At 37.8% G+C, this 133,552-nt stretch overlaps 13 protein-coding genes and 1 non-coding gene across 28 annotated transcripts; 8 read left to right on the top strand and 6 right to left on the bottom strand.

The window, feature by feature from the left end:
• Positions 1-29,580: 29,580 nt before the first annotated feature.
• Positions 29,581-31,341, bottom strand: LOC110864596 (pectinesterase). Its single transcript, XM_022113702.2, has one exon. The coding sequence runs from the start codon at positions 31,339-31,341 to the stop codon at positions 29,581-29,583; it is 1,761 nt and encodes a 586-aa protein (XP_021969394.1).
• Positions 31,342-43,442: 12,101 nt separating this feature from the next.
• LOC110944355 (pectinesterase) lies at positions 43,443-45,200 on the top strand. Its single transcript, XM_022186014.1, has one exon. The coding sequence runs from the start codon at positions 43,443-43,445 to the stop codon at positions 45,198-45,200; it is 1,758 nt and encodes a 585-aa protein (XP_022041706.1).
• Positions 45,201-48,778: 3,578 nt separating this feature from the next.
• On the top strand, positions 48,779-49,450 carry LOC110944356 (probable pectinesterase/pectinesterase inhibitor 58). Its single transcript, XM_022186015.1, has one exon. The coding sequence runs from the start codon at positions 48,779-48,781 to the stop codon at positions 49,448-49,450; it is 672 nt and encodes a 223-aa protein (XP_022041707.1).
• A 201-nt stretch (positions 49,451-49,651) lies between these two features.
• LOC110944357 (putative pectinesterase/pectinesterase inhibitor 45) lies at positions 49,652-50,146 on the top strand. Its single transcript, XM_022186017.1, has one exon. It carries the CDS (start codon positions 49,652-49,654, stop codon positions 50,144-50,146), a length of 495 nt encoding a protein of 164 aa, XP_022041709.1.
• Positions 50,147-57,286: 7,140 nt separating this feature from the next.
• On the bottom strand, positions 57,287-67,720 carry LOC110864597. Of its 7 annotated transcripts, none has more exons than XM_022113705.2 (5): positions 67,213-67,719; positions 66,970-67,037; positions 66,667-66,873; positions 65,842-65,918; positions 57,287-58,136 (listed from the first exon to the last, which is right to left on the bottom strand). In XM_022113705.2, exons 1-4 carry the CDS (start codon positions 67,528-67,530, stop codon positions 65,867-65,869), a joined length of 645 nt encoding a protein of 214 aa, XP_021969397.1. In that variant the 5' UTR covers positions 67,531-67,719; the 3' UTR covers positions 57,287-58,136; positions 65,842-65,866. The 7 variants fall into 7 exon arrangements, 5 of the variants coding, with proteins under 5 accessions (XP_021969397.1, XP_035830275.1, XP_021969396.1 ...); XM_035974382.1 differs by having other exon boundaries at positions 65,842-65,929; positions 67,213-67,717; XR_004860027.1 differs by having other exon boundaries at positions 57,287-59,061; positions 65,842-65,929; positions 66,970-67,713.
• A 7,658-nt stretch (positions 67,721-75,378) lies between these two features.
• LOC110864600 lies at positions 75,379-78,533 on the top strand. The gene is made up of 7 exons (XM_022113708.2): positions 75,379-75,781; positions 75,869-75,968; positions 77,521-77,616; positions 77,693-77,745; positions 77,822-77,870; positions 77,962-78,009; positions 78,253-78,533. Exons 1-7 carry the CDS (start codon positions 75,558-75,560, stop codon positions 78,340-78,342), a joined length of 660 nt encoding a protein of 219 aa, XP_021969400.1. The 5' UTR covers positions 75,379-75,557; the 3' UTR covers positions 78,343-78,533.
• Positions 78,534-79,831: 1,298 nt separating this feature from the next.
• LOC110864599 (shaggy-related protein kinase alpha) lies at positions 79,832-85,623 on the top strand. Of its 2 annotated transcripts, none has more exons than XM_035974380.1 (12): positions 79,832-79,979; positions 81,198-81,273; positions 81,847-81,939; positions 82,030-82,362; positions 82,464-82,538; positions 83,179-83,235; positions 83,334-83,474; positions 83,568-83,618; positions 84,626-84,721; positions 84,799-84,882; positions 85,009-85,111; positions 85,210-85,623. In XM_035974380.1, the coding sequence occupies exons 2-12, from the start codon at positions 81,265-81,267 to the stop codon at positions 85,290-85,292; spliced, it is 1,125 nt and encodes a 374-aa protein (XP_035830273.1). In that variant the 5' UTR covers positions 79,832-79,979; positions 81,198-81,264; the 3' UTR covers positions 85,293-85,623. The 2 variants fall into 2 exon arrangements, with proteins under 2 accessions (XP_035830273.1, XP_021969398.1); XM_022113706.2 differs by having other exon boundaries at positions 81,198-81,369.
• A 1,139-nt stretch (positions 85,624-86,762) lies between these two features.
• LOC110864602 (GDSL esterase/lipase At3g62280) lies at positions 86,763-89,453 on the bottom strand. The gene is made up of 5 exons (XM_022113712.2): positions 89,215-89,453; positions 88,792-88,977; positions 87,586-87,749; positions 87,236-87,506; positions 86,763-87,159 (listed from the first exon to the last, which is right to left on the bottom strand). The coding sequence occupies exons 1-5, from the start codon at positions 89,432-89,434 to the stop codon at positions 86,945-86,947; spliced, it is 1,056 nt and encodes a 351-aa protein (XP_021969404.1). The 5' UTR covers positions 89,435-89,453; the 3' UTR covers positions 86,763-86,944.
• A 1,232-nt stretch (positions 89,454-90,685) lies between these two features.
• Positions 90,686-92,985, bottom strand: LOC110864603 (GDSL esterase/lipase At3g62280). The gene is made up of 5 exons (XM_022113713.2): positions 92,706-92,985; positions 92,437-92,622; positions 91,459-91,622; positions 91,108-91,378; positions 90,686-91,038 (listed from the first exon to the last, which is right to left on the bottom strand). The coding sequence occupies exons 1-5, from the start codon at positions 92,917-92,919 to the stop codon at positions 90,818-90,820; spliced, it is 1,056 nt and encodes a 351-aa protein (XP_021969405.1). The 5' UTR covers positions 92,920-92,985; the 3' UTR covers positions 90,686-90,817.
• A 3,339-nt stretch (positions 92,986-96,324) lies between these two features.
• LOC110944358 (glutathione S-transferase T3-like) lies at positions 96,325-97,873 on the top strand. Its single transcript, XM_022186018.2, has 2 exons — positions 96,325-96,811; positions 97,137-97,873. Exons 1-2 carry the CDS (start codon positions 96,325-96,327, stop codon positions 97,871-97,873), a joined length of 1,224 nt encoding a protein of 407 aa, XP_022041710.1.
• A 290-nt stretch (positions 97,874-98,163) lies between these two features.
• Positions 98,164-103,877, top strand: LOC110864601 (SWR1-complex protein 4). Of its 3 annotated transcripts, none has more exons than XM_022113711.2 (17): positions 98,164-98,415; positions 98,486-98,575; positions 99,825-99,890; positions 99,986-100,045; positions 100,553-100,609; positions 101,333-101,462; positions 101,582-101,649; positions 101,736-101,828; positions 101,906-101,953; positions 102,032-102,205; positions 102,400-102,510; positions 102,661-102,756; positions 102,849-102,917; positions 103,067-103,103; positions 103,204-103,247; positions 103,377-103,462; positions 103,547-103,877. In XM_022113711.2, exons 1-16 carry the CDS (start codon positions 98,302-98,304, stop codon positions 103,452-103,454), a joined length of 1,335 nt encoding a protein of 444 aa, XP_021969403.1. In that variant the 5' UTR covers positions 98,164-98,301; the 3' UTR covers positions 103,455-103,462; positions 103,547-103,877. The 3 variants fall into 3 exon arrangements, with proteins under 3 accessions (XP_021969403.1, XP_021969402.1, XP_021969401.1); XM_022113710.2 differs by having other exon boundaries at positions 103,052-103,103; XM_022113709.2 differs by having other exon boundaries at positions 103,043-103,103.
• Positions 103,878-106,815: 2,938 nt separating this feature from the next.
• On the top strand, positions 106,816-115,840 carry LOC110864604 (DUF724 domain-containing protein 7). 6 transcript variants are annotated; one of them, XM_022113715.2, is made up of 9 exons: positions 106,816-107,430; positions 108,357-108,773; positions 111,216-111,500; positions 112,386-112,467; positions 112,555-112,784; positions 113,714-113,807; positions 113,914-114,204; positions 114,730-114,921; positions 115,002-115,840. In XM_022113715.2, the coding sequence occupies exons 1-9, from the start codon at positions 106,975-106,977 to the stop codon at positions 115,640-115,642; spliced, it is 2,688 nt and encodes an 895-aa protein (XP_021969407.1). In that variant the 5' UTR covers positions 106,816-106,974; the 3' UTR covers positions 115,643-115,840. The 6 variants fall into 6 exon arrangements, with proteins under 6 accessions (XP_021969407.1, XP_021969410.1, XP_021969406.1 ...); XM_022113718.2 differs by having other exon boundaries at positions 106,820-107,430; positions 108,364-108,773; positions 113,711-113,807; XM_022113714.2 differs by having other exon boundaries at positions 106,820-107,430; positions 113,711-113,807.
• A 4,206-nt stretch (positions 115,841-120,046) lies between these two features.
• On the bottom strand, positions 120,047-120,243 carry LOC118479955. Its single transcript, XR_004861597.1, has one exon. It is a non-coding gene; the product is annotated as a U2 spliceosomal RNA (small nuclear RNA).
• A 3,799-nt stretch (positions 120,244-124,042) lies between these two features.
• LOC110864606 (WRKY transcription factor 23) lies at positions 124,043-126,397 on the bottom strand. The gene is made up of 3 exons (XM_022113719.2): positions 125,774-126,397; positions 124,542-124,715; positions 124,043-124,450 (listed from the first exon to the last, which is right to left on the bottom strand). The coding sequence occupies exons 1-3, from the start codon at positions 126,178-126,180 to the stop codon at positions 124,183-124,185; spliced, it is 849 nt and encodes a 282-aa protein (XP_021969411.1). The 5' UTR covers positions 126,181-126,397; the 3' UTR covers positions 124,043-124,182.
• Positions 126,398-133,552: the final 7,155 nt, after the last annotated feature.

Below are 133,552 nucleotides of genomic sequence, written 5' to 3'. Positions count from 1 at the left end.
CCCCCCGTTATTCGGGTCAAGCTTCGCCACTGGCGCTATATATGTTAAGGTAGGTTTGTACGAAGTTAATGACAAGTATAGTGCAAGAATGACTTCTAGCATGCATGTATTCCTAAAGTATAAACATATAAAGTATGTATATTGGATTCGTTTGTATGAATAATGTATTTGCGTATTTGTGTTTGTGTGAATTTAAATATGGTAATATATATTGCACCTAAAAGTGTGAAAATGAAAAGAGGGGCATGTGTACTCATGGTTTGCAAAAGCGTCCAAAAACGTGAGCGGAGAGTCTTGTGAGTTTAGGGAAAATGCCAAGATTATCCTATAAGGGTGAACGAGGCGTATGAGTTATGGAGTTCGGTATTGAGTTAGATTAGGGTTTCAAGATAGTATGAAAGTATGTATATTGCAAAAAAGTACATCTTGTCTAGAAGCACTCATTATGGACACTATTTTGCTTGTGTTTTCATGGGTACCTATTAACCCATTAGAATCCATAGTTTGAGGAACTTTGACCAAGATGGAAATGACCCTAATACATAACATTCAACCATGAGTTTGATTGGTGTTATGATTCGGTTCTAGAGTATAATTACATATATATATATATATATATATATATACACACACACATTTACAAGTATTAAGTCTAAGTCATATAATGTCATGCATGGAAGTAGGATGAATTCCATCCATTTAACCTCATTCTATGGATTCACCAAAGCACAGAATCATCAACTTAGTTGATGATTTCGGTTGGTCATGAATAACTAAAGAATGTACAAATAAGTAATAATCTAAATCATCAAGTAGTAACCAAGTGAAACTCAAACTAGACTAGTGCATTCCAATCATGGCAAATGTTTGGAGACTTGGTGTAGTTTGGACACTTTGTTACTAGAAAGTTCACTTGATGACTTAGGTTCAAGAAGATGGATTAACTAACTAAGTGAAGTAGTGGAATCAAAGTTGGAAAACTAAGGCATCCATTGTTCACACTTAACCAAAACTCAAGTCTTTCAACATTGAAGGTTGAAAGCTTGGATTGTTCCAACACTTTATAGGTCACTTGGGACCTTTAGGGCAGAAATTTTTGGAGGTTATAGACCTCATAACTTATGGAAATTTGTATAACATAAGCCCAACAACATGAGTTTAGTTGGGGACAAGGCTTGACACAAGATTCCCACAAGATGAATGTAAACAAGAACAAGTTGTAAAGTTTAATCCAAAACAGAATTTGAACCCACTTTGGAGCCTCATATAAGTGATGTACCACCTTGTTAAACCTTGGTGAACATTGGGTAACATCCTTACATGTTATCCAAGGAGTTATAAAGCAAGAAATGAGAAGAAAGAGTTGAAGAAACACGCTAAAACTCACAAGTTTTAACTTGTAGTAATCTGCCAAAAGTTTGAGTTTTCTTGAAAATTTTGGAGTGTTTGAGAGTGAAATGAGGTTGTGGAAAGTGGAAATGTGTTAAAGAAGGTTTGGATTTATAGGGGAGGATTAGGGTTATGTCATAATTGAGTTAGAAGATGATTGGAGGAGAAGAGAGGTGGAAAAAATGTGGTTAAAAAGGTGGATTTCAGAGTTAATTTGCGAGCTGTCAACAGGTTTTTGCCCGTCAGAAGATCTTGCGGACAGTCCTATGTCTTGTGATTCGTAAGACATGTCAGAAGTGAAAATTTTCATTTTTGGCCCTTAATGTTTGGTTGTTTGTCCAAATATGCAATTTCTTCAACATGTTAAATGTTTTTAAGGTATGTATGAGTTTGTGTATTGTATGAATGCGTATGAACATTACCCCGAACATAAAATAAACATCCAGTATGATTCGGTTTTGTATATAAAGCGTGTATTCATGAATGAGCATGTATGATGTATGTATAAATTAAACAACAATGTATTTCTATTATGATCAAAGTCTCGAGATTACAAAGATTGAAACGAAATACGAATACAAACTTTCTAAAAATAGAAAGTATAAAATGTGGAGCGTTACGGGGAAGTATCCTTGAACAAGGATTTTATTTTTGGCATACCCCATGCTTGCTGATGCCATGTCATTATGCCAACTCATCCTTATAGGACCCATTATGCTTTCATATTCAAAATCTAATTGGTTATAATAACTTATATACCAAGATTACCTGGCACACCATACTACAACAACCAACTTCCACCATTAAAAAACGTGCCAAGTGTATAGTCAAGTGCATATATCTCATTTGTGATTTGCTTATAACCCGCCCATGTGACCCGACCCGCTTGGTTGGAATCGTGTCCAGTGTTTCCTTACTCTCTAAACATACATGTCAAATGGTTGTTTGCACTGTCTGGCGACTCCCATGTCATCCATCCTTCCGGCTTGATCAAATCACCAACATCACATTTCAAGATCACCAACATCGTCGACGTCTTCCACGGTCATCCGAGGTAGCTCGGGGAGTTCGCTTGCACCAGAGCCAACTCCGGGGTCGCTTGGATTCGGCAGTTATGAAGTACCACCCCACCCGTTTCTTCCATTTTCATCCTTCCATCAGTTGTTACCATATTTCCTTGTGCTACATCCGGTTTTTGAACAAAATATCTGAGTCTTGGATATAAGCCTAACTTGTACAGAATATGAAGTCCACGGTTCCAAATATGGCATTGTTTTTGTAGAACTGGTCGTGTGTGTATGGTAGTACAATATGTCTTGGTAACCCTCAAAGCCACAATCTGCCATAAACATGTGCGGGGATTGAGAGCGGAACACGACTGCTTGGTGTCCCGCTGGGCCGATTGAGTTCAGAACGTGATTCATCCATATGATGCTTTGTGTATTGGTGAACTATAGTGTTTAATAGAATAAACCTAGATATGTATTTTAGGAATTGATTTGTATTTATCTCTTTCCCATATTATTGGGGCTTGTATTTTGTATATATGTATTTGAGATCAATGAGAAGGGGTCAAGGGATTGAACCATATCTTTCATGGTATTAAGAGCCTAGGAAACCCTAGCATTTTTTTCGCCCCCCCTTCTTCCTGCCGATTTTCTTCTCTCCGTTCCTCACCTCCAGCCGTAACCCCCTTCTCCCTCATCATGTCTTCTCAATCTATCCATCCTGCCGTCACTATCAACAACATCAAGAACTCCATCCCCTTGGTTCTTGATCAACAAACCAACCACTACAACACCTAGGCTGAACTTTTCAAAAATCATTGCAAAGCCTATGAATGTTATGATCACCTTCAATAAAAGAAAACCGACATCTCAACCTCCACCGACAAACAAACCGCCCCGACACCACCGAAACCCACCTATTCCGAGTCATGGGAACGTATCGATGCCATTGTTTTGCAATGGATATACAACACCATAACTCAGGATCTCTTACACACCATTATGAAAAACGACACCACCGCTTACAGCGCATGGACCACCCTACAAAACGTCTTCCTTGACAACCAAGAATCCTGCACCATCGACCTCCAAAACAAATTCGCCAATACCCGACTTGACCAATTTCCCAACATGTCCGCCTATTGCCAAGCCATGAAACTTATGTTCGACCAACTCACCAGTCTTGGCTCTGCCACCACCGAAAAACAACTTGTCATGCAAATCCTTACCGGCCTAAACGATCAATACGAAAACATTGCACTCATTCTACAACAAACCGTCCCCTTACCTGATTTTTACAACACCCGTTCTCATCTTTGTCAAGTTGAGGAACGTAAAACGGCTCAAGCCAAGATATCGGCACAAGCTGCGGGTACCGCTCTAACCACCACACCGGACAACTCCAACCGCGCCACCACCGACACACGTCATCGATCCCGTGGTGACAACTACGACCGCAACCGGGGACGCGACCGTGGACGGGATCGTCGTGGACGCGGCTCCATCGGCCGAGGTCGGTTCAATAACAACAGTGGCAATTACCACAGTGGCAATGCATGGCAATCTCCTCCTTGGGCCGGCCCACAACCTCTTTGGAATCAATGGGCTTCAGCGCCTCCATGTCCCTACCCCTCAGCCCAACCCCAACAGCCCAATACACTAAACCCGGCCCAGGGTATTCTCGGCCCAAGACCGTCCACCACTAGCAGCGGCAACAGCAACCCGGCTCAATCATACACTGTCGGGTATTCTCCTACGGATATTGCACAGGTTCTTTACAACTTGGCTCTTCAACACAACGATTCCTCCTGGACAATGGACATCGGGGCGTCAGGTACTATGTCTCCTCAACACACTATGTTCTCATCTATTTTTAATAGCATTATTCGTAACATTATTGTTGGTGATGGAAAAACCATTCCGGTCTTGGGGCAGGGCGACATAACCTTACCACCACCCTTCCCGCCCTTTAAACTTAAAAACGTCCTTTATGCACCTAACCTAGTCAAAAACTTAATTTCTGTCCGTCGCTTTACTACTGATAACCAATTATCTGTTGAATTTGACCCTTATGGTTTTACTGTGAAGGACCTTCGGACCAAGCAGGGCCGGCTCAATCATTTTATAGACCCAAAACGAAGTAAGAATTAAGGGCCCTTTGTAACAAAGAATTTGGTCTGAAAGTAGTACTTTCGATTTCTATTTAACATGAAAATTATTCGTAAGGAGCTAATCAATTTATAATTTTTTTTTAATTAGATGGTTTTTATACTATGCAAATAAAGTACAAATAATGACGATTGGTAAATGAAATTAATAATTTAGCAACCATGCAAATAAAGGTAAAAGATCAAATACAAATAATCTTAACATACTAAACATACAAATTGAAGGAAAACTCAAAAAGACAAGGTGGTATTTTTGTAATTACCACCAACTATCAAAGTTACTATACAAATGTGAACTCAACCAAAAATACCTAAAAAACACAATTTTTTTTTGCTGCTACTAAAAATAGCGATTTTTTAATAAAAGATGTTAAAAAAAAAATAAAATAATTTGTGTGTTTTTTTTTAGATTTTTTTAGGTTTTTTTTGGGGGGTTAGTTTTTAGGATTTTAGCTTGGGTGGGGGGGGTGTTAGGTTTTTGGGGGGTGGGGGGTTTAGGTTTTTTTTTTTTTTTTTTTTTTTTTTTGGGGGGGGGGTTAGTTTTTTTTTAGGTTTTTGGGGGGTGGGGGAGGGGGGGGGGATTAGGTTTTTTTAGGTTTTTGGGGTGTGTGTGTGGGGGGGGGGTTAGGTTTTTTAGGTATATTTGTAGAGTAACTTTGATAGTTATTGATAATTACAAAAATGCCACCTTGTCTTTTTGAGTTTTCCTTCAATTTGTATGTTTAGTATGTTAAGATTATTTGTACAAGAACTTTACCCTACAAATAAAAGCAATATGAGTAGCAAGTCTATTAATGAGAAAATCTAAATAAATAAATAAACTCATTGTTAATTCATTCTTCTTTTGCATGACATTTTAGAGGCCCATTAAAAATGGTGGCCCTAGGCTGGTGCTTCATTTGGATTGCACTAGTCGGCCATGGGACCAAGAAACCTATTCTACAGTGTAATAGCTCGGGGGATCTCTACACTCTCAGCCCGTCCAACATCACACACCTTTCCGCTGCTTCTACTTTTGCTGCTATTTCTCAAGACATCTGGCATCAACGGCTCGGTCATCCAGGCCCCGCTGTTTTACAAACTTTAAAAACTTCATCTTCAATAAAATGTAGTTCTCATAATAATCAACTTTGTCGTGCTTGTGTTTACGGGAGACACATTCGTCTCCCTTTTGCTACTTCTTTTACACGTACTTTAATGCCATTTGATCTTATTCACAGTGATGTTTGGACATCTCCCATCATTAGTAATGGGGGACATCGTTATTATGTTTTATTTTTAGATGATTACACCAATTTTCTGTGGACTTACCCCATAGCCAATAAATCTGATGTCTTTACCATGTTCACCATTTTTACCAACTTCATCCAAACACAATTTAACCGTAAAATCAAACAACTTCAATGTGATAATGGGCGTGAGTATGTCAATAATCAGTTTCAAACCTTTTGCAAAAATAATGGAATGCATTTTCGTTTTTCTTGTCCTCATACTTCCTCCCAAAACGGAAAAGCCGAGCGAAAATTACGATCCATTAATAACATTACGAGAACTCTTTTGTCCCACTCCTCCATGCCCAACACCTATTGGTCTCATGCCCTTAAAGTTGCCACATATCTCTTAAACATCATACCTTTCAAAGTCCACAACTTTCAAACACCTACCAAACGTCTATATCACATCCACCCCGCTTACGACCACCTACGTGTTTTTGGGTGCATTTGTTACCCTCCCATACCCCACACCACCATACACAAACTTGAATACCGCTCCACCCCATGGGTCTTCCTTGGTTACCCTCCAAACCATCGAGGATACAAATGCCTCGATCTCTCCAACCACAAAATCACCATAAATCGTTGATGTGCAAATTATGGTCTATAAAAACTAACCTAATCTAGACACCCTAGTTTTAAATTTATAAACTAAGACTCTCTAAATGCTAGACCACTGACATGCAAGTGTACTTATCGTACGTAGTAAAGCCTAATGAAGTCCGAGTATCGAACCCACAAGACACTAGCGACGCTAACTAGACTCTGATTCACCTAATTACTTAACTGGTTTTTAATTGTTTTGAGGGTTTTAAGGTTTTGACAAATTAAACTAAGGAATTAACTAAGACGAACTAGACTACCTAGACGCAGGCTGAAGGCTACTAAGGTGGAATCAAGGACGAGAAAGTACTACCCAAGTTTGGAATCCTATTCATGACTATCTGTTTTCTCTCGGCAATGGTAACTATGATGGAACCAAGTTCTAATAATACGACACTCTAAGACTAAAGATAAGTTGAATCTCCTCTCGGTATCATCAAATTCTCCTAAGGTCCTAAAGGTCAAATAAAGCTCACTGGTATGGGTTGGATCACCTCCCGGTCTCTCCAACAATACTAAAGTACCCAAAGACTAGATCTCCTCATGGTCTCACTAATCACAATACACCTTAGAGTGCACGGGGTAACCTAAAAACACTTGACAAGACTTAGGAAAGCAAATAATACTAGGGAACTTAGACAGATCTCCTCCCGGTCTCACTACACCTAAATATCTAGCACCAAAGACAATCCTAACTATCTATCTCCTTCCGGTCTCAAGAATAGGTAGAATACTAAACTCCTCTAAATTATCTGTAAGACCCAGTTTATATTACTAGATTTAATAACATAGAACCTTACATTTGATGCCAAAATTTAGAGTTTACAAAAATATTCAATATTTTAAACCATAACTAGACACAACATACATGTATTGTTCTTACGAAATCATAATCAAGACGATAACTACAATTGTTTACATAGTTTTTAAAACAAAAGATCATGTGCGGAAGCGTTTGTTAGAGTGTTCGGTTCAGATACATATGCTTGATCATCACCCTTCTACTAGAAAACCTGACAACTGAGCATTTTAAACCAATGTTAGTATTATGGTCCTTGACCAATAGTATAAACGAAACGGTGTGTTAAAACCAAATAAAGAAATCAAGAAATATGAATTTCAGCGTTTGGAACTGGGGGCTACCGTAACTTACGGTAGCCACCGTAAGTTACGGTGGCACCTGGAAACTTATTGTTCTGCCGTAAAGCAGAAGAATCCCACCGTAGCAATTTATTTGCTACCGTAAGTTACGGTCTCACCGTAACTTACGGTAGACTCTGCACATGTTTTCTTGCTTTGTGATTTTAGTCATTCTAGTTCCGTTTTGCAGGGAATTAACCTTGAACATGTTTATCACCTACCAAGGTTAATTACCCATGTTCGGAATTATTACTCGCTATCATGTTTCGCTTTCCTATGAGGAATCGCTTACGCAATCATCTACATGTTTAAATCCAAGACTTCGTGTTTATCAACTATACCATTGACATATTTACCATTTCATGATCTTAACTCCTGTACTAGGAGTTAGACTTCGCAACAAAGTTTAGCGTGTCAAACATACGGCATACACAACAATCATAACCATGCCTTATGTAATGTTGTTAAACTTCATGTTTACTACGAAACTTGTTTTAACCCGTTTGGTGCTGAATTAAGCACCTTATGGACATTCGTTCCCCATGTTTATCACTTGCTTAAGACTTTAATCGAATTCATGACATAAAGGTAACTCTCGATTATCATGTATGAATAATGACATGAGACTAACCATAAACATAATGTAATGAAACGATAAATTGCATACCTTTAGAGCACGCCTTTTCCCCGTGAATTCTCGCCGGCTTGTCCGCTTGATGATCCGGACTCTTTGCCTAGAAAATTCAGTTTTTAACTTGTTTAGAATTCTTTTCATGACCGTATTCACATCATTTGTGAGACATGATCAAAATCTGCGTTTTCATCCTATTCTAACATTTAAAACCTCACTTAGGCATTTCAACGAACACCTAACGGGTCAGATTTTTCTACAATCATTACTTAGTTCATGACTTGCCATTTAACATCTAATTTCACTTTAATTAAGCAAATTGCACACACTTAACATTCAAATTACTGAATTTCCTCATACAATTCAGCTTTTCGCTAGATTATGAATTCATAATCCTAGTGTTTGTCTAGTCTTTACAATATCATAAATCACCTACAATGGTGATTGTAATTTCTTCAAGTATCATGCAATGATTTCCACAATTAATCAACTAGGGTTTAACCCCAAGCAACATATTATTTCAAGATTCATTCATGCATAACATATCTAGGTTCAATTTCAATTATTCACCATTGACCTAGAATTCATAATGAATCAAAATATCAAAATTATACATACCTTTTGATCCCTATGACGAGGTGATCACTAATTCGTGTTTAGAACTTGATTTGGAGCAGATTTATAGCTTCAATTTTGAGTTTTATGAAGGTTTTAGGGTTTGGAACAAACCCCTGCTCGCCCCCTCCTTCCCTTGATCGACCAGACACACCAAATGGTGTGTTTGGTAATCTTTGTTACTATTTCAGCATTTAACTTTCGTGTTTTGGCAAGTCTAGTCCCTCACTTATCACCTAGTTTTTAATTACTATTGTTTTAACTTAGTGCAAGCTATTTCAAGACTTGAAATTTTAACTAGGTTAAAATTTCTAGTTGGTTAATTCTTGTTTATTAAATCTTTAAATTTCTAATATAAGGTCTTATATTTTCGGGGTGTTACAAGTCCACCCCCCCTTAAAAAGGGTTTCGTCCCCGAAACCGAATTACGTACCAAATAATGTAGGGTGGAGACGTCGCATCTCCTCTTCGGACTCCCACGTAGTGTCTGACCCTTTTCTGTGCTCCCATTTGACCTTGACTTGATTTATCACCTTGTTCCTCAAACTTTTCTCTTTACGATCCAAAATCGCAATCGGTTTTACTGCATAGTTGAGGCTGTTATCCACCTCGATATCATCGTAGTGGATATGAGCGGTTTCGTCGGCCAAACATTTTCGGAGATGTGACACGTGGAATGTGTTATGAATCCCGCTCAACTCTTCGGGTAATTCAAGACGATATGCTACTTTACCAACCCGTTCAATGATTCTAAATGGCCCAATAAATCTTGGGCTTAGTTTTCCCCTTTTCTGAATCTAATAATGCCCTTCCATGGGGAAACTTTCAGCATGACCTTGTCGCCAACCTGAAATTCAATTGGCCTTTTCCTTTTATCCGCATACGCCTTTTGCCGGTCTTGAGCCGTTTTCAAGTGTGCCCGAACTATGTCGATTTTCTCATTCGTAGTTCGGATTATATCGGTAGGTGCTAGCCCACGCGGACCCACTTCTCCCCAACATACCGGAGTTCGACATTTTCTGCCATATAACAGTTCATACGGGGCCATCTTAATACTCGCGTGATAGCTATTATTATATGCAAATTCGACCAAGGGTAGATGGACATCCCAACTACCTCCGAAGTCAATAATGCAAGCCCGCAGCATATCTCCCAACGTTTGTATTGTTCTTTCACTCTGCCCATCCGTTTGTGGATGGTAAGCAGTGCTAAGGAACAATTTAGTTCCCATTTGTTCTTGGAATTCACGCCAAAATTCCGAAGTAAACCGAGTATCTCTGTCTGATACAATGGATATCGGTACCCCATGCCGTGCTATGATTTCATTGGTGTACACTTCCGACATCTTCTCAGATGTATAGGTCTCACGAATTGGTAAGAAGTGAGCGCTTTTCGTCAATCTATCTACAACTACCCAAATAGCATCAAACCCGCGGTTAGTTTTGGGCAATTTGGTCAACAAATCCATGGTGATGTGTTCCCATTTCCAAACGGGGATTTCCAAGGGTTGGAGTTTACCGTATGGCTTTTGGTGTTCCGCCTTGACTTGTAGACATGTCAAACACTTTTCTACGTATCTCGCGGTGTCTCGTTTCATTCCGGGCCACCAATAGTTTTGTTTCAAGTCATTATACATCTTGGTCGCTCCCGGATGAATGGAATAACGAGATTTGTGTGCTTCATCAAGTAGAAGCTTTTTAACCCCACATGTGTTAGGGACCCAGATTCTATTGAAACGAGTCTTCAGGCCGTGACTGCCTATCACTAGGTCTTTAACTTGGCCGATAATTCTTTCCTTTTTCCAATTTTCCACCTTCACAGCTTCATTCTGTGCTTCTCGAACTCGTTCTAGTAAGCTCGAAGTCACAATGAGTTGCATTGATCGTACCCGTATCGGGGTATAATCTGCTTTGCGACTTAGCGCATCAGCCACTACATTGGCCTTCCCAGGGTGGTAATGTATTTCACAATCGAAATCTTTGACCGTTTCCAACCACCGCCTTTGTCTCATGTTTAATTCCTTCTGATCGAAGAAATATTTCAAGCTTTTATGGTCGGTAAAGATTGTAAATTTTACCCCGTACAAGTAATGCCTCCATATTTTTAAGGCAAACACTACCACCGCTAATTCCAAGTCGTGAACCGGATATTTATTTTCATGAATCTTCAATTGCCTCGAGGCATAGGCGATTACCTTACCTCGTTGCATTAAAACACACCCGAGCCCCAAATGAGAAGCATCCAAGTAAACCACCATGTCGTCGGTCCCTTCCGGTAATGTTAACACCGGAGCGTGGGTCAACCTTTCTTTGAGCGTTTGGAAGGCTTCCTCTTGCTTAACGCCCCATACAAATTTTTCCTCCTTGCGAGTCAATTTGGTCAATGGCAAGGCAATTTTGGAGAAGTCCTGTATGAATCTCCGATAATATCCCGCAAGCCCTAAAAAGCTTCGGATTTCCGAGGGGTTTCTTGGAGGGTTCCATTTTGACACCGCTTCTACCTTTGACGGATCCACTAGTACTCCATCGGTACTAATGATATGGCCAAGAAATTGCACCTCTCTTAGCCAGAAAGCACACTTAGAGGATTTTGCATACAACTTTTCTCGTCTGAGTGTCTCCAATATTTCTTGCAAATGACACACGTGCTCAGCTTCATTCTTCGAGTATACTAATATGTCATCGATAAATACAATTACTGATTTATCTAGCATAGGTTTGCAAACCCGGTTCATGAGGTCCATGAAAGCTGCGGGCGCATTGGTCAACCCGAAGGGCATTACAAGAAACTCATAATGCCCGTACCGTGTACGAAAGGACGTCTTCGGTACGTCTTCCACTTTGACTTTCAATTGGTGATAACCAGATCGGAGATCAATTTTGGAGAACCAACTTGCTCCTTGTAGTTGGTCAAACAAATCATCAATTCTTGGGAGTGGGTATCGATTCTTCACCGTGAGTTTGTTTAACTCTCGGTAATCGATACACATGCGTATACTGCCATCCTTCTTTTTCACGAATAAGACTGGTGCGCCCCACGGAGACACACTCGGTCGGATAAACCCCTTGTCAAGAAATTCCTGAATTTGAGACATCAATTCTTGTAACTCCGACGGCGCAAGTCGATATGGCGCCTTGGCCACGGGTTTTGCGCCCGGAATTAACTCGATTCCGAACTCTACCTCCCGTTCTGGTGGTATCCCCGGTAATTCTTCCGGAAACACGTCTTCATAATCACGTACCACCGGTACGTCTCCAATTTTGAGGGGTATTTTCCGTTTCGCTTGCGTATACCATATAAGCCTTGCATCCATGTTTCATAAGTTTATGGGCTTCTAGCATTGAGCATATCACCGGGTTACCTCCTTTTTCACCGTATATCGTAACTTGTTTTCCACTAGGAGACGTCAGTTTTATTTCCTTTCGGAAACAAACCACCTTCGCGTGGTAACAGAATAACCAATCCATCCCCACTATCACTTGGAATTCTCCCATTGACATCGGAATCAAGTCTATTGCGTATTCCTCGTCATCAATGTTCATTTTACAGTTTTCACATACATCGCAAACAATAAAGCTTTTGTTATTACCTATCTCTACTTCTAAAGGCATAGGTAATTTTGTTAGAACAAATGAAGGGTGCCGAATAAACCCATACGAAACGAAGGATTTATTCCCACCCGTATCAAATAACGCACGTGCGGGGATTGAGTTTACAGTGAATATACCTGAGACCACGTTAGGTTCGACCTTTGCTTCAGCAGCGGTCAATTGGAAAGATCTTGCTTTTGCTTTTGGGGCTTCGCCTTTGGAGTCTTGCCCTTCTTTCTTTCCAACCAGTTCCGGGCATTCTGATCTTTTGTGACCCGTTCGGTAACAGTTGTAACAAACAGTCACTTTCTCCGGGCATGATATAGCCATGTGTCCCGTTTTTCGACATATGGGACAAGGCTTATCTTTGAAGCGACATTCACCCTTATGATTCTTCCCACAAATTTTGCAACTTGGTGTACTACCTTTTGCGTCTGATTTCTTCGCTGTTTCATTCGTTCTTGCTTTCTTGGTAGGGCTTGGATTCACATCTTGTGCCCTTCGTTCACCCCGTTCTATACTTTTTTTCAGCTCGATCTCCCTTTCCCGAGCAGCATTGACAATCTCGGTAAAGGTCTCGTACTTTGAAGGGGTTATGAACTCTCTATACTCTGCGCTTAGCATGTTATGGTAGTAATAGACCTTTTGCTCTTCATTCGTTATCAAATCATCGCAGAACTTCATCTTGTCCATAAACATCCCCGTGATCTTGTCTATGGATTCACCTTTGTGTCTGAGTTGCATGAACTCTTCCTTGATCTTGTTTATGACCGCTTTGGGACTATGGTGTTTAAGAAACGGCGTCTTAAACTCCTCCCATGTCATGGTCTTAGCCGCTTCACTTCCAATCTCCTTCTTTTTGTTATCCCACCAGTCTTTTGCTTGACCTCTTAATTGACCCGTACCATAAGCTACGTAGTCATTTTCATCGCAATGAGTTCTCTCGAATACTCCTTCGATATCGCCTATCCATCGTTGGCACACAATTGGATCAACCTCCCCATTATATATGGGTGGTTTACAAGCCATGAATTCCTTGTATGAACAAGGCTTTCGTCCTCCAGATTTTTCCTTTGCTAGATTCGAATTATCCTCTAGCTTCTTGATTCTCTCTTCTACTACTGATAAAACCGTGTTTTGAATTTTATCAATGAAGTTCGACAAACTGTTTTCGATCGCCTTTCCAACCTCTTCGGCAATCACTATCCTCATTTGTTCGGTGACTCTTGGCACCGCATCATCATCACCTTCGTCCGCCATCTTTAATACTGAAATGTTTACATATATTGTTAAACATTCCATTTGTAACACATGTTTTACTTGTTTTGATTTAATCAAGTTCATGACTTGACTCAATCATTCTTGTTTCATACCTTTCTTGTGTTTGAGTGTGTTTACACACTCTTGATTCTATCGTTCTTGTTTCATGCTTTTCTTGTGTTTGAGTGTGTTTACACACTCTTTTCCATGCATATTTGTTTGTGATTTATTTCTATTTTATCAAAATTTACTTACACAATTAATTCTTACCGGATACTTGATCAAGCTTGAACTGAACACTTATTGACAACCTTGAGCTCTGATTACCAACTTGTAAGACCCAGTTTATATTACTAGATTTAATAACATAGAACCTTACATTTGATGCCAAAATTTAGAGTTTACAAAAATATTCAATATTTTAAACCATAACTAGACACAACATACATGTATTGTTCTTACGAAATCATAATCAAGACGATAACTACAATTGTTTACATAGTTTTTAAAACAAAAGATCATGTGCGGAAGCGTTTGTTAGAGTGTTCGGTTCAGATACATATGCTTGATCCTCACCCTTCTACTAGAAAACCTGACAACTGAGCATTTTAAACCAATGTTAGTATTATGGTCCTTGACCAATAGTATAAACGAAACGGTGTGTTAAAACCAAATAAAGAAATCAAGAAATATGAATTTCAGCGTTTGGAACTGGGGGCTACCGTAACTTACGGTAGCCACCGTAGGTTACGGTGGCACCTGGAAACTTATTGTTCTGCCGTAAAGCAGAAGAATCCCACCGTAGCAATTTATTTGCTACCGTAAGTTACGGTCTCCCCGTAACTTACGGTAGACTCTGCACATGTTTTCTTGCTTTGTGATTTTAGTCATTCTAGTTCCGTTTTGCAGGGAATTAACCTTGAACATGTTTATCACCTACCCAAGGTTAATTACCCATGTTCGGAATTATTACTCGCTATCATGTTTCGCTTTCCTATGAGGAATCGCTTACGCAATCATCTACATGTTTAAATCCAAGACTTCGTGTTTATCAACTATACCATTGACATATTTACCATTTCATGATCTTAACTCCTGTACTAGGAGTTAGACTTCGCAACAAAATTTAGCGTGTCAAACATACGGCTTACGCAACAATCATAACCATGCCTTATGTAATGTTGTTAAACTTCATGTTTACTACGAAACTTGTTTTAACCTGTTTGGTACTGAATTAAGCACCTTATGGACATTCGTTCCCCATGTTTATCACTTGCTTAAGACTTTAATCGAATTCATGACATAAAGGTAACTCTCGATTATCATGTATGAATAATGACATGAGACTAACCATAAACATAATGTAATGAAACGATAAATTTCATACCTTTAGAGCACGCCTTTTCCCCGTGAATTCTCGCCGGCTTGTCCGCTTGATGATCCGGACTCTTTGCCTAGAAAATTCAGTTTTTAACTTGTTTAGAATTCTTTTCATGACCGTATTCACATCATTTGTGAGACATGATCAAAATCTGCGTTTTCATCCTATTCTAACATTTAAAACCTCACTTAGGCATTTCAACGAACACCTAACGGGTCAGATTTTTCTACAATCATTACTTAGTTCATGACTTGCCATTTAACATCTAATTTCACTTTAATTAAGCAAATTGCACACACTTAACATTCAAATTACTGAATTTCCTCATACAATTCAGCTTTTCGCTAGATTATGAATTCATAATCCTAGTGTTTGTCTAGTCTTTACAATATCATAAATCACCTACAATGGTGATTGTAATTTCTTCAAGTATCATGCAATGATTTTCACAATTAATCATCTAGGGTTTAACCCCAAGCAACATATTATTTCAAGATTCATTCATGCATAACATATCTAGGTTCAATTTCAATTATTCACCATTGACCTAGAATTCATAGTGAATCAAAATATCAAAATTATACATACCTTTTGATCCCTATGACGAGGTGATCACTAATTCGTGTTTAGAACTTGATTTGGAGCAGATTTATAGCTTCAATTTTGAGTTTTATGAAGGTTTTAGGGTTTGGAACAAACCCCTGCTCGCCCCCTCCTTCCCTTGATCAACCAGACACACCAAATGGTGTGTTTGGTAATCTTTGTTACTATTTCAGCATTTAACTTTCGTGTTTTGGCAAGTCTAGTCCCTCACTTATTACTTAGTTTTTAATTACTATTGTTTTAACTTAGTGCAAGCTATTTCAAGACTTGAAATTTTAACTAGGTTAAAATTTCTAGTTGGTTAATTCTTGTTTATTAAATCTTTAAATTTCTAATATAAGGTCTTATATTTTCGGGGTGTTACATTATCAAACAACGTTCCTATGGAATACGTACACCATAAACCATAAACTAGTTACGAACATAAAGTAGGTAAGCTAACATGCATCTATACATGAAATGAAAGACATTCACAAAGACACATGAGGAACAATTAAACGACAATAAATCAAAGTTAAGCATGCATATACATCTAGTCAAATATAATTAGGTCTTTTACTTTAATATTAACCCATCAATTAAATTACCAAAAGCCGATAAATTACTAATTAACACGAATAATCATCACAAACCCGGGTAGAAAAATAACTAGCCAAGATTCATAGTCAAAACCAAGAAACAAGTTTGAATCAATAAATATATCATGTTTGTAAAGTCTAATAACACGAAGCAAATTAAACTGAATTAACACGTTTATAAAACCGAACTTTTATCTTGAATCTGAGGCTTGAACTCAAACCAATCCTTTTCTTCTCCTTGAAATCGCCTTTTGTATGTTTTTTCTAATCTTCTGTTTCGATCAGCAGCCCCAAATTGACGCCTAGAAGTGCACGTCTGATGTTGCTACCGTCTGATGTTCTTTCGAAATTAAATAGCAATCCCCATTTTAATAATTATGTTCATGCATGTATGGCATGCTGCAACCTACTTCTTTTTAATGGGCCTCCAATGTGTTCTTTTAGTTATTTAATCTCACACTATGCAATCCTAATTCACTTGAAGTCCATTGGCCCACTTGTACCCTATTGAATAATCCATATAAAAACACATAAATGTAAACTATTGTGAAACAACCTAACCTATTAGCAATATGAAGGGAAGAATAAGAAAATGAGATTGTAAATCTTATTGATTGATCTATTTTCACCATACGCAAATGTCATTATACATATAGGCACATACATTAATATTAAAGGAACTAAAAAGATAGGAGTTAGATAAGTTATGTATGTGGAGAGTCACAATATAAATGATACATTCATAACACTCCTCCTTGACTATCCACATACCTTTAATACGCTTGGTGATGCTGCCTCGTTAAAAACCTTGCTAGGAAAACCCAGTGGGACAAAACCTCAGCTAAGGGAAAAAGAGTGCAGCGCGTATTTTCTCCTCCTGGTACTTTTGGATCAGGTATGTTGCCTCATTAAAAACCTTACTAAGAAAACTCATTGGGATAAAACTTAGTCAAGGGAAAAAGCGTGCAACTTGAATATGTCTCCCCCTCATTTTAACATGTATCCTTTAAGTGACGTGTGTCCATCTTCCTTGAAAGTCGAATAAAGCCTTTGTAGCGAATGATTTGTTGCTTGATCCCTTAATGTGCAATCCTTTATGTTGAGCAATTTTGTATAATCTTCTAAAGAGACTTTAGGTGCCTCTTTACAAAAATTATCATATGTCCATGAATGTGTTTCGTTACATTCCTGCATCTACAAGACTAACCAAACTTGTTTTGATGGGTTAGTAAAATATAATCAAATATCATTTATACCTGAAATGTTTCTTTGAACTCATTCCAATGTCTCTTCGCTTGACAAATGTTATGACATAGCTAGCAAAACATGTTAATGCACTTATGCATTTAACGATGGTACTTCTAGAATGAGAATCTCTACTTTGATAGGAGATGATAATAGGCATTTCTTATAACAAATGACTTAACAACCTTTAACATACATTAAGGTTTAACTATGCCCATACTAAAATATCCAAACATCATCCTCTAGTTGCACTTGGTGGATTGGTAAAATACAATTACATATATTACTCGAACTGCAGTTCGAGTAATAGTTAGACCGTGCCAAGGTCATTCAAAAATTCTCCCTCTAAAAGTTCGACAATTTCTCTCGATGATGCATAGACATCATCACTGTAAACTGCGGTTATAGTGAACTTTTAAAAGTAGAAGGTCGATAAAACATGGCTAATTTAATCAAACTTATATCCCTCTTTATGCAAATATCTCGAGTTGTATAACACTCGATCTAACTATTTTAGTCCATATATGAACTCGATATAGTACGTTCTTGAGGTTTTGACATCATTAATGCTTCTAGCATTATCAATCCATGAGGGAATTCTTTCCATCTTATCCAAATATGCATGTGCTTTCACTCTTTAGAAGTTTTGCTACATAAATTTTCGCATTTAACACATTGATATCTATATCATATGCAAAAATGTCATAAACACTAGCTTTTATCTCCAAAATCCATATTGTACCATGTTTGTACACTGTGTACATTGAGTTTCCATAATAACTAGGTACACATTTTCTAGGTATGTTTATTGGAGTATTGGTGCACTATTGTTACATCCATAAGGTGTTTCAATTAACCTCTTAAGCACTCAAATGCTTTAGGATACTCATGGGGAGTTCCAATTATATTCAATTCAATAACATATATAACATGTATATGTATTCAGATCTGAATTTATATAATACTCATAATATTCTCGAGAACTTATTTTATATGACTTAGTATCAAGTGATACATAACTTTCATAAGACGCGTGTCAATTCTCTTTTATATATTACCAGACTAATAAGATATTGGAAAGTCAATGCATCCACCACTGAAGAATACGTTTTCTCATAATCAATCATAGGTATTTGTGAAAATTCTTGTGCCACAAATTTTGACTTATACCACTTAATTTTATTTTCACATGATTCGCGTAAAAGACACTTTTGTATCCAGCATATTTTACAACTTTAGTTGTATGGACTGTTGGTCCAGAAACTTTCCAGTTCATTAGAGAACTAAACTCTGCCTTATTTGCGTCTTTCTATTTTGGCCAATCATTTCTTAATATTCATTCATAGGCAGATCTTAAATCTTGATCCTTATCATTTAATCATTTTAAGCGCTACATTATATACAAAGTATAACGACGTCGATTTTTATTTCGATTCCATACATATGTTAGACATGATACAACTTATCGAGATCTCTTTATTTTCAGGTACCTGGGGTTCTTCTTGAACCATCATGTCTATTGTCTCGTCTTTAGATCTTATTACTATAACCTCGACTTGACCATCTTAATTACTTGCTCCAATTTTCGAGGAATTTTATTATTGGAATCGACTAGTCTACCACGCTTCAGGCGTGCAATAGACTCATTTCAAAATATGTGGTTGTCCTCTTGGACAAAAAATATAACTGGAGCATAAGCAGTTGATTATGTGACTTACTTAGTCACTTTATTTAGGTCAGTGAACTTGTCTGGTAAATTTGTTCTTTAATATTGGTAAATAAATTATACTTTAAACTTCTAGTTCATAGTTTATAGTCTGAGGATCAAGATGACATGATAATTCATTTCACTTTTCACTTTCCAACTGCTTGTTATCTCCCCCTAATGTTGGGAACATTCATTCACTAAAGTGAAAACCAATGAGCCATAAACGAATTTCTCACTAATGGCTTTAAGTATTTTATCATAGACGATTATTTATACCCAACATATTCTCAAACTTTTTAGAAGTCCCATCTTTGTGCGGTGTGGTGGATGCGTTTCAATATATGTCGCATAACCAAAATCATTGATGAGACATATTTGGTTCCTGACCAAAAACCAACTGTATGGGGAGAACTATAACTTATTGGCTTGATGTAAATTGATGGTACTATATATAAAATTACATGTACCTAAATGAACTTTTGCTCATCTCATGATTACTAGCTTTGTAACCAATAGTAGACGTTTATTGATCCCAATAACACTTATTCCAATGATCGTTAATAACTTGGGAATCAAATTCACAATTATCAAATAAATATACTAATTCGGATTAATATACTTGCTATCACATTAGCTAAGCCACAATCACACAAACTTCAGGTTGTGGATTTGATAACCATTTAGACGATGCATCGATTTATAAAAAAAACTAAATGGTATCATTTTGGGATATGCATATCCTTTAATCGCTTCCATAATATTTAGGTATACACACCCTCGTTTATTTTGCAAATATATAATTTCCCTTGAGAGCAAACATTACATGCTAATTATTATCTTGAAGAATCTTCTAGTTCTTCATTATGTTTCACATCATCATTGACTCGGTGTGGTCTAACCGGTCATGCCAACTAATTAAATAATTATGATCCATAAACTCCTGGTTTATGATCGTATGTGTATTACTTGCTCGTATGTAATACAAAACTTATGATACGAGAGAATATACTATAACTTTAAAGTTAAAACCATCTCATTATGCAATCACTCCTTAGTTTGCCACTTTTGGTGGTCCATCTCATTATTAAAATGACCATCATTACAATTTTTAAGTCATTCTCATCATTACAAGTTTCTCAATTAGGTCCATCATTACTTATACAATGATTAATATATAATCACATTCACTTTTGAGAATGGAGTAGAACCAAAACAAGCTTCATAGTTTTTCATTATTTACTCGGTCACATGAGTATAAAATCATTTCATTTTTTCATGACTCTTATAATGATATTGCTACTTTAGGAGCATATGTCTCAAGTGTGACAAATGAAAAGAATTTAATCAATTTTTCCTTGTAAATAATGTTCTCTTTGCTTACCATCAATTGAGAACTAGATGAGTCGTATAAAATTTATCAATCTTATATCTTACGATCTTTATAACGATCATTGTATAATCATCTCGTTATTAACATGGTTGATCTCATTACATGAGCATCATAACAATTTTCTCAATTACCATGATTACAATCTTTACACCAATTATTATATCATCACATTCTATTCAAGGAATAAATTATACCCATACAACATTCATGGTGGCATCATTACAATTTTCTGAGTTACGTATATGATCATAACCTTGAATTGATCATTATATCATCACATTCACATCAAGGAATGGATTAGTACCACCGAACTTTCATGCTTGTTGTTTCAAACTTTATATATATTCTTTAACAATCAATGATATTTGACGATGGAAATTGTTTTGCTCAATGGATTATGATATATATTTTTCTCATCACATGATATAAATTGAGATGTAGTTATATAACCGAGACATTTATACTTATCGGTTTAAAATCTTACAAGCTTCGATAAGTTCATAATAAGCTTTGAGGAGCTGGACACTTCAGGTGTCTTTTTATATAAAACTTGACCACAATTCAATCGTGTTTATAACTTGTGATCATATACCACAACTATGGCCACTTTGATGTTCTCTTCCAAATATATAACATCAATTGAGAAGTAATTATATATCCGAGTAATATAAGATTCATCAATCTAACATGAGTATGACACTTCGGGTGTCATATCTAAACATATTCATATACTCTTTCATGAAAGTCATAACAAATCACAACTTTAGTTAAATTGTTCTACTTTATAGTAGCTATATAAATAAATAACAACATATAGAATACAAATTATACATCAAATTATATGATTTTTATAACATATCCTCGTATAAAACCAATTATGATAAAACTTTATAAAATAAGATATGTTGTTGTCAGTTACAAGTAAATATTAAGCAATATTTATATAGATATTCAATAGCATCCATAAAGCATATAGAATTGCAATAGACACCTATTTACAACAAAGTTAAAGTATGTAACTTTTAACATTATAGATATCATGTAAAACAAGTTATATTTACTCTAATGTTATTAAACAAAATTGAAATAGTGATAATTTTCCAATAAAACCCATTAAAGACCATTCTTTATATTCTCAACATTAAATACGTTAACCTTTAAAATATTAATATTCCATGATATAAGACAGAAGATATAATGAAATCAATTTAGAATCATAGCTAAACTTTTATATAGTCATGTTGATGTAAATTAAATCTCATATCCATAGTCGACAAAAATTGTGACTTTTCAACACACAAGGAATCCCTGATTTTTTTTATTATTACTTGTTAAAGAATTTAGAATCCAAAGGACATATAATCATCAAATAAATGCAAAAGTGGATATATTGACTTGTGAATCATTCATTCTTCTCAAGTTAATAATTTGACACCATCAAAACATGAAGAGACAACAAACTGAAAATCTCTAAATATCATGCCTGCATTTTGGAATATTCAAGCATACAAGAAAAACTAATAATTAATCCACCATAATGCACAAACAAATTAGTTTATGATATTGTTTGCATCACAAATAACCTATTTAATATTATATGAATATTATAATAAATTTTGCTTCACACTATAGAAATATCATATTTGAAATCACTTCTTTATCCTATAGGTTTGTTCAATTATTGTTCTATTTCAATTATCAATCCTAGCCGTTGGTTGCCAGACATCACCCCAAAACATATATATACGAATTGTGAATCAATACACAAGACGTGGAGTGGTAACATAAATTTCTTTCTCTATTTTATTAAGATAAATCCAATTAATAACACTTTCAAATTTAATCAAGTTGAATCATAAATAATGTATTTCAAGTAACAAAATAATTTAGCTATCATGACATAATAATAGCAAAAACCACGTATTGCATCATAATCTATTTTGATATGCATGGAAATGAATAATTCATTAAACAAAACCAAATTTGTAGACAAAGCTAAGAATATATTTCAGTTTTAAATTTTAATATTATAACATTGAATTCAATTTTAATACTTCAAACAACCATTATTGAAATTTTAATACTTTAAACAACCATTATTGAAATAACTGAAAAACTATTTTATCACAAACTAATAAAATAAATTAGTGGTATAAAATAATAATTCATAGCCAGTAAACAAGACATAGATTCAATCATCATGCAAGTTAGATACTTTAACGATATAATAAAATTATTAATTTTTTTTTTCAAAATTACCTGTTAAACAATTCTCAATAATTTACCTTGTTTAAGGATTAAGGTGGCCATGGGTTCCTGTAGATTCCAAAGACTCAAAAACCTCACGGAAAACATGCCTCGGTCCTCCGCCTCTTATCCCGATTAGTTCAAACGCATCGGTCTATCGCCCTTTGAGCCGTTCGTGTTGATAACGTATTGTGAAACAACCTAACCTATTAGCAATATGAAGGGAAGAATAAGAAAATGAGATTGTAAATCTTATTGATTGATCTATTTTCACCATACACAAATGCCATTATACATATAAGCACATACATTAATATTAAAGGAACTAAAGAGATAGGAGTTAGATAAGTTATGTATGTGGAGAGTCACAATATAAATGATACATTCATAACATAAACATCTTTATTTTGTTAAGGAACTTACGGATGAATAGATGGGAAAAGAATAAATAAATGCTTCATTAGTGTGTCAATTAATTTTGCTTAAATGATTGTTAATTTTAAGTACACATTTGAACACAACTAATTAATTAACATTGATTACATACAATTTTCTTTTGAGGTGAATTATCCCGTTTTAGTTCCTTGTCAATAAAATAATAAAGCATTAAGATACAAACAAAAACGAGCAAAATTCAATAAAAACGATCATAAATCTACTCAAAACTGTAGGAATATTTATTTAAAAATATGTATATTTTAGACCACATCATATATCCCCACACTTAACCCTTTTTCGTCTCTGAAAAAGACTTATGCAAACGGAATCAGAATCAGAAATGTTCGGGTTCAAAAGTCTAGATTACTTATTAAAATTAAAACTTGTGTAACCGCGATTGCAAGTATACTTGTCCTCTTAAACCCAAACCCGGTTCCAAGCCCTTATCATGCAATTTATGTTCAAGTATAATTAATCAGCCTAGGGTCTCACACTAAAACCGCAATCCACCTAATCCCGGCTCAAGCTTATAGAACAAAAGGAACAGTCACTGGACTATTTTCTATAAAAAAAAGACTACCTAGTCTACACACCCTAACTTGATGTGTTGAATATGGTCTATAAAAAAAGACTAACCTAATCTAGACACCATAGTTTTAAATTTATAAACTAAGACTCTCTAAATGCTAGACCACTAACAGGCAAGTGTACCTATCGTACGTAGTAAAGCCTAATGAAGTCCGAGTATCGAACCCACGAGACACTAGCGACGTTAAACTAGACTCTGACTCAACTAATTACTTAACTGGTTTTAATTTGTATTTTGGATTTGAGGTTTTAACTAATTAAACTAAATGACTAAGAAGATGGCAGACACGACAAACAACGTGAAACAAACACGAACACGAGAGCAAAGTTTGATCAAATATATATGAGACAAGAACTACCTAGGTGTCGAATCTCTAGAATCATGCAATGCTACTCTGACAGTGACAATGGTTAAATATCCTACTCCCTCGATTAACCCCCCGCTAGAGATGTATCAAACGAAAGATAAAGACGAAATGTGAAGTGCTAGAACAAACCGGCTTGACCTATCGATACCAAATCCTACGAGAATCAAGCAATGAAAGTAACTCTACCCCATAAACTCTCAAAACGCAAAGCAAACCAAACCTTGAAGATTGAAATCCTAGGAAACCTTAACCACGATGTAATAAACGAGCCCGAGCTATCGGTCACCCAATCTACCCACCAATGATTAGCTAATAACCTAGCTCACCTTAATCGTCTTTCGAATCACAAGATGAGGATGCAAGTTTTAGTATATTGATTTTAATTATTAATCGAATTGGTCAATTTCTCAACTCAATATTCAAACCGAAACCCCTAAGATCAACGATTCAAATTAAACTCTAAGTCTAAGGGATATTTCTATGTGCCTAAACCGCTGAATTCATCAACCAATAATCAATCAAAACACACCAACATGCAATATCAAGATCAATCGCAGGCAAAGTTATGTAAATCACATCAAATAACCATAATCATGTCAAAATCGCATTACAATCATCAAGTTCATCTAAACCCAGGTAGTATAAAAAGTTTAGCCAAGAATCATAGTCAAGAAAAAGAAACAAGTCTCATATGATAAACAAAACATACTATCAAGTTTGAAAACACACAGTTTTAACAAAATTGAATACTAATAAATTGCAAACCCGAAGTTGAATTTTGATCGTGGCTTATACCCTCTTTTTTTCTTTCCTCTCTTTGTCGCCTCGTGTCAAATCAGCCGTCCTATCTTTTCTGTCCTCTCGCTGCCGTCTACTCTTTCTGTCGTATATGTCCCTGTTCCAAATATATCTTCCTTTTGTAATCGATCAAACTGATTTTATATTGGTCTCCCAAATCCTAATCATTCACAGTTTCACACCCAAGATGTTTCTTTTCGGCCCAATAGTAATCCTCAATGTGTATCTCTTTTATTAAAGGCCCAAACCCCACGATTCATGATTCTGCTGATTTAGAAACATACGGCCCAAACAAAGAAATAAAATAAAATAAAATGAAAATAATAGTATATAAGCTGCCTTCTTCCAATGCTATCCTCCTTTTATGTTAGTCATTGGCCACCCCCTTCTACAATATTAATAACAACAGCAGCCTCCAATCATAAAAAAATTTGGTCATCCCTATTTGCTCCTATTTGTGCCTTTCTCAAAAATGGAATAGGCTTGGGCCACTAATAGAATATTTTCATATATGTAGAGTGATTCTAACTTATAAAATAGACATAGTGGCCTCGACTCACTCAGCGGCAATTTTACTTCGGTCCCTGGCACACTATTCTGTCCAACTGGCTGGTCATTTGCATATTATTCGTTTTTGCTTCATTTGCACCAAGACCTGGCCCAACACAAAATAATATAATATAATAATAAAAACTAAATAAAACAAATAAAAACTATACAAAAAATATACAATTTACATGGGGCAAATATGTGTATTTTACCACACATCAAATATCCCCACACTTAACCTTTTGCTTGTCCCTAAGCAAAATCCCAAGCAACATGTCCAACTTAAACACTTAACAATAACGCAAGTCTCGAACAAATTATAATGCGAATTACGAAATCATCAAACACAGCGGTTTCGCAAGACTTACAACGTTCAAAAGGTTGACGAATCATAATATTTAAATGAAAACGGGCCTACCTAATCAAGTTTTTCTTACCTTCAAGCAATCAATCATGCAATGTCAACACCCCTCACAATGTCACTCATCTCTCGGCTAATACATATGTAATTTCGAGTGAACTCTCAAAACCGAACTATGAAACATACTATCATAAGCTTGTACGTCAATCAGATTTCCACCTGTTTGTTAGAACTTGACAAGGATCAAGAGGCTTTAACGGGTAGGTAAGGGCTAAAGGTAAGTTATTTTTATTTGGGAATATATGGCTAAACACGAAATCACACTATAAACCGGATAAGCACGAAACAAACACTAACATATTGGTCATTTCGACCCACAACTTTATTCTATTTTTTTTCTTTTTCTTTTTCTCTTTTCTTTTTCTTTTTTTTTTTCATATTTTCATTTTTCATGTTCTTTTTTTTTTTCATTTTCAAGATAAAGATAACAATACACAATACGATCCGGTTATCACATCAACAATGGGTAACAAACGAATAGTTTTAGGCTCAAAGTGGTATCTAAGGGTAATGGTGAAACGGGTCAAACACAAAGGTTACACAAATAGGGTGATCCTAATGCCTCTATCACATCCATGTCAAATCCTAACTGAAGGTCTCAAACTGTATCAAAACGCGCACAAGTTCTAAAGTAATGCAACAAGTCGGTAAACACACATGAAACGAAAATAGTGATCATATATATATGAAACATATAAAGGCTCAAATCTCACTATCATGTGGAAAATAAGGGCTACCGATATCGACAATGCACAACCAATTAACTCTCCGGCTCCATCCACTATCCTAGGCATCCCAAAACCTTTTACTTCCAAAAACTGATTCAGTCAACCTACTATCCCGCAACTTAAAGAAACTTGTGCTCTCGACTCGTAAATTCGACAATTAAACCGCTTTTGACCGACGCTTTGAAAAGGTTTTTGTTTTCTACGCGCTAAAGGACAGGGACTCGCAACTAACTCACTTCTTTTTTTTTTCAATTTTTTTGATTTTTTTTTTATTTTTATTTTTTTTGTATTTTTCAATTTTTATGACTCAAGACTCTACTAACTAGACACTAAATGATAGTTTCCCATCCCCACACTTAAACTCTACATTTCCCTCAATGTAAGATGGAAACCGACTCAAAAACTAAAAATAAATAAGAAATAAAAGACAAAGGGCAAATTGGAAAAGACTTAGCTGATTTTATGACGCGTAAGCTCCAAACTCTCGTCTAATCCAGCTCGATCGTATAGCATTCCATTTGCGATCGGCTTTGACTCTGACTGACAAGCTCGGTAAATGCCTGATATTCGAAAAGCAGCTCCAAAGTCACCCGAATGGAGATTGAGTACGGGTGGTACTTTTTCAAACCTGCATCAACAAAAACAAGCAAAACCAAAGCAGTATTGACTCTAAAAAACGACCCAAAAACTACTAACTTAGACTCAATATACAAAAACTACGACTCTATACAAACTCTACGAAACCTCCCCACACTTGAACTCAATCAGGAGGTTTCTCTTTGACCTGGACCATATCTAACCCATTCAATTCCACCCGTTCCTTATTATTAATTAAAATTTTAAGGGTAGAATTTATAAACCTTTTAACATTTCCAAACGGGTCAGGCCACCAATACTTAAACTTACCTGGACCAAACCTGATTCGTGGCATGTAATGAGAAGGATGGTGTTGTGCAAACTTCAGTGGTTCCTCCTTCTTTCTTCGGTACCATCCTCGAATCCTCAGAAGGTGTTGATCCAAGCTCTTTCTCGCCCTCTCCCGTGTTCTTGATCGTGGTGGCAGTCCATCTTTCAACTTCTCCACGGGTCGGCTATCAAACTCCTCATCCATCAAGATCTTGTGCGTGCAAAACGAAGGGTTAAATACCCTTGATGTCCATCAGCTTCCACGCGATCGCCTGCTTATAACCTCTCAGGACACTCATCAGCTTCTTCTTCTCCTCCTCCGTCAATCCAGCAGAAATGATGACGGGTAACTGAGATCCCTCGCATAAGAATGCGTACTCCAGATGAGACGGCAACTCCTTCAACTCTAGGGGTGGGGTACCTCAACAGACGGTCTCTCCTTCGGAATCTCCTCTTCCTCGATGACCTCAAACACCTCAAATCTAGGGGAAGGTTCGGTAGCCTGCGGCAGAGGGTCCTGTTCAACATCCAACTCAGTGACCCCACTCCCCTGATCATCCACACTCGCAACCTGCGTATCGGACGCATCTCTCCCACAAATCTCGCTGAGGAGGCTACCAACATGTGACATAAGAGTATCGATAAAGTATAGAGTGTCATCATGCTGTTGGGTATGCCTCATAGAATGCTGAATGTCGAATGTAACTTCATCCTCATCAACTCAAAGAGTCAACTTGCCATCATATACGTCAATGGCTGCTCGTGCAGTGGCAAGGAATGGACGGCCTAAGATCAGCGGGACCTCAGAGTCCTCATCCATGTCGAGAATGATAAAGTCAACTGGAAATACGAACTTGTCGACTTTCACCAACATGTTCTCGACGATGCCCCTCGGATACTTCACCGATCGATCGGCAAGCTGAATACTCATGCGCGTGGGGGAAGGCTCTCCTAGGTCAAGCTTAGCGAATATGGAATAGGGCATGAGATTGATGCTTGCACCTAGGTTAGCAAGTGCATTGCTGATAGTAAGATTTCCGATCAAACACCAAATCGTAAAGCTACCAGGATCTCACGTGTAAACCCACCTCCTCGGGGCCATGTCCAAGGTCGACTCCTCAACCGCCATGAGACCAAGTCCCCTGATGCACGGGAATCACATAGAATCCTTAAACCCTCGCCCCTGTCAAGTTCGAACCCGAGATTCCAGCCTTGATTCGTCCCTTCACCCAGATGTCTCTCGAAAACGGCCCAAGCGGGAATCGAGCCTGTGTCTCCACTAGTGTGTTCTTTACCTTAAAAAATTACAGAAAACGTATTTTATGTTTAGAAACCCTTGCATGTCTTGTCATTTGTCTTAAACCTCGTTTATTTTTAACGTTAAACTAGGTTACGTGGACCCACATGACGGCATAATCATTCTTTTCCCTCTCCTTTTAGTTTTCCCTAGTTGTGCAAACTTATTTAACTAGGGGAAATTAAAAGAAGAGGGAAAATGACGATTATGCCCTCATGTGGATCCACGTAACCTAGTTTAACTTTAAAAATAAACGAGGTTTCGGACAAAGGACAAGACATGCAAAGGTTTCCAAACATAAAGTATGTTAGCTTGTAATTTTTTAAGGTAAAAACACACTTTGAAAACTTGTATAAACATAAAGGACTCTTTATGTAATTTACTCATAAATTTAAAGACATACAACATTTAACAAACACATAGAAAAAAAAAAAAAAAAAGCATACAACATTTGATAAATGAAGCTCATTATGTCTAAAAGACCACCTAAATGAAGATGTTGTCTGGTTTCTTCGTCACTCAAGCTGAAGTGTCCTTGAACAAGGATCTTATTCTTGGCATAGCCGAGCAATGCTTGCTGATGCCATGTCATTATGCCAACTCATCCTTATGGGACCCATTATGCTTTCATATACGAAATCTAATTGGTTATAATAACTTATAACCCAAGATTAGCTGGCACACCATATTGAGGCAGCCAACTTCCACCATTCAAAAACGAGCCAAGTGTATAGTCAAGTGCATCTCTCTCATTTGTAATTGGCTTATAACCCGCCCATGTGACCCGACCCGCTTGGTTTGACCCGGGTCCAGTGTTTCCATACTCTCTAAACATGCATGTCAAATGGTTGTTTGCACCCTCTGGCGACTCCCATGTCATCCACCCTTCTGGCTTGATCAAATTACCAATATCACATTTCAAGATCACCGATGTCGCCGACGGCTTCCACGGTCGTCCGAGGTAGCTCGGGAAGTTCGCTTGCACTGGGGCCAACTCTGGGGCCGCTTGGATTCGGCAGTTATGTAGTACCACCCCTCCCGCTTCTTCCATTTTCATCCTTCCATCAGCTGTACACATGTTTCCTTGTGAGGCATCCGGTTTTCGGACAATTATATCCGAGTCTTGGATATAAGCCCGGCCCGTGCCGAATATGAAGTCCACGGTTCCGTAGATGGCACAGTTTTTGTAAAACTGGTCGTGTGTATGGTAGTACAATGTGTCTTGGTAACCCTCAAAGCCGCAATCTACCATAACCGTGTGCGGGGATTGAGAGCGGAACGCAACCGCTTGGTGTCCTGCTGGGCCGATAGAGTTTCGGAACGTGATTCCCCTAGCCATGAAGCGTTCTCCGATAGCAATAACCGTTGCGGTCTGTGAAGTTCCAATGTTCATAATGCCATAGTTTAAGCTACCAGTAATGATGGTCTTGTCCTTACCATCACCGTACATGAACACGTTGTTTTGGCCGCGGTCTACGGTGATTTGTCCTTCGTTGTATGTCCCGGCTTTGATGTATATTATGTATCTTCCTGACGGGCCGGGTGCGTAAGCGGCTACCGCTTGTTTGATGCTGTTAAACCTCCCGCTTCCGTCTTGAGCTACAACCGCATCGGGTGTCGGGTTTGCTGGAACCGGAGGTGGGGTTCGGGTTTTGAACAGCGCTTCGTTATCAGGTGTGGCTTGTAGAAGCTTCCGGTCGTTTTTCGGTACCCATGATGGGAAACCATTGCGGTCAATCTCGTCCAGCTCCGCAAGAAGCTTACGGTTTCCGATCGGAGGGAGTTTAAACGCATCCAAACTGACTCCAGCATCCTTAAGAACGTTGTGCACGTTGTACACAATCTTTTGTGCGTTATAAGTTAACTCATTGGATGTTTGCAACGCTTCTTGCATATCAGCTTTCATTTTCTTGTCTTGGATCTCGTCCACACATGTTGTCTGGTACGAACGAACCGCGGTCAGCCAGTCTAGCAGCGGGTCTGCTTGTTGCGCTAGCGTTGTTGCTTTCGTCTCAGCAATGACTTTAAGCACCTGTTTGAGCTCATCGGTCGCATAACCGATCATTTTCTCACACGTTTCAAGCTGAGCCTGGGTATGGTTCGAGCAATCTTTCTTGGCCGCAGTGGCCTTCTCAAGAGACTTATTAAGTTCATCCGCCGTAGCGCGAATGACCGCAATGATGTAATCTTGAGGGGTGGCAGAGGAGTTTTTCGCAACCTCATCGACCGCGTCCAAGCAAGTATCTTGGTACTCGGTTTGTTTGCATATCGTCTCGGCTGTTTTGCTGTTAGAGCTAACCTTATGATCATGGGAATCATCATGGGATTTATTGGTGTTTGCGAGTACTAGACAGATCCCGACCACAACACCGATCACGATGATCGCCGATGCAACCGACATGACTACCTTGTTAGCCATGATTCTTATGTTTGTTTGTCGTTCAAGTGAGAGATGAATATGTTTGGAGTGAGTATGCATGTATTTATAGTGTATGTAAGTAATATGAATGAATGATGATCCTATAGTTTTGCATCACTTAATGGTTTTGATTTAAACCAATGATTTTCCGCTATAATTAATTTCGGATTCATTAGGCATCATTTGTTTTTGTTTTTTTTTTTTTTTTTCTGTTTTTATAAATATGTTTGCATAGAATTGAATAGTAATATAATTTGGTTAATGGGTCTCTTTAAACCAATAGTAAACAAAATCAAACATATGTTGACCCTCGTGACTTTAGATCTTTTTAAACAGCGAAATATTACAAACGGATATACAAAAGCTAACACATGACTAAACAAATAGATTAAAAATGCTTCCGTTTTTATCGATCCTTACTGCCAATAATTTTGTATTTACAAGACCTTCGAATGATCTACCAAAAGTAAGATCCTCTATAGCTATTCGTGGATTAGACGAATTATCCGAAGAAGATCGTTTAACCGTAGCAAGAGCGCGAAAAATTGAGCGTTTCTTATCACGACCTTTTTTTCGTAGCAGAATGCAAATCCTATTTTTGCTCAGCAGGGTTATGAAAATCCATAAGAAGCAACTGGGCGTATTGTATGTGCTAATTGCCATTTAGCGAACTAATCGAGCCACCCATGGATTTTTTCAGTTAGAAATCTCACTCAAGTTTCATCCCCCACCTGATATTGTGACGGGTGGTGGGTTTTATGGCGTTTTAGGTTTGACCTCATCTTTGGTGTGAATAATAATGTGAAGGATCTTATTTTTTACTCGGTAGTCCATTTTACGTTTTGTGGTTTGTAAACAAAAACCGAAAGTTAATGATTGGTTCGGTCGAGTGGGTTAACAACCCTCTCTTGGTCATTTGTAATACACAAGTTGAACAATGCAAACGATATAATTCTTAACTCTAAAAATAATCAAAATATAAATGTGTTATTGTTATTGTGTTATTAAGGTATATTTTTAGTGCAATTGTGTTAAAGATTGTGTTATTGTAAAGATTCAGATACTTAGGGACAAGGTGGAATACTACGGTGTCTACTAAGGTAAATATTGTGTGTTGGCGTATGATGATGGATCGAGATATTGATATCTCAAGTGTGCTTTGTCGGTTTTTGATTCGACGGAGGAGACTGTAGATCTTTTATTTCAGTGTGGCACGAATGTGGGCTTTGATTTTAGTTGGCTTTAGAGTTCAGATTCCTTCCCCCCTCAGTTAAGCGTAGATCTTATTTCTTGGTTGGATTTCTTACGTTTTTTTCTAAGTAGATGAAGTTCCTGGCTTGTTTGTGCATGGAATCATTCTGACAATTTTACGGGTCGTTTGGTGGTCACGTAATTACACGTTTTTTTGGCAATAAGTATCCGCGAAAAGAAAGCATTTTTCATTAGTTGAACGAGCTGGTTAGACTACTCGGTGTGGAGGAGGGTACAAAGGATGCTTCGCCACATAGGCGTCCACATAAGCGGGTGTGAGGATGGGCCTAAAGGGGATGGACCTACGATGTAGAGGATGGGCCTAAATATATATATGTGTGTGTGTTGGTGTGACACCCCGTTGAAACGCTTTCACTCACTCTAGCTTGACAGTGGCTGCCTTAACTTTCGGGACGAAAGTTCCTAAAACTTGGGGATAATGTGACACCTCGGATCTTTCCGGATAACCTTTCGATGTAACAAACGTGTACGTAACCGACCAACAGTAAAAATGTATGAAAAACTATTTGTTATTATGTGTTATGTGCCGGTTTACTTATGTGTATGTATATATATAAGTGTTATATATATGTGAACCAAACCCGAGACCCGACTCGAGACCACGGTCTCGAGTGAGCAGTGAAGCACTTGGGCCGGTTAAGGCCTTGTAACCGAGAAACCCAACCCGGAAACCCCCTAGCCCAACTCGGTGCACTATATAAACCCAACCCCACCTCCCTTAATCATTTTACACACTCTCTTCTCACACACTCCTCTCATCTTCTTCACTAAACCCTAAAACTCTAAATTTCTAGCAACCAAAATCATCTCCCCATTCCTTCATATCTCTCGGATCAAGTGAGCTATCAACAAGGAAGATCGGACGAACCAAGAGACCACCCGAACACCCCTTTTCTCTCAACCCCGAGTAACCGGTTAGTGTTTTTATGTTCATGATTATTGATGATTGCTATGGTTTTATGCTTGTTGATGTGATTAGAGGTTTTAGTATGAATATTAGGCTTGTATGTTCATAATTATGCTAAGGAAGGTGATGTTTTGTTGATCATAGTTTTGGGTTATCCAATATATGTTAAGGGGTTGGTTAGAATTGCATGTTCTTAGGATTGTTTGTTAACAAATATGATTTCTATGATAGAATAGGTATTATGATCCTTGTCAAGAAATGATACATGGTCTTATAAGTTTCCTGTTTTGATTCGGGTTTATTTAGAGTTCATGATTTCTTGATTATATGTTTGAAGTTTTATTGAATGAATGAAGAACAGTTTGAATGTGTATAATAGTTTGAAAATGCTGACTTTGATCCAAATTGGTGCACAAATCGACCAACAAACATGTTTTAGTGGAAATAGTACAACATTTACATGAAAATGCGATTTCATTGGTTAGTACAAGTCTGCAGGTTCTAGAAGGGATTGCCATGCACGTTATCACGGTTGCGAGTCGCAACCTTTGGTTGCTACTCGAAACCACGCATGACCGGTCGAAACCTCCCAGTTGCGAGTCGCAATCAGCACCATCAAACCTGGTTGCGAGTCGCAACCACACCTGCTAAGTCGCAATCTCCTGTTACGAGTCGTAACCAAAACGTGACGGACCGAGACCGCAGTTACGAGTCGCAACCTCGGTTGCGAGTCGCAACCACCTTAGTTTCGACTGGGCTGTTCTGTGTTTTGGGCTTGACTGTTTGTCTTGTTGTTTTGGACTTCAACTGTTGGGCCCCCTATTGACTGGACTTCATTTTGATCTGCTACTGCATGTATATACGTTACTGTTTGTATTTCTGCCTGTTAACTGCTTGTATGTCTACATGTTACTGAATGTATACGTGTTTACTTGTACCCGACTTGACCCATACTTGGTAACCATGCTAGGACGTGGTAACCAACGAGCTTAACCAAGTAACGTATCTTACCGAGCAACCCAAGGTGAGTTCACAACTTAAAAGCATGCGTCCCGGTGGTTTGGGACACGAGACTAAAACAACCCTATCCCCTTGTAAAGGGGATACCGTCTACTTTCCTTCCCTAGTTATTGGGAACAAACTTACTTTATCTTCCCTTGTATTGGGAAACCTTTTTAGTTAATTACTGTTTATACGGAATGCAACTAACGGCACTAAACGCAACTCTATCACTCAAGTCCCTACTACATAATACCGATTAGTCGCCGGTGCCAGGCGAACGGGTTATTAGTTGATAGCGCTATTTAGGTCTTACCAGCCTCACACCGTGCCATGGTATGGGATCGGTCGTGAACTAATGTACTCAGGCATCCGTCAATGATGATAGAACATTGACATCGGGGCATCCTGCGGAAACGCATTCGGTTACCTAGTGTTCGGTATTGGAAAAACAGTTTAGTCGCTAACTTTTGGGGTAGCTCCCCATGGCATGTATAAACGGATAAATTAACTGGTGAAACAAGTTTTTGGTAATTAAAACTGGACAACTAGTGAACTCACTCAGCATTATTGTTGACCCCTTTACTGCATGCTTTGCAGGTGGCCAGTGACTGGAGCAGCTGCTTGGGATGTGTAGTGGTCGTCTGCCCGTGTGTTGGGCATTTATTATGCTTACCTTATGAACATTGTTTAAAACTGTTTAATTATGCTTCCGCTACTTGTTACTGTTTAAACTTGAAACCTTAAACTCTGAACTTGATATTTGCTAATCCTATGGTTAGTAAGTATTACTTTAATATTAACCAATGCTTAGTATAATTGGTGGCTGGATCCTGGTCAGTCACGCCCTCGAAGCGGGTGTTATCCGTAGGTGGAATTTGGGGGTGTGACAGATTGGTATCAGAGCCATTGGTTATAGTGAACTTGGTTTTAAAAAGGGAAAATCTTTTTGAGAAAAACCAGACTATAACCCGTGACTCGTGACGACACTACACTCCAAGTACAAGGCTCGACTTATCTGACCTCATAGCTCGGACCCATAGTTACTTGCTTAATTGTCTTATGCTTTCTGCTTTACTATACGTACTAGTTTGCCTGATTAGATAGATACATCTTCTCTCTTCTATCCTATTCTCGCTATCACACACTCATACTATGTTTTCTGGTTATGAAGACAATGAGTGGACGCGGACGAGGAAACGTCAACATGACTCAGGCTCAATTCGCTAACCTGCTCAACACAGTGGCTGCAGCTTTCGCGGCTCACCCTATAGGTAAACTCGATGTTTTAGGATGTTTAGATCCTACCGCCACATCGTCTTTTCGCCTCTAAACCTATTTCGCTTCACTACTCACAACAGGTCAGCCTGCACCTGTGCAACCACGTGTTTGTACCTTCAAGACCTTCATGGATTGCAAGCCTCTTCCGTTCAGTGGCACTGAGGGTGCCATAGGACTCCTACACTGGATCGAGAAGGTCGAAGCTGTTTTCGCTGTCTGCGAATGTCCCCCTGCTAATTGGGTGAAGTTTGCTACTGGTACTCTAGAGGGAAGCGCACTTTCATGGTGGAAAGCGCAAATTCAAATGCTTGGTTTGGAGACTGCTAACGCTACTGCGTGGGAATGTTTCAAGGATATGATCAAGGAAGAGTACTGTCACAGGGATGACATCCACAAGCTTGAGAATGAGTACTATGAACTCAAGATGGTTGGGTCAGAGATTGAGACCTATACCAAGCTGTCCAACGACTATGCTGCTCTTTGTCCAAACATGTCTCGACCTATGTATCGAAGAATCGAACTGTACATCAAGGGTCTGGCTCCAGAAATTCGAAGCCATGTAACTTCAGCCAACCACACTACCATTCAGCCGATCGTTCGACTTGCTCACAAACTCACTGATCAGGCTGTGGAAGAGGGCAGGTTGCCCAAAAGGATCAGTGCTGCGGAAGGAACTTCTAGTGATGGCAAACGAAAGTGGGATGGAGATCAGGGTAAGGATGCTAACCCTACTCAAGCCCCCGCTCAGCAAAGGAAAACTGACAACAACAAAGGCACTCAGCAACAGGGTGGCTACCGGGGAAACTACCCTAAGTGCAACAAGTGTAACAGGCACCACAATGGGGCATGTAACAAGGGTCAGTGTCAGCGATGCCACAAGATGGGGCACGAAGCCAAGGATTGCAGAAGTCAGTTCCCAGCAAGGCAGAATCAGCAACAACCCCAGCAGCAGCAGCAGGGAAACAACCGGGCATGTTTTAAATGCGGGGCAACGGGGCACATGCGAAAGGATTGCCCTGAACTGAATCAGAATCGCAACAACAATCAGGGGGCTGGGAACAATGAGCAAAACAACAATGCTGGAAATGCAAGGGGCAGAGCTTTCGTGATTGGAGCTGGAGAGGCAAGGAACGACCCCAACGTCGTGGCGGGTAAGTTCCTACTTGATGATCGTTATGTTTCTGTGTTATTTGATTCCGGTGCCGATGCCAGTTATGTATCCCTTCGCATTAGTAAGAAACTTAAGCACTCGCCCGCATTATTAAGTTCTAAGCACATCGTCGAGATAGCTAATGGTAAGAACATCGAGGCCACGCATGTGATCCACGACTGCACCCTAGAATTGTCTGGCCACACGTTTAGTATCGATCTTTTCCCTGTCAAACTTGGAAGCTTCGACGTCGTCATTGGTATGGATTGGTTATCCAAACACCGCGCTGAGATTCTCTGTCAAGAGAAAGCAGTTCGTATACCTCGCCGTTCTGGTCAACCCCTCATCGTTAAAGGCAACAAAGGTGGAGAAGTCACAGGCATTATCTCGCTTTTAAAGGCCCAGAAGTGTTTACAGAAAGGGCACACCGCTATCTTAGCACTTGTCACCAACACCCACGATAAGGAAAAGAGGATTGAAGATTTTCCTGTAGTACGCGATTATCCCGAGGTATTTCCTGAGGAACTACCTGGACTCCCTCCTCACCGTCAGGTCGAATTCCAAATCGAGCTAGCTCCCGGAGCAGCACCTATAGCTCGCGCACCGTACCGTTTAGCCCCTGCAGAACTGAAGGAACTCTCTACGCAACTACAAGAACTATTGGATAAAGGATTTATCCGTCCTAGTTCATCACCCTGGGGAGCCCCAGTACTCTTTGTCAAGAAAAAGGATGGCACATTCCGAATGTGCATCGACTATCGTGAGTTGAACAAGGTTACCATCAAGAATCGTTACCCTCTCCCGCGCATCGACGGCCTATTCGATCAGTTGCAAGGATCGAGCTACTATTCTAAGATTGACCTGCGATCAGGCTACCATCAGTTGAGAGTACGTGACGAAGATATCTCCAAGACTGCATTCAGGACTCGTTATGGTCATTACGAGTTCCTCGTCATGCCTTTTGGAATGACCAACGCGCCGGCGGTGTTCATGGATCTTATGAACCGCGTATGTAAGCCTTACCTCGACAAATTCGTGATTGTGTTTATCGACGACATCTTGGTTTATTCAAAAAGTCAAGAGGAGCATGAACAACACCTACGCCTCATCCTCGAACTCCTTCGCAACGAGCAACTGTATGCCAAATTCTCTAAATGTGACTTCTGGCTTCGGGAAGTCCATTTCCTCGGCCATGTGGTTAATAAGAACGGAATTCATGTCGACCCAGCTAAGATCGAATCGATAAAGAACTGGCCTACGCCTAAGACACCCACTGAAGTTCGTCAATTCTTGGGCTTGGCAGGCTACTACCGCAGATTCATTCAGGGATTCTCAAAGATTGCACAACCTCTCACAACACTCACTCAGAAAGGCGTCGCCTACAAGTGGAATGCAGCACAGGAATCTGCTTTTCAGAGGCTTAAGGATAACCTCTGTAGCGCTCCTATTCTCTCGTTACCTGAAGGCACTGATGACTTTGTGGTTTACTGCGATGCGTCTATCCATGGGCTCGGTTGCGTGTTAATGCAACGCGAGAAAGTTATTGCCTACGCCTCACGACAACTCAAGACGCATGAAAAGAACTACACGACGCATGACTTGGAACTGGGAGCGGTGGTCTTTGCTCTTAAGATATGGAGGCATTACCTGTACGGTACCAAGTGCACTATCTACACCGATCACAGGAGTCTCGAGCATATCTTTAGGCAAAAGGAATTGAACATGAGACAACGTCGATGGGTCGAACTCTTGAATGACTACGAATGCGCCATCAAATACCATCCGGGCAAAGCCAATGTCGTGGCAGACGCCCTCAGCCGAAAGGACACTATACCAAAGCGCGTGCGAGCACTGCAACTCACCATCCAGTCTAACCTCCCTACCCAGATTCGAAATGCTCAAGTTGAAGCATTGAAGCCGGAAAACATCAGGGCTGAGTCTCTGCGAGGGTCGAGACAGCAACTAGGACAGAAAGAAGATGGTGCTTACTATGTAACAGGACGCATTTGGGTTCCTCTCTTTGGAGGTTTACGTGAACTTGTGATGGACGAAGCCCACAAGTCCCGCTACTCAGTACATCCTGGTTCGGACAAGATGTACCACGATTTGAAGACTACATATTGGTGGCCTGGCATGAAGGCCCACATAGCAACCTACGTCAGCAAATGTTTGACTTGCGCAAGAGTCAAGACAGAATACCAGAAACCAGCAGGTCTGCTCCAACAACCAGAAATCCCGAAATGGAAATGGGAGCAAATTTCCATGGATTTTGTTACAGGGTTACCTAGATCTCAACGCGGAAATGATGCTATTTGGGTAATCGTAGATCGATTGACCAAGTCCGCACACTTTCTGGCTATTAAGGAAACGGACAAGTTTTCTACCCTGGCGGAGATTTACTTAAAGGAAGTAGTTTCGAGGCACGGAGTGCCAACCTCAATTATTTCAGACCGAGACGCTCGATTTACTTCGGAATTGTGGCAAGCTATGCACAAATGCTTTGGCTCACGTTTGGATATGAGCACTGCTTATCACCCGCAAACGGATGGACAGTCTGAACGTACCATCCAAACCCTAGAAGACATGCTTAGAGCGTGTGTGATCGACTTTGGCAAGAACTGGGAGAAGCACCTACCGCTAGTAGAATTCTCCTACAACAACAGCTACCACACTAGTATTCAGGCAGCACCTTTTGAGGCATTGTACGGACGTAAATGCCGGTCACCACTCTGCTGGGCAGAAATCGGTGATAGTCAAATCACAGGCCCAGAGATGGTGGTAGATACAACGGAAAAGATTGCCCAGATCAGACAACGCATGGCGGCAGCTCGTGATCGTCAGAAGAGTTACGCTGATAAGCGTAGGAAACCATTGGAATTCCAGGTCGGTGACCGGGTTCTACTTAAAGTCTCACCCTGGAAGGGTGTGGTTCGCTTTGGTAAACGGGGCAAGCTTAATCCGCGATATATCGGACCATTCGAAATTACCGAGAAGATCGGTAAGGTCGCTTATAGATTAAACCTGCCTGAAGAACTGAGTGCGGTACATAACGTTTTTCACGTATCCAACCTGAAGAAGTGTTTGTCGGATGAAACACTTGTGATTCCTTTTAGGGAACTAACTATTGACGAACAGCTACACTTTACTGAGGAACCAATTGAGATCACTGATCGAGAGATCAAAGTCCTCAAACGTAGCCAGATACCTCTTGTACGAGTTCGTTGGAACTCGCGACGTGGCCCAGAGTATACCTGGGAGCGGGAAGACCAGATGAAGCACAAATATCCCCAGCTGTTCCCTAACGAAAATCCCAGCACTGAAGCTACGAACGAATTTCGGGACGAAATTCCAAACTAACGGGGGGATAATGTGACACCCCGTTGAAACGCTTTCACTCACTCTAGCTTGACAGTGGCTGCCTTAACTTTCGGGACGAAAGTTCCTAAAACTTGGGGATAATGTGACACCTCGGATCTTTCCGGATAACCTTTCGATGTAACAAACGTGTACGTAACCGACCAACAGTAAAAATGTATGAAAAACTATTTGTTATTATGTGTTATGTGCCGGTTTACTTATGTGTATGTATATATATATAAGTGTTATATATATGTGAACCAAACCCGAGACCCGACTCGAGACCACGGTCTCGAGTGAGCAGTGAAGCACTTGGGCCGGTTAAGGCCTTGTAACCGAGAAACCCAACCCGGAAACCCCCTAGCCCAACTCGGTGCACTATATAAACCCAACCCCACCTCCCTTAATCATTTTACACACTCTCTTCTCACACACTCCTCTCATCTTCTTCACTAAACCCTAAAACTCTAAATTTCTAGCAACCAAAATCATCTCCCCATTCCTTCATATCTCTCGGATCAAGTGAGCTATCAACAAGGAAGATCGGACGAACCAAGAGACCACCCGAACACCCCTTTTCTCTCAACCCCGAGTAACCGGTTAGTGTTTTTATGTTCATGATTATTGATGATTGCTATGGTTTTATGCTTGTTGATGTGATTAGAGGTTTTAGTATGAATATTAGGCTTGTATGTTCATAATTATGCTAAGGAAGGTGATGTTTTGTTGATCATAGTTTTGGGTTATCCAATATATGTTAAGGGGTTGGTTAGAATTGCATGTTCTTAGGATTGTTTGTTAACAAATATGATTTCTATGATAGAATAGGTATTATGATCCTTGTCAAGAAATGATACATGGTCTTATAAGTTTCCTGTTTTGATTCGGGTTTATTTAGAGTTCATGATTTCTTGATTATATGTTTGAAATTTTATTGAATGAATGAAGAACAGTTTGAATGTGTATAATAGTTTGAAAATGCTGACTTTGATCCAAATTGGTGCACAAATCGACCAACAAACATGTTTTAGTGGAAATAGTACAACATTTACATGAAAATGCGATTTCATTGGTTAGTACAAGTCTGCAGGTTCTAGAAGGGATTGCCATGCACGTTATCACGGTTGCGAGTCGCAACCTTTGGTTGCTACTCGAAACCACGCATGACCGGTCGAAACCTCCCAGTTGCGAGTCGCAATCAGCACCATCAAACCTGGTTGCGAGTCACAACCACACCTGCTAAGTCGCAATCTCCGGTTACGAGTCGTAACCAAAACGTGACGGACCGAGACCGCAGTTACGAGTCGCAACCTCGGTTGCGAGTCGCAACCACCTTAGTTTCGACTGGGCTGTTCTGTGTTTTGGGCTTGACTGTTTGTCTTGTTGTTTTGGACTTCAACTGTTGGGCCCCCTATTGACTGGACTTCATTTTGATCTGCTACTGCATGTATATACGTTACTGTTTGTATTTCTGCCTGTTAACTGCTTGTATGTCTACATGTTACTGAATGTATACGTGTTTACTTGTACCCGACTTGACCCATACTTGGTAACCATGCTAGGACGTGGTAACCAACGAGCTTAACCAAGTAACGTATCTTACCGAGCAACCCAAGGTGAGTTCACAACTTAAAAGCATGCGTCCCGGTGGTTTGGGACACGAGACTAAAACAACCCTATCCCCTTGTAAAGGGGATACCGTCTACTTTCCTTCCCTAGTTATTGGGAACAAACTTACTTTATCTTCCCTTGTATTGGGAAACCTTTTTAGTTAATTACTGTTTATACGGAATGCAACTAACGGCACTAAACGCAACTCTATCACTCAAGTCCCTACTACATAATACCGATTAGTCGCCGGTGCCAGGCGAACGGGTTATTAGTTGATAGCGCTATTTAGGTCTTACCAGCCTCACACCGTGCCATGGTATGGGATCGGTCGTGAACTAATGTACTCAGGCATCCGTCAATGATGATAGAACATTGACATCGGGGCATCCTGCGGAAACGCATTCGGTTACCTAGTGTTCGGTATTGGAAAAACAGTTTAGTCGCTAACTTTTGGGGTAGCTCCCCATGGCATGTATAAACGGATAAATTAACTGGTGAAACAAGTTTTTGGTAATTAAAACTGGACAACTAGTGAACTCACTCAGCATTATTGTTGACCCCTTTACTGCATGTTTTGCAGGTGGCCAGTGACTGGAGCAGCTGCTTGGGATGTGTAGTGGTCGTCTGCCCGTGTGTTGGGCATTTATTATGCTTACCTTATGAACATTGTTTAAAACTGTTTAATTATGCTTCCGCTACTTGTTACTGTTTAAACTTGAAACCTTAAACTCTGAACTTGATATTTGCTAATCCTATGGTTAGTAAGTATTACTTTAATATTAACCAATGCTTAGTATAATTGGTGGCTGGATCCTGGTCAGTCACGCCCTCGAAGCGGGTGTTATCCGCAGGTGGAATTTGGGGGTGTGACAGTTGGGGTGGGGGGGGCGTCGAGACTGGCTGCAGGAAGCCGATGAAGACGGTGACGGGCTTGAGGGGGTGGGGAGGTGGTGCGATGCCGTAAGACACGACGGGCAGGGGTCGACACCCATACCATCTAGTCTTACAAAATCCACTCCAATTTGTATAATTTGTTTTGTTATGTGTTACTTTTGGCTAGCCTTTTATATATTTAGCTATTAAAAAAATAAAAGTCAACAAGGTCAAATTTTTCACAAAGAAGCTATTAAACGTCAAAAGTCTTAAGATATGTTTTTTCACAAAGAAGTTATTAAACGTCAAAAGTCAAAGATAAGTTTGATTTTGTTTACTATTGGTTTAAAGAGACCCACTAATGATTAAACTAGTTATTATAGGTCAATGCAAACTTATAAAAAAAAAAAAAAAACGAATGATGCGAAATGAATCCCAAATTATAGGAATACAGATTATACCTCTCTCCTTTAACGAAGGTGACAGTAATAACTAAAATTCGGATCATCATTGGTTTAATTCACAACCATTAAGTGATGCAAAACTATAGGATCATCATCCATTGATGTTACTTACATACACTATAAATACATTCATACTCACTCCAAACATATTCATCTCTCACTTGAACAACAAACAAACATAAGCATCATGGCTAACAAGGCAGTCGTGTCTGTTGCATCGGTGATCATCGTACTTGGTGTTGTGGTCGGGATCTGTCTGCTACTCTCAAACAGCAATAAATCGCGTGGTTCCGATGATCATAAGGTTAGCTCTAACAGCAAAACAGCCGAGATGATATGCAAACAAACCGAGTTCAAAGATAGTTGCTTCAACGCGGTCGATGAGGTGGCGAAAAACTCCTCAGCTACCCCTCAAGATTACATCATTGCGATCATTCGCACTACGGCGGATGAACTTAATAAGTCTCTTGAGAAGGCCACTGCGGCCAAGAAAGATTCCACGAACCAAACCAAGGCTCAGCTCGAAACGTGTGAGAAAATGATTGGTTATGCGACCGATGAGCTTAAACAGGTGCTTAAAGTTATTGCCCAGACGAAAGCAACCACACTATCACAACAAGTAGACCCGCTGCTAGTCTGGCTGACTGCGGTTCGTTCGTACCAGACAACATGTGTGGACGAGATCCAAGACAAGAAAATGAAAGCTGATATGCAAGAAGCGTTGCAAACATCCAATGAGTTAACTTATAACGCACAAAAGATTGTGTACAACGTGCACAACGTTCTTAAGGATGCTGGAGTCAGTTTGGATGCGTTTAAACTCCCTCCTATCGGAAACCGTAAGCTTCTTGCGGAGTTGGACGAGATTGACCGCAATGGTTTCCCATCATGGGTACCGAAAAACGACCGGAAGCTTCTACAAGCCACGCCTGATAACGAAGCGTTGTTCAAAACCCGAACCCCACCACCGGTTCCAGCAAACCCGACACCCGACGCGGTTGTAGCTCAAGACGGAAGCGGGAAGTTTAACAGCATCAAACAAGCGATAGCCGCTTACGCACCCGGCCCATCAGGAAGATACATAATCTACATCAAAGCCGGGACATACAACGAAGGACAAATCACCGTAGACCGCGGCCAAGACAACGTGTTCATGTACGGTGATGGTAAGGACAAGACCATCATTACTGGTAACTTAAACTATGCCATTATGAACATTGGAACTTCACAAACCGCAACGGTTCAAGCTATCGGAGAACGCTTCATGGCTAGGGGAATCACGTTCCGAAACTCTATCGGCCCAGCAGGACACCAAGCGGTCGCGTTCCGCTCTCAATCCCCGCACACGGTTATGGTAGACTGCGGCTTTGAAGGTTACCAAGACACATTGTACTACCATACACACGACCAGTTTTACAAAAACTGTGCCATCTACGGAACCGTTGACTTCATATTCGGCACTGGCCGGGCTTATATCCAAGACTCGGATATAATTGTCCGAAAACCGGATGCCTCACAAGGCAACATGTGTACAGCTGATGGAAGGATGAAAATGGAAGAAGCGGGAGGGGTGGTACTTCATAACTGCCGAATTCAAGCGGCCCCGGAGTTGGCCCCGGTGCAAGCGAGCTTCCCGAGCTACCTCGGACGACCGTGGAAGCCGTCTGCGACATCGGTGATCTTGAAATGTGATATTGGTGATTTGATCAAGCCGGAAGGATGGATGACATGGCAGTCGCCTGAGGGTGCAAACAACCATTTGACATGCATGTTTAGAGAGTATGGAAACACTGGACCTGGGTCAAACCAAGCGGGTCGGGTCACATGGGCGGGTTATAGGCCAATCACAAATGAGAGAGATGCACTTGACTATACACTTGGCTCGTTTTTGAATGGTGGAAGTTGGTTGCCACAATATGGTGTGCCAGCTAATCTTGGGTTATAAGTTATTGTAACCAATTAGATTTTGAATGTGAGAGCATAATGGGGCCCATAAGGATGAGTTGGCATATGACGTGGCATCGGTAAGCATTGCTCGGGTATGTCAAGAATAAAATCCTTGTTCAAGGACACGTCAGGATGTGTTTGGTGGGTCCTTTCGATTTTTTTATTAAAAAACAAATGTAATAAAATGTTTATTGTAGTTGTATAATTTGTTGTTTTAATAAAAATCAATTTTGCAAGCGTTTGTGGTTTGCCCCTGCATTTAAGTTTTTATTTGAATCTATTTTCCTATATAATTCAACTCCCAAATAAGTATCAATCTCCTATACAATTTAACTCTCTAATATAATTTCTATTTCACACAACTTCATAAATACATATATATCATATCATTAAAGATAAAATTTTATCTCACTGATATTAATTTCATTACCTGTAACGAAATTCTCTCCATTAGCATATGAATGTTTTTAATAGTTAGCTCTTATGTTAAATATTTCCTAATTTTGTTCAACATTCTTTTATTTCTCAATTCTCAATTTTATTTAAACATTTCCTTATTCATTTTGTTATTTATTATGTTGCAAGTAAAATTTAGTAGGTATACCGTATTATACGTGTAGGTATACCGTATTTATAATGTATTCGTACAATATATATTTATAAAAATGTACATGTATTTTACTTTGGGCTTAGCCCACAATTTAGTGGTTTGGGCTTAAACATGTCTTATGGCATTTGGGCCTAGCTCTATAAGTTATTGCAAGTGGGCTTTTATAAGTATTTTAGGAAATGGGCCTTTGCCTATGTATTTATGGTATTGGGCTTAGCCCAACATTTATGTTATTCTAAGCCCAAAATCAATTTTAAAAGCTCAACGTTTTATAATTTAGACCAATATTTGTGACAAATTTTTACTAAGTATGATATAACCATATTAGTAAATTTTTAGAACCACCATTAGTGTTGTTTTTCTTATTGAACTTTCTGGCTTTCGTTGTCGTTGATATATATATGAAGTGTCTAAAAATAGTTTATTTTTGAACTTGTCGCAACATTCAGTTAATATATGTAGTTTTTGTGTCGAAGTTGTCGAGTGTTGTAGTAACCTTTCGAGGTGTTGACACGTCCGTTTCGTCGATAAGGCATAAGGTGCCGTCCGATGTCCGTCGTTCGAGATTCGTCCTCCGATGTTCGAGCCTTGAGTTTTAGTATCACACAAGTGTACATTTTTAGTAACCGCTAAGGTTCCCGGCCGTTGTTATATTCGCGAATATTCGTGAGGTTTTCGTCGTGGTGTAAGTGTATATTTTGCAAATATTGTATGTATTATTTTTTGTATGTATTCCTCCTACTACTAATATACACACACATTATACAAGTAATATACACCAATAGAGTATTTAGCATATGTATATAGAATTTTCCAAAAATTATATTTATTGTTTTATTATAACTTTACCCCCTTTTGTGTTATAAAAATATCTCTTTGAGTTTACATAAACTCTTGGATGGTTAGGACTTAACCATCGTCAAAAGGGTTTATCTAATCATGATTAGGGTCGTTAATCACAATTAAGTTTACTAATCGCGATTAACCATGTTAATCACCCTGTTAATCTCTTTTTAATCGCGATAAATATTTTAGAAAAATTTCGCCATAGTTTCCCTAAACTATGACGTTTTCCACGTTTTAAAAAAACGTATTTAATTCATGTTTAAACCATAATCACAATCAATCTTCAATTCAAGTTTCAAAAATAGCACTTTTTGAAGTAATAGTTCTCACATAATTATCTATATAATCTTTGAACTTTATATATTTTTAATCACATTTTTTTATAATAATATGATTACAAGTTCACAAAAAAAATTTAACATACTTTGAAGTCTCGATCCTTCACTTAAACCACCTTGATTAACACATTTTTAACACTTTTATAGTGTAAATCATGATGTTTAAAAATTTATAAAAGTTATTTTGGCTATAAATCATTTTCAAGTTTAATGTAAAGTTCATGTATTATATGGATGATGATCTTGTTAAGGTCTAAACATAAAAATGTTTAGATCAGCCTCACTAGCCTAATTTACACAAGATCATCTTTGTAAACACCCTACTTTAACATAATCAACTTAACCATAAGCATCATCTAACACAAATCAACATAATCTACATATAATATAGCACAATAGTAGGCTTTTTATGTAAAGATTAGTGTCTTAATCTTTGATTTTATATTTTTGTTCAAGATGATTTAACAAGTACATTAATAAACTAAATATTATAACAAGCTAAAAAAAAATAGTATTAGATGATCTTACAACTTTGCAAAATATTAATGGCTTGTAGGATGAAGATTATGATGAGATGAAAGCTTTAAAGTAATATCCTATGGTTCTCCAAGCATGTATTCACCTTAAACCATCTTATAGTGAATATTTATGGCTAAATATTATGAGTTTAGTGCTTGAAAAAGAAAGAATGAGGGTGTTTTGTGGCTGCCGAATATAAGAGGAGGAAAGGGAGGAATTTTGTGTTTTGGAAAGTTAGTAGAAGATGAGGAAAAAAAATGATGGTAATGTTGTTTATAAAAGTTGCAAAGATCTAATTTAGTCAATGCATGATCTCCACACCCATACTTCACACAATTATCAGTCCTAGTGTTCTAGGGAAAAGTATGGCCGAACACATGGGGCATGGTATGGTAAACATGTGATATGTATGTTAAATTAGGAGATATTTTAGTAATTAATTTAGTTAGGGTAATTAAGGTGTTAATGATAGTTTAGGATTATAAATAAGGGGTAACTTTGTAAAATAGTAACCAAGTTTTAAAAGTGTTCCAATTAGGTCACTTAAATTTCAAAAGTGTTTCAATCAGGTCACTCAACATTCATTTTTCATTAAAATTAAGGGTCTTTTCATCTATTTCATAACTAACCATGGTGATGTGGATTTTTGTTTCTTTTTTCCTTTTTTTTTTGAAACTAACTTTGAGTGATAACGTGAATTGTAACTTGTTTTTTTAATTTTTAATGTAATTAAAGTGTTTTTATTTTTAATAAATATAATTTGACATATTAGAATAATCCAATCCCGACATCTTATTCTTCATTTTTTTCTTGACCTATAGAAAAAAGGACATGACTTGATTTGAATGTTAAGTTATCTAATTGGGACAAAAACGATCCGAGTGACCTAATTAGAACACTTTTAAAACTTGGTTACTATTCTGTGACATATTCCCTATAAATAAAGTCTAACTTGTCTATTAGTTTAGTGGGTATAAGTTTTGGATGGTAAAAATACCACTAGTTCGCTCACTGGTTCGATATCGGGTGATATTCAAAAATTATAGTTTAATACTGAGAGCTATGGTTTTAATTTGCCATCGATACCCTAGTGTTTATTAAAGGTGTTTACGACGCCAAAAATATGGCTAACTTGTTCGCTAGCTTTTTAGTTTAGGAAATTGGATGATAGAAATATAACTTGTTCGCCTAGCGGTTCGAAATTGGGTAATGTATAAAAGTTCCGATGATCATAACGTTAGCTCTAACAGCAAAACAGCCTAGATGATATGCAAACAAACCGAGTTCAAAGATAGTTGCTTCAACGCGGTTGATGAGGTGGCGAAAAACTCCTCAGCTACCCCTCAAGATTACATCATTGCGATCATTCGCACTACGGCGGATGAACTTAATAAGTCTCTTGAGAAGGCCACTGCGGCCAAGAAAGTTTGTACGAACCAAACCAAGGCTCAGCTCGAAACGTGTGAGAAAATGATTGGTTATGCGACCGATGAGCTCAAACAGGTGCTTAAAGTTATTGCCCAGACGAAAGCAACCACGCTATCACAACAAGTAGACCCGCTGCTAGTCTGGCTGACTGTGGTTCGTTCGTACCAGACAACATGTGTGGACGAGATCCAAGACAAGAAAATGAAAGCTGATATGCAAGAAGCGTTGCAAACATCCAATGAGTTAACTTATAACGCACAAAAGATTGTGTACAACGTGCACAACGTTCTTAAGGATGCTGGAGTCAGTTTGGATGCGTTTAAACTCCCTCCTATCGAAAACCGGAAGCTTCTTGCGGAGCTGGACGAGATTGACCGCAATGGTTTCCCATCATGGGTACCGAAAAACGACCGGAAGCTTCTACAAGCCACGCCTGATAACGAAGCGTTGTTCAAAACCCGAACCCCACCACCAGTTCCAGCAAATCCGACACCCGACGCGTTGTAGCTCAAGATGGAAGCGGGAAGTTTAACAACATCAAACAAGCGGTAGCTGCTTACGCACCCGGCCCATCAGGAAGATACATAATCTACATCAAAGCCGGGACATACAACGAAGGACAAATCACCGTAGACCGCGTCCAAGACAACGTGTTCATGTACTGGTAAGGACAAGACCATCATTACTGGTAACTTAAACTATGCCATTATGAACATTGGAACTTCACAAACCGCAACGGTTATTGCTATCGGAGAACGCTTCATGGCTAGAGGAATAACTTTCCGAAACTCAATCGGCCCAGCGGGACACCAAGCGGTCGCGTTCCGCTCTCAATCCCCGCACACGGTTATGGTAGACTGCGGCTTTGAAGGTTACCAAGACACATTGTACTACCATACACATGACCAGTTTTACAAAAACTGTGCAATCTACGGAACCGTGGACTTCATATTCGGTACTGGCCGGGCTTATATCCAAGACTCAGATATAATTGTCCGAAAACCGGATGCCTCACAAGGCAACATGTGTACAGCTGATGGAAGGATGAAAATGGAAGAAGCGGGAGGGGTGGTACTACATAACTGTCGAATCCAAGCTGCCCCGGAGTTGGCCCCGGTGCAAGCGAGCTTCCCGAGCTACCTCGGACGACCGTGGAAGCCGTCCGCTGTCGGAAAGAAGAAAATGAATAGTATAGGGGGCTAATATGTAACTTGGTGTTCTATATAAGCACCATTTCTTTGTAACCCTAGATGATGAACACAATACAATTCTCAATACAATTCAAACCCCATTTGCTGTGTTTGTTCCTTACACTAGACAACATGGTATCAGAGCAGTGTTTCTGATTCTGGAACACTATTGCTCATCATCTACAATTTTTTCAAGCCAATCCAACCTCAAACCAGAAAACCTGACAATCAAAACCAAAATCAAACTCTAAAAAAAATCGAACCTGCAATCTGCTGTCGTGTTCAGATTACCGTCGCCACTAACCTCCGACCGCCGTAAAACTCCACTGAAAATCGAACCTGCAATCTGCTGTTACATTCTCTACCGTCGCCACTTACCTCCGGCCACTGTTAACAGAAAGTCATCATCTTCAGAATTCGCTGCCGCCATATTCACCGTTGTCAGTAAACCCTAGTTTTTTTAGCACACCTTGTTTATTCAGCCGCACATCAAAAAAACGGAACCCTAATTTGTCCAACAATTTCGCTGCTCAACAAACCCTAAAACCTCTCAAATTCGCTGCAACCAGCCGCTCTAAATTCGCTGCAACCAATCGCACCTTGTGTCGTTGAAATTGATAAATACGAGTTCGAATCTTGAAGCGGATTTGATAAATTCGCTGCACCCTAGACGTCTCTTAGCGGATTTGTTCTCTTAGAGCGAACTCAAATCTTGAACGCGAGTTCAAGTTACCTAGCGTATTTGATAAATACGCCGGTAAGCGAACGCTATTATCTGGCGTCGTTTTTCTGGCGAATTCAAGTTACCCAGTTTGTGCCGGCGAAGTTACGGGCTTTCAACGAAGTTAAAAAAAATTTAAAAAAAATGGAAAGCAATCATGGGAAAAATAGTGCTTGGATATTTGATTCTGGTGCTACTGACACCATGACGTTTGAACCATTGGACATACATTCAATGAGCCAACCTCAAAAAACTAAAATCCATACAGCAAACAACGGAACGATGCAAGTGAAAGGAGGAGGAGTAATTGAAATTTCACCAACTATGAAATTGTCAAATTGCCTCTATGTTCCGTCCTTATCACACAAATTACTGTCAATCAGTCATATTATCAAAGAGTTAAATTGCACGGTACTAATGCACCCTACTTTTTGTCTCCTACAGGATATCAGGACGGGTGTGATTATTGGACGTGGTACTGAGCGCCAAGGATTGTACTATGTGGATGAAGTGGCTCACCAGGGTACTGTGATGTTGGCTCATGGAACTGATAACCGGGAAGCCTGGCTATGGCATCGACGTTTGGGACATCCATCCCATGGTTATTCGCAACTTTTGTTTCCAAAACTCTTCCCTTCAAATGGGAAAATAGATTGTGAAACCTGTTTTCGCGCCAAAAGCCATCGACACCCGTTCAAACCTAGCAATACGAAAGTTGCTTCACCTTTCTCGTTAATCCATTCTGATGTGTGGGGTCCTGCTCCTGTGATGGGGGGCAGGGTCTTAGGTACTTTATATTATTCGTGGATGATTGCACTCGCATGACATGGGTATATTTTTTAAATAATAAAGCCGAAGTTTACGAAAAAATTTGTCATGTTTTATGCTATGATTCAAACTCAATTTCAAACTCAAATCCAAATCCTTCGATCCGACAATGGGGGGAATTTGTCAATACATCTATGAAACAATTCTTTACAACCAAAGGATTAATTCATCAAACCTCTTGTGCCCATACCCCAGAACAAAACGGTGTTTCCGAACGGAAAAACCGTATTATTCTTGAAATGACTCGAGCCCTTTTGATCGAATCTCAAGTCCCTAAATCCTTCTGGCCGGAGGCAGTTGCAACCTCCGTGTATCTGCTGAATCGGCTTCCCACAAAAGCTCTTAAATTCAAGACTCCCTTAGATTGTCTGTCTAAATCTGCCAGAATTCCCCATCCTCTTACACTTGAACCTCGAATCTTTGGGTGTACCGCTTTTGTCCATATACCCAAAACCAACCGAAACAAACTTGGCCCATGTGCTGAGAAATGTGTATTTGTCGGCTATGGGATCGATCAAATAGGTTACCGGTGTTATAATCCAACAACTCGTCAAATGTTCACCACAATGAATGTTGACTTTCTTGAAACAAAATACTTTTATAACACCCAACTCAGCGGTCAGGGGGAGAACGAATGTATAGACCCTCTGAGTTGGTTAACCCAACTTCCCTCGTATGAAGAAGTAACAACAGAACTTCCTCACAGTACTGCGAGCCCTTCAAACGCAGACACACAATATGCGGAGCATAGTACCACTGAAGAAAGTCCATCCAACGTGATGCCTGAGGTAAGAAATACTGAGAACCCTGAATGTTCTACGTCTTTTAACTATGGGACAACAGGGGAACATATAGAACCGACAACTACAGAACATGTTGATCCGGTTGTTGAAGAACCGACAACTACATAACATGTTGATCCGGTTGTTGAACATGTTGATCCAGTTGTTGAACAGGTTGGTCCAGTGGCTGAACATGTTGAAACAGGTGCAGTAGAGACAACCAGAAGATACTCTCTTCCACCTAGAGCCAATAGAGGAGTTCCTCCAAAACGGTACTCCCCAGAGAGGGAAACCAGAAATTCAAGATATCCTGTAACTAATATGGTCAACGGGAACTTATCTAACAGTGCGAAAGCATTTATTGCTTCACTATACACTGAACAGATACCTAATTCCGTGAAGGAAGCTCAAGGTAAGAAGAATTGGGAAGAAGCAATGGAAGTGGAGATGCGTGCTCTTATGAAAAACAATACATGGGAGAAGTGCATTCTTCCTAAAGGAAAGAAAACTGTTGGATGCCGGTGGGTGTATTCGATTAAATATAAACCAGATGGTTCCATTGGAAGATACAAAGCCCGGCTTGTAGCCAAAGGGTACACTCAGACGTATGGGATCGATTACTCTGAGACATTTTCTCCGGTTGCAAAAATGGATACCATCAGAGTCCTCTTTTCCGTTGCAGCTAATAAGGATTGGCCCCTTCATCAATTTGATGTTATAAATGCATTTCTTCATGGAGACCTAACTGAAGAAGTTTACATGGAAGCACCTCCAGGTTTTTCAGGGGGTTTTAAAGATGGGGAAGTTTGTAGGTTGAAGAAATCTCTATACGGCCTAAAACAATCTCCTCGGGCATGGTTTGGAAAGTTCACCTTGGCCATGAAAGAATACGGGTACCGCCAAAGTAACGCTGATCATACCTTATTCCTCAAAAGGAGGAACGGCCTCGTAACTTGCTTGATCATATATGTGGACGACATGATTATCACCGGGGATGATGTAGAAGAAATAGCCCAGCTGAAAAGGAATTTGTTTTCAAGTTTTGAAATGAAAGACCTTGGGAATCTCAAGTATTTCCTTGGAATTGAAGTTCTCAGATCTAAACGGGGGATTTTCATCTGCCAAAAGAAGTATGTTCTTGATCTCCTGGCAGAAACTGGGTTGATTGACTGTAAACCAGCTGATACGCCAATGGTGGTGAACCACAATCTTCACATGGAGCTCGATGGAAAGCTCGCAGACAAAGAAAGATACCAACGGCTCGTGGGCAAGTTAATTTATCTTTCCCATACTCGCCCTGATATAGCTTACGCTGTTGGAGTGGTAAGTCAGTTTATGCACCAACCACAAGTTGCCCACATGGAAGCTGCTCAGAGAATTCTAAGGTATCTCAAGGGAACCGCAGGCCATGGTGTACTGTTCAAAACAAATGGACATTTAACTATTGAGCTCTACACTGACGCAGACTGGGCAGGAGATAAGGGAAACCGAAGGTCTACATCAGGGTACTTCTCCTTGGTTGGCGGAAACCTTGTTACCTGGAGAAGTAAGTAACAGAAGGTGGTTGCTCTGTCAAGTGCAGAAGCAGAGTTCAGAGGTATAGCTCGAGGGTTAAGCGAGGTTCTTTGGATCAGAAAGTTGCTAGAAGACATTGATTTTTCACAAAAGGCTCCTAGTAAAGTTATGTGTGACAATACCGCTGCAATACAAATATCAGAAAACCCAGTTCAACATGATCGAACAAAACATGTGGAGGTAGATCGACATTTCATCAAAGAAAAGTTGGAAGGAGGAATCATAGAGCTCCCGTATGTAGCATCAAAAGATCAACTCGCAGATATCCTCACGAAGGCAGTCAATGGAAACGCGTTTAATAGCTGTTTGAGCAAGTTGAGCATTGGTAACCCCACTACTCAACTTGAGGGGGAGTGTCGGAAAGAAGAAAATGAATAGTATAGGGGGCTAATATGTAACTTGGTGTTCTATATAAGCACCATTTCTTTGTAACCCTAGATGATGAACACAATACAATTCTCAATACAATTCAAACCCCATTTGCTGTGTTTGTTCCTTACACTAGACAACATCCGCGACGTCGGTGATCTTGAAATGTGATATTGGCGATGTGATCAAGCCGGAAGGATGGATGACATGGCAGTCCCCAGAGGGTGCAAACAACCATTTGACATGCATGTTTAGAGAGTATGGAAACACTGGACCCGGGTCAAACCAAGCGGGTCGGGTCACATGGGCGGGTTATAGGCCAATCACAAATGAGAGAGATGCACTTGGCTATACACTTGGCTCGTTTTTGAATGGGGGAAGTTGGTTGCCACAATATGGTGTGCCAGCTAATCTTGGGTTATAAGTTATTGTAACCAATTAGATTTTGAATGTGAGAGCATAATGGGGCCCATAAGGATGAGTTGGCATATGACGTGGCATCCGTAAGCATTGCTCGGGTATGTCAAGAATAAAATCCTTGTTAAGGACACGTCAGGATGTGTTTGGTGGGTCCTTTCGATTTTTTTATTAAAAAAACAAATGTAATAAAATGTTTATTATAGCTGTGTAATTTGTTGTTTTAATAAAAATCAATTTTGCTATTGTTTGTGGTTTGCTCTACATTCTATAATCATTCTTTAAGATACTTCCTATGTAATTCAACTCCCAAATATATATATTTATCTATACAATTCAACTCTTAGACATAATATCTATATCACACAACTTCATAAATACATAACATATCATATCATTAAACATAAAACTTTAATCCATTAATATAAATTTCATTTCCTATCCTGAAATTCATTCCATTAGCATAACATTTTTTTAATAGTTAGCTTTTATGTTAAATATTCCCTAATTTTGTTAAACATTCTATTATTTATCAGTTTTATTTAAATATATTGAATTCATTTCATTATATACTATGTTGCAAATATAATTTAAGCATTAACATATAAGTTATAATACATATAAATAAAATTAGCTAGAAGAATAAACGAGTTGAGTCTGAACTTATAAAATTTTAGGTGTAATTCTTATTACAAAAACTGTGTCACAAATATAATTTTATAACTGTTTAAACGTTACATTTTTTTACAACTTAATAGCAAATACAAAATCTAATTTATTACGTTTCTTGTTAGAAATGTTTTTTTCTTGATTCTTGAACACTATTTCATATCTTCGATACTAGTTATTATTTATAAAAGTTTTATGGTGTACACAGATCTTCGCTACTAGCTGTTATTATTTATAAAAGTTTTAACTTTTATGGTGTTTCATTCTAAGCTCTAAATATATTATATATTTTCATGGAAGGTTAAATTAAACACTTAATTTTTCATTTTTATCCAAACAAACGTGCACACCATTACAATACTCAAGAATCCTTGGCAAAGCTTCCATGATAGACCCTATTTATAGCCGGAGAGGTGTAAGAGGTTATGGGCTGATGGGCCTTGGGCCGGAAATGGATAACATAACGGATATGCTCCTTGCCTCGCTGTTGTCGACCGTTTAGTGGCTTCTAGACGTTCCTTGGTGCTGGCGCACCTTGATTGGAGCCACGTGTCATTATTGTCGGCCTTGCTGGCGTTCTGCCATCAGCAGACAAGTGGAGATCGTGGGACAGTTGTCTCCGTCCTCTGATTGGTGCCACGTAGGCGTCCTTATGTACTTCTCGTCAGACGATCGTGGCGCACGATTGACCAGAGCCCGCTGGACGCTCATTGGCTCCTTTTACTGCCACTTGTACCTTGTGTACCACCGGAGGTAGCCTTGCGCTCCCCTCCTGTGTGGTTTTTGTTGGGCATGCAAGCTAACCCGTGCGGGGTTAGTATACCCATGTTTTCGAATATTTTATGCCAAGTGCTGATGTCTCAGCTTCTTTTGGGCTGTGCCTCGCGCGTTACAGATCGAAAGTGGTGTTGGTCGCGCGAGGCTCTCAGCAATAAGTTTATTGAAATAAGGAGTATGGTCTCACGCGCAACCTTAACAGAGGTTTGCGCGGCTTTTTGGGACCATACCCCTTCATGTAGTGATAATGGTTACTAAAGCGACCACTAGGGCTGCAGCCCAACTGGTATTTGTGTTCCCATTTTCTTCTTTGATTTCAAAGAAATTACGGAGATTCAAAATTTCTTTAAGTTTGCAAGAAAGCGAAGAAGATAATTCACAGTCTAGTGATCATTACGTGTTGGTATATTTAGAAAGGAAGGAACGAGTTGGTTTTCAATCAAGTTAAACGGAGTCCGCAAGATATCTTAGGGGAGATTAAGTGAAGGGGTTTTGGTTGGGTTAGGGAAAGATCGTCTTGTAAATAGATTAGATGGGAGAAATTGTGTAAATATCCGTTGTATATGTTGTAATTGTTTGCCCTTTGCCCGTTTGAGTCGGGGGTTTCGGTGTGTTTGGCCTTTTGCTAGTTTGGGTCGGAGGTTGGTTTTAATGAAGTTCTCTTTAAAAAAAAACTAAATAAAAAAGCGATTGTTTCATTAATGACACATAAAAAGTGGCGCTTTTACTAACATACTCGCATACTATTTGTATCGGTAATGGTTAGGGAGTGAAAAAAGTGAGTGCGATGTATAATTATTTGGTTGACTAAAAAAAGGAATTCATCTCCCATGCTTCACGCTTGTAACCGCACCAACCCCCTCACCATTGGCGCTTGTGGGTAACGTCCACGTAATAGCGTTTGGTTTAGTTATTGAATGATCTGACAAGTGAGTAACACTCACCACACATAGTACTAAACTGCTTATATTCATTATTCATATACTATAATGGTGTGTGCTAGTAAATTGTGGAAGAAATTCAAATAAGAGAGCATATAGGGATAGGGTTCTATTAATCAAAAGAATGGGGGATGAGAAGTTACAGCAAATTGGGTGAGAAGAGAGATCTAACAAACTTCTTAACAATCATCATGCCCTCCTCACCACATTCTCATGACACTTAATAGAACAACATAATTAATTAAATACCCCTGCACCAATCACTATTGCAACTTGTAGTCCTTTAACTTTGCAGGAAGGACTTTTGCTCTTTCACTCTTTCTGATCTGGTTTGGGCCTGCTGCTTGTGGGCTGAATTCTTGGCTCTTTGTTGGGCTGGTTGTGGGCACAACATTACCCCCTTCATTTAGAAACACCTTGTCCTCAAGGTGGAAGTTAGGAAAGGATTTTTGCAAACTAGTCTTGTCCTCCCAAGTGGCATCCGTGGCAGGTAGACCTGACCATTGAATCAAGTATTGAGGAATTGGAGTTGAACCTCGAAACAGTGTGCGTTGATCCAGGACTGCAAATGGTTCCAGGATGAGGGTGGTGGAAGAATCCACCAAATGGAGTGGTGTAACTTGCTGGTTGGGTGTTCCGATACATTTACGGAGCATTGAAACATGGAACACATTATGAATTTTAGATTCGGATGGCAGATTAAGTTTATAAGCGACTTGGCCAACTTTCTCAAGAACTTGGTAAGGCCCAAAGTACCTTCGGTTCAGTTTATAATGACGATGCAGACGAAGCGAATGTTGGCGAAAAGGCTGCAATTTGACGTACACCCACTCACCCGCTTGAAATTCAACATCCCTTCGTTTTGAATCAGCATAAAACTTCATACATGCCTGAGCACCTGTAACGCCTCGTATTTCTGCATTTCTATTTAAAAAAAATCGTATTCGCTTTCTATTTTTAGAATCACAGTCGAAAACGAATAAAAAAAATGACAAGCGACGCGTAAGCGTTTTTAACGCAACCGACATCAAACACATTTAAACTTTGTTGCTCGTTGTATTGTAATTTACCTTCAATCCTGTTGTATTATGGTTCCAATACTTGTAATAATTCATTATAAATGAAATGAACTATAATTATTTGAATACTTATTGTGCATTATTTATTTTAAATTTGTTATGTTTTAGATCAAACCATGTAAAATGCAAACATTAAATACTTGACACACGTAAGCGTTATGAAGTCTCGAGCAATCTAGTTTTCGTCTCATCCCGATGTTTCCGCCATCGGTTGGGGTGTGACAGATTGGTATCAGAGCCATAACTATAGGGAATTAGGAAAATTGCTATGCTTTTGACCTAGTCTATAGTTCAGGTACCCATACTTGACCATTCTTGTTTCATGCTTTAAAGACACTCAAATTCTCCTACCTTGCTTCTTTCTATTTCTTTCGCCATAATTAAACGATTCGTTCATCCTAAGACATTATACGCAAATTACACGCTAAGGACTTGAAGACGCTCATATTCCACAATCGAAACGACTCATCAAAATAGGGGTGAATCCCGCCTTTGGTGACGAATTTCAATCTATCCATCATGTTATTTTGCACGAAATTTACCACCAAGTCAGGAGTGACATCCCAATCTTGATGGAAATTTCCATTTCATATTCTAGTGGATCCTTATTGATGACTCGAGATTTTATCTTGTTCGTTCAATAAACCACATTTTGGGGACGAAATTGTCAAGCTAGGATTGATATCCACACCTTGATGACTGGTCCCACTCTTCGAATTTCAATCTCGCCAAAGTTTCGTATCTTCCATCAAATCAGGGACGTGTATTAACTGAAAGGGTAAAATACCGTTAATCGCCTGGCAACGAGAGTATTATACCTATTAGGCCAAAACATGTCTCCCTAATTCGAAAGGACTTACGATTCACTTTGGAATAGTAGAAGTTTCTCAACCCGAAACGCTCCAATACTTACCAAGTCTCTCTTTTACGTTATCTTGATTTCTATACAATTTAATACTTATTACCACGTTAAAAAAAATCAACGTTATACTAGAATCGATTTTATGCACAACACACTTCGCAATTCCAAAATTCAGAACTTATTTCACAACAATTCGATACATGCATACTAATACGTTATACTTGATTCGGGATTACTGGATTATTCTATTGTGAGGAACTTGTCCTTGAAACCACACCTTAACATGTATAGCGCTTGTGTAGCGCTATAGGAGTAGCGCCCGCCCCGATTCTTAGGGTCATGTTAAGTAAACAACATTACACCCTCTTCGCTGCGACGATGTTGGGTAGTCACATTTGCGGTACACGATGGTTTGATCCTTAAACTTTGATTAGGCCACACCTTAACATGTATAGCGCTTGTGTAGCGTTATAGGAGTAGCGCCCGCCCCGATTCTTAGGGTCATGTTAAGTAAACAACATTACACCCTCTTCGTTGCGACGAAGTTGGGTAGTCAACATTGCGATACACGATGGTTTGACCTGTTTCTCACATACCAGTAATACGTTAATCTTGATAACTAAGTATGTCATGTGGATCGTTTAAAGCTTTTACGCTAATACTCATATCCTCAAAATGGAAGATTTATCATCAAGTTAGGAATGAATTCCTTACCTTGACGATTACCTCCACATTTTTCCTTTTATAACGACTTCACCAACGAGCTAAGGGTGAATACCCTATCTCGGTGATCGTTACCAAAACTTTTGGAAAATCTATCATGCTCCAACTCCTTATTTATACAATTGATACTATATACAAAATTGATATACACTGATATCCATATTCATACTCATACTTATACGCTATACTCTCATATACACATGGATACACACTTAAATCTATATACGCTATCATTCTCACCCGTAATACGTTAATATACCCTGACCCGTACACTACTAGTACAAATTATGCGGATCATGCACAAACCAAAATAATCACGGATGCATACATGATTATATTGGTGGGCGCATGAAAACCATAGTAGGTTCTACTGTGTATCATAACACGGAACGTAACATGACATCGAATAGCGAAACAGACGTAATATGGTATGAACATGGTGGATACGCCGCTAGTGCTTCCTTTATATAAGTTTTCCTACCATATTATCAAACTTTCATAAAAACGTGCCATGAGAAATTCGGCGTACCCCCTATTATATTAAATACGAATGATGATCACTCACAATCTATTCCTCGCATTGTATCAAACACACTTCGAAATGCTTGGTGCTCGATTATTAATGACAACAAAATCGCACTTCGAACTTCAAAATTCGATTTTTAACTAACCCTCGTTTTCAAAGGTCTTCCTCTTGAATAAATTTTGGGACGAAATTTCCTAAAGTAGGGGAGACTGTAACGCCTCGTATTTCTGCATTTCTATTTAAAAAAATCGTATTCGCTTTCTATTTTTAGAATCACAGTCGAAAACGAATAAAAAAAACGACAAGCGACACGCCTTACGCGTTTTTAACGCAACCGACATCAAACGCAACAACAACGACTACCGGTACTATTTTACATATTTTTAAATCTAACATTTTTACGACATTTTTACGACGCCCAGGTTCGAAGACGGACCTCGGAGATGTGATCGGGCCGATGAAAACATTAGTAACGGGCTTGTGAGCACTGGACCCAAGCCCACTTAGTAAACTTAGGTATATAAACAAGTTTACCAGATAGTTCCATTCATTCTCTAAAAAAGAAAACCCTACATCAGACATTAACAGCCGCACACACCTCGGCTCCCTCTCGCACCTCCGGCGACCGGCGCTGATTCCGGCCGGATCTCCGACGAAGGGTCATTCTGGCAACACAACCCCCTCACTCCTCTCTTCTTCTTCAGACTCATCACTCAAGCCCCACAAGCTCCATCTCTGCTCAATTGACGGACGACCACCACCATGGTGGTGGCGCACAACTGCGACGGTAGACGGGGAGGGAAAGACGTCGGAGAGTGAGAAAGAGAGAGAGGTGCGACAGTGGTGTATGTGGCAGGTCCTCTCTCCGACAACAGAAGCCGCTTCAGCGGCGACACCGGAGTTTAAGTCGGGAACCCAAGACATCTTCACTGTTCTGTAATACCTTGTTTTTTTAATCAATCCAAATTTGTTTTTTTTTTTTTTTGTTTATATGAACTGTGAAATCATATGGTAAACATCGAGCCTACACAGATCAAGTTATAACAGTAGGAAATATGATTCATATGAATGAGATATGTTTCTTGTTCATGTGTTGTTAATGGGTTGTTATATTAAGAAGAAAAAGTGAAACAGAAACAGTGGGCTCGGTTGGGTTGTTAAGTGGAAGAGATGAAACCTAACTAATGTTAAAAAGAATATAGTATGCAAGTAAGTGGGGATTGAAATGGACTTTTGTCAAATGCAGACAAACAAAAAGGATTAAAAACCATTTTACCTGTTTTCCTTATGGTGAATAAGTTATTATTATTATTATTATTATTATTATTATTATTATTATTTAAGTTGAAGGAACACGTTTTATAACGGTTTCTTATTTTCATAACTTACTTAAATTTATATTATAATATTGTGGCATATTCTTTTAGTGATTCTATATTACAACAGTAAGTGAAATTATAAAACTAAAATAATTGATTACCTACCTTTTTGTTTTTTTTTTAATCTTTCTTTAACATCAAAGGTTAAAAGACTAAATTATAATTTTAGTTAATTAATGATGTAATTAAACAATAAATATTAGAAATCATATTTAACCTATAAATATTAGCGGGATCATTATATAATACTTGAACATTTAGGATATCCGTTTCATTCTCTTAGATTTCTCAATCTCTACTCGTGCGTTATTTCAAGGAATCTCCATACGTAACCACTGTGAGCATACTCGACCCTTTTTACGCTTTAAAGCATTTTTGGGTGCAACATGTATACAAATCCACTTTACGCAATCGATTATAATTAAATACTCAAACCATCGAACACGTTCATTGTTATGCTTTGGTTGTTTATGTTTGTGAGTTCCAACTTGCAATTCATGATATTGTGATGCTTAGGTTGTTATGCATGCTAGTTAAGGACTTTAATTATATACTATTTGCAATGCGTAAGTTGTTTATGTTTGCTCGTTCAACTTGAATACAGAATGCCATGTGGAATTAAGACAAACTTTTATACTTATAACTATATTCAAACTTGTATACTCGCCAGTGCTTTTGTACTGATCCATGCTTTTAATACATGTTGCAGGATTGTGACAGATGAATCCAATAGGATTGCCTAGAAACACATTTAAACTTTGTTGCTCGTTGTATTGTAATTTACCTTCAATCCTGTTGTATTATGGTTCCAATACTTGTAATAATTCATTATAAATGAAATGAACTATAATTATTTGAATACTTATTGTGCATTATTTATTTTAAATTTGTTATGTTTTAGATCAAACCATGTAAAATGCAAACATTAAATACTTGACACACGTAAGCGTTATGAAGTCTCGAGCAATCTAGTTTTCGTCTCATCCCGATGTTTCCGCCATCGGTTGGGGTGTGACAGCACGCAGCAAGTTTCGTTTTAATGTGTTCAAGACCATATCACGGTCCAATAGCTGGGAATCCACCAGTGAATTAGAAGTAGAATCTTTGACATAACGGGTCAAATTAGGCGGTTTGCGGCCGTAAACAATTTCAAACGGTGTCATCTGAGCTGCTGTTTGAAACGAAGTGTTGTACCAGTATTTGGCCCACGGTAGAAACTTAAACCAATCCTTAGGCCGAGCCATGACATAGCACCACAAATACATTTCAACACATTTATTAAGAACTTCTCTTTGACCATCCGACTGTGGGTGGTAAGCTGTGCTAAAGGATAAGGTAGTGCCCTGTAAACGGTGCAATTCCTTCCAGAATTCAGCCATAAAGCGGGGATCTCTGTCCGTGACAATATCGAGCGGCACTCCGTGTAATCGGATGAATTCTTGTACAAATGCTGCTGCAACTGACAAGCTAATAAAAGAGGATGGTAAACCGACGAAGTGGCCGTATTTGGAGAGCCGGTCAACAACCACTAGGATGACCGAATAACCATGAGACATGGGAAGTCCCGTGATAAAGTCCATTGCGATGTTTTCAAAGATTAAAGATGGAACTGGTAAGGGTTGTAGTAACCCGGCTGGTAATAAAGACGAAGACTTCACCTGTTGACAAACTTGGCATTGAGCAACAAAATGCTTGACGTCTTTACGCATGTGTTTCCAAAAGAAGGTAGACGAGAGACGGTGAAACGTGCGTGTGACACTTGAGTGGCCCCCCGTAACTGAAGCATGAAACTCATGTAAAAGTAGTCGTTTTAATGACGAGTCATCGGGAATTAGCAAACGACCCCGGAAAAATAACAATCCGTCATGAACCCGATAATTAGGATAATGTGACGAGTCGGTTGTGACAGCGGTCAGTAAGCGTTGAAATGTAGCATCGCCTTTCACCTAATAAATGACGAGTCGTGACTAGAAAAAGCCATCATGTGGGATGAGTAAACTCGAGACAGTGCATCAGCCGCCCCGTTCAGTTTGCTCGGTCGATAAAGAATGTCAAAATCGTACCCCAATAACTTCCCCAACCATTTTTGCTGATCAAGAGTCTGAATAATCTGATCTTGTAGGTTCCGTAAGGATTGTTGGTTGGTAATAATCTAAAACTTTTGTCCCAGTAAGTATTGACGCCATTTGGCGATGGCTTGGGTGATTGCAAACATCTCCATTTGGTTGGCGGATGCTTGCTGCATACGAGGACTGAGTTTGTGGCTATAAAATGCGATCAGTTGCTTATCTTAAGATAACACAGCACCCACACCTGTGCCCGAAGCATCTGTTTCAATTGTAAACGGTTTGGAAAAATCTGGTAAGCGTAGAACGGAAGTGGAACTAAGTAAAGTTTTAAGGCGGACAAAAGCATCCTCTTGGGGCGACGACCAAGTAAAATTATCTTTTTTTTAACAGGTCCGTCAAGGGACCGACTATGGACGCGTATTGCCTGATGAAACGCCTATAATAACCGGCGAGGCCGAGAAAACTTCGAACATCCTTAACATTTTTCGGAGTCGGCCAGTTTTTAATACTAACAATCTTCTCAGGATCGACTGCAATATCCTCAGCGGATACAATATGACCCAAATACCCAACTTGGGTCTGCCCGAAAACACACTTAGATAGTTTGGCAACAAGTTAGTTATCAAGAAGCGTCTTAAAAACTAACCGAAGATGCGATAAATGCTCCTCCCAAGTGGCGTTGTATATCAATATATCATTAAAAAACAAGAACAAACTTACGAAGGAAGGGTCTAAAAATTATCATTCATCAACCGTTGAAAGGTTGAAGGAGCATTTGTAAGCCCGAAAGGCATTACAAGGAACTCGTAGTGTCCGTCATGAGTTCGAAAGTCGGTTTTAGCAATAGTACCTTCTTATAGACGGATTGTCACACTCCGAAATATCAGAGCTTGGCGTGACTGGACCGGTATCTTCATTGCACAGCGGAAGCAAATAAGCTAAGACTTCTAGAAAATGAACGCCGCTAAGTACTCGAATTCCCATGGGTTCTCCTATTCCAACCGTTCCATAGTTTTGAAAATGCAACATGAGAAAGAACATGCGAAAAATCAACATAAAGTTGAGCGAGTTCATAGTTTGTTTTGAAAAGATTTAAAATAAATCTTTTTGATAACCGGTTTAAAAGTTGTTGAGAAAATATAAAAAAATCATTTTCTCGGCATGATATATGAAAACTGTGAGTCTGTCCCACGAGAGAGAATGGGCCGAGCCCAAAAGAGTCTTTGTAAGCAGGACCAACACCTCCTCTTACTTATACATAAGTTGAAAACGTTATCAACGTTTGTAAATACATGTATTATGAGTTTGCGTCAAATGAATATTAAAAACATTTGAAAGTTTTGAGTATCGAAAGTTGGTATGTAAGCGTCTATGAACCTAATTATCATTAATGTGTAGCTAAGACATTAATATGTGTGCCGACATAGGAAGCACTCAACCCGGTAGACGATTTAAGTGTCGATTCACTTCGACAGGGACACAAAAGTACTCTAAGTGGCCGCACAAGGACCGTGAGTGGGGCTCGCCCGTACCCGATAGATCTACCCCCTGTTCCGTGGTCCTTAAAAGGATTAATGGTGCCTAAGTTAGCGCCTATTCGCACGTGATCCAAGAATTCATTCCATAGCTTAATCATACCCTAGTTAATATGTATTTCAAAAGAAAAGGGGGACATAAACCCATTGGGTTGTCTCGTTTTTCGTACGCGGACCAACCCAGTCCCATTGCTGTAACTATAACATTCCCGTCACTAGTAATGAAAATCATGCACTTTCGCGAGAATACGCATTTGTTTTGTAAAACCGGTATGTTTAGTATAAACCTTTCGTAAACCGTCCAAGTTCGTGAAATTCATTTGCAAAATATGGTTTATAAATACGTGTTTTCGTTCATCGAAATGTTGTTTACCTTTGCAAAACTTGCATGTCTTTCCACCCCCGAAAACATTTTATAAAAATGTAAAACCGTAAAAGTGGGGGTTATGAACTCACCTTGACATTCCTGTGCAAAGCTAGCTTAGCGTGTTTCCGTAGTGTCGTTCCAAGAACATGAATTAGCTAGCGTGCAACTATGACATTCCTACGAATGAATACTTATAAGTTTTCTAATAAAATAACGTAGTTAAACTACGTGTCCGAGCTCTACCGAATCGTTAACTAAACGATTCTATTAAGATGCTATTTTGATTTAGAATAACCATTCTGTGGTTACTTGATCCCGTTTATAATAGGGATAAAACTAAGTTTCGAGATCGACTTAGTTTTCGAGTGTTGGACATATATATATATTTATATTTATATCTATAAATATAAAATATATTTATATAGCCGTGTTAGTTGTCGCGAATAGAAATATGTATACGGATAAGGGAGCGTCTTGTTGTGTCGTATATGATACGGTAATACACCGTTGTAGTTTTCGTATGATGGAAGTAGATAAATATATATACATATATATACTCAAAAACTTGACGTTTGAAACGAATAGAAACAATTATGTTCGTTTTATAAGAAAAACTTGAATCCTCGTTAAACGTCATTTTTAGAATATATTCGCGTGTCGTGTTTCGAGTTTTTTACGAAAATCGGACAGAGTTTCCTCTGTATTTAGACGATCCCGACAACTAAAGTATCGATATAATTTCAAAATTCAACAACAATGCAATACGATGTAACAATATAAAGCTTTTGTCACGTAATAAACTATCGCCTAAATATATAATCTTGTAATAAAATGTAGGTTCGAGCTCGGTTCGCGTACAAATATAAAATCTTAAAACATCGTAAAATAAGTAACTTGTTGCGTTTAAATGTTACCAGGTCCTGAGTTGACCGAGTCTTGACTGACTTTGACCGTTTGACCATAGTTGACAGTTTGACCGCTGTTGATTTGGTTGACCCGACATCGAATTGAGTTGACCCGGACCGACCGTGCCGCGAAACCCGAACCGAATTCTGACCCGAAACCAATCCATTAACTGCTGTTGACTAAATGTTGACCGAACCTGTTCGACCAAGTCTGACCTGAGTCGACACCCGGGCCAAAAACTAGAATCAGTAACAATTTTTACCCGGCCCCGAACCAAAACTAACTCGAATAAGACCCGGTGTCGAAAAAACCTGAGCTGAACTGTATAACCACCACCACAGCCGCCGCCCTTCTCCGACGGCGTGGCTCCGGCTGCCGTCTGCCACCACCGACATCACCATCATCATCGGCATCAGCAGATTCATCATCAACATCATCCGAAAAAAAAAACCAACGAACCCGAGTTAAAAATTTGTATAAAAAAAGTAGGAGAAACTTTAAATGAAGGAGATTCAAACAGATCGGAGTTTAGAAACTGAAGGTGTTGAACTTACTCGCGTCGAACTCGTGAAACCCGGCTGACGGACATGAATCTGCCACCACAGTTGTTTAAATCGGAAATCAGAGGTCGGATTCAAGTTTAGGAGGCTCGTTTTTAGTGGGGTAGAGGTATTTCGTCGGAGAAGGGGTCGCCGGAAAACCTTTTGCCGCCGCCGCTTGCCGTCACCGGCGTGTCGACGGCTGCCGTGTATCTCGTCGGCTCCGCCGTGACCAGGTGGCCGGTCACCCACTTCTTTATCTAGTCCCTCTTGCCACTCTCGATTGCTCCGACAAGCACACACAAGTGTGTGTGGTGTATGGTGAAAAAACATGGGGACATGGGGTTATTATTATTGTGTATGTATACATATTTTCTTTTCTTCTTTTGAATGTGAAAGAGTTCAGGGTGTAGGTGTTCGCATAGTTTTCTAACCCACACACCATGCTCCCAAAGTCATGGTGAGGGGTGAGGTCCCCCTCTTAGCTGTAGGTTATGGGAATGGTGGGTGGTTTGGGTTGTTTTGATTTGTTTGTCTAAATAGATGTGGTAATGATATAACTTTTTAGACATTTTGGTAATTTGATTAATTATAGTAACAATGATCACATGCCAGCAGCGTGTATTACTGTTCATTTCATTGTTAGTAGATGCCCCGTCCGCGTTGCGGGGCGATGACCGAATAATTATCAACCAATTAAAAAAAGACTACTATAATTTTGCTAGGAAAAAAAACAAAAACGATGATAAGACCGTAATTTTTGGCTCAGGGGAAAACTGTAATTTTTCAGGACTAATTAGCGAGTGTTAGGCAGCTCCTTGACACGAAAAAAATTAAATCTAGTAAACCAATTAAAAAAAAACTTTATAGTTTTGCTAAAAAAACTAAAACGATTGGGAAAACGGAATTTTTAACTGAGGACGAAATCATAATTTTAATTCGGGGATAAATTGTAAACTAAATGGACCAACGAGGGAGTGGCAGGAAGGTGCCGGCACGACTGTAATTTTACGCTGGGGGCAAACTTGTAATGTCACCAGGAAAACAAACAAAAACGATAGGGAAAATGTAAATTTAAGCTGAGGGTAAAATCGTAACTTGGCTGTGAGAAAAAAATTAATGGAAAACTATAGATTTATACGGGGCAAAATCGTAATTTTGAACCGAGAGAAAAATTGGAATTTTTAGCTGGGAGCAAAAGCGTAAATTTATTTTTAAGTGGGGGTAAAAACATAATTTTGACCTGATAGGAAAATCGTATTTTTACGGGAAAAAAACTAATGACAAAATTGTAAATTGAAACGGGGCAAAATCGTAATTTTGAACCGGGGGCAAAATTGAAATATTTAGCTGGGAGCATAAGCGTAAATTTATTTTTAAGCGGGGGTAAAAACATAATTTTTAACTGATAACAAAATCGTAATTTTAAAAGGGGATAAAATCTTATATTTGTTAGGCCAATAGGGGAGTGCCAGGCAGCTGCCTGACACTATTGAACTGCCGCCCATTTTGCCCAATGAAGGGCCATTCCTATTGCCCTGTCGGTGGACAGACTTCTTTTTGTAGTAGCTGATAATAGATAGAGACCTCAATAGATAGAGATTAGGGGCATTAGCATGCTAGATGTCATAAAATGAATTTCTTTTTTTAAAGACTACAGCACGTCATGTGATGTCTAGTAAATGGTGACAAAATTTTATATATTTCATAATATTTAAATCTTTAACTAGAATTGAGACCCGCCGCATTTGCGGCGGGGATTCTTTAGTTATAACTAAGTCGACTTAGGACCCGCACGTTATGTTAAACCTGTCAAACGGAAAAAAATAGACGATGTAAAAAAGTTCACCCATACACGCACGTTGCGTCGTGTTAACTCGCAAAATTTAGAACGAAACGAAAAAACGTTAAACCAAAGACACACATTGCGATGTGTTAAGTCACAAAATTTAGAACCAAACATAAAGCGGAAAATTTGTGGAAAATGAAAACTATAAAGGATCAAAGTTGAAAGTAAAAAAAGTTGTGAGGGTAGATTGCAAAAGATAAAAAGTTTTGGGTTAAAAGTAAGAAAAAAAACAAATAGTTTTGATTTAAAAGTAATTTATGAAATACTTTTGAGTGAAAAATAAAAAAAATCAATTTTTTTTGGAAAACCCCTAAAGACAAGGTTACAACACCATATGCATAACCATTTTTTCTTTGGAGAACCCCCAAAGCACACCCCGCGTTGCGGCGGGGCGTAAAACAGTGTCAAATGGTACTAATGTCACACAACCGTGATCGACCACCAACACTGACTCGACCTAGGATCTGTGTGTTGCGACGAACCTGTCAAACATGAAAAAATAGAGATAAAAACGTTGAACCACACATGCACGTTGCGCCCTGTTAACTTGCAAAATTTGAAACAAAACATAAAAAAGTTGAACCACACTCGTACGTTGCATCGTATTAACTCGAAAAATTTAGAACTATACGTAACGAAACGTAAAAACGTTAAACCAAAGACGAAAAGTATAATTAACAAAAGTTGTGAAGTTAAATTGCAAATAATGAAAAGTTTTGAGTTAAAGTTAAAAAAAACAAATTTTGTAGGGTTAAAATTGTAAAAGGTAAAAACCTTTTGGGTTAAAACTAAAAAATCAAGTTTTTTTTTTGAAAAATCCCCCAAGCACAAGTTACAAATGCTAATGCACAAAAAAGTTAGTTATTTATATATGAAACTAGAATTACGACCCGCCGCAATGCGGCGGGGATTCTTTAGTTATAACTAAGTCGATTTAGGACGCGCACGTTATGTTGAACCTGTCAAACGGGAAAAAAATAGACGATGTAAAAACGTTCACCCACGCACGTTGCGTCGTGTTAACTCGCAAAATTTAGAATGAAACGTAAAAACGCTAAACCAAAGACGCACGTTACGATGTGTTAAGTCACAAAATTTTGAACGAAGCATAAAAGAAAAATTTGCGGAAAATGAAAACTATAAAGGACCAAGGTTGAAAGTAAAAAAATTGTGAAGATAGATTGCAAAAGATAAAAAGTTTTGTGTTAAAAGTAAAAAAAAACAAATAGTTTTGGGTTAAAAGTAATTTATTAAACACTTTTGGGTGAAAAGTAAAAAAAATCAATTTTTTTTTTTTTTGCAAAACCCTTAAAGCCAAGGTTACAACAACCATATGCATAATCATTTTTTCTTTGAAAAACCCCCAAAGCCAAGATTACAACACATAAGTAAAAAATCAAAGTGGTTAAATCGCAAAAGATGAAAACTTTTGAATTAGAAGTAAAAAATCAAATTAATCAAAGGGGTTAAATTACCATATATTAAAACTTTAAACTTAAATTGTCAAAGATTAAATCTTTAGGGTTAAAAAGGAAACAAAGATTAAAAATTTTAAACTTAAATTGTCAAAGAATAAAACTTTAGGGTAATTGTCAAAGATTAAAACGTTAGGGTTAAAAAAGAAACAAAGATTAAAAGTTTATACTTAAATTGTCAAACATTAAAACTTTAGGGTTAAAAATGAGAATTTCCATTTTTTTTTTTTTGAAAAACTCCCATAGCTAATATTATAACACATATATGCATAGTTATGTTGCTTTTTTATAGTGTATTAATAATACATAATAATTAATTTTTTTTATTATGAATGACTAGTAGATCAATTGGTTGGGCTTTCACACCAACTTTAGTGGTACATGAGAGACTCGATCACATCTCCGAAGCCCGTTTCTGCACCCGAACATCGTATAAGGTCGTAAAATAAAATTTTAGGGTCGAACTCACTTAAAATTATGCCGTAAGTCGTTAATAGGCGCGTATGCTCGTCGTTTACGCTAAAATCGCGTAAATGCCTCGTTTACTGTTTCTGATCCGTTTTTTATCCGGTTTCGACTGCGAATATTAAAATTTGAAAACGAAACTAAATATATCGTAATATTTTAGTTTTTTTTTTGGGTTAATACGCGTGTCTGATGCTTCTGTTTCGTTGCCGGTGCGTTCCCCGCAGTCGCGTTTTTCGTTCACGTTTGCGTGTTGTGACATTCGAAAGCGTGAAAATTTCACTAAACGAAATCCATAGGTTTAAATTATACGTATAAAATTCGTATTTGTCGGCGTGGTCAGTATTTTGTACGGCATCAGTTCGTTATCGTCTATCGTTACGCAGTTTCTCCGCAGATTATCATTCGCGTACTGTAAAGTTGAGTAGGCGTTCCTAGGCATTACAAAAGCCTAATTGGGTTAACTCGTGCCTTAAACACCATTAATTTTCACCTTAAACGTTCGCTAATCACGTGATTAGAAGCCGTTAATTACCGGTTATCACACGGATTTGGTGGTAACCGGATAACAAATCTAATTTCGAAAAAAATATAGCTCCATGTAACTCATCGAATAATTCATCGATTGAGGGTATCGAAAAACGATTAGGAATAGTAATTGCATTTAGGGCCCGGTAGTCGACACAAAACCGCCAGGTGTCATCTTTTTTACGAACAAGGAGAACCGGTGAGGAAAACGGACTGCAGCTAGGGCGTATAATACCTTGAGTCAGCATATCTTGAACCAATCTTTCCACTTCCTGTTTCTGAAAATGCGGATAACGATATGGTCGAATAGCAACCGGTGAAGAGTTTGGTAAAAGTGTAATGCCATGGTCTTGGGGACGGGAAGGTGGGACACCCGTAGGCGGTTGAAACACCTGCTGAAACTCGTTTAATAAGTACTGAATATCTGTTGGGTAATCCTGAGATAATGTGATCGGATAGAGTAATAATGCTAAATAAAAACATTGAGCGATAGCATCACTATGGGCCAATTTGCGTAACCCATGGAATTGAATATTTTCCGCTGTTTGGGTGGAGTCCCCCTGCCACAAAACTCGTTTATCTTGTAACTGAAATTCAAATGTTGCCGCTGCATAATCGGTAAGAACTGGACCTAAGGTTGATAGCCAAGATACAGCCAAAACCATGTCCTTGTAGAGGTAGGACAAAAAAATCAATAAAAAACGAGGACCCTTGGATTACCAATTCCACCTTTTTAGCAATGTCCGAACACGGTAAGCGTTCCCCGCTCCCCACTAGCACAGAGAAGGGAGTAATAGCTTCAACTGACAAATTTAAAAATTTAGCTATGCGAGTTTGAACAAAGCAATGTGTGCTTCCACCATCAAGCAACACTTGGACAACCTGACCTTTGACAAATCCTTTGAATCGAATGGTGGACGCTGAACACCCACCAGCTAATGCGTTATATGAAATTGTGGAGTGAGATTTAACCTCATCAAGCTGGAATGTATCTGCAATTATAGAATCAAGAGAATCAGTGCCGCCGGAATCCGGTGACGGATCCGGACCTGGGTCATCATCAACGAATAAGAGTTGTGGAGCCGAACGACATTTGTGATCAGAAGTGTACTTTTTATCACAGCGGAAGCAAAGCCCTATGGACTTCTTTTGTGCTACCTCTGTTGGGGATAGACGACGAAACCCCACTGTATTTGGGAATTTAGGGTTTGAGATCGGTGGTATGACAGATGCGACACTCGGTGTTGGAGTCACTTTGGGCGTCGGTAATATGGGGCTTACCTAAGCCCAACGAAATACGACCCGCACCCCGTTCCATATTGATGCGATGTTCATGAAACTGGGCCTTCTCCATGGCCTCTTCCATGTGAACAGGGTTATGAATAAGAACAGATTGTTTAATATCAGATCAGAGCCCAGAAATGAAACAGGAAATAAGGAACTCTTGTGGAAGGGCAACGGTAGTGCGATTGGAAATTTCCTCGAAACGTGGGCGGTAATTTTCAACCGTTTAGGTCTTTTGAAGTTTAGCCAATAACCCCTCTAGTTGTTCTAGGGTTTTGATCCGGAACCGTTGGACGATTGCTGCCGTGAAGGCCGGCCAGGTTGATAGTCGGGCATGGCGCTCCAACCAATCATACCAATTGGCTGCTGCTTCATCGAGATAAAATGATGCAATCAACAAGCGTTCCTCTGTTGGAATATTATAGAAATCAAAATAGCGATTGGCCTGAGCCACCCATTGCTCCGGGTGAGAACCAGCAAAACGAGGAAGGTTAATCGGAGCAGGTTTGTAACGGGCAAAAATAGAAAAGCTAGAGGAACCAGGAGAACCTGTATGGGAAGTGGTTTTACCAGAAAATTCAGCATCATTCAAGGGTCTCTGTTTTGCTAATAACCCCACCTGCACACACAGTTTGTTGAACGCCTGTTTAGTGTCTTCCAATGATGAAGCCAGCAGAGCCACATCTGATTGTTGAGCAACAGATGCGAATTGAGAAGACAATACCCGGTTACTTTCCTGTAGCGATTTGAGCTGTTCATCCAAGACCTTGAATCGAGTGCCATCAGCCATGATGCCAATGGACAATGAAAGCACCAATTGGTGTGTGCTAGTGTTTAATTGTGGAAGAAATTCAAATAAGAGAGAACAGATAGGGATAGGGTTCTGTTAATCAAAAGAATGGGGGATGAGAAGTTACAGCAGATTAGGTGAGAAGATAGATCTAACAAACTTCTTAACAATCATCATGCCCTCCTCACCACATTCTCATGACACTTAATAGAACAACATAATTAATTAAATACCACTGCACCAACCACTATTGCAACTTGTAGTCCTTTAACTTTGTAGGAAAGACTTTTACTCTTGGGTAAATTACACTTTTCGTCCTTTATGTTTGTATCGGATTGCAATAGATGACCTTTAACTTCAATAATTACAGTCATAGTCCTTTATTTGGAAAATGTATTACACCCTAGGTCCTTTAGCACAAACCAGGTTAAAATTTTCAGTTAATTATGGCATGTGTTATGCACATGAGGGTATATTAGTAATTTTACTATTATATCTTTTTATTTCTTTCATTTTCACAGTCACACACAATCCAAACTCTTATCCCCTTAATCTTTCTTCTCTATCTAGAACACCTGTAACCTAAAGTCTCACCACCACCCTGTACCCACCACTTTCTCTCTCTCACACAACCAAACCCCCACCATTGCCCCCATCTTCAAAGTGAGATCTATGTAAGTTTCTCTCTCAATGGCCAAATCTCACCTTTGAGAAACCCACCCACGACCAAACCCTCTCCATCCCCACCACCGGAACCCTAGTTCCGCCCCTCTTTCTTCTTTAAAATCCGAACTTGCTATCGATTTCTCTGGTCGTAGGTCAACCCGGTTCGTTTCCAAGATGCATTTGCGTCGCCCGAAAGTCGGCGCCTCGGTTAGACACTCGGTTTCAGCCGAAGAAGCTATGCAGCAGCTGATTCGGGACACCGGTTATGATCGGTTGATTGAAAATGTGTTGGTTAGTTTTCAGATGAAATTATGTGGGTCTGATGATTATAACTTCTTGTTGAGGGAACTGGGTAATTAAAGTTGAGGGAACTGGGTAATTAAAACAAGTGTTAGTAGTGTGCTTGGTAGATTTGGGAAAGTTAAATTAGCTAAAAAGGTGTTTGAAACGGTTGTTAGTGATGGGTAACACTATTTATGCTTATTCGGCTTTGATTAGTGCTTATGTCGAAAGTGGGTAATATGATGATGGAATACGTTTTGGAGGATGCTACTTCTAGTGGTGTATATATGGATTTTGCAAATAATGGGGAAATGACAGCAAAGAATATCATGGCTAATGGTGGGTGGTTGATGCTGGTGGTGGTGCTGGTGGGTGTTTGAGAGAGAGAGAGGAGAGAGAGAGAGAACTCTGGAAAGATGGATTAATGGATTTTATATGTTTTAAAATTTTATAATCTCTTTTTGTTTTACTAAAAAAGTATTATAATGGGAAAATACAATACTACCCTTATGTGCAAATCACATGCCATTTTTAATTGAGTTAGTGCTAAAGGACTTAGAGTGTAATGCTTTTAACAAAAAAAGGACTGTGACTGTAATTATTAAAGTTAAAGGTCATCCGTTGCAATCTGATACAAACATAAAGGACGAAATGTGTAATTTATCCTTTGCTCTTTCACTCTTTTTGATCTGGTTTGGGCCTGCTGCTTGTGGGCTGAATTCTTGCTCTTTGTTGGGCTGGTTGTGGGCACAACATATAAACACAGTTGTTATAGGCTCGAGTTCATTTTAAACTCATTTAATCTCAGCTTGATTCAAGATTTTAACGAGTAGATCTCGAAAAATAATCGAATAGTTTGTCACACCTCTACTTCAAGAAGTTAAGGCATCTCATGCTATTGTCGGGTCGGGTGGGGCCGTGAAGTACTTCGTGGGGCCCAGGCACAACAGAAGTCATAAAGTCAACAAACAACAACCAAACAACCATTCACAGTGTCTCCCGGTGGTCGCTTCCGATTCAAATGTCAACCGCCACCGTCCTCTGCATCTCCACCACCACATCCACTGCCAAACCCCGCAGCAGAACAACCAAAACCGGTGTCCTCATCACACACAGACTCACACTACCATCTTTGCCATTCTTCATCGTACGACAGCCGATTCGGTCAACGAATCATGGGCGTAAGACTTTTAAACAACCTCGAAGAAGATCTAATGTTGTTTTTATGGAATGGCAGGAGTGCACGTACTTATTTAACCCTCTCACGCTTTCATTTTAATATTTCAATAATATTCTTCTGATTCTCTGATTGTTGGTTTATTTATTATGCAGGGTTAAATTGGAAATAGATGTGCCAATTTCTGTAGCTTATGATTGTTATCTTGATAGAGAAGCTATACCTCAATGGACGCCCTTCATTTCTTCTGTTAAGGTAAATGTTTTTAGTTTGTTTCTGGTACTGATTATTATTATTATTGGTGTGTTATAACTTATCAGCAATCTTTTAAATACCGTTATGAACTGGCCAGTTATAATATCTTTTAAATAAATACCGTTAAACCAGATACCAGACACGGCCTGGTAACTTGAATACGGTATGTCCTATATACTAGCGGTAAATCTGGTTCTACCAGTTCAAACCGTTGAACCGATTTGCATTATCTTTGAATTTGTTTTTTTTTTTTTTAAATAAAAAACGATATTAAGGTGATATTTCATCGTTGTTAAAACTGTTACTCACTTTGTCCAATGTAATATTATTTATAAGTAATAAAAAATGCTTAATGTTTTACAATAATATAGTTGTTTTTTAGATAAAAAAATGATCAATTACATAAATCCTAATTGTGATTGGATTGTTTTTTTAGATGAATTTGTATTTTATGAAATTATAAGGTTAGCTAGTAACCCGGTTCAACTGGTTGAACCATTTCAGAGCTCAACCCAGTATGATTTAAAAGATTTTAGTTGTCTATGTAATTTATATTATGCTAAGGTGCAATCGTGCAAGATGTTCGTCTATACAAGTCTTGTATAATACAGAAACTTTGAGTACGGGGCAAAATATGGGTCGTTTACAATTAGTTGGGTAAAAAAACAGATAACGGTATATAATTATATTAAAATGTTGAATATAGACACATAATGTAACATAAACAAACAAAAATTAACCACAGTTTAATATAAACAACCAATTTTACATAAATATGCAATTTAATATAAAGTTAAAGAGAAATATACTAAAAGTATTGTGAAAATGTTAAATGTGTGTAGTTGGAATTTACAGAGGAAAATTTGAAGGAGTAAAGAACTCTTAAATTCAAAAACTTTTTTTTCTACTTGGAGAAGTGCCTTAATGCCCCCCCCCCCCCCCCCCCCCCAATGTAAAATATTTGTGCCCCTAATTCTCCATTTTAGCCTAAAATTTTAATAGAAATTAGCATTATAATCCTATCACTATACGCTAAATACGCCTCTGGTCTCCAGTCCTATGCAGTTATGCATACGTCAAAAGTCACTAACACACGTTGAGCCTATTCGAGTTGTGGCTTAGACATCACTTACAAGAGTTATAAGTTATGATTATAATTTGGTGAGCCTGTAATACTTTCTAACTCAAGTATTAAACATAAAAGCTAGCATACCCATTAGAGTTTAGACCATTACATTCTAAAAGTATTTTGGGAGTACCATTCTTGACATAATGTTTATTTCGACATTATTGACATAATGTTTATCTTGATATTCTTAGCATTATAGATTTTTTTGTTTTTCTGAATTTTCCTAAAGCTTAAGAGTGTTTCTCTGCATTTCCTCAGTCTAAGAGGGGTTTTTTTTTTTTTTTTTTTTTTTTTTTTTAACTTGTTAACACATGCAGAATGAAATGAGACATAACTTTTAGCCTGATACTTATGTAACTTAGGCCATTGCTTTCAGTTGATATTACGGTGAATTCTTGAGACGATGTAGTGTACTGGTTTCAGGTATTAAAAGACAAGCCCGAGTTATCACGATGGTCATACAAGTTTGAAGCATTTGGGCACGATCTTGATTTCTCTTGGCTTTCTCGTAATCTGCAGGTAAATTAAGCGAAAGGGTACCCATGACCCATGTATTCTCTTTATATCTTTGACGCCACGTTGTTGAATCTTGCAGCCGATCCCAAATCAGAAAATCCACTGGAGATCCTTGGAAGGTCTTCCCAACCGGTAAATTCATCAACATGCTAAAATCATAATTCTCTTCGAGTATAAGAATTTTAAAATGCTCGTCTTTTTGTCACAGAGGAGCGGTACGTTTTTATCCTATAGGTTCTTCATCATGTTTGGTTGAAGTAAGTCTTGATTGACCAAAAAGCATTTCAGTTACATATTGTTTTTTAAATTTTTATACAAAGCTTATAATAAAATTCTTGTTTTTTACAGCTTACTTGTTCATATGAAGTACCTCAATTCTTGTCCCCTCTGGCATCTGTAAGTACTTGAAATCGTTGCGTATAGATGTTTTATTTTTTTTTATTTTTTATTTTTTTTTTCTGTGAAATCGACAATATCATTCCACACGAAAAAGGGCAATTACAAAGCAATGGCAGGTAGTCGGGTAACAAGTTGCGCCGCCACCCCCTTTTTTTTATTTTAATTATTTTTTTTATAAACAATTTCGTCATATGCTCGAGTTGATCTAACAAAGTTTTCTCCAATTCTAACTACAACCAGATGTTACAACCTTTCAATGAAAACTTGATGAGACGTGGCTTGGAAAGGTTTGCGATTTATGCAAAGACATACAAACCGGATTCAGCCTGAGAGTTCTTATACTCACTCTATTTAAGTTTAATAAGACCATATTCTTTATTTTGTAAATTTTGCCATGGATTGGGCTTGTATTTACAATTTACAAAGTTGAAGACGCGTATGCACATGTATATGAAACACATTACAAAGTAATAATAAATTCTGTTACTAGACCGCGATACAATAATTGACATTGATACATGCCAAGTTACAGATAATTAATTAACATGTCTAGTGGCGTAGCTTAGTGTGAAGTGGGGGTGCACCTGCCCCACCAATGTTTCGGTTAGAAGTGTAAAATTTCCTATTTTTCGTTCGAAAATTTTGCAACGAGGAGTTTTTTTACCTGACGCGTTTTAACGTGAGCCTTTATAACATTTCCTGATTTCCTCACGTTGACGAAATCCTGTATCTATTTTTTATTTCATCTAACAGGATTTTGAACTTTTATAATTATAATAGTACGCAATCATCCAATTTCTCATTCGGTCATATTCGTTTATATTTGACTAGCAAAAATATTATTGTTTAACAAAAACGTTTTCCACGTGTTAAATTTATTCATAATTTCTTTACCCAAAAAAAAATTTATTCATAATTAATTTGTGGCCTGAATCATGTGCCACCTGACTAAAACCATGGACTGCTTATTTTTTTCCTGGGCTGTTGTTCAACATTGACTTATGACTATTATATAAAAACAAGCTCAAATGACTTTTTTTATTATTATTATCACATCTTACACTACATGTGTGACATAAAATATATAAAAATAGTCTTCTTTTACTTTAACTGATCTTTTGAAGACCACTTAATCAAAATTTTACCTTTTTAAAATGGTTAATAATAAAGTACAAACCGGTACATAAAAAAAACATTTTAAGTATTTTCAAATCCTTTGAGAAAATTTAATGTACAAGGCACTCCTTTATTTTTATTTAAATGAAATAAGATATTTGATTAAAATTTTTAAAAATAATTATATACGACCATGTCCTGACAAGTTGATCCAGTGGTTAGTCACTTGTTTATTTCCTTGATGTCTCAAGTTCAACTCCCACTAGCATCACTTTGAAGGATGGTGGCAATGAAGTTTAGAACTAGGCCTCTTTGGAGGTCGCTAGTTCGAAACCGAGCCGAACCGGGTTTTATTGCGGTGAACCTTCTTATCGCAATGAACCTTCGAGCGGGTGGGTTTTTCCTGGAACTGGTGGCTCGGGTATGCATTCAACTCTAACCGTTATGAAGAAAAAAAAATAGATTTACTTGATTGAGGACAACACAGAATACTTATCCGGCGATTAAGTTGACCGTTAAAAAAAATTATTTACAACCCTTACTCCACGTTAAATTGTGTGATTCAAACATGGTAAAAGGTTGATAGCATGTGAACCATCATTCTTGACCAATAATAAATACTCACTTGGATAATAAAATTATATTATATTTTTTATAAAGAATAAATTCTTGACCAGTCAAAAGAGAGAGAAAGAAAGTCTTCTTCATCTCAATACTATGTATGTAGAATGTATGTATGATTGAATCCTCTTCAAAGTTCAACCACCATCACCATTTTACCTTTTCAATTTTGTAAATTTCATCATCATCCACACAAAACCTGCTCTCAATTCTTCACAATATCATCATAGGTACCTTCTTAACACTCATCTTCTTTACTTTACTACTAAGTTCATCTTCATTTTCATTATTTAATCTCAATTGCAAGCATACCTAGATGTTTGTTGTTAAATTGTTCTGTTTATCTTTCCATATATTCTTAGGAAATTAATTCCACATGTTTCGAAATTCATATCTTATTAATTGTTTGTCCGTAAGATTTGTTTGAGATGTTTAGGGCAATATAACTGGATAGAGAACATTTATATGCATAGTTATATACTTGATATGGGGCTGCTAGAATGAGAACCACCCCGAGTTGTAAGAACCGCGAGAACTACACCCCACGGAGCGCCATTCGCCGCGATTTTTTTTTTACAAGTAGATGTGTGCATTATAAACACGGCCGTAAAAAATCACGGCGAACGGCGCTCCGTGGGGTGTACTTTTTTACACCTCAAGTTTGGTGTTTTTTAATTTTTTTTCTTTTTTCTTTTTTTTTTCACCAAACTTGAGGTGTAAAAAAGTACACCCCACGGAGCGCCGTTCGCCGTGATTTTTTACGGCCGTGTTTATAATGCACACATCTACTTGTAAAAAAAAAATCGCGGCGAACGGCGCTCCGTGGGGTGTAGTTCTCGCGGTTCTTACAACTCGAGGTGGTTCTCATTCTAGCGGCTCCCTACTTGATATATATATATATATATATAGGCGAACAGCGCTCCGTGGGGTGTAGTTCTCGCGGTTCTTACAACTCGTGGTGGTTCTCATTCTAGCGGCTCCCTGCTTGATATATATATATATATATCAAGCAGGGAGCCGCTAGAATGAGAACCACCACGAGTTGTAAGAACCGCGAGAACTACACCCCACGGAGCGCCATTCGCCATGATTTTTTTTTACAAGTAGATGTGTGTATTATAAACACAGCCGTAAAAAATCATGGCGAACGGCGCTCCGTGGGGTGTAGTTTTTTACACCACAAGTTTGGTGTTTTTTAATTTTTTTTCTTTTTTCTTTTTTTTTCACCAAACTTGTGGTGTAAAAAACTACACCCCACGGAGCGCCGTTCGCCATGATTTTTTACGGCTGTGTTTATAATATACACATCTACTTGTAAAAAAAAAATCATGGCGAACGGCGCTCCGTGGGGTGTAGTTCTCGCGGTTCTTACAACTCGAGGTGGTTCTCATTCTAGCGGCTCCCTATATATATATATATAGTCTTGAATCACTTGTTTTTGTGTTCAGATTTGCATATTTGTAGACAAGACCACAAAACTCAAGATATAGTTGATTAACTTTGATTACGACACCGATGGCTTCGGTAAGTGTGGTACCTGCATCTGGAGTAAGAGAACCTAGAGTTGCTGCTGAAAGGTTGCCTGATGAGATGAATGGCATGAAAATTAGGGATGATAGGGTTAGTTACATCATATATATATATATATATATATATATATATATATATATATATATATATATATATATATATTAGTAGGATTAGGATCAAGAGAAAACTCCTACGAGTTGTGAGAACTTAGAGAACTCCGCCTTTCCCGTGCGAGTTTTGCCCCCATTTTTTGCACACACCTAGATTAAAATGTTACAAACTCAGCTGTAATTTTTTTTTGAAGTGGCGTTTTCAGCCTTTACAGCAGCTGTAAGCGTTTTTCACGGATGGTGTAAACCAACAAAAACTTTTTTTTTGGGAAAAGTAGATTTTTTTTTGAATTTATGGGTTTTTTTTTTTTTTTTGAAAAAACCTTTCGTAAGGCCGAGTTCTTCTCACAACTCGTAGGAGTTTTCATTTTACCCTAACCCTGTATTAGTATTTTACCTTTGGTTGATTATAGTTTACCTCCTTTTTTTAACACAACTTTTCATTTATTACCTTTAGGAAATGGAGCCTGCAATAGTTGATGGAAACGGGGCAGAGACCGGACATATAATCGTGACAACTATTGGTGGTAAAAACGGCCAGCCAAAACAGGTACCTTTGTTTACGCAGATTCTTTCTTTCAGAATCTTGTATTAGTAGCTATTCATTGTTGGTGATGAAACTGTTTTTTATTTGCTTCAGACGATTAGTTACATGGCAGAGCGCGTTGTTGGGCACGGGTCATTTGGGGTTGTGTTCCAGGCCAAATGTTTAGAAACCGGAGAATCAGTGGCCATTAAAAAGGTTCTTCAGGACAAGAGGTATAAAAACCGGGAGCTGCAAACAATGCGTGTATTGGATCACCCGAATGTTGTTGCTTTGAAGCATTGTTTCTTTTCGACTACGGAAAAGGAGGAGCTTTATCTTAACCTTGTGTTAGAGTATGTTCCTGAGACTGTTCATCGAATGATTAGACACTATAACAAGAATAATCAGAGGATGCCAATGATCTATGTGAAGCTATACAGTTACCAGGTAAATTTTTATTTTGTATTTTTTTTTTTTTGAAAATTAGTGGATGATATGTTGTTGGAGTTTTCTCTTTTTTTAAGCCATTTGGTTTGATTACGCTGCAGATTTTCCGAGCTTTGGCGTACATTCATGGTAGTATCGGAGTGTGTCACAGGGATATCAAGCCTCAAAATTTACTGGTAGGCTTTTCGACATGTATGCGCATTTTGTAATGTGTATATACTGATTAATGTTCCCCGATAGCAAATTGGTCGTATGCATAAAACCGATAGAAGTTAAAAACATGTGTCTTATCATGGGTTTATACACGATATAGGGTAAGGTTCATGCGAGAACCGCGAGAACCAATGTGAACACAACCTAAAATAGCTAAAAAAACCTAAAAAAACCCTACCCCCCCCCCCCCCCCCGCACAGCTAAAATGCTAAAAACTAAACCCCCAAAAAACCTAAAAAAATCTATTTTTTTTAATATTTTTATGTTAAAATCGCTACTTTTAGTAGCAATTTTTTATTTTTTAGTTTTTATTTTTTTTTTGCTACTAAAAGTAGCGATTTTAACATAAAATATTAAAAAAAAAATAGATTTTTTTTTGGCTATTAAAAGTAGCGATTTTTTTATTAAAAAAAAAATTTGTGTGTTTTTTAGCTATTTTTAGGCATTTTTGGTTGTGTTCACATTGGTTCTCGCAGTTCTCGCAATAAAGGGTGGTTCCTAACGGATCTTTGTCCTATATATATATTAGTAATTAGTACGCGCACCATTTTTGAATAATGTTTAGTTTGTTGTTAACGAGTAAAGATAATTTCTCTTTAACAGGTAAACCCGCATACGCATCAAGTCAAGCTATGTGATTTCGGAAGTGCTAAAGTTTTGGTTAGTATCAATCTTTGTTGGTAGCTGCTTGTTTTTCAGTATTTGTGTTTGATACCGTGTTGCATTGTCTTACTTTATGTTTGTAATTCGTTTGAAAGGTCAAAGGAGAGTCAAACATTTCTTATATTTGTTCAAGATACTATCGAGCACCTGAACTAATATTCGGGGCTACCGAGTACACCACAGCAATCGATGTCTGGTCTGCCGGATGTGTTTTGGCTGAATTGCTGCTTGGACAGGTAAGCACAAATGCACAATTTGTTTTTCCTTTTTAAATTATACAGAATGTTTATATGAAGTTATGAACTGACAAATATTTTATGTAATTTCAGCCTCTTTTCCCTGGTGAGAGTGGAGTTGACCAACTAGTTGAGATCATAAAGGTAATTTAGATTAATTACGATTTTGGCCCCTGTGGTTATATCACTTTTACCCTTTTAGCCCAAAAAAGAATTTTTTAACATCTGAGCCCCCAACGTCTTTTTTTCTAACCCTTTGGCCCCTAACTTCTTTTTTTCTAACCCTTTTGGCCCCTAACATTTAATGGATGGGGTTAGTGTCAGGGGCCAAAAAGGTTAGAAAAAAAGACGTTTGGGGCTCAAATGTTAAAAAATTCTTTTTTGGGCTAAAAGGGTAAAAGTGATATAACCACAGGGGCCACAATCGTAATTTACTCTAATATTAATATATCATCTGGTATGCGTGTCAAGTAACTTGGTTTGTGAATTTGCAACCTGCAAATGATTAGGGCTGCAAACGAACCGAACTTTTAGCGTACAATTCATGAACCGTTCGGCGGGAAGTTCGTTTGTGTTCATTTGTTTAATAAATGAACGAACACGAACAAGAAACTTTGTTCGTTTAGTTAAATGAACGAACATGAACGGAGACCGCGTTCGTTCATTTATGCCCGCGAACGTTCGGTTAGGTGTTCGTTTATGTTCATATGTGTTTGGTACCTAAAATTAGGTTATGTTCGTTTGTTCTTTAAGACACTATTTTATCTTAATAATGTCTATCAAGATTATGTTAAGTACTCAAGTATGTTTGGATAATTAGGTTGGTGTATTTTGAGTGGTTCTACTTAATGTATATAATGAAAGATGCTGATTTTATACAAAATTTAGTATATGTTCGATTGTGTTTGTTTCTGTTCATGAACGTTCGTTTTTGTTCATGAGCGCTTGTTTGTGTTCATTTGTGTTCATGAAAGTTCGTTTGTGTTCGGTACCTAAAATTAACGAACGAACACAAACGAACAAGAACGCGTTCAATTCCTTAATGAACGAACACGAACAAAAAATCTCGTTCATGAACACATGTATTTCCTTAACAAACGAACACAAACAAGCCTACAAGTGATTTAAAGTAGCGAGTTATTTGTTCATAGGTTTTGGGCACCCCGACAAGGGAAGAGATCAAGTGCATGAACCGAAACTACACAGAATACAAGTTTCCGCAGATTAAAGCTCACCCATGGCATAAGGTAAGTTATTAAGATTTAATCACAAATTTCATAACATGTAAATTCATTAATTCACTACCTAAACAATGCGTTTTCAGATACTTCATAAGCGGACGCCCCCGGAAGCTGTTGATCTTGTTTCAAGGCTCCTTCAGTACTCCCCAAATCTTCGAAGCACTGCTGTAAGTATAAAAAGATGAAATTTCGAGCCCTATATTTTATTTTTTTTTATTTTATTTTTTTCTTTCTTATAAACTACAATACATTTTCATACATGGTGATTTTGGTTTGTGATTTATAATGTACAGTTGGAGGCAATGGTTCATCCATTCTTCGATGAGTTGCGTGATCCTGCTATCAGGCTGCCAAATGGGCGGTTTGTTCCACCGCTTTTTAATTTCAAACCTCATGGTAAAGAAAATCAAATATTGGTCTTGTGCATACCATTTTGTTTTTCTTAACTATACTAAAAAGGATGTTTTTTTTAAAAAAATTTTATTTTGTTATAGAACTTAAAGGGGTGCCTGTCGAGATGCTTACGAAGTTGGTCCCCGAGCATGCGAGAAAGCAGTGTGCATTTCTTGGTTTGTAAAAGTAAGGAGATAAGGACTTCCGTTAGCTCGTTTGTTTCTTGTAGTTGTGTGCCTAGTGCTTGGAAGAAATGTCAACCCCATATGAATACGAATACGAATACGCTTGCCCCTTGTATTATATTCAGTGCAACACAAGCATTCTTGTATGCAGTGTTTTCTTGTAATAGAAACAAGATACCATAGTTACTAATTAGTGACATCATAAGCTATGTATCCTTGTGTTCACTAGTCATAGAAACCATATAATTTCAGTTTTGATGTTGTATAAAGAATCCAGCCACATGCATTGTAATATTATATATGGTTGTATTTGAAGTTAATTATGGTTTATTTAAATTCAGAATATTTTAGCATAGGGATTTGCCAAAAAAAGTGCGGAATTGGCCTGTAATAATCCCATCTAGACCTTATTGTCCATTAATAATCCCACCTCAGAATATTCCTCCCACCAGTCCCACATTTCACCTATTTTTCCTACAATGGTCCTCCGTTAAAAAAACATAACGGAGTTAAGCTTTTTTTCCAAATTACAAACATGTTTTTTAGGGCTTTTGATCAGAACGATGATACGAGTCCATTGATGTAAAACTTACTTCGAAATGGTGCTCCAAGTGACTTGATTTTGGTTAATTGGAAATTTAAACACCCGAATTGAAGCGTCATTTTCATCGTTTGGAGCACATTTTCGAGGCAATTTTTACATCAATGGACTCGTATCGCCGTTCTAATCAAAAGCCCTAAAATATGTTTGTAATTTGGAAAAAAGTTTCCGTTATGTTTTTTTTAACGGGGGACCATTGTAGGAAAAATAGGTGAAAGGTGGGACTGGTGGGGGGAATATTCTGAGGTGGGATTATTAATGGCCAATAAGGTGTAGGTGGGATTATTACAAGCCAATTTCCCAATACAATATAACATATGATCCTAGGAATATAAGAAATAGTATTTTGAAGTGTAACTGAGTATTTGATGTTTTAAATCCATTTTCGAGGTGAGCTTAAGATCCGGTTTCAGGTATTGGCATCTCCAGGGAAACTTTTTAACCACATAAGATCGTAAAGGTGTATACCCAATAACTGTGGGGGACCTATAGGCTATAAACCCGTCTCATATCCAACCCATTGACATCCTTAATTGGACGGACAAAGTCACAAAACATCGAAAATGTGGCAAAATGAGATGAGTTGGCAGATAAAAAAGGTCATGCTTTGTGTGTGTGGAAATGGTTCGGGTTGACTATATTTTTTCAGTAATGTTCGTTTCACGTAATGGAATGGAATCTTGATGGAATTGGAATGTTGATTTCATTTCTTATTTTGTTGGTTTCAACAAAAAAATGAATTGAAATCGAACAAACGCACCTAAATTCCGAATCAAATTTCAATTCCTGTGCAAATTCCAATTCCATTACATTCCACGAAACGAACGCTTCTTCCAAATGATCATTGAATAAAAGTAAAAACGTCATATACCCGAGCATCGAATTTAATAATCTAAATCAAATTTGAAGTTAGATCTGCATTTTCTGTTCATTATAAATGCTGGAAACAGTGTCAAATACATAAAACTTAACTGTTTATCAAATCCAAAAATAACATTCATTCATCCATCCATCTTATTCATTCAGCAATTTATTCTTCCAATTTCGGATCTACCAGAACTCGTCTAGTTTTAGCAATGACATGGAGAGGATTTCGGAAGCAACTATTTTATTTGCAGCTTCTGTGTAATGAACACCATCCCATATAATAGCCGACGATACGTTACTACACATGTTGTATCCAGGCTGCCCGCACGTCGCTTTCACATTGTAATTATTTGGATCCCCTCCATACCCGCAGCACGCTTTATGCGGTTTTACAAATCCTGTCAACAGTCAACTCAAACCGTTAATTCTCTCGATCCACAACTAAACTCGAAGTAAACTTTAATACATAGTTACCATATTTTGAAGGGTTGGCAAACAGATCATATTTGATTTTGTATACATCCACATACACGATAACTGCATCTTTTAACACCGGTCTCAACTCGTCACACATTCTACTTAAACCTTTGTTGAAAAGTTTTGATAGATCGTTGTGGACGCGATAGCAACCGATGCTGTCAAGATCGGTATCTTTGTGTGCATGTAACGCGAGTTCTTTAGGAGCACAACCTTGTGGCCCGGTGCTGAATATCCAGAACTTTCTAGCACCGTACTGGTATAGATTCTACATTTTACGTATAAATTTGACTTGTCAACATGTAGTTTACGGTATAAAAGATGAAATCACATGAAAAGATGTTTACTTGAATAGCAAGTTTAGTGTCTGCTACGAAAGATGGTATTTGGGCTGCAACTGGTGCGTAAGTAAGATTTGACGCATACAGTGCTTCCAAAATATCATTTTGTCCCATATCTATCATGTAAAGCGCGTTACGGAATCCATCTTCGTTTATAAAGTTCCCAGAACCTGTTTATAAAAAAAAGTATTTATTTCCAGAATGACGCAAACGCCACAAGGCCCACAACGAAGGTGTAAGTGAAGTTCCAAGGATGTTAGGGGGTGCTAAACGGGTCGTGTTTGTGGGTTTGCGGGTTGAACCCCAACACTCCACTTATAGTCTTGGGTTGACACAAACGAGGGCTGCTTAACCCCGAAATTTATTTTATTTTATTTTCACAAACTAATACTCCAAAACTACAAATTATTAACAGGTCACAATGCTAACTTCTCTTTTTTAACTTTTGTTATAATATAGTCTATGTGTCTATTCAAAGACAGACATAAAACAATTTTTATAGGGGTGCAAACGAGCCGAGCTACTCGGCTCGAAAAAAAGCTCGAACGAGCCGAGCTTAAACGAGCTCGAGCCTAAAAACAAGCTCGTTTAGTAAACGAGCCCGAGCTTCGCTTATCGAGCTCGAGCCGGCTCGCGAGCCTAAACGAGCTTTCTGTTTATATATTTTTTATTAATATATTAAACATATATTTATATAAAAATAATTACCATTTATATAAGTATAAAAAAATAACTAAATTATATGTATAATAATAATTACAATTAATATAAATTAATTAATAAATACTATACGAGTCGAGCTCGAGCCGAGCTCGAGCTTGGAAAATTACCTTCGAGCCGAGCTCGAGCTTTTAAAATAAAGTTCGAATCGAGCTGAGCTCGAGCACGAGCTTTCATATGTTAAACGAGCTCGAGCTCGAGCCTGGTCGAGCTCGGGCTCGGCTCGGCTCGTTTGCACCCCTATTTTTTTAAAAAGAATTTATAATGGGTCAACCCGTTAGGTTGACCCGAACACAACCCGCTTAGTTAAACGTATTCACGGGCTCGACCCAGAACTGACCCAAACCCCGTTTAGACTTTACCCCAAAACTTTTGTGTTAGTATCGGATCGTGTCAGAAATTCACATTGTACTCATGTTGAACATGGACCCGAAGGATGTGTTACCCAAATAAACAAGAATGATGGATCCGGAAAGCTAGAAATGAGCATACCTTGCGAGAGGAGTTCAAGCGAGCGATTCTTGAAATGGATGAACTGGCGAACTTGCGCACCAAGATGAAAAGGAATAAACGGTGGTAGAATCATGCCTCCGGCTACTGCAAAGTTTACACCACTAGTGAAATTTGGTGCCAGTGATTCCATATATGGGCTCAGATAGCCCAGCTTCAGATGCTCACCTGTTCCAAAATATAACATTGAACAAAACTAGCATGTCGAAAATTAATGCAAAACTAATTGAAAAGTAAGCAAACTTCATGACAAAGTGGTAAACGTTCGAGTCCCTCCTTAAAACTATGAAAGGTCTCACGTTCGAATACATATTTTTCTACTTTTCCGCAAACATGATATTGGTAGGGCCCGTGAGTTTTCAGTTAACGGGCATACTCCATAAAACAAAGAGAGAGTGGACTCACAGATAAAGTCAAGGATGAGTCGACCATCGCCGAATCGGCCAGTGCCTTTGTGGAAGAATGTAATGCCATGTGGAAGGCCGATGGGGAGTCCAGCGCCGGCTAGCACGCCTCCAGTGTCAGAATTTGCATCACCAAAGTTGATAATCATAGGTCTAGACAGTGAGATACCAAAGAGCATACTAAACCATAAAAGCCCCCAAAATGCATTTACAATTTTCATATTTTAGATCACTTGATGTAGTCTAATCTACCTTCATTTGGTTCTTATATTGAGGGATGAGATTGCATGAGAAACCAAGGTCAACCTATATTTCAACTTTTGTAATATAATAATACATGTCCATCTAAGTTTATTTAAATACAATATAATTAATAAATTTTTTAAAGCTTACTTGGTTCCATATTTATATGATATTGTGGATCTTGGCTAATATTTTCAGTTTTTGATTGGAAAAAACTTTGTGCAAAACTAATTGCATGAGCATAGAAGCAATACAATACATTTAGAGGAAATATATTTTTATATAAATAAGAGTATTACTTTTTAATTCTTGAAATAAATTTAAATTAGAACTATTTTAACTATCAATGATCTATTTGTTATGTTTTAATGAACTAAAAACTTAATATATTTTTTTAACTTTTATTATCTATTTAAATTGTTTTCATACTAAATAGAAACCAAAAAATATTGAAACTCTATAAAAAAATTTATAAGTCTTAGAGGATATTTTTATAGTTTCAAGGTTATCAGAATTTTTATTTTACAACTATTAGTTATTTTTAATTTTTTTGAGTCCCTAGAGGCCTTGGTATATTTAATAAAAATATAGAGCGGTAAATTCGGCCCTAATTGAAATTTCTAAGCTAAAATACAACATGTGAATGATTGAATTATACCATCAAGTTGCAGGAATCTATGTTTCTATATTAAGGAAACCACAAAAGGACATATGGATGAAGACTTGTTTAGTAATTTTTAAATATCAAGTTGTTTTGATAATCAATTGTGTATTTGTTTTTAAATAGTACAACTGTAACTTGATATATAAATATAAGACTTGTTTAGTAATTTTAAATATCAAGTTGTTTTAATAATCAATTGTATATCTATTTTTATATATAAATATAAGACTTTAAAGTTGACTAGATACTTATATGAAATGAAAGCATTATATACTTTCTGGATAACAAACCATCATTATATTAAAGAATCAGTCTATACTCTATAGTGATAAAAATTAAAATTGATACCAACATCTTTGTTGAAATGAAATTTTGTTTGAAAATATGTATATTTGATGTTATATTATTTCGCAAGAGTAAATACGGATACTATACGAGTTTTCTTTATAGCTTCACTCTATAAGAGTATACTGTTATACTATAAGTCTCCACTCTATTCAGAAAGGAATGGCGGCGCAGTTTGTTGCTCGTCTACCTGCTACCCTTATGTAATTTGCCCTGATGATTTGAATGAAATATAATGCAACTTTTTTACTAAAAAAAAAATACACAAATGTAAACTAGTGTTCCACTCATTTGTATTCAAATTTTGTAAGTATTTATTATTAGAATGTCTGACTACTTATAAATAACGGTGTCAATCCAACCAAAACCGCTCTAGTTTTAATGATGGCGTCGAAAGAATTGTAGCAGCGACCGCCTTATTTGCAGCTTCCGTGTAATGAACACCATCCCACACTATAGCCGATGTTACATTATCGCATATGTTGTAACCGGGCTGCCCACATGTGGCTTTCACATTGTAGTTGTTTGGAGGCCCTCCGTACCCACAACACGCCTTAAATGGCTCTACAAATCCTGTAAAAATCAAATCATTAGTTTCATTATTTAAAACTAAAAATTAAGTGAATTTAAATATGTTGTTACCATATTTTGACGGTTTGGCGAAGAGATTATATTTGACGCTGTACACATCCACATACACAATAACCGCGCCTTTTAACTCATGTTTCAGTTCTTTGCACATTCTACGTAACCCTTTGTTGAAAAGTTTGGCTAGATCGTTATGGACGCGAAAGCATCCAATTTTGTCAAGATCGGTATCATTGTGTGCGTGTAAAGCAAGCTCTTTTGGAGCGCATCCTAACGGGCCCGTGCTGTGTATCCAGAACTTTCTCCCACCGTACAAATATAAATTCTACATTTTCACCATATAAAACTTTAGCATGCATCTAAAACAGAAAAACGACGGGATGAAACCGAGAGATGGATGCTTACTTGAACAGCTAGTTTAATTTCTGCTATAAAAGATGGAATTTTGGCTGCAACTGGTGGATAAGTGAGATTTGCTGCATACAGCGCAACCAGCAGATCATTTTGTCCGATATCTATCATGTAAAGCGCGCTACGAAATCCATTTTCATTGATGAAGTTCCCAGAACCTGCAGTTTATTTAAACATTGAGTAAATTGCCATTTTAGTCCCTGTGGTTTGGGCCATTTTGCCAGTTTAGTCCAAAGGTTTCATTTTTAACATCTGGATCCAAAAAGGTTTCATCGTTGCCATTTTGGTCCAACTGACTTAACTCCATCCATATCTGTTAAAGCTGCCAAGGGCATTTTTGTCATTTCATTTTGGTCCAACTGACTTAACTCCATCCATATCTGACAAAAATGCCCTTGGCAGCTTTAACAGATATGGACGGAGTTAAGTCAGTTGGACCAAAATGGCAACGATGAAACCTTTTTGGATCCAGATGTTAAAAATGAAACCTTTGGACTAAACTGGCAAAATGGCCCAAACCATAGGGACTAAAATGGCAATTAACTCTTTAAACATTGTTCAAGTTTTCATAACTGATGGCACATGGATGGTCCCTGTGGTTAACCACAATTTTGGATTTGATCCCTAGCTTTTCAAAAGTACATGGATGGTCCCTGTGGTTTTCATTTTGTAACGGATTTAGTCCCCAGCTAACAAATCTAAAGGTTTTAACATGTCCAAGTTAGGGGTTAAATGCGTTACAAAGTGCAAACCACAAGGACCACCCGTACACTTTTGGAAAGCTATGGACCAAATCCAAAATTTTGGTCAACCACAGGGACCATCAGTGTACCTTACTCAACTATTGATATAGTTAAACCGGTAACAAGGTTGTATATTTAATACGTGTATAATACGGTTATATACAGGTTACATAACTAGTCTAATAAGCTGGAAAATGATAATTTTGCCGGTAAGCGAATATGAACATACCGAGGGAGAGGAGTTCAAGTGAACGATTCTTAAAATGGACGAATTGGCGAACTTGCACATCAAGCTGAAAAGGAACAAACTGCGGTAGAGTCATGGCTCCAGCTACCGCAAAATTTACTCCACTTGTGAAATTCGGTGCTAGTGATTCCAAATATGGGCTCAAATAACTCAGATTTAAATGTTCACCTGTTTCAAACATTGACCAAAGTTAACAGGTTGAAATATGTGAAACAACAACAAGAAATGGAGGGAAGAGAGAGTTGACTAACAGAAAAAGTCAATGATGAGTCTGCCATCGCCAAAGCGGCCCGTGCCTCTATGAAAGAATGTAATGCCATGTGGAAGGCCAATGGGAAGACCTGCACCGGCCAGCACACCGCCTGTGTCGGAATTTGAATCACCGAAGTTAATAATTAGAGGTCTGGATGCTGAGATACCAACAAGCATCCAAACCCATGATAATAACAGAATTACCCTTTTCATATCTATTATTAGTTTCTAATCATTCACTTGATCTATCTACTATGTCTTATATATATTTAAAGGTTTGTGAACATGAAAAAGAACATGTGGAGTAACCATAATTATAGGAATTATAAACAAAAGGTGGTATTTTTTTTTAAAACAAGACACAAGGTGTGTGAACATGTGGATGAGCACCAGTTTTGGATCTAGTTGATATAAGTGTAATATGAAAGTACAAGTGGATATTTGTGTGTTTATTAGATATTGGCATCCATCATCATAATAAAGCAAGCACACATTGTATGAACACATGCTTAATAGATAAATGATACTTCTTATATTATTCCATTGGTCAAGCCTTGCAAGTTAACCGAGCTAAGACATCGTAATTAAATAAATAATGTTTTTGTGCAAGCAAATGAATTGGTCATAGTTAACTCTATTTAAAAGAGTTGTACAACCATGGACCATCTTTCCAATAAACCTTGTGGCTTGAGGCTGTAAACGAACCGAACGAACACGAACAAGGCTATGTTCGTGTTCGTTCGTTAAGGAAATTTGGATGTTCATGAACTGTTCGCGAACACATGACGAACAGAAGTTTGTGTTCGTGTTCGTTCGTAAGGAATTTTGGTTGTTCGCGAACAGTTCGTGAACACTAACCACGAACGCAAACGAACACAAATGAACTTTATTTTGAAAATTAAAAAAGGCACCGTTAATCTTAAAAATTGTACACAAAGAAAGTAGTTAAATATAACCATTTAAAGATTGAAGGGATGGATGATATTGGGTTAAATCGATCGGAGATAGGCTGAATGAAGGAGCGTGATATCAAAGAGGGAGAGGGCCAGAGAGAGGGAAATACATATGGGGGAAAGTAAAAAATTAATAAAACATTAAAAACTTTTAGAAAAATAAACATAAAAAACCGAACACGAATGGACATAAACGAACGAACATAAACGAACATATTACCGAACGTTCACGAACGCAGTCGAACGAACGAGACCTTTGTTCGTGTTCGTTCATTAAGCTTATCGAATGAAATTTTTTGTTCGTGTTCGTTCGTTAAGCTTATCGAACGAACATAAACGAACTTCCCGCCGAACGGTTCACGAACTGTTCGCTGAACATTCGGTTCGTTTACAGCCTTAGGCTTGATTGATGAAGTCTTGAGTGTCCAGTCATTGATATAATTATCCACTACCGCAGTTTTTAACATCTGTGTATCCATCACTACCATAACCATGAATATTTACCACACCAAATAATAAATAAAAGACTATGAGCCTAAACTGAAGAGAATAAAAATAAAAGGAGAAACAAGTTATGAATGTTTATGACACGGCCAATAATATGACATGACACAACACGAAGCTAAATGGGTATGACACACATAACCCATTTAAGTAATTATGTGATTCGTGTGTGAAATAAGTTAACATGCACACGTAAGATCCGTTTATCTAAACAATGTAGATTTATGGAAGAGTAAATTGTTATTTTAGTCCCTGAGGTTTGTCTCAAATTGCCACTTTAGTCCAAATAGTTTTTTTTTTCTCCTGAGTCCCTGAGTTTTTCATTATTTTGCCATTTTGATCCTACCCTCTAACTTTGTTAAAAAATATCAGTTAACTCAAGAGTATTTTCATCAGATTACATATATGTTTTGTTGCCAAATTGATCCAAAACTCTTTTTACATTTTTCTTTTTTTATTCATTTTGATCCTACCCTCTAAACAATGTTGTTTTATGGAATTTTCTTTTAGTTGATCTTTAAGAATTTTATGGATTATAATTTTCGGTAACTTTTATTTTATCGTATTATTTTTCTTATTATTATTTTAACCATGTTGAGGGTGTCATGCCAAAAAAATGTGTTAGACATGTGATGTCATCCGTGTTTTTGAATTGCCTATATTTAATCGTGTTTAACAGGTGATGTTATTATATTTACCGTGTTAAACATGTCATGTAACCCGCTTATTAAACATGTTGATGTTATTGAAGACTTGGAGTGAATGACACTTTTAATTAAAAATGTTTCATGTTCAGGTTCAATAGTCGTATTAAACGTGTCGTGTGCAAGTTCAATAATCATGTTAAACGTTTTGTATCTTGTTTAACACAACATTTTTTAGCTTTATATGGATGGCCATGGTGAATAATGCAATGGTAGAGTGGAGGGAGATTTGTAGTGTGACAATGAATCAATGATGTGAGTGTAATTGAGACGATGGTAAGGCAACCACAATTATGAGATGTGGATGTATGGAAAAAATGCATCGAGAGTGGCCAGCACAATGAGAATATAATAATTCGTCAATCCATTTAACTCGTTTAAACACATGAGTAACTCGAGTCAAGCTATAGACCAAGTTGAGATTGTTTTTTTTTTTTTTTTTGCATAAATAAATATATATGAAACCATTTGATTTTTAAATGTACGAATGCGTAAGTCAACATTCATCGGTGACCAATTGGTGGATTGGTTGCTCAAAAAGTGAAAAATAAAAATAAAAATAAAAAATGCATTTAATTTTCACGACCTATGTGATGGTGCAACTTTGGTTGTGAATTGTTTAATAATTTTAAGATGTCACTTGTTGGCAAATGTATGGTTAGATTTTTATTATGTTTTTCAATTTTGTTGTATAACAATTAATTCTACGTAAAACATTATTTTCTTTAATAACTTATTAATATTTAATTATTAAAAAATCTGAAAACACAACGTTTAACTTTTTTTTTGTGAACATATCGATATATATATTTTATCAAAAACCGAATTCCTTTAAAAAATATATATATTTTTAATTGACTTTTTTTTATAAAAATACATTATCTTTGTTTTTTCACATGTATTGATCTTTGATGATTGCTTTTAAAACAAATCGATTTCAAATGAAAATATTAATTATAACTATTTCTAACACATTTATGGATAAATAATAAGTAAAAAATATATATTTAATAAAAATTATTTTAAAGGTTGGGTTACGAATGTGAGTAGAATATTGAGGTAGGTTGGGTTGTGCAAGGAAAAAAAATTAGTTTTTTTTTTTATTAAAATGTTGGTTTGGAGAAGCCTAAATATTATAAGTTTATTATATACATGTGAAATTAAATGTATAAGGCAATGTGTACTGGGGCGCGAGAAGGGGCCATAGCGCCATTATGGCGCCGCGAACACCGCCCCCCCCCCCCCCCCCGGCGCCATGTTTGAAATATTTTGGCCAGCGCGAACATTATAGCGGCGTGATGAAGAATTGTTTTAAATTTTTTGACCGTTACAAACGGTCGAATTTAATAAAAAAAAAAATCAATTTCTTTTTAAACTTTCCTTTAAAATCATTCTCATCTCATTATTTTTTTACCATACACATTCAAACATTCTCATCTCTCTCAATATTTTATACAATGAATCCATTCAACCGGGGCTTCATTCCTCCCCGATCTAGTGCGGACCCAAACCAAAGTGGCAATCCTACTCGTCCCGTGGCACCGGTTCCCACTAGACCCAACCCTTACGGCTCCGGTTTTCTCGATTACAATCAACAAAGTCCCGGGTTCATGAATCTTTTGAACCAACCGCTATCATGGGACCCTAATCTCTACGGGTGGAACCCAAGTCAAAACATGGATGGGATGGGGTCGTCTCAAGCGTTTGGGTCGGCTCAAGCGTTCGGCTCCCCACTACACGAACCCGATGTTGTTCCGGAGACGCAACCCGAGGTACCGGATACGCAACCGGAGACGCAAAAAGGAAAAGAAAAAGCAAAACGGGCACATAAAAAGAAAGTGGAAACCAACACCCGAACGAAAAAAAATGTGCAAACGTGGGAGCCCGAAGAGGAGTATGCGTTAACCCGCGCTTTCATCGATGTTTCGGAGGACCCGGTCATAGGTATGTTTATTTTTTTTCTGTTTTTATATTTTTTTTCTGTTTTTTTTATTTTCGGTTTTTTATTTTCTGTTTTTAAATTTTTTTTCTGTTTTATTTTTATTTTCAGGTTTTTATTTATTTTGTGTTTTTTTTTATTTTCAGTTTTTTGTTTTTTATTTTCTGTTTTATAATTTTCTGTTATTTATTTTCTGTTTTATTATTTTCTGTTTATTATTTTCTGTTTTTTAATTACTTTCTGTTTTTTATTTTTTTTTTCTGTTTTTTATTATTTCCAGTTTTTATTTTTTAAATTATGAGCTAACATTTTATATTGTTTTGTGTGTAGCAAACAATCAAAGTAAAACCGTATTTTGGAACCGAATACGAGAACTCTTTTTCGAGCTCATGGGTAGGGGAGAGGAATACCGCCTACCGGACTCTATATCGGGGAAGTGGTCCGATATAAACAAGAAGTGCACAAACTTTCAAACCGTGTACCAACGCTTGTATTCCGGGTGGAAAAGTGGAAGTAGCAATGAAGACATTACGCAAGAGGCATTGGTCGAGTATACGAACGCTAATGGCCATTTCCCGTACATGAAGTGTTGGCAAATCCTTCGCCATAGCCCCAAATGGGCCGTCGTAACTACTCCTAGTGGTCGTTCGGGAAATACACGGCCATCAAAGAGGTCCAAAACAAACGAGTCGGGTGAACCCGAAACGCCAACCTCCGACGCTCGAAACATCGGCTTGAACGAGGATATTCCGGATGACGAGCCGGTGGAGGAGCTACCAAGACCGCCCGGAAGAAAAAGCCGGGCGAAAAAACCCGAGTCGTCGTCGATGTCTATGGGAACGGATATGAGTCACGCATTTTCGGAGATAAACAAGCGGCTTCAAGACATACACGAACTCGGTAACAAACGTTTGGAGGAGAACGAAAAAGTTACGGAGATTATGCGGGATCGACAATGGGCTAACGACTTTGACTTCTACTCCAAACCGCATGACCACTTAACGGGAAAAGCTTTGAAAATGGCGTTGGCTCAAAAGGAGCGGATTGAAAAAAAATATAATCTTTGATTGTGTAATTTTTTTTTATGCTAGTTTAATGTTTTTTTTCTAGTTTCATGTTTTTTTTTTATTTTATTGTACTTTTTTTTATTTAATGAAATGAATTTTATTTTTAAAAAACTTACAAAATGAATTAAAAAATTAAAAATTAAAAAAGAGTAATGATTACACAGGGGCTTTATGTCTACGGCCTCAAATTACATAAAGCCCCATAAAGCCTCAGGGTGACGTGGCATGCCACATGGCGCATAACGCCCCTTTGAGGGCTTTATGACTACACATGCCCTAAGTTTGTTTTGAGTCACCCCATCCAACAACGTTACATCGAATCTAAATTCAAGCCCTAGTTTTTTCGCATCCTGACTGAGTTAGTTCCAGACACATTGATCGTCTTCTTCGCAAACAAATCACATTAAAACCCTAACTTCGATTCCATAATGGACGCAAAGGACATTCTAGGGCTTCCAAAAATTTCACTGCCTATACCACAGGAAAAGAAATCAAGACCACAAAAAGATTCTCAAAGAAAACCCGATGGCATCTCGCGTGAGGTTTGTACTTATACATACATCGCATATATATAAATTTGTTTGATTTCTTGAAACATACTTTTGGTTGCAGGTTTATGCGCTTACAGGTGGTGTGGCACCTCTTATGCCTTCTGTTGATGTTAATCAGTTGAAGAAGCGTCATCAACCTGAAAATGAGAAGGTTAGGTCATAATAATGTTTTTCTTTTCAAGCTGTTTAATTAGTTTATACTGTTATAACTGTAAGTTTACTGGAATGACAAGACCTGTAACATTACACACACCTAGGGTTGTAATTTGTTAACGAACTGAACGTTCAGCGAACAGTTCGTGAACCGTTCGGCGGGAAGTTTGTTATTTTAATAGATGAACAAACATGAACAAGAAATTTCGTTCGATAAGTTAAACAAACGGACATGAACAGAGGCTCCGTTCGTTCGTTTATGTTCGTGAATGCTCGGTGGTGTGTTTATTTATTTAAAGGTATTTTTATGTTTTATTTTTATTATATTGACTTTAGTTTATAAAATTTGAAACCATAGTTGTGTTATCCGCATCCACCAACGTCCCTCATTTGATCATTTTAATTTCAGTTTGTGTTAAAGCTTGACAAACTTCCTAAGTTTTGTGTTAGTTATGTTAAGTGTCTATTTACTTTTGGTTATTTCTAATGAAAAATGCAGATTGTATTTTTAAATGAATGTATAATGTTCGTTTGTGTTCATGAACATTTATTTGGGTTCGCTTGCGTTTGTCTACGTTCGGTAAGTGTTCGTGAACAGTTCATGAACATGTTCATCTCCTTAATGAACGATCACGAGCAAGAAATCTCGTTCGGTAAGCGTTCGTGGACCGTTCATGAACATGTTCATTCCTTTGTTCGTGTTCGTTCGGTTCGTTTACAGCCCTACACAGACCTGACACGCGACATGAAAATAATCAGGTTTTGGGTGTTCGGGTTACCTCGTTTAACTCGTACCAAGCAATCTGTTTAAAACTATAATTATATATATAAAAAAAAAAGATTACATAGGCTTCCAGTTTTATCCGTTTGTTACAGTATGTTTACAGTCCACTAAACCATTTATGACATGTCTCATTTACAATCCATCAACCTGTTTGACTCATTCAGATAAATGGGTTACACAGGTAAGTTTGATTGGATTTGGGTTGATGTGTTTTACACATTCAATTGAACCTGTCAACCCGACACGATTGCTACACATATCCGTCAATAATTAGAACCTTGTATGTTCAAATTTGCAAAATATGAGTCCTATACTCCCATCTAGTGCCCAAGTCTGCTTTCTATCAACACACGTAATTATTAATCTTTGCTACCTTTTAATATGGACTATTACACTAGCTGCTTGTTCATGTTTTGCATTTCACATTTTACTTGTTGACAATTTTGATTTTTTTTTTCTTCAGATAACATGGGAATGGCTTTCTTTCACAAATTCTGCTCGGAAAGATGACTTGAAGCTGTACCACTGGGTATATTGTTATTGTATAATGTTTTTTTCTTGATAACCTTTGAAGGGAAAGGCTGGATGTATTTTGTAACACGTTACGCTTTTAAACTTTTATAGGTCAGAGTTGTAAATGGAGCTCCACCAACCGGAGATTACTCCTTTGCAAAGTACAACAAGGTACATGCCATCTTTCTCTTTACAACAGCTACATGTGCCAGAAAATTCTGTAGCTTGTCAGCCATTGAGCTCAGTTACTTGAATTGTAGTAACTTAGACTAGTGGGTATGGAGAGCCTCATCCCCAAGGGGATGGGCCGCCACGTCGGCGCCACGTAGGAGTGGCTTGGAGGGGATGGACCTAGGGGGGGGGGGGATGAACCCCTTTATGTGTATATATGTATGTATGTATAGGTATATGTGAGAGAAGGGAGGCCCGTGAAGAACGTCGGGTGGCAGCCGGTTTCGACGGGACGGAGCAAGGGGAGCGGTGTGGGGGACCGGCGCCGGGCCTAAGCCGGCCCCCATACCGCTTGGTCTTATATCCTTTGTATTCATACGGGGATGATTTTCAACTATATCTGTGTTAGTGGTAGTTGTAATTGCAAAATTAATATATAATATGCATGTGTGTGTATACTATAGAGGGACGTCATGTTGACTTTGACTTTGACTTGAAATGATGCAGTCTGTTGATGTGATCAAGTTCACAGATGAGGAGTATGAGAAGCATTTGACAGATCCTGTGAGTGTCAAATACGTTACGATATTTCATATTTGTTATGGATTATTTTTCAGTCTCTCCTCTCCTGTCTTATGAGCGATAAGGGGTGCAGAATTTTTTTGCACTTTGTCGTTGAGTTAATTGCTTAAACGTAGCCAACTTTGGTTAAATTTCTATTTCAGCCAAACAACGTTTTTTGCCCAGGAATAAACCATAAAAGTTCTAGTTGTTATTGTTATTGACAAAAGCAAGTTTTAAAATTTTAAAAGAAGATTTAGAGGGTGTTTGGGGTTGAGTTTTGAAGGAGATTTTTAGATTATTGAGTTTTGAAATCGTAAGTAATCAGTTTTGAGTGTTTGGGTAAAAAAAATAAAAAATTGATTATTTGCGTTTAGAAAGTTACAAAACGCAGTTTTCCAAAAGCAGCTCCCAACCCTACTGCAACAAAACGCCGTTTTCCAAAAATTGATTATTTGCGTTTAGAAAAGGATTTTCACTTGTTTATTTTTTTAAATATATATTTGCCAAACACTCAAATAGTTGATTATATGATTATTGTGATATCAAGCAACATAATCAAATCCAAACACTATCTTTCAACATCACGTTTTGTTACAGTTAATTATCTGATTCTGATTATTCAAAACGCATAATCTATTTTCAAAAGTCAACCCCAAACACCCTCTTAGACAAGTCAACATTGGTGGAATGTATGTCACTAGCATTGTTTTATATATTTGCCAGTCATGGACTAAAGAAGAGACGGATGAACTCTTCGATTTATGCGAACGTTTCGATCTCCGGTTCGTTGTAATTGCTGATAGATTTTCTTCATCTCGATCAGTAGAGGAACTAAAGAATCGCTACTATAGTGGTAATTTAGTTCATATTCTTTTACTAATGTTATGACACCTCTTCCGTTACGAAAAGCTACAAATGACTAATTGTTCTTTGTTATAACTTTAATTGTTGTTCCTCTTGTATCCATTGCAGTTTCTCGGGCAATATTAATTGCAAGGGCTCCATCTCCTGCTGATGTTTCTAGTCACCCACTTGTTAAAGTAACATATGCACCTTTAGTATCCTGTATTATGTTTACCTTAACATTTGGCTTTTAGAAAATGATTAATGTTACCCTTTGATGTAGGAACCATACAACATCTCTCAAGAGATTGAGCGTAAGCGCGCATTGTCCATGGTTCTCTCTCAGACAAAGCATCAAGAGCGTAAAGATGCTGAGGTAACTAATCAAGGGCTTTTTAAACATTTTTATGGAAATATATATATATTTTATTCTGTTAATTCTTTTGTTTTCAGGTTCTTTCTGAAGCTAAGAAAATAATGGAGTCTCGTATGGCTGCAAAGGCAAGTTTCATACTAGATTTCTTTCCTACTTTACTCTTGTCTTTACACACATATGTGCCTCATGTCTTGTTTTTTCAGGCTGCTCAGGATGCTGAGTTGGCGGTCGCATCAAATGCTAGCCCAGAACGCATGGAGAAAACTACTGCTCTTGTTGACACTGCATCACCCTCTAATATTCAGGCTACTTCAGGTGTTGCTCCTTTGATGTCGATGGCAGAGAATGCTGCTGCTGCTGCAGCCTCCCTTCGTGCGGTATCGTTATTCTCTTAAAATAGTTGTCTGGTCACGTTTTTCTTTTTCGCGTTTTAAATCGGGCACTTTAGAAAACATATATGTGGCTATAGGTCATCCGTCATCTAGTCATTAGCTGTTTGGCTGTTTCATGCATTTTTATGTAATTTATTGGTGCAAAGTAATTTTACGTTACTGATTTATCTTGTATGTAGATGCGGGTGTACTTGAGAACGTACGCACTGGATAAAATGGTGCAAGCTGCCAGCTCATCAGCAGGACTGCGAACTATTAAACGCGTTGAACAATTTTTACAAGAGCTTAAGGTTTCCTATTATCTTCTATACGTTCGTAGATGGAAGATTTTTATATTCTTAGTCTTTCATAATTATTATTTTAAAGATATATTATAGCCCATAAATACTCTGAGAAATCAGGTGTGGTTGCAGTAAATTACAATTTTGCCACTTGTACAGGTGAATCTGAAACCCAAAGTCCCTACTAAAGCTGTTTGTGCAGAGCATCTGGAATTGCGGAAAGAGATACTGACCCTTTTAAATCTTCAGAAACTGGTGCTGTTTTGTTTTATGTTTGTTTCTTTAATTTAATTAGCCTCCGTTTATTTTCCTTTTGACTTACTAAATTATTATTTTTTTCTTTTTAGTTGCAAAATAAGGAAGAGGGTTCGTCTTATCGTGAAAGTTCATATACTGAAACACCAGACACACCAAAGGTTACTAAGCCTTATAAAAGACGAATGTGAACTGTATTTGTTGTATTAATTTTTTTTATTTAATGTAATTATCTCTGTTTTATGTTTTATGTTTCCATATGGTTTCTTTTGGTGCGACCTGACAGCGTTTACAGCGTGGTATTGATCAGGACCGTACATTCGTCCCCGACTCAGTAAGCTTTGGAGGTAATTAGCTTGATTGGACTTTTACTTGTGGTTTAATTTTTCTTTTCTTTTCTTAATTTTTTCTAATTATTTTGTTTGTTTTAATCTTCATTTTTTCCAGCAATATCAACAGAAAGAGTTGGCAAAAGGGACCAAAAACGCAAGGTATGGAGCATGCTCCCTTTAGGCTTCGAGCCTTCGGTCTGCTTATAATTATATCTCCATATGATTCTATTAGTTAGTTTTTTTTACGGTCAACAATTTTTAACGGTTGTGTTCTTTGGGTGAATAAAGGGTCCAGGAAGAGAAGCTCCATCTTCACCAGCTAACTCTAACAAAAGGCCTCGAAAATTGAAGGCTACAGATAGTTAATACGGCAGGTATGCCATACTGTTTATAATCAATAAGCACATTAGAATCTTCTTATCCAGATATAATGACACTTACGGGATTGATTCTGACAGCTTATTGGTCATCAAGAAAATGGAAACCTGCATCAATTGTCTTGTTCATCTTCATGCGATTTAATCTGGTCAAAGTTGTGGTACAAGGAAACATGGAGATCGCAGACATGACATTCTACAGTGGAGATGCTATGTAGTTTTTGTGTTCTTGAAGTTGCCAAATGCAAGATATGATATGATGCGATGTAATGTAAATACGAGTTAACATTATCACATAACACTGGATGTTGAAACACCTTTCTGGGAAATGTATGCTTGGGTGTAGGAATTTGAATTGTGTTGTGTTGGATGCTAATCAAATTTATGTGGTATGAAGCTTTCTTAGAACGCCTATACTGTCGTATGACCATGCCCTTGGCTGCTTCTCTACGGATGTGTACATGACCTATACGGGCGTATACCATCAAATCGTACACCCCTATACAGGTGTATAACCTCATATTAATAGGGGTTGATTAGTAATGTTGTAGGCGTTTCTCTAGTCTATCCCTTGAGTTTAACATATCTTAATGATTCACTTCTTGTAAGTTAATAAAACTAAATAGAGGAAATCAAATGGTTATTCACTAAATAGTGAAAATCAAAAGGTAAGTCATTTTTAGGGATGTGTTTATGCTTATAGTTATCAAAAGGTAGCCTATACCGAAGCTGCTGGGAAATGACGTTTTTACTTTCCGTCCCGCTGTTGGGAAGGAGAAGGTCTTGGGTTCAAGTTCCACAGACGACATGGGATTAAAGAAAGGGTTAATGGATTTAAACACCCCCAACTATTGCCATTTGACCGCTGACACTCTCAACTTTGACTTTGGCTCACACCACTCCCAACTTGACACATTATTTGTCATGGCACCCTCTCGTTAAATAATCACTAACCTGGTTAGTAAAATTAGCCTACGTGTCAATTTAAGCTGATGTGGCATGTCCTACGTGTCATTTAAACTGATTCATCATCTTTAAGCACAACACCCTAACAATTCATCCCCACAATTCCCTCATCGACACCCACAGGCCATCGACCACCAGTCATCCACCCTTTTCACACTCTCTGAATCAACCTCCATCTCCGACTGCCACACACTCCGAACCCCACCCCCATTGACGCCGGTCTTCGTCTTAAGCCATCATCATCGCCGGTTCCGAACATTGACACAACATCCCTACTTCTCCGCCCTCAACTTCCACAACCGCCGGCCCTCCACACGTCATCGTCGTCGGTCACCCACTTTGTCGTGCACCCCCTTCTCCAGCCAACCTCCGTTTCTCGCCAGTCACCACTGTCGCCGGCTTCGGTCACACATCAACCGGCGGTCGTCTTTAATCAGCCATCCTCCCCACTACGTCGCCGCCGTCAAGTATGTATCTGCCTCGTCTTTCTTTCTTTCTGCCGATGTTCCGAGTCGCTAAGTCGCCGACTACCAGACACGAGAGAGGGGTGCGGTCGGAGGATGGCAGCCGGCCGGTAATCGGCTCCGGTCGCCGACTACCAGAAACGAGAGAGGGGTGCTTGTTTTGAGTGTTTTGCCTGATTGTGAGATTGTGCAGATTATGCAAATAGTTGTAGGTTATGATTGTTGTAGATCTTGATAAGGTTCTCCAAGAAACTCAAATTTGTGTCTTGTCTGTGTGTATGAGTTTATAATTAGGAAATAGAAAGTGGTGGCAGGTAATGTATGGTGTGCGTGTTGTTTGAGGTAGGGTTTTTCAAATGCAATGGTGGGTGGTGGGTTGTTGCAACTTGTTGCAGGTGGGGCGGTGGTGAGAGGATGGTGGCAGGTAGGGCGTTGGTGGGTGGTGGTAAATGGTGAAGGTAAATGGCGGCTGGGGTAAATGATGATGGTGGTTAATGGTGGCAGGGGGTTCGGTGGTGGGCGGTGATGGTTTTTGGTGGAAGTTGGTGGAGAGAGGGAGGTGGGGGAGAGATGTAGAGAGATAGGGGCCACGTCAGCATGACACCTAATCTGAAACAAGCCACTTCATCAAAAAGTGGCCACGTCATACATGCCACATCAGATTAAAATGACACGTAGGCTAATTTTCCTAACCAGGTTAGTGTTTATTTAACGAGGGAGCGCCATGACAAACAATGTGTTAAATTGGGAGTGGTGTGAGCCAAAGTCAAAGTTGAGAGTGCCAGCGGCCAAATGGCAATAGTTGGGGGTTAGCCGTTCAAAAAAAAAAAAAACTTTGCGTCCCGCTGTTGCATCACTTCTTTGTCTCCACTTAAATTCGTGACAAGTATCACGTTTAATTCCTTTCTCTGTTGCAACCCTCTTGTTCCACTTTTTTTCCATTTGTATTCCCTCTACCGAAGCCATATGGCATATCTATCTTTGTTGGAAGATCGTACTTTATTCTATCTATTATATATACAAAATCCGAAAAAAATGATGTTTCGTGATTTCCTAGTTTAAAATGATAACTTTCAAAAACTCTTTTTTTAACAACAATCTATCCTAATAAGACCAATAAGTTGATTTGAGATCTCACAACCACCTATACTCGCTTTGAGATACGCACCACCACGAACCAAACCCTGTCCCTTTGAGACTATATCATAAGACCAATCATTTGAGATCTCACAATCAAATAGACCTAAAGAAAAGTAAGACTGAAGGGAGTGGGGCATCCTTTTGAGAGGGCGTCTTGCGACACGTGGCGCCACGTTAGATTAGAGGATTTTGAGCAAAAAAGGGGGAGTGGGGCAACTTTGCTGGGTAGGGCGTCTTGCGACACGTGGCACCCATTCAATTTTGATTTGGTTAAAAAAAAATAATTGGTCAAAGGGGGGAAGCAGGATGCCCAAAGAGGACGCCCCCATGGAACGCCTAAGCCCACATGTAATGGGGCGCGACCAACAACATAGCGCCGGTATGGAGCCCCATACACCGCCCCCCCAGCGCCATGAGCAAAAAAAAAGAACCGGCGTGAAATATATCGCGGCGCGAGAAGGAGGAAGGGTTGTTTCCATTTTCCACTTTGGTCCCTGCATTTTACACTTTGGTCCCTGCATTAAAACACTTTGGTCCCTGCATTTTACACTTTGGTCCCTGCATTTTACACTTTGGTTATGATGAGGTAGGGCTTTATGACTACGGCCTCAAGCCCCATAAAGCCCCGGGGTGACGTGGCATGCCACATGGCGCATAACGCCCCTTTGGGGGCTTTATGACTACACATGCCCTAAGGGGAATGGTGTACAGGGCGGCATTAGGCGGCTTGGAGGGGGAGAACGCCCCACTCCCTTCAGTCTAATATTTCTCGATAAAGTCGATTGATTTGGGTCAAATTGTATCCTTAGAAACCGTACACAAGTTACTTCTCATGACTTTCAAAAAGCAAATTCCACAACCATTAACCACCATCCTCACTCCCCTTTGCCCCTCCCTATCTAGGGTTTCAGAAACCTGAAATGGGGAGTAACAACCACCATGGCTGACACCACCACCACCACCACCTCCCTCTCCTTCCTAACCAAAGGCTCTCACGTTGAAATCAACTCCGACGAAGACTCCATCAACGGCACCTGGTACTCCGCCACCGTCCTCAACCCTCCTCCCACCACTCGCAACCAATTAGTCTACGTCGAATACCACAACCTCTCCGAAACCAATTCCACAACTCGCTTGCGTGAATACGCTAACATCTCTTACGTCAGACCTTCACCTGTTCCGGACACCAACAATCCCCCCAATTTCCAGCTAAACGACGTCGTTGACGCCTTTTACAGAGACGGTTGGTGGACCGGCGTTATTACGACCGTAATTGACGCCGGTAATTTCGTTGTTACGTTCCAAAACCCTCCCGATCAGGCTCAGTTTCGCTGTTCTGAGTTACGGATCCATCGAAAATGGGTCGGTGGAAGATGGTTCCAACCACAGAAGCAGGTTTACGCTTTCACTTATTTATAGTTTCATTAATTTGTATTAGTTATAATCTTCGAATTACTATATATGCACTTTTTATGTATTCTAGGGTTTGTTGCTCTTTAGATTAATTCCAAATCTGGGGTTTTTTCGGTTTCTTCACTGTCCATTAAGTAATGTACCATGATACGGTGAACCGAGATCGAGAGCACATTAAGTTTAGGATTTATTGTTCATTATGAGTGCTCCATGTATTCTAGGGTTTGTTGCTCTTTAGGTAAGATCCAGTTTTGGCCTTTTGGGAGTTCTTTAGTTTGTTTACTATTTAGTAAGTAATGTACCCGGCTATGATGAACAGAGTTGATGATTAAGCGATCACATTAGGTTTTAAGATTTATTTTGTCTTATGAGTGCTCTTTGTGTTCTAGCCTCTAGGGTATATTGCTCTTTAGGTAAGTTCTAGTTTTGGGGGTCTTTTTGGCTATGATGAACGGAGTTGATGATTAAGCGATCACATTAAGTCTTATTGTTTATTATGAGTGCTCTATAGGGATGAGCTCGGTACCAAATCGGTACTGAAAGTACCGGTCCAAAAATCACCAAAAATGGGTACTGAATCGGTACCGAAATTCGATCGGTACGGTTCGGTATCGGTATTTTTTGGTACCCAGTACCTATTGCTCATCCCTAGTGCTCTATGTATTCTAGGGTTTATTGCTCCCTTTTGGTAAGTTCCAATTTTGGGGGTTCTTTGGTTTTTTTACTGTGCAGTAATAATGTGCCCTCAACTCTGCTATGATGAACAGAGTCGTTGATCGAGTGATCACGTTCAGTTTAGGTTTCATTGTTTTAACTTGGGAGTCTATTTGCTGTTTATTTGGTGATGTTAAATTGTTAATTTATGTATGTGTGTTACTGATTTCGTTTTTGTGCAAAATTTTTGGAAGGGAACAGAAGGAGTGATGTTCACTGTAGGCAAAAAAGTAGAAGTGTCTTTTGAGAGAGAAAGTTTGCGTGATTGTTGGGTTCCTGCAACAATACTGAAAAATTCGGACAACAATACTTTTCTAGTTGAGTATCAGCAGCGGGGAACTGGTGATGAAGCGATTCTTCATAAAGTTACAGTAGATTACCTTCATATTCGACCCTCACCACCTCATTTGAGAGCTAAGAATTTTGCTTTGTCGGAAAAGGTGGATGCTTATTATGACTTTGGATGGTGGAGTGGTGTGATTACAAAAGAACTTCCTGATAATAGGTATAATGTGTTCTTTAAGCATACTAAAAAGGAAAGAGAGTTTATTTACTCAAGAGTGAGGCCACATATGGAATGGAAAGGTGGCCAATGGTTCAACACTTCCCAGGTATTCATTTCATTATATACATATGCGCGTATACCACTCTATCTGGTTGTTGACTACTTGGCTATGAATTAAGTAAACGCATCTTTGTTGATGGAAGATCATGTGGAATGGCCTAAAATGTTCTTAAAGATGTATGTATTAGCTTAAGGACTATATATACATATATATATATATATATATATATATATATATATATATATACATACTTCAAAATGTGTACTAAATGCAATAAAATGTGAATACACACATGTGCGCACACACCCAAAGATTAAGAATCTAGTCTTATCTGAGCAAGTAAACTTGTTTACTGACTCTTTAAATGTGCCTTTGGTGATTGGACTTGAATTAATTGTGTTGGCGGAGGTTGAGTTGAGTAAGCCTAAGTGAGTTAAGTTGATACATAGTTTCTCAAATGTGTTGGGTGGTTAAATATGGGCCTATCATGTTAGTTACTTAGTTGCTTGGTTTTTTAAAAGGTGTGAGGCACTTGGGTTATGAAAGCCGGCGCGAGAGGTGTCAATTGTGATGGAAGAGATTAACGTAAGACAAATATATTGTTGACTTCTTAATGTTTTTTCGTTATATAAATACAAAAAACACAAGAGCAATCATCAACAAAAGTATATTTTTGTATAGAGTTAATTGCCTAGATGGTCCCTGTGGTTTCACTTTTTTTCACGTTTAGTCCCCACCTTTTGGAAATAGCAGGTATGCTCCCTATGGTTTGTCATTTTGTTACTCGGATAGTCCCCTGACATTTACTCAGGGGACTATCCGAGTAACAAAATGACAAACCATAGGGAGCATACCTGCTATTTCGAAACTAACTGACATCTACTCAGGGGACTATCCGAGGAACAAAATAACAAACCATGGGGAGCATACCTGCTATTTTCAAAAGGTGGGGATTAAATGTGAAAAAAACATAAAACCACAGGGACCATCCGGGCAATTAACTCTTTTTGTATATTTTAAATTTTTTAGGATAGAAAAAATTGAATTATTTTTTTTTGTTTTTCCTCTTCTCGCATAAATCAGTTTTCGAAATGAACCATCCTTATACACACACATAAATAAACGAACTTCCTGCTGAACAATTCAGTGAACGTTCGGTTCGTTTACACCTCTACAAGCAACTTTACTTTAATATTATTTAGGCCTGTAAATGAACCGAACGTTCATGAACTGTTCGTGAACTTGTTCGGCGGGAAGTTCGTTTATGTTCGTTTATTTAATAAACGAACAAACACGAACAAAAAATTTTGTTTGTTTAATTAGATGAACGAACATGAACACACCTTGTGTTCATTCATTTATGTTCGTTTATTTACGTCCGTTTATGTTCGTTTAAATTTTAGTAAATACATAAATAGTTATATTTATGTAAATATTAGGTTTTCTAACTACTTATATAAATATAACTAATTATTAATTGAGTTTTCTAGTAATAAAAATGAAAATTTTAAATTTTTCTTAGATCGTAACTGATCACTTAATATTTATATAAAAAATACTTAATTTTAGTATTTATGAACCCTAATTTAGATGTGTTTTTGGATGAACCGTAATATATTAGACTTGTTTGTTTGTGTTTACTAATGTTAAATTGTGTTTGTTTATATTTGTTCAGTTACGTTCATTTGTGTTCGTTTGTGTTTGTTCAATCATGTTAATTTATTTTTGTTTATGTTTATTCAAATATGTTCAGTTATTTTTTGTGTTTATGTTCGTTTGTGTTCGTTTATGTTCGTGAATTGTTCGTTTAGGCTTTAAACAAACACGAACATACCCGATTTCTTAATGAACAAACACGAACAAAAAATGTGTTCGATTATATGTTCGTTCGGTTTGTTTACAGGCCTAATATTATTGTATTGTATGTTGTGTCACTGTGTGAGGTGGTGTAATGTAATGTTATTTAATGGAAAAATCTAATACTATATGAAATGATATATAATATCATGTCATACAATATAAAACGATATGACTTGATGATATAATATGAAGATAGTACAATTTAGTATTCTATAATTATTATATCATTTTTTATCACAATCCCATAGAAATAAACATATCAATTTTGGAATGGAAAATTGGGGCAGTGGGTCTAAAATAGTGGATGAGAGAGTGGAATGGGTAAATTACCCATGCTACCCTTCCTTAAATAAATTACTAGTGTGTATTAAATGAAGCGCTATAGTATGTCTCAAATGAAGTATGTGTGTTTGCATGTATAATTGTGTATACGGAGATCATAGTTTTGTTTATTCTTAATGTAAGAAGGCATCATTTACTGCTTTCTGAAAAAAAGGAGGTACACTATTTTTGTGTTGATGCTAAATGGTATATTAATGTTTTAAACTTAAGATCTGTTTCATGGCCTTATAAACGGATCATTACTTTTTTGTAAGTTGTAATCATATAAATCTTAATTCTGTGAAGGGTGACACGGATGTGAAAGCTACTCCTTCCTTGATAGATGAGCAAATTAAGCAGAAAACACCTAGCATTGACAAAGAAAGCACTCTTGCAACATCAACGATGAAGAGAACAAAGCAGAAGGTTCTTGATATCAATGGCAAGGGTTCACCGTCTTCAAAGAAACTGAAGGATGAAATTGCGGATGATGATCCAAGTAAAAAAACAAACGGTCCATCTATGGGTCAATCTGAGGGCTTTGACTCTGAAGAAACTGGAATGACTGACCAAGCAAATGGAAAGAAAGGGGTGAGCTGAATGTCTTATATGGATGTCTTTCTTACCTAACAAGAAATTAGTCGTTTTATTTGTTTTTTGAGTAAAATGCCATTTTCGTCCCTGAGGTTTGGCTGGTCAGTTTTGCGACTTTCGTCCAAAGGTTTGTTTTCCGTATCTAGAACCAAAATGATTGAAATCTTGCCATTTTCATTCGATTCATTAACTCCATCCATTTTCTCTGTTAAATGCATGGCATTTCCGTCTTTTTAGACATTTTTTTTCATTAAAATAAAAAACACGAGTTAATTGCTCGGATGGTCCCTGTGGTTTCAAGTTTTTTCACGTTTAGTCCCCACCTTTTGAAAATAGCATGTATGCTCCCTATGGTTTGTCATTTTGTTACTCGGATAGTCCCCCAACATTTACTCTGGGGACTATCCGAGAAACAAAATGACAAACCATAGGGAGCATACCTGCTATTTTCAAACTAACTAACATCTACTCAGGGACTATCCGAGTAACAAAATGGCAAAACATAGGGAGCATACATGCTATTTTCAAAAGGTGGGGACTAAACGTGAAAAAACTTGAAACCACAGGGACCATCCGAGCAATCAACTCTAAAAAACACTATAAGGAATAAAGATCCACCTCTGTTGACTTTCTCCCCACCCAAACCCTTTAATCATCACAAAAATGTCTAAAAAGACGAAAATAGCCCTGACTTAACGCTAAAAAATAAATGGATGAGTTGGATGAAATTGGCAAAAATTCAAACTTTCGGATCCTGATGCGGAAAATCAAACCTTTGGACGAAAGTCGCAAAAGTAGCCAAACCTCAGGGATGAAAATGGCATTTTACTTTGTTTTTTCATTCTGTTTTCGGGGGCAAGGTTGACTTTTCTTTAACTGCAGCGTAGGAAACTAACAACGGATTCTTCAAGAAAGAGGGGGAGATTAAGCAACGAGCTTACGAGCCTGCAAACTTCTGACAAAGGTGTGTGGTTCACGGAATCATTGTTTTAAACTTAAAACTTATCTAGAAGCCTTGTATATAAAGTGCTCAAGGTTAAAACAATTTCAGGATCTGAAGTTGACTCCATCAAAACAAGAACCAAAGATACTGTGGAAAAAGAAGATATTACCGAAGATTCTCCCACTCCCGTTGTCATAGGTTTGCAATGTAATGGGATGACAGTATCACAAGGGAAGATACTTCAAAAGCTTTCCATTGAAAAGACCCCAAATGTTAACGGAAGTGACACGCAACAACAACCCACGGTTCCATTTTCACCATTAACAATGTCCGAGAAGGTGAGAAAATTACAATTTTTAGCAAAGTAAACAGAGTTCTATACTGGGTAGGGATCCTAATAGAAACACATGGTAATTGAGAAACGCAAGAAGCATTCTAGACCACACATATTTTCTAAGCCAACTTTTTTTAGAACCATAATCATTTATACACATTTGTACATATATGTACATTATCAAACATAGATGTACAATACTTATTTTTCAATTTTAAACACGTATATACATATATGGGGGTTAGTTAACGTACAATTGGCCTTAACGTACGGTGTGTACGCGATGAACATATAACATGCGGATTTGAGGTTATAACATGCGGATTCTAACGTATAAACTCGGAAGACTCACAAACCCGGAAGATTCACCATGCGGACTTCACAAAACCGGACGATTCCAACATGCGGACTTCACAAAACCAGACGATTCCAACATGCGGACTTCACAAACTCGGAAGATTCCAACATGCGGTTCGCAAACTCCGAAGCTTCCAACATGCGGTTTCACAAACTCAGACACTTCCAACATGCGGTTCATAAACTCGGACAAATTCCAACATGCGGATTTATGTTTTTGAGGTTTTATAACGTGCGGAATACTCATCGCGTACGCTCGTACGTTAAGGCCAATTGTATAATACACTTCCTCTACATATATGTATAGTTAAAGATTGGCAATATACAGATGTGTATATATCAACTATACATATATGTATATATGCAAAAAAAACTGACAGAAAAAGCTCCGATTTTTCCAAAAAAAATTTGCACTTTTTTTACATTTTTTGCTTAAGAAAAAATGTATGGTCCAGAATGCTTCTCGCGTTTCTCAGTTAGCATAGTGCTTCTTGCATGATCCCAACCCATTCTATACTTATATGAAAATTTTATATAAAGTCGATGGTTGTAATGTTTTTCATGTTCTCATAGAAGGGAAGTGAAGGGGATACTGCATCTGTTGCTCCAAAAAGAAAGAGGGGTAGACCACCTAAGTTACGGGCCTTAAGCCCTAACACTTCTGTTACATGTAACCTTTAACCTTCTCTTGGTTTTAATTTTTATATTTTAAAAGCTGCTTGACAATTTATTGGTGATTTGGTGCATACTTTCTAACGTTTTTTTTTAAATTGCAGCTGATAATCCTAACAGTAGTGCTGTTCCATCTGCACCATCTGGTCAAAAGAAAGAAGTTGGCTTGACTACAAGTTTAGCGAGCAAGTCATTGAAAGAGAACCATGGGCCTGTAAAGGAGCAACCGGTGATACAAAATGCCCAATTGAGTGAAGAAGACAAGTTGCCAAATGAAAATACTGGGAAAGATTTAGATGTTCAACCGGTTCTGGAAACAAAAAAGCATTCGGCAAAGAAAGGAAAACGAGGAAAACGGAAGACAATCAGTGTAAACACCGAGTCTTCAGCTCAAGGTGCGATAATGACTTTAGTATAAGAGGATGGATTATTGTTAAATAAGAGTAAAATGCCATTTTCGTCCCAAGGTTTAGTCAATTTTGCGACTTTCGTCCAAAGGTTTGTTTTTCCGCATCTGGATCCAAGAGGTTTGAAATCTTGCCATTTTCATCGGGCTCGTTAACTCCATTCATTTTTCTTTGTTAAGTCATGGGTGTTTTCGTCTTCTTTGTTAATTTAAAGGGCAATTCGGTCTTTTTCACTTTATGTACAAGTATTTAAAGGATCGAATAGCCCTTGAAGTTAACAAAAAAGACGGAAATACCCCTGACTTAACAAAGAAAAATGGATGGAGTTAACGAGCCGGATGCAAATAACAAGATTTTAAACCTTTTGGATCCAGATGCGGAAAAACAAACCTTTAGACAAAAGTCGCCAAACTGGCCAAACCTCACGGACGAAAATGGCATTTTATTCATTACATAATAATAATGATGATCCCCGAGTCTCCAGTCATTTGAATGTGTTGATGTTTCCAACAGTGTTTGGTGTTTTTGACGTAGATTCTCGAGATTCATCTAAAGAAAAAACAGATGGTAGGTTGGAGAAGGATTCAGCAATGAGAAATCCGGATGCTTCTGTTGGGAAATCACTGGACAGCGTGTCTGATGATCATCGTCCTCTTTCTAGATGGGTTAAAGAAAAAGACGCTCCAATAACCATTCATGCCCCTGGTAAGGCTCTTTATACCGATTTTTTTTTTTATTTATTTTCTTGAGAATTACAAATTGATGACAAACAAATCTATCTCCAGATGGAACTGTGGAACAGTCATCAAATGTGAGTGAGAAACTTGCGATATGTGTGGTGGGTTCCGAAGACTTGCCGTTTGTCCGAAACCCGTCGCTTTGGCAAACCATAGAATCAATGGACGCCTTCCGGATGCTTCCACAAAAACCACATTTCCGCCCATTGTTGGAAGGTGTGAAAGAAAGTGCTCGTGAAGGGTTAGCCATTGGTAGCATGGTTACATTTACAACTGTGGTTGGCCAGACTTGCGGTATGAGATTTGATGATCCAAGAAGTACCATAGAGGACTGTTTGGAAACACTTGTGGAACTTGAAGATAACGGGTTTGATGTCAGGGTGTTAAGAGGACGGTTGACCCGATTGCTTTTGATAAAGGACAAACAGGATGAACTCATGGAACGGTCAGAAGGGGTTGCTGAAAAACTAGAGGAACATACCGTACAAAGAAAGATTCAGTGTGATGATGAGTTAAACTCGATCGATAGACAGATAAGGGAATTGCAGGAAAGACGGAAACAGGTGGTGTTGAAGAAGGAGAGATGGAATTCGGAGATTAGTGTAATGGAAGCGATGGCTGAGGAAATCGAGCATGAAATGAGGAGAGTAGGTGCAGAATTTGATGCGTTAGCGGCTACCCCTTTGTGATTAGTGGATTTTAGTTAGGTTTCTTGTTGGTGATGCGAATGCTGTGTTTGTTCATTTTGAATGGTAGTTGTAAAGTCGACGTCGTCATCGACATCATCATCATCATCAACAGTTACTAACCCCTTACTTTCTTTTGTCATACTTGTTTTAACAATTGATACTTCTTTACTCTTCAATATTTTCTATTTTGAGTGTTCACTTTTTGGCTTGAAAGAATCAAGTAACTTAACGGTCAAAGAAGTTGACCATATTCAAGGTTTGTTCAAATGAAAACCACGAAATCATTAGAACTGGAACTCTAGAAGATATGTTTTAGATCAAAACCCTTGTTCAAATGAAAATGTTGATGATCCCCCATCATAGCCCAATTGGTTAGGCCGGCTTCTTCCCTTTGGGAGGTCGCCGGTTCGACTCCAACTTGTGGCTTATGGTGCGGGACGTCCCAATGATGGATCGTTACCTACCGAGGCATGGTGCGGTCCTGAGGACAATCCGGTTTTCATCCAGCTGTTACCCCAGCGAGTCTCTCGTGTGAGGGCAGTATGGTTTCCGAGCGAAGGTCAGTCAGAGCGGCAGCCGGGGCCCGATAGAACATCGCGTCTGCGAAAGCTGGGCTGACGGGTAACCGTCCTAAACGGGAACCCGGTGACCAATGGTCCATGTACATATTGAAAGTCATCCTTCAAAAAAAAGTGAAAATGTTACCAATGGTCCATGTACATATTGAAAGTCACCCTTCAAAAAAAAATGAAAATGTTGATCTCTCTAATTATTTAATGACTAAGCGACCTCGTATTATCATATACAAAAACATGTTGGTATAAGAGCATCCCAATGTGACCAAATTTCAAACTTTCACAAACGGTCTTTTTAGACTTTCGTTACTGTAAGAAATCTTATTAAAAATATTATACGTGAGAGAGAGAGAGAGAGTGGGGGTACCACCTATTATATCACTAAGGCATGTCGTATGAGAGCATCCACAATGTGACCAAATTTCATACTTTCACAAACTATCACATTAGCGTCACATCAGATTTTCAGACTTCCTTAATGTATAAACGTCATTAAAAATATTATACATATTCCGGACCCCATGCAAGGACTTCCGAATCAGACGAGTGGCACAATTTTGAGGTTTGGTTTGATGAGGTCCGTGGCTTTTGCAACATAACCCGGACAAGAGCAAAAACCCCACATTGCGGGTGCTCTAAACTTTTAGAGAAGTGTTGGTATATTAGAGAACCAAAAGAAAAATTTATTGCAAGACTTTAAAGGACAAAAATTGTCTCATAATGTTGAGAATTTTGATGCAGATCAGGCCCTAAACAACACCTGAACCAAAAGCATTGGTCAAGAAAGATAGATGGCTCTGGCTGAACTTGAACACAGTTGCACCACCAAATTAATCACAGGGCTACGGCTACAGTCCCTAACCAACCCAAAGATACAGTAGTCAGTACTTTGGATCACAAAAACCAGCGCTAAGATCACCACCCAACAAGCCACTGTTGAGCTAGCATAGAATTCATTTAAACCCACCCAACTGATGAGATAACAAATCTACACACAAAATAATTTTCCGAACAACTGCCTTTTTCTTTCTCATTTGACCAATAAACAATTCAAGTACAGGGAGGTTATTTTACTAGACACAAACTGGCCCATTACTCCATTATATGTGATCATGAGCTAGAGTAGACTCCTTGCTAACACTAAAAGCACATGCAGAAATAAAGCTACTGGAAGAACCAAAGTAAACAACTACTGGAACTAAACAACTGACCCAAAATGCTGGAAATAAACAACTGACACAATATAAGACACTAGGTAAGGGCATGGAACTATACTTGCGTGCTGCAAGTGGTTGCCGAGGGTCACGATTACCCACTGTTCCTGTTGTCCCGAGTATATAATAAGGTTGTTCATATTCCTGACCAAAAACAAATATTTCATTATGAGGCGGACCCAAGCCCAGCCCAAGGTGGGCGAGCGCACCCCAGGGAAAAAAAAAATTAGTGCTAAGTTCTGTCGAAAATCCCGTCCGCACCCCTTGGAATTTTTCGACCGCACCCCTTAGGTAAAAAGTGTTATCAATTTATATTTTAAATTTTTTTAGTAAACTCTTATTTAAAAAAAAAATACTACCTAAATTATATAACTTTTAATACCTAACTAACTAAACCCAAATACCCATACCTTTACCCACTTATAATTCCTAACTAGCTAGCCCACTAAGTCTTAGCCCATTAACCAAACCCAACAATATTTCAAACTATAATAAAATAATTAAAGCCCAAAACCTTTAGAAATTATCTCCCACTCTCTCTCTCTCTTGCGTCCTAAGTAGCACTGGAACGGGTACGGGATCAGGGTACGGGGACGATACGGGAACAAGGCACGGCAAAACTCAAAATTCCAAGATACGGGTACGGCAGTAAAAAATATAAAAAATAAAAATATATTAAACAAATTCAAAAAATACTACATCTTCCAAAGGCAATTAATTATCAATAATCAAATCATTTTCAAATTCCGGTTCATCTAGTGAGAGATCGTCAATCGATAGAGAATTAGAGATGATGAGACTTGAGAGTTTAGAGATTAGAGAAGTCGAATATGATATGTCTCTTTATTTAATGGCCGGTTGTGGAATTTGAAAGGGTTAAAACCCTAAAAATAAATGGTAACGGGCTGAATACTTCTATCAGATACGTCTCCGACATTTGAAACGCTTAGGAAACGTCCCCAACGAGTACCCATGGCGTTTCCGTCCCCGACAAGTACCCGAGACGGATACGGCCACATAAATGGAGTCCCCGTGCTACATAACTTGCGTCCCTGCACTGCCAACGAACAACATCACCCAGCGACAACAGTCCAACAGCCGGCGACCACCGTAATCAACCACTATACCATTGTCGTTCGACACTAAATCTAACCGGAATCCGAACACGGGTAAGGTTCTTTGTTATTTTGATGATTTTGGTTGATATTATAAGAGAAAAAAGGATAATAAAGTTGTTAAATAGGTTTGAAATTTTGTGTGTTTTGACGTTGTTTATGGTTATTTAGATGATTTTTAGGGTGATTACAACTTACGTTATGATTTCTAGGGCTTGAATAGTTGAAAATTAAAATTGAAACATTATGTTATGGAGCGATGAACTTATGTTATATAGAGAAAGAATTGCTTAAGAAATTAGCTTTAGATGATGTTTTGAATAGATTTCAAAAAATGAAAACCCGTAGGCGTCGATGTTTTAATTATGTTTGTAACAAGGTTTGACATGTTTTTAATGATTATATAAATTTAGTTTGATGTTCGTTTGTTTTATATGACCCGACCCGACCCGAACCAATTTTTTTTACTTGTATATTTAGGGGCCTAAAATTTTTAAAAATGTTCTGCACCCTTATGAAAAAATTCTTGGGTCCGCAACTGTACAATTAGGATCATTTGTAAAGTTCATACTAATAATAATCTCACAGCAGCGTCCAAAAGGTGCCTCATCAGAGCATTTTTTGTTAATGTTCTCTAAGATTTTTTAATCCTTTTTTCTCTTTTGGGATTGCGAAAAACAGAATTGTATTTGATTACTGAAATTTTTAACTCAACATCACAAAGCATCAATGTAAATATGTGTTTTGATTGTTTTTTTTTTTTTTTTTCATGAACAGCTCTATATACATATATCACAAAACATTGATATAAATTCACAAGTTGACATATAAACTACGTTATACATCTTTCGCAATTTCGAATTAATGTTAACTCGATAGTGTAAATTCACGTGTAATTTAACATTACTGTACAAGTTTTATTCGGGTGGCGGTGGATCAACTTGTTGGGCTTTCACACCAACTTATGTTCACACAGAGACCCAGGTTCGAGACTACAATACATCCATTTAGGGCAGTATTATCCGGCCCTTTTAATCCGCAATCAAGCATGGATATTATTAGGCTAAAGGCATCGAACTTGAGTCTTCTATGAAGAATCCAAGGCGTCTTACCACCTGAGCCAGAGATCATTGGCTATTACTGCACAAGTGACATATTGTTTATTACATGCTTTTTAAAAAAAACTTTAAAGAGAATGTTTTTTAAAAAAACTTCAAAGAGAATGTTTTTTTAAAAAACTTCAAAGAGAATGTTTTTTTAAAAAACTTCAAAGGGTTACTCCAGTGACGTATTGTTAAATACATGTTTTTCTTTTTTATCTTCAAAGAGTTATTCCAAGACGTAATTTTAGTACCGTAATATTGAAGATTATTTATACATTTTCTAAAGATGATAAGTCCAAATATTCCACTAAAAAAGATTACTGATATAATCTTTTCTAAATTAAATTTATTTTAAATACGCGTTTAACTATAAAAGTGCAACTTGAAAGATGAAATGGAGGGGTGCGCCAGGCCTATGCAATAGTGCAACGCAAAGGCGACACATGAAGAACCCCACCAGCAAGCTAGTGTGACGGGTCTTCCCCCTAAAAAAATAAGATTAATATCGACTAGGCCAATGGCCCAGATATCAGATATTAAACTGATAAGAACAGATACTACACTTGATCTTAGCCAAAAGGCCGAGAAAGGTATGCTTGGTATAAACTTGGGCCGTTTATTTTATAAGCCACCCATTCTTCTTGTACCCCTCTCAATAAACAAAGGGGGACAAAAAAACAAATTTAATTTTTTTGCATGCTAAGTACATTATGTTAAGCAACTGAGCAAGGGCTAAAAAATAACCCAACTGAACAGTGATAATAATTAATAATGTTGTTCAACTAATCTCACACAGTCACACTTAATTAGATGCGTTCTTGAGTTGTAAATACTGCCTATAATCGCTTTTATTATAATGTGATAACTTGAAGCGATGTCGTGAAGTAAGTAAAAAATGGTTAGTCTATTAACTTGGAGAATCAAAGAGTCCGATAATGGTACCAGAAGTCCAGAACGCCGAGCGGCAACAGCAGGGTAGGTAGGGCTCGTTGTCCGCCCGGAGAAGCCCTTTATGTTGTAGAAACATCGCGGTTTGATACTATTTACACATTCAAAACTATGAATCCTGCTCTTAGAGTTTTATCTAAGATTTATTTTTTTTTTTAAATCAACTTTTTTTTTATTATATGAGGGTTTATATAAATTTTGAAGCATTTGACATAAATTTAATATACAAACCAAGTTGTTCTCGTTTTTTTTTTTTTTTATAAAATCTATATGGAAACGTAGGCAACGATGTATTTAGTTTATAATATTACTGTTATTTATAAAATTTGGCCGACAGTGGTAGAAATATTATAAATAGAGATTCCATTATCAACAACTTGAGAATTGCAATCATCAGTCTAAATCCTACATGGGTTATCAAGATTTAAGAATTTGCAAGATCACATGTGAAGATGTTTTAGTACTAGATTTGATCATGATTTTTTTTTAACGGCCAACAGAATCAATCCCGAGCACCCTCGGGGCACCCACTGGACCAAACGGAGTACTCCGAGAGTAACCCGAGTCCACCACCAATTCTGGGGAAAACCCGGTAACCCACCCGCCCGTATGCACGACGGGGAAATTACCGGTAAAACCCGCTTGGCTCAAGGATCGAACCCAGGTTTCCCTGGGTCTCCTATCATTGCCCACCAATACCTCACTCTGCACCAAGTGGGATATATATTTAAAGTTTATATCACTCATAAATAATGTTTATTTGCTTGTTGCCTTTTGAAACAAGCATTTTGGAACTTAAAACATGTTTATTTCACTCATAAATAATTAGATAATTAAGCAGTTTGGATGAACAATGTTGAACATCCTCAGTCCTCACACACTAGTTTTGTCCATAAAAATGTAATATTATAGGATATGTTTGGTTAATCTAAGTTAAGAATATATGTTAGGTTAATTTTAAGTTCAAAAATGTAATATCATAGGATATGTTTGGTTAATCTAAGTTAAAGAATATATGTTTGGTTATCTAAGTTAAAGAATATATCTCGATGTAAATTATTATTATCAATATATATTCTTCATATTTTAAGTTTAAAAATGTAATATCATAGGATATGTTTGGTTAATTTAAGTTAAGAATATATGTATGTTAGGTTAATTTAAGAAAAGAATATGTGTGGTTTGCACATGACTGACTATGCGTGTGATTGGACATTCATTGAACCAAAAACAAATCTAGGAGACCAAATCGCATGTAAAAGATTTCATCTTAGTGCTTGATGACACCATCTTAACATCATGTTTAGCTCAAAATGTACATACATGCCTAAGGGCCCAGAACCAGTAGCAATATTGGGTCTACAAATCTTGTTTCTGCTTATGATTTTTAGTCCTTTATTAGTGCATAATCACTACCTTTTTCTTTCTCTTGAATTAGTAGTTGCATGTCTTGTTTATTGATGAAAATAGTGAGTTCGCCAGTTCAGTATATATTTTTATAGCAATTTTATTCGGTACGTTTTTGCATCTAAAGAGATTAAAAAACTAGAACCATAACCGACAAAAAATAATAATAAAACAAAACTATAGTACCAAACTAATTATGAAACCGATGGTTCATTTACTTTTTATGGGTAAAGTTCTTGTACAAATAATCTTAACATACTAAACATACAAATTGAAGGAAAACTCAAAAAGACAAGGTGACATTTTTGTAATTATCAATAACTATCAAAGTTACTCTACAAATATACCTAAAAAAACCTAACCACTCCCCCCACCCCCAAAAAAAAACCTAAACCCCCCACCCCCCAAAAACCTAAAAAAACCTACCCCCCCCCCACCCCCCCAAAAACCTAAAAAAAAACCTAACCCCCCCCCACCCCACCTCCAAAAACCTAAAAAAACCTAACCCCCCCCCCCCTCCCACCCCCAAAAACCTAAAAAAAACCTAACCCCCCCCCCCCCCCAGGCTAAAATGCTAAAAACTAAACCCCCCAAAAAACCTAAAAAAATCTAAAAAAATAAAACAAACACACAAATTATTTTATTTTATTTTTTTAACATTTTTTATTAAAAAATCGCTACTTTTAGTAGCAGCAAAAAAAAAAAAAAAATTTTTTTTTTTTTGCTAACGAAATGTAGCGATTTTTTAATAAAAAATGTTAAAAAAAAAATTGTGTTTTTTTAGGTATTTTTGGTTGTAACTTTGATAGTTGGTGGTAATTACAAAAATGTCACCTTGTCTTTTTGGGTTTTCCTTCAATTTGTATGTTTAGTATGTTAAGATTATTTGTATTTGATCTTTTGCCTACTTTTTATACCCAAATTTTATGATTCAGTTATGGTGGTATATATAAATAACTAAAATAACAAAATTTGTTGTCATAAACAAAATCTTTGCACCTTCTATACTTTATAAATAATATGGTATGTTTAAAGAAAGTTTTACAAAGATAATAAATAATATACAACTTGTGTTTTTTATATAAACTAGCTCAAGATAACTTTTTATATAATTTAGTTCAAAATAACAATATTGTAACCGAACCATACTCAAGATGGTCAACTTAACTGAATCTTCTCCTATAACAAAACAAGGAAAAATTATTAAAATAAATAAGTTGACATAGCAAATTATCAAAATAGACATGATTGCCGACTACGGCTTATTAGCCTCTAAAATTGTTCGCAGAATCGGCGTTAAAAAGTCGATGTCTATTTATCGATGTCTATTTTGTTAGAAAGTGAACCAACTTGTCCATTTTGATGAATTTCCCACAAAACAAACTCTGTGCGAACAAATCTAACCGGTTGTAATAGATTTAAAATCGAAACATTAGCGGAATCAGCAATCGGTTGTAAAAAAATTTAAAACTGAAATATCGGTTATGTTCACATTTGATCCATAATCAAACCAGACCAATTAATACATGTTCACCTCTAGACTTGAAAAACTGATTCTCTACCATAGCTCAGGGTTGAAACCTGAAAATGATATTCATCAATGAGGGGTAGAAACTGCAGAGCATTGTAACCAAAACGATACACCCTCAAATATAGAGTTAATTGCCCGGATGGTCCCTATGGTTTAACGTTTTTTCACGTTTAGTCCCCACCTTTTGAAAATAGCAGGTATTTTCCCTATGGTTTGTTATTTTGTTACTCGGATAGTCCCCGAGTAGATGTCAGTTAGTTTGGAAATAGCAGGTATGCTCCCTATGGTTTGTCATTTTGTTACTCGGATAGTCCCCTGACATTTACTCATGGGACTATCCGAGTAACAAAATGACAAACCATAGGGAGCATACCTGCTATTTCCAAAAGGTGAGGACTAAACGTGAAAAAACGTGAAACCGGCCACAAGGACCATCCGGGCAATTAACTCTCGAATATATATATACTAATAATATAGAAAGTTAACATTAACCATTGGATTGAAAAGTGAAGTAAAACTAAATTCTTACAATATATATATACTGATAGTATAGAAAGTTAACATTAACCATGCATATATATAAGCACCTATTGCTTGAATCTCTTAACCTCATACATAAAAAGATAAAGATGCATGAATGTTGATCATCAGTGATAACAAGGCAGCATATCCTGAAGAAGCCCTCCTTGTTCTAGTTTTAGCATAGCAGGCGGTGTGGGTGTGGCGGCAGTGGTGGCAGCAAAGGCGGCATTGGTGATGTAATTGTTATAGGATGGAATTAGAGGTGTGGAATTAAGTGCAACTGGATGGGTGTGTTGGCCTTCATAGGTGGTGATGACATAAGATGGATCAGTCATGCATCTTTCAACCCTCTTCTTCACATTACATGATGCACTTGTGCATCTGTAATAGCTCCTGCAATCATTATAATATTACATATTAGAACACTAGTTTTGTGTAGATAACTGAATAAATTTGAACATGCGAACGAAGAAGTGATCACTACCTTGGGAAACGGCTGTTTTTGACGGCTTTTTGGCCGTACTTCCGCCACCTGTAACCGTCGTCAAGATGATCGATATCGGTCCTTGTCATGAATGCAAATCTTGGTGCTTTCTCTTTCTTTTTCTTCTTTGCTTTTATCTCATCTCCACTCATTGCTTTCTTCTCTTTAATACACCTACATATTCACATGCATTCATTCTTTTATTCCATTTCATTTATGTTTCTACAACTCAGGGTGATTGGTACTATTTGTTAAAAAAAACAAATAATGATCACTTGTGAGTGTTAGAATAAACTAAGAGTTATTATGCTTACATGTTTATTTAAGGATTTGTTACAATAAAATGAAAATTAATGACAAAATGTTTGAATAAATACCATATATTAGTTTGAGATAATCATGAAACTAATTTTTTTTAGGTGCTATGAGACACTACTTTTATTCGCGTACCAGACCGTTTTTAATAAATAATAAATAACTTGAACTAATGCGATACACGCAGCGGATTATAATTTAGCGAATAAGTTTATAGCATACACCCATCAAAATTACTAATTTCTTGATTTTCTTATCTATGTTATACACCTATTTTATACACATTATGATCACTTGTATACACAAAAAAAAAAAAAAGTAAATAAAAAACATCCAAGATTATTAGTTATTAATTTACACATTGCATAATAAATTATAAAAATCAAAATCCATAAAAAAACCCTTTTTCTCTTGCTTGTGTAGTTATGTTTCAATCCAACATTTGCATGTTCATCCAAATATAACTTGATTTAGTACCACAAAAAGCAGATCTAGCGTAACACTTGCTAAAAAAGAATATACAACAACAACAACCATACCCAGTATTCTCCCACGTATAGCGAAGCTATTGATAGGGTCTGGGGAGGGTATGATGTAGGCACGCCTTACCTCTATCCAAGGGGATAGAGAGGCTGCTTCCAGTGAGACCCCCGGCTCCAAAAACCATAACCAAGACATAAGCTTCTAAAAAAGAATATAAGTTCAATAAATAAATACACAAAACCACTAGATATTTCACGGCGTTTTTTCAACTTTGATGTAGAATATATATTAGGGTAAGTAGAAAAGCACTAAATCATGACTTAAAAATAATACTTTTTTAGTTATATAATAGATTCTTGTTATATTTTCGTTTCAAAACACACAGTTTATAATTAATTCAAAACAATAATAATAATAATTACTTAAAAACATACTGTGGTTTGTGTAGTCGTTGATGAGCGGGTGAGGTGCAGATCGAAGAAGAATTATTCGGTGATGACGGCTGTCCATTCAACACCACCGATGACTCTTCATCAACGGTTGTAAACTCATCCTGATTATCCATATGATCATGACCAAGATCACCATTATCTTGATGAGCAGCTGACGCATGTACTTCCACTGCCATTGATAAAGATGACGTCGGTGGTGGCGGCAGCGGTGGTAGCTGTTGTTGGTACGTCGTCGTATTGTCAAAATAATAATCTTGAAACCCCAGCATCTCCATGAACCCTAATGAAGAAGAAGTCTTCTGGTTAATGTCATCTTCAGCTAATGATGAAAACGGGTCGGATAGAATATTATCCGTATTATATGAATTTGTTTCCATTTTTAGTAACATCGTCAACAACAACAACAACTCTTCGGTGTTAATTGTTGCAACACTGCAAGACAGAAAAAAGTAACTTTTTGGTGACTCTGTGTGTGGTTTTTTTGAAGATGGAAATGAGGGTTTTTTTGTTTTGTTGGTGGTAGTAAGGAAGGAGGCTTGGGGTGAAAGTTTGACCGGAAGTAGCCGGTGAAGGAAGGTACGGATGACGGACAGGCGTCGGTGGGTGTATTTAATGCAAGCTCTGACTATGAGTCATAGATAAGAAGGAATGGGTAACTTGTAGCTCTATACTACCGTGGTCAAATTATCTATTTGTCTTGTCATGGGAATTTTTGTATTGGCCCCCTTTACTATGTCTACACTACATTATGGACCTTCTATTTTTAGTTTTCTTTGTAAACAAATACAAAAGAAAGTGGGTTCTTCTCAATTAGGCGCGTGGGTGTTGGGCGCTTGACGCTTGGCGCTGGCTCGGAGATTCTTTATGTTATTTTTGGTTTCCTCTATGTAATCGGTCATGTTTGAGGCTGGGAATCTTTATCAGTGGCGGATCTAGGATTCGCGCCAAGCCGTAACGTTTTATAAATAAGCGGTAACGAAATCGAAAAAACGTCAAGTTTTTCCAAAATTTACACTAATTTTACACTACCGCCGGAACGCCAAGCCGTAGCGGACGTCACCCCTTACTATATGCTACATCCGCCCCTGATCTTTATCCGGAGCATGTCTTGGAATGGTGTAAGTGGACACTAAAAAATGTTAATATATTCATTTGGAAGGCGGCATCCCCACAACAACAGAGTTAAGGAAAAGAAGAGTGAATGTGCAGTCGGTTTTTTTTTTTTCCCATTGTTGTTTCGCTACCTTCTTGCTAGTCGTTTTTGGTTAATGAAATCCGTTGTTTCCAAATAAAAAAAAAAGACAAGATCATCTGCATCGGGAAAAGAATGTAGATAAGATCATTTGCAATGGGAGATGTTCCTAGGACGTTACTTAGTGCGCGAGACCATTCAATTCTCTCTCCCCCTTTCTCTGTTATGGCCATCTATGAGCGATTTTTGCCTAGTAGCGGTTATGTATTAAACTAATTCCAATCAAACACTATAGGTACCATCTAAGTATTCGCTTTTCATGTTACCGGTTTCAATATTTTTAATGATATTGATGCTAACTGGTTACCAACAAAATGGGTACGATATTTGGTTTATATTTTCACTCATTTTCGGTTTAATAACTTTTATTACAAAACTAATCTTAACTTAAAGGCCTCTAGTGTTGGCTACAAACGTTGACTTTGCTCTCCCACAACCTCTTTTCTCTATATCAGTCGACTAACTCACCCCATTGCTAATGCACTAAGATATGATTAGTGTAAAGAATTTGAAGCCGAGGGTATAGATTGCAAATAAGGTCTTTGTTTAGGGACTAAAAGGCCAAAGATTAGGTTTAGGTGTGAACGTAGATTGGGGTTTTTACAGCGACGTCAAGGGGGGTAGGGATTTGTGCAAAAGTTGTGGTAGTATGTGCCTGCCGTGTACTACTTTTTATTCTTTTCTCATAACTTTCAAGTGTGTGATGATTTCCCATTTAAACTTTTTACAAATTACAATAAACAAAGGGATAACCGAATTTACTTTTTTATATTGCTTTATATCTTTTTTTTTTTGAAAGGTAAAATTTCATTCACAACAAGCCAACCCAAGCCGGGCCGACCAAAAACACAAAACCAATTACATATTTACAAAAGAGTTCCACTCATCCCACTCAATTCCTCTATATTTCGATCTATTAGAAAACCAAAAATAACTCAACGCTTTAATTTCACTAAAAATACCTTGGATCCTCACCGCTTTGTTATTAAATACGAAATTGTTCCTTGCACGCCAAATACTCCAACAAGCTAACATAATGATACCTTGAACAGCCTCTTTCTTTCTATCCGACACCCTGAGATCCTTATAGATTTCGAGAAGGTCCCTCGTAGAGAATGCGAAAATATCCGGAATCTTGCACCACGAACTTATGCCGTTCCAAATGACCGCCGCCACATGACACGCAGTGAAAATATGCTCCGCTGACTCTTCACCAGTACCGCACAATTTACACGTATAGTCATCCAGCTGCACGTTCCTTTTCCTTAAAGCCGATCCAGTAGGGATTCTCTCCATTTCAGCTCTCCACATATGGATATTAACCCTCGCGGGAAGCCACTTACACCATTCCAAGATAAATCTGCCACTTAAGTTAATTTCTTCCAGAATTAGGAGTCTCACAGCCTTAACCGTGAAAATCCCAGCCGAATCAGGCACCCATGACCACCGATCAGCCCCATTAGAGATCTGAATGCTATCCAGTAAGGACATAAGCTGCTGAAAGGCGATAACAATCCCAGGATCCGAAAGAGCAGACTTCCAGCTCCACTGATACGAGACTCCGCTGTCCGAAGACAAAATTCGGTCCGCCACCAAACATTTTTTGTTAGATTCCAATTTAAAGAGATCGGGAAACCTGCACTTGAGAGGTTCGCTGCAAACCCATGGGTCAAGCCAAAAAGCAATATTCCGACCATTACCAACTTCTCCCTTAAAGAAATTCCGAAGCGGAGACCCCCCCACCTTAATATTAATGAACAACTTAGCTATATTACTCCACACTCCATTTAGAGATTTTTTAAACGGAATACATTCCCACCCAACTCTAGATGAATGTAACGAATCGATGATTCTTTTCCAAAGGATATTTGTTTCCGTTTTATATCGCCAACCCCATTTGACTAAGAGAGAGGTGTTAACATCCGAGAGCTTTTTGATCCCGAGCCCACCTTCTTTCTTACCGCAAGCCACCCGATCCCAACCCACCCAATGCATCTTTTTATCTTCGTTTGAGCCACCCCATAGGAACTTTTTGATCATAGCCTCTAAATCCGAGATAACCTTTTTGGGAGCTTTATAAAGGGAAAAATAGTAAACGGGCAAACTCTCCAAGACCGACTTTATGATAACCACCCTACCCCCTATGGATAGAAGATTCGATTTCCATTTAGCAAGACGGGCACGGAACACATCAATAACCGGGGACCAGTTACTAATCCGATTCATATTAGCTCCCACTTTCAGCCCAATATATTTAAAAGGCGTAGAATCCGGATTACAACCGACCTCCAAAGCCATATCCTTTGTTTCATTCCATCCAACTCCAATACCAAATAAGTTAGATTTTTCTAAATTTATTTTCAAACCTGAGCATACATGGAAAACACGGAGGACTCTCACCACATTGGAAACTTCCACCTTGGACCAATCCCCCAACATAATGGCATCGTCCGCGTATAGGAGATGCGTCATAGTAGGGCCGTTATTAGGGATGGCAATACCTTTTAACAATCCCGCTTCTCTAGCACTATCAACCATACACGAGAACGCTTCCATCACCACCAAAAAAAGGAACGGAGATAGAGGGTCACCCTGTCTCATACCTTTTTCGCATTTAAATATGAACGTAGGAGCCCCGTTAACCAAAACCGAGGAGCTAGCCGACCTGAGAGAACCCTTTATCCAACTACACCATTTATCCCCAAAACCCATTTGATGGAGGATATCAATCACAAAGTCCCAACTTACATTATCATACGCCTTTTCAAAGTCGATTTTAAGCAAAAAAGCCTTTGACTTTTTCATTTTGATCCAAGCGATTAGTTCGTTGACAATCAAGGGGCCATCCAAAATAAATCTTCCTTTCAAGAACGCCGATTGAGAATCCGAGATTACACCATTTAACACCTTTCTTAATCGATTTGCTAAAACTTTTGAAATCACCTTGCTTTATATCTAATGTATTAAATAAATCCCAACTTTATTAAATGATGAAGATCTACTAAAAAATTGGGATTTTGCCTAATTGTGTGGGGATCATGGTTGGAACATGATTTGTCACCTAGGAACATGAATGGAAGGCTACACCACCCCCTTGATTGATCCACCATGGTTTGCATGGATTAAACCATGGCAACCATGATCCTTCTTTTCATTTTTCAACAAATCATTTCCTTTTTGTTTAGACAAAGATAATAAATAAGGGGCTAATGGTTTGGGTCATGACCATACCCTTAGGGTAGTGGTTTTGGATAGTGTATTAAAGATGAGTTACATGGCACTAACATGGAAGGTCATGATGGTCATAAGGGTCATGACCACACCCTATAGCCTTAGTCTTTAGACCAAATCAATTTAAGGTGCATTTTTTCTATTGATGGTGAGTTAGAGGTGATAGAGGGTATAAAAGTTCCTGAGGAATATGCATATATTTTGTGAAGAGTGAGATATTAAATAAAGAAAGAAAAAAAAATTGAATTGTTAGATGATGTGGTAAAAAAATTTACAAGAATTTTAATCTTGCAATTTGCAATGTAGATGGTCTTAGAAAGATTATGAATGAAGATTACATGTGACAATTATTATAAGGTTATGCGGTATGGTAGAGGCTCATCCTTGAAGGATGATTCGTCACGTAAGCGTCACGTAGATCGGGTGTGAGGATGAGGCAAAGAGGATGGAGGTAAGGAAATGACGGATGAGCCTAAAATATATATGTATATGTTGTATGTATAGGGGTGTGAGAGAGGGGGAGGCTCGTGCAAATCGTCGCACCCCCGACGATCTCGACGATGGAGGCATGGCGACGAAGTGGGGAAAATGGAGAGGGGGCACGGTGACGGGGCGGGACGGTCCCCATACCGTCCAGCCTAAGTAGAATGAAACAGTAATTTGGTATAGAATCTCTCACCCTTATGTTTTCAAAATACAACACAAAAAATGTAGTATAAAAATCTAGTACAAAAAATATAGCACAAAAATGTTATAAAACACATAAAATACAACACAATTTTTTGGGTTTTTTAGTTTTCATATTTTATATAACAATAAAGTACTTAAATTAAAAATAAAAAGATGTTTGATTTTTTGGTGTAATATTTAAAAAAAAAATAATGTCGTATAAAAACATTATGAACATTTAAAAAATAGCGGGAAATACGCATATATTTTTTCAAGAATGCATTTTCACTTCTCTTTTTACCTATATTTTCATTTTAGTATTTTACTAATTGATTTAAAAAATAAAAGTTAAGATATCTTCTTATTCTATTTAGAGTTAATTGCAAAAATCGTCCCTGAGATTTGAGCACGTTTGCCATTTTCGTCCAAAATGACACTTTTGTACCAAATTGCCCCCAACGTTTGTAAGTTTTTGCCATTTTCATCCAAACTACTAACTTAGTTTATTTTTTCTGTTAAGTTGAGGATATTTGGATGAAACTGACAAATATAAAACCGCAGGGACGATTTTGGCAATTTACTCAAACCCTTTTTAATTTCTTTTATTTAATTATTTTTGGTTACATATATAATAAAAAAGAATATACATGGAGTTTTTAGAAAAAAAATAACAGTTTTGTCTAGGGCTGTAAATGAACCAAACGTTCAGCGAACAGTTCGTGAACCGTTCGGCGGGAAGTTCGATGATGTTCGTCCATTTAATAAACGAACGAACATGAACAAGAAATTTCGTTCGATTAGTTAAATGAACAAACAAGAACAGATATCCCGTTCGTTCAATTATGTTCGTGAATGTTCGGTAAGCTGTTCGTAAACTTTTGTTCATTTTATATGCGTTCGATAATGTCCGTATGTTTGTGTTTTAATTAAAGATTTTTGTACTTTCATATATTGCATCTATGCTTTTTATATTATTAAACTTTTTTTTATTTTATTACCATAACAATTAAACTAGGAAACCTTATTCCACTTTGTTTATGTACCATTTTCTTTTCCTTTCTCATTATTTACATCGACGAATATGATTGACCTTCGTTCCACAAGAAGGGATTCAGGTTCCAGTGCTACTTCCTGGGCCATCCACCATTATCCCTCGTCGCGTTGGCCATATTTACTTGTGTTCGTGAACCGTTTGTGAACACTCTCATTTCCTTAATGAACGAACACGGATATTAAATCCTGTTCGGTAACGGTTCATAAACCGTTCATGAACACATTTATTTCCTTAACGAACGAACACGAACACATTTATTTCGTTCGGTTCGTTTACAGCCTTAGTTTTATCACATAATTCTTATAAATTTTCATCCAAATCACTAACTCCGTTTATTTATTTATTTTTTTTGTTACGGTGAAGGATGTTTTAAATTTTATAAATTAAGACAGAAATTAATTTACAGCTTCTTTATATAAGTCAGTTTTATGAAGAGAAACCGTCATTGGTGTGCAACTCATAACAATCGATTACAACGATTAGTATTTATCAGTTGTAGAGATAGAAAAAAATTGTAAAACGTTACATATTTTTTAAATGTGTTGAGCACCTAGGAAATACGTTGATAGAAATAAAATATTTATTTAATTAAGATTATGAGGGTAACTAACTAATACTTATTCTGAGTGGCTTGAGTAAAAAAACTTTTGGTTCATAGCATTGTAATTACAATTTGGTGGGTAATTTTAAGGTTTGGTAACGATACATTGTTTGATGGGGGGGGGGGGGGGCACTGGCTTCTGTTTTTCCTTAGCAACGAATTTAAAAAAGTAGAAGATGAATTACAAACTTGGTACGTATGATAAGATTTTTTTATTTGACCTTTTTCAATAAGGTCACCAGCATTTTAGTTTTACAAAATTTAGAGGTTTCAGTAGATTTTATTTTTAGAAAACTAATCTATATAAAAAAATTAGAAATTAATTTATGTCTTAGTTTATAAACATCCTTTGCCTTAATAGAAAAATTAACTTAGTTAGTGGTTGGATGAAAATTTATAAAAATAATGCGACAAAGCTGTTATTTTTTTCATATAAAAATTGCAGGTATATTCTTTTTCATTATACATGTAACAAAATTAATTAAATAAAAGAGATTTAAAAGAGTTTGAGTAAATTGCCAAAATCATCCCTGTGGTTTTATATTTGCCAGTTTCATCCAAATATCATCAACTTAACAGAAAAAATAAACTAAGTTAGTGGTTTGGATGAAAATGACAAAAAAGTACAAACGTTGGGGGCAATTTGGTACAAAAGTGTTATTTTGGACGAAAATAGCAAACCTGCCCAAACCTCAGGGACGATTTTGGCAATTAACTCTTCTATTTAAGAAAAAGAGTTAAATGTTATTTTAGTCCCTGTGGTTTGGGTCATTTTGCCAGTTTAGTCTAAAGGTTTGAAACGTTGCCATTTTAGTCCAAATAGTTTCAAGCGTTGCCATTTTAGTCCATTGGGTTAACTATGTCCATTTTTTCTGTTAGCTAGAAGGGTAATTCGATCATTTTATATGGTCGAATTACCCTTCTAGTTATGTGACAACTCGTATTTCAGAACCT

This window comes from Helianthus annuus, chromosome 6, assembly GCF_002127325.2.
Source record: "Helianthus annuus cultivar XRQ/B chromosome 6, HanXRQr2.0-SUNRISE, whole genome shotgun sequence".
Classification (NCBI taxonomy): domain Eukaryota; kingdom Viridiplantae; phylum Streptophyta; class Magnoliopsida; order Asterales; family Asteraceae; genus Helianthus; species Helianthus annuus.
This window is presented reverse-complemented; position numbering and strand designations above follow the sequence as displayed.

Bases quoted from the DNA above. Each gene is read 5' to 3' on its own strand.
- LOC110864596 (XM_022113702.2), bottom strand. From the start codon at position 31,341: ATGGCTAACAAGGTAGTCATGTCGGTTGCATCGGCGATCATCGTGATC.
- LOC110944355 (XM_022186014.1), top strand. From the start codon at position 43,443: ATGGCTAACAAGGCAGTCGTGTCTGTTGCATCGGTGATCATCGTACTT.
- LOC110944356 (XM_022186015.1), top strand. From the start codon at position 48,779: ATGATATGCAAACAAACCGAGTTCAAAGATAGTTGCTTCAACGCGGTT.
- LOC110944357 (XM_022186017.1), top strand. From the start codon at position 49,652: ATGAACATTGGAACTTCACAAACCGCAACGGTTATTGCTATCGGAGAA.
- LOC110864597 (XM_022113703.2), bottom strand. From the start codon at position 67,530: ATGTTTTTTCACCATACACCACACACACTTGTGTGTGCTTGTCGGAGC. The intron at 67,038-67,212 runs GTAAGTTCAACA...CGGTGGTGGCAG, and splicing joins GTTTCACGAGTTCGACGCGA to ACGGCAGCCGGAGCCACGCC.
- LOC110864600 (XM_022113708.2), top strand. From the start codon at position 75,558: ATGTCAACCGCCACCGTCCTCTGCATCTCCACCACCACATCCACTGCC. The intron at 75,782-75,868 runs GTACTTATTTAA...TTTATTATGCAG, and splicing joins ATGGAATGGCAGGAGTGCAC to GGTTAAATTGGAAATAGATG. The intron at 78,010-78,252 runs GTAAGTACTTGA...AACTACAACCAG, and splicing joins TCTTGTCCCCTCTGGCATCT to ATGTTACAACCTTTCAATGA.
- LOC110864599 (XM_022113706.2), top strand. From the start codon at position 81,265: ATGGCTTCGGTAAGTGTGGTACCTGCATCTGGAGTAAGAGAACCTAGA. The intron at 82,539-83,178 runs GTAGGCTTTTCG...TCTCTTTAACAG, and splicing joins TCAAGCCTCAAAATTTACTG to GTAAACCCGCATACGCATCA. The intron at 83,619-84,625 runs GTAATTTAGATT...ATTTGTTCATAG, and splicing joins AACTAGTTGAGATCATAAAG to GTTTTGGGCACCCCGACAAG.
- LOC110864602 (XM_022113712.2), bottom strand. From the start codon at position 89,434: ATGAAAATTGTAAATGCATTTTGGGGGCTTTTATGGTTTAGTATGCTC. The intron at 87,507-87,585 runs GTAAACATCTTT...CGTAAAATGTAG, and splicing joins ACACTAAACTTGCTATTCAA to AATCTATACCAGTACGGTGC. The intron at 87,160-87,235 runs GTAACTATGTAT...GACTGTTGACAG, and splicing joins TGCCAACCCTTCAAAATATG to GATTTGTAAAACCGCATAAA.
- LOC110864603 (XM_022113713.2), bottom strand. From the start codon at position 92,919: ATGAAAAGGGTAATTCTGTTATTATCATGGGTTTGGATGCTTGTTGGT. The intron at 91,623-92,436 runs GTATGTTCATAT...AATAAACTGCAG, and splicing joins ACTTGAACTCCTCTCCCTCG to GTTCTGGGAACTTCATCAAT. The intron at 91,379-91,458 runs GTAAGCATCCAT...GTGAAAATGTAG, and splicing joins AAATTAAACTAGCTGTTCAA to AATTTATATTTGTACGGTGG.
- LOC110944358 (XM_022186018.2), top strand. From the start codon at position 96,325: ATGAATCCATTCAACCGGGGCTTCATTCCTCCCCGATCTAGTGCGGAC. The intron at 96,812-97,136 runs GTATGTTTATTT...TTTTGTGTGTAG, and splicing joins TTCGGAGGACCCGGTCATAG to CAAACAATCAAAGTAAAACC.
- LOC110864601 (XM_022113709.2), top strand. From the start codon at position 98,302: ATGGACGCAAAGGACATTCTAGGGCTTCCAAAAATTTCACTGCCTATA. The intron at 101,463-101,581 runs GTAATTTAGTTC...TATCCATTGCAG, and splicing joins AAAGAATCGCTACTATAGTG to TTTCTCGGGCAATATTAATT. The intron at 102,206-102,399 runs GTATCGTTATTC...TCTTGTATGTAG, and splicing joins CTGCAGCCTCCCTTCGTGCG to ATGCGGGTGTACTTGAGAAC.
- LOC110864604 (XM_022113714.2), top strand. From the start codon at position 106,975: ATGGCTGACACCACCACCACCACCACCTCCCTCTCCTTCCTAACCAAA. The intron at 108,774-111,215 runs GTATTCATTTCA...AATTCTGTGAAG, and splicing joins AATGGTTCAACACTTCCCAG to GGTGACACGGATGTGAAAGC. The intron at 114,205-114,729 runs GTGCGATAATGA...TGTTTCCAACAG, and splicing joins CACCGAGTCTTCAGCTCAAG to TGTTTGGTGTTTTTGACGTA.
- LOC110864606 (XM_022113719.2), bottom strand. From the start codon at position 126,180: ATGTTACTAAAAATGGAAACAAATTCATATAATACGGATAATATTCTA. The intron at 124,716-125,773 runs GTATGTTTTTAA...GTGAATATGTAG, and splicing joins CAACGACTACACAAACCACA to GTGTATTAAAGAGAAGAAAG. The intron at 124,451-124,541 runs GTAGTGATCACT...TAATGATTGCAG, and splicing joins AAAAACAGCCGTTTCCCAAG to GAGCTATTACAGATGCACAA.